The 144179-nt window shown below is 37.8% G+C and overlaps 4 protein-coding genes and 1 non-coding gene across 6 annotated transcripts; 2 read left to right on the forward strand and 3 right to left on the reverse strand.

The window, feature by feature from the left end:
* Positions 1-6694: 6694 nt before the first annotated feature.
* On the reverse strand, positions 6695-70665 carry LOC145609461 (putative N-acetyl-gamma-glutamyl-phosphate reductase, chloroplastic). 2 transcript variants are annotated; one of them, XM_081664940.1, is made up of 14 exons: positions 70513-70665; positions 15477-15686; positions 14507-14614; positions 14300-14386; positions 12653-12703; positions 12479-12550; positions 11873-11992; positions 11051-11111; positions 10856-10936; positions 10422-10501; positions 10255-10344; positions 10026-10154; positions 7357-7465; positions 6695-7018 (listed from the first exon to the last, which is right to left on the reverse strand). In XM_081664940.1, the coding sequence occupies exons 2-13, from the start codon at positions 15663-15665 to the stop codon at positions 7358-7360; spliced, it is 1176 nt and encodes a 391-aa protein (XP_081521066.1). In that variant the 5' UTR covers positions 15666-15686; positions 70513-70665; the 3' UTR covers positions 6695-7018; position 7357. The 2 variants fall into 2 exon arrangements, with proteins under 2 accessions (XP_081521066.1, XP_081521067.1); XM_081664941.1 differs by lacking the exon at positions 70513-70665 and adding an exon at positions 16646-16799.
* Positions 30284-32548, forward strand: LOC145607689 (large ribosomal subunit protein uL4-like). Its single transcript, XM_081663279.1, has 2 exons — positions 30284-31499; positions 32216-32548. The coding sequence occupies exons 1-2, from the start codon at positions 30387-30389 to the stop codon at positions 32327-32329; spliced, it is 1227 nt and encodes a 408-aa protein (XP_081519405.1). The 5' UTR covers positions 30284-30386; the 3' UTR covers positions 32330-32548.
* LOC145609237 (uncharacterized) lies at positions 45607-54186 on the reverse strand. The gene is made up of 4 exons (XM_081664773.1): positions 53919-54186; positions 53369-53439; positions 52789-52921; positions 45607-46171 (listed from the first exon to the last, which is right to left on the reverse strand). The coding sequence occupies exons 1-4, from the start codon at positions 54073-54075 to the stop codon at positions 46092-46094; spliced, it is 441 nt and encodes a 146-aa protein (XP_081520899.1). The 5' UTR covers positions 54076-54186; the 3' UTR covers positions 45607-46091.
* Positions 54253-54411, forward strand: LOC145609835 (U12 minor spliceosomal RNA). The gene has a single exon (XR_014106117.1). It is a non-coding gene; the product is annotated as a U12 minor spliceosomal RNA (small nuclear RNA).
* Positions 65498-68924, reverse strand: LOC145607016 (uncharacterized). The gene is made up of 7 exons (XM_081662806.1): positions 68641-68924; positions 68478-68547; positions 68213-68386; positions 66915-66970; positions 66712-66787; positions 66567-66661; positions 65498-65735 (listed from the first exon to the last, which is right to left on the reverse strand). The coding sequence occupies exons 1-7, from the start codon at positions 68922-68924 to the stop codon at positions 65498-65500; spliced, it is 993 nt and encodes a 330-aa protein (XP_081518932.1).
* Positions 70666-144179: the final 73514 nt, after the last annotated feature.

Genomic DNA, 144179 nt, shown 5'->3' on the forward strand with positions numbered 1-144179 from the left:
CACGTTTCTTTAGTCACGTTTCCCAATGCACTTATTCAATCATTAATATCTTTAATTATCGATGAGCAAAAATTATGAAAAGTTGATACTTTGAAGTTATATAACGTGACGAATCTAACAAGATCCCACATGACTATATTTTTCATTACGTATAGAGCACAAAATACGGTCAAAGGGAGGTGGATGAATAGTGCTAAAGTCAAAACGTGTCAACTAAAAAGAAACGGAGGTAGTATTAGTTTATTAGATATGTGAATGGGCTTGATTCATTCTGATCCAAAAGGGGCAAATATAATTGAGATAATAGAGGTCATTATTTACGGGCTTGGGTGGGAAATGGGTCGGGCTTATAGTTCATACTTTGTCCAATGGGCTTAATCTAACAAACTCAAGCCCTTTTATGTGGGCTTGACAATTTGTCCATACCCGTCCTATTAAACGGGCCGGGCTTCTTCGTAGGTTAACACACTTAAAATCTTAGTTCTTATTTTATTACTTTTAGGACTTTGTTTTAATTATTATAAACACTTAATAATCTTTTTATTACTTATATGTGTTATGATTGTTTTGATTAAGTTGTCTTAAAAAAAATTTTGATCACAAATGATTAAAAATTGAAATTGTGACATATGTTAGTAAACTGGGGGTAGCATAGAATAATAAGGGGAAAAAATGAAAATTGAAAAAAGCTCTATATTATATGCTAGTATTATCATTAGCCTTTGAAATTTAAAAATTCATTTTTGTAGACGAATTTTCTAAAAACGAATATAGAATAAATTATATTCTATTTATGAAGATGATCAAATTAAAAAGTATTTCATACTCCATAGGTTTAATGGTATATTTTTGTATGTATTCCTCCGAATTTACTATTCAGAAGTAAATATAAATTATAAAATTATTTTATTTAATATAAATTACTGATTTACTCAAATGAAACTAAATAGTAAATATATTAATTACTTACCAAATAAATATGTGCATTGAAAAGTGCAACAAAAATGGGAAGAAGTTTAATCAAAGGAGGGGTTTTAAGAATAATATGTAAATAATATTTGGTATTATGTACGGTGATTAAAATAAGTAAAGTATAAGTATATATAATTTATAATTTTAAATTTTAAGATTCTACTAATTTGTAAGTTTTTATAACTTAAATGAGAGTTTTTACAAATATTATATTATGTACAAATATAACTATAGTTAATTTGTTTCAAAAAAGGAAAAAAAAAAATTCAATCTAAGAGACCTCTTTTATATAAAGAGGTCTATTTTCTTTTAACAAGGAAATCATAAAGAGAAAGGTTAGAACCTAAGAGACCTGTTTTATATAAATAGGTCTCTTTTCTTTTAACTTGGAAAGAGGAGGATTATTGGCATTTGTTATAGCAAACTCTAAGAGACCCGTTATTTAAGATAACAGGTCTCTTTGAACTTTTTTTTTTTTTTTAACAGTATATATGTATATATATATGTATGTATGTATGTGTATATATATATGTATATATGTATGTATGTATATAGTGGTGGGCATGGGCCGTGCCGGGCCTGCCGTGGGCCGTGCCTAGGCGGGCCATGAACAGTGTCGTGCCGGGCCGTGCCGGCCCACGGTGGAGGCGGGCCGTGCCGTGCCGTGCCGGCCTTCAAGGTTTCCCTGTCCACGGCACGGCACGGCCCACCGTGCCGGTCGTGCCGTGCCGGGCCGCCCGTCGTGCCGGCCACCGTGCCGGCCCACGGTGGAGGCGGGCCGTGCCGGCCACCGTGCCGGCCCACGGGCCACGGCTTACCCTTTTTTCTTTTTTTTTTTAAAAAAAAAAAATTAAAAAAAACTTTAAAAAAACTTGAATTTTTTTTATGAAAGAAAAAATTGAATTGAATAATTATACAATTTAATATTTGAATTTAATAATTATTAAATTTTTTATGGAGTTAAGTTATATTAAATATTGTTTAAATTATATTAATATTTATTGTTCATTCATAATTTACTATATATCATATTATTCATATAACTATATAAGTATTAGACAAAAATTAAATAACAATATAACATATTCCATAAAATTAAAAGTTGAAAAAATTCATTCATAAAAATTTATTAAGTAAAAGATAATATGAAGTACAAGGGTACAACTAACAATAATTGATGAATAACTTATTTTGTTATTTTATTATACGGCTAATGTTAATAGAGTACATAGCCAACATAGGAAATACTAACATATTCACTAATTAATAGAGTACATAGGAAATACTAGAATTTTCGCTAATTAATATTAATTCTCGAGTTGTTGGTAATCTTCAATCAAGGTCTTCATTATCTTCTTCGTCTTCATCTTCGGCTTCATGTTCACTAGCTAATGCGGAGGAGCTAGTTGAACCAGAACGATCGGAACCATCGATGTTGTCGTTGGCCGTAAAAGTACGATCTTGGATGCGTTCTTGGGCATCCATCCAATCCTTCAAGCAAACACACATTTCTAGTGTTTCGGGCTTCAAACTTGTTCTTCTATCGTCTAGAACCCTTCCCGAAACACTAAAAGCTCGTTCCGAGGCAACGGAGGAGGCTTGGATGCTGAAAATATCACGTGCCATTGCCGCCAAAATTGGATGCTTTGTGCTTTGGGATTTCCACCAATCTAGGATGTCCATCCCCAACCTCGAATCTTCGTCCAAGCCTTTCATGAAGTCGTAGTTTAAGTACATTTGCAACTCCGAAACATCGCTTTGTGTTCGCCTTGATGATGATCCACTACCTGAAAACTTAGATAACATGTTAGCAGCTTGGGCCGCCAAACTTTTGCCCGTTTTACTTACGCTTTTGGATGTTTGAGAAGGGGCAAAATGAGTGACGGTTCCATATTTAGATTCATAAACTCTATATAACTCAAAAAATTTATCTTTCACATGATTTTTATATTGTTCGACACCATCACCGAGTTGCATGCATTCATAGTAAATATCAATTAGCATAAATGTGCCATCATACTTTGATCTAGGATCTAAAATAGAAGCAAACATATAAACCATAGGAAGCTTAGTGTAATATTTACGCCATTTAGCCTCCATTTGTGGAACATAATCATTGTAATCTTGTTGTGATCGATGTTCATAAAGAAGTTGAGCAAATAAACATGCATTTTGAAGGAAAGAATGAATGCAAGGAACATAAACAGAAGAAAAACAGTGAGTCATACTATATAATAATTGTAAAAATTGCATATATTTTTCACAATTATCCCAATCGGAGTCTGCTATCATGAATTGTGGATACTTATTATTGTAAAACAATGAAAATGGAACTCTATACGAAAGTGCCTAACTCAACATGTCATAGGTGGAGTTCCACCTAGTTGGACAATCCGTTTTAATTCTAATAGGCTTTATCTTATTTTGCTTAAGATATCGCCTCCATTCCTGATACCTACTGCTAGAAGACATAATAGACAAAACAGCATTTCGAATTTTGGAATAGTATGGACCAATTGCTTCTTGTCCATCCTTAACACACAAGTTTAAAACATGACAAATGCATCTAATATGTAATGCATCTCCATCCATTATGACATTATGCAAGTTTGGTTTAATTAGATTAGCACTAGCTGTCATGGATGTTGCATTATCAAACGTCATGGACATGATTTTGTCCCTAAGACAATATTCATCAAGAGCACTCATAATACAATTAGAAATATTAAAGGCCGTATGGGGGTATTCAAGCAATTTGAAATAAATAATACGTTTTTGCAATAACCATTCACTATCAACCCAATGACAAGTAACACACAAATAATGTAAACCATAACCACCATCCCATGCATCAGAAGTTATAGAAACTCTTGAAGTAAGAGTTTTAAGTTCTTCAATTAATTTCATTTTGTATTCTAAGTAAGTTTTCATGGCAGCTGTTTTAACGGTTTTTCGGGAGATTTTTTTGTGTTGGGGTTGTAGTGCTCGTTTAATGTAATTGTTAAACGGATCACTTTCAGCAAAAAGAAAAGGTTGTTCGGCTTGGACTATCATTCTCCCAAGTTCATCCCTATCCCTCTCATAATTGTAAGTGAAGCCATAAGGATGGAATTGAGAAATTTTTGGTTGAGTTGGGTCAGTACTAGGGGCACCACATTTTTCACTGTGTCGGTTTAGGTGCCCCGTACCGCCTTTGGCTGGAGCCGAATAAATATTACCACAAGTTTTACACTTGGCTTTTTCACCATCTCTACTTAACAAGAAATATTGCCAACATTTACTCTTTCGGTTTTTCAAAAGGGTCATTTCTTCTTCGGTGTACCATTCAATGAATGGGTTATCAGATGGGGGAATAGTATTTTGGACGGATGGGTCACTAGAGCCGGCAGGTTGTGTGTTGCTTGCTTGAGTTGTCTGATAGTTAAATTCAAAAGGCATATCATGTGCGGAGGCATAATAAGGTGGAGATTGGGTGCTTTGCCATGGTTGGAATGTCCCTTGTTGATCTAATCCGGTGGGAAAACCGGTAGAAAACCCGGGGTGGGTGGGATTGGCCATTGTAGGGATTTGCATAGTAGGGATTTGCATTGTAGGGGGGGGCATAGAAGAGCCTTCCAATGGTCGTTTAGATTTGGCTTTTTTAGAGGAGGATTGGTTCGGGTTTGATGCCATGATTAATTAAGATTATTAACTAATAAATAATAATTAACAACAATATTAACAATTATAACAAATTAACAATTATAAGTTTATAACACTAACAAAGTAACAAATTATAACAAATTATAACAATTAACAAGTATAAGTAAGTTTTTTTTATAAATTATTACTTAATTAGTAAGTTAATAAATTTTCAAAAATAATTATAATAATAGTAGATTATCTAAATCAATGAGATCCCAGGTAGGTTATGGTTAGGATCGACGTTGTCCAGAGCCCAAATCCCGCCTTAGACAGATTTCAACAATCCAAATAACCCACAATTAAAATAGAAAGTAGTTTTTATGTAATTAAGTAGTTCCAAGTATACAACAACAATAATAATAATAATAATAATAATAATAATAATAATAATAATAATAATAATAATAATAATAATAATAACAATAATAATAACAATAACAATAACAATAACAATAACAAATTAAAATAAAGTTGAGTTAGATCTTACAATGACGCTTCAATGCTTTCCCAAATTTATAATTTCTCGAATTTATAATTTCCCGAAATTATAATCTCCCGAATGTAAATATAACAATTTTTTTTTTTTTTTTTTGGTAGTAGACTAATAATATTAAAAATGTAAAATTTATAATAGAATAAGAGATTAAGAAATATTAAGAGATTATAATTTATAAATTATAATATATGAGAATAAGAGAGTAAGAGAGTAAGAGAATGAGATGAGAAGATGAGTATTGAGTTGTGGAAAGAATTGGAAGTTGAGGGTGGTATTTATAGGTGAAAATAGAGCCGTTTATAGCCGTTTATAGCCGTTTATGGCCGTTGGAGGGAAAAAACAAGAGCAGCGCCAGTTAGCCGTTAGCCCGCGGGCCGTGCCTGCGGGCCGTGCCTGCGGGCCGTGCCTGCGGGCCGTGCCTGCGGGCCGTGCCTGCGGGCCGTGCCTGCGGGCCGTGCCTGCGGGCCGTGCCTGCGGGCTATTGGCCGGGCTCGTGCCGTGCCGGGCCACTTTTTGGGTTTTTTTCACCGCAGCCCGCACGAGGCACGAGGGGCGTGCCATCGTGCCGGGCCGGGCCTGCCGTCGGGCCGGGCCGTGCCGGGCCATCCTCGTGCCGTGCCCGGGCCGCCCGCGTGCTGACCCGGCCCATGCCCAGCTCTATATGTATATATATGTATATATGTATGTATGTATCTATATAAAAATAGATATAAACTTAGAGTCCAATACACTTTCTTTGTTTTTTTTTATTCCTGTAAATATGTATATAATTTAACTAACTAAATGTATTAAATTATTTTTATTATACGATCCGGACGGGCTAGTCCGCGGTGCAAATTATCTTGTCCATGCTCGCCCATTTATATTAGTGAATCGGGCCTAGCCCATCCAAATATTCAAATTTTCCTAAAATTGTTGTCCAAACCGCCCATTTTACGGGCCAAGTAAGGCGGGCTTGGCGGGTTGTCCCATCCAAGAACAGCTCTACGAGATATATAGTTAAAAAATCGGCTTTTTTTTCTTTATATCTTTATTTCAATAACTATTATTGATAGAGTAATATTAAAAAACATTTGTTGGGTTTTGAACACTAGACCTTGAGGATACAAGATCTAACTCTTTACCATTTTAGCTAATAATAATTCATGTCATCTGTACAAATAAATATAACTATAAATGACACTCAATAATTAAAAAGAAAACGAGATAAATAGTTTGAAAAAAATTAAAAAGAATAAAATCAACATTTCTCAAACAATAGAGTATTAAATATTGCTTTTTGTACTCTTTGTTAATTAATAACGTTATGTTTAACATTTATGCATAACATACATAATGGATGATAATATATTTCATAAATAAAAAATTTAGTCAAACTGGTAACCCGGTGCAACGCCCGGACCGCACACTACTTATAGTTTAAATATTGTGAAATTTAATAGTTGAACTCTATAAACCATGCAATGGCGCGGTTACTATACTAGTGAATAACTAAAGGGAAAAATCTTCAAAATTTGCACCCAAAAAATCTAATATGATTAATTTATCTAGACTTTCCAATCTGCCGAGTAATATAGCCCTTTTGGTAAACAATGCAGTACAAGTGTACAACAACCAAAGATAAAATAGCAACTATAACTTGAGCTTCCCTCAACAGGATCCAATGTCCCTCAAAACTACATGATACAGAAAGAACATTTCTGGGGGGAGAGAAGGATTTTGTAGCATGGTACACGAAATTATTAGCATCATTGGATTGTCCCACCGGTTAGAAGTTACAACAACAATCGAAGCCTTAATCCCTCCCACTGGCCACAGCAAAAAAAAACAGCATCATTGAAAATCCACAACCAATTGACATTATACCTGCAAGGATGCGACATTTAATGATCAATAAGTTTACATGTTTTCAGCAACAATTTAGATCTTAAAAGTCATAATGCTCGTCTCTCAATGACATTTAGTCTAAAAGACCTAAAATATATAAAAATAAAAAGTATTTGAAAGCTTTGATGCATATGACATTAGGCTTACTTAAAAAAGAAAGCAACTAGTATAGAGCAAAATATGCTCAAACATAATTCTATCAGAACATTTTTTTTTTTTTTTTTTTTTTTGCGTCCTCAACCAGTTGGTTTATTGCATGTGTGCTTTGTAGCATACTGAATACATAAAGTAAGACATCATATGTAACAGAAATTTACCCTAAGGAAAGAGAGGCTGATAGAGTAGCCCTGTATTCTCTGGGTATCCCATCATTAAGTTCAGATTTTGTATGGCTTGACCTGATGCTCCCTTCACAAGATTATCAATCTGCAGGACAAGCTTACAAAACTCAAATGCTACTGGAGGAGATGCAAGAAAGAATACAGAACACATACGAAATAACAATGTATCAAATCTCACTTGTGACAATATATATATATATAGATAGACAAAGTTGCATAAACTGTAAGGTTATCCCAGGGGAGAGTGTGGTCACCCAACACCGGCTATTGGTAATGACTATTCGTCTGAAAGAGAAGGCGAAGAAAAAAGTTAGACAAGAAGAACCAAGGATAAGATGGTGGACCCTAAGGGATGCAAAAGCTAAGGTTTTTACAGAAAAGGTAATTGAAGAAGCGGATTGGGATGGAGAGGTGGATCCGGACATGACCTGGTTACGAATGAAGAACTGTTTCCTAAGAGTGGCCAAAGAGGTCTTAGGGGAAGTAAGGGGAAGAACTTCGGTACAGAGAGATACTTCGTGGTGGAATGAAGAGGTGAAAGCAGTAATTAAGCAAAAAAGGGAATGCTATCAAGCCTTAGGAAAATGTAGGAGTGATGAAACCTTTGCAGCGTATAAGGAGGCTAAGAGTAAGGCAAAGGCAGCTGTTCGCCAAGCAAAAGAAAAGGCATATCAGGAGGTTTATGAAAAGCTTGATTCCAAGGAGGGAGAAAGGATCATTTATAAGATGGCAAAGAGAAGACAAGAGGCAAGGAAGGATATTGGCATGGTGAAGTGTGTCAAAGATAAGAACCAAATGGTCCTAGTGCAAGAGGAGGGCATCAAGGACAGGTGGAAGGGGTACTTCGATGAATTATTTAATGGAAGTAATGGAGTTGTGATAGGAGATACCTCTATGAGTGATGAAGAAATCAACATGGAGTATGTGCGAAGGATTAGGAGAGTAGAGGTGGAGATTGCACTGAGGAAGATGAAACCTAAGAAGGCGGTTGACCCTGATGGGGTACCGATAGAGGTGTGGAGGTGTTTGGGTAAGATTGGTATTGATTGGTTAACAAACCTTTTCAACAAGATATGGACGGCTACAAGGATCCCACAAGATTGGAGGAAGAGCACCTTGGTCCCGGTTTATAAAAACAAAGGAGACGCTCAAGATTGTTCTAACTATCGAGGAATTAAGCTTATGAGCCATACTATGAAGTTGTGGGAAAGGGTGATTGAACAAAGGTTGAGGGCATGCACAAGCATTTCAGATAACCAATTTGGTTTTATGCCTGGGAGATCTACTATGGAGGCAATCCATTTGATAAGACAAATGATGGAGTTTTATAGGGTAAAGAAGAAAGATCTTCATATGGTCTTTATTGATTTAGAGAAGGCATATGACAAGGTGCCAAGAGAGATACTTTGGTGGGCAATGTTGAAGAAAGGTATCCCACGAAGGTATGTAGACCTAGTTAAGGATATGTATCGGGATGTGTCAACAAATGTGAGGACATGCGGAGGGTTGACAAAAGATTTCCCTATTACAATCGGATTGCATCAAGGGTCTGCATTAAGCCCTTTTCTTTTTGCAACGGTTCTAGACGAATTAACTAGACCAATTCAAGATGAGGTTCCATGGTGTATGCTGTTCGCAGATGATATCGTTTTGGTGGATGAGACTAAGGATGGGGTTAATGTCAAGTTGGAGCAATGGAGGCAAAGGTTGGAATCTAGAGGGTTTAAGCTAAGTCGGAGTAAGACTGAATATTTGGTATGTCGTTTTGGCACTCAGAGGGGGACAAGCAATGAAGTGGTGAGTTTGGATGGAAAGGATTTGACCATGAGTGAATGTTTTAAGTACCTAGGGTCGATCATCCAGAAGAATGGTGACATTGATCAAGACGTGACCCACAGGATTAAGTCAGGGTGGCTTAAATGGAGAGCGGCCACGGGAGTGCTATGCGACCGCAGCATTCCCTTAAAGTTGAAGGGAAAATTCTACAGGACTGCCATAAGACCAGTGTTGCTCTATGGTACAGAATGTTGGGCTTCTAAGAAAGAGCATATTAAAAAGATGGAGGTTACGGAAATGCGCATGTTAAGGTGGATGTGTGGAAACACTTTAAGAGATAGAATCAGAAATGAGGTTATTCGCAAGAAAGTAGGTGTGGCGGGCATTGTAGATAAATTAAGGGAAAATCGTCTGCGTTGGTTTGGACATGTAAGACGGAGACCCGAGGGTGCACCGGTGCGAAGAGTGGAAGAGTGGGACCATGGAGGGATTAAACGAGGAAGAGGGAGACCAAAGATGACTTGGTTGGAAGGAGTGAGGAAGGATATGAAGTGCATGGATTTACGTGAGGATGAAGTTTTGGATCGTAAGGGATGGAGGAGAAAGATTTATGTTGATGACTACACGGAATAATCAAATTTGGTTCATGTTAGCCGACCCCACTTTTGGGATTAAGGCTTTGATTGATTGATTGATTGATTGATATATATATATATATATTTATTTATTTATTTATTTTTTTTTTTTATCTGGATGCTACTCAAAGGAGCAAGCTGAAGATTCTTAAATATTATCTTCAAGTAAAGGAATATGCATCTATTTGTGCAGTGAAGGAAACAATTAAACAATTTGAGTGTTTTGAAACATACAACAGATATTATGATTGCTCTCCCAGGGATCCTATCAGGAAAGACATTCATATAACAGTAATTCGATCCGCGGACATTTCGAGTGTGTGGAACAACACCTTTCTCCAACAAGAAAACAAATTCTTCATTCTGCAAGAAATGAAATAAAGAACTGAAAATACTGAAGATAATAGTCAGTGAGTTGACACTTGACAGGCATTTTGATTATATCAAATAATGTCTGGAGTACCTCAGAAAAGTTTTTTAGCTGTTTGTAGAGATCCTCAACAGTCACTCCTGAACCCATCTGCACGTATATAGTGGATTGCATACCCCGACTCTGCAGGCAAGCAAAGCTTACATTTCCAAGCAAAGCAAGTTCTATGAAAGAAGAATTCACACTGAAACAAAAACTACCATTGGCATCAAGTGTGGAGTGAAGCTGACAGTTATTTTTGACCCCGCAACATCTGACAGCCCTTGTTCTATTTCGGGAACTGAACCATGTATAATATAAAAAAATAAACAAATAAATAAAAAAGAGCAAAGTGTTTAGCAGCTTACAAAACAAATCTATCCAAGAATGATTCCCAATCCTAAACAAACTTTCAGGTAATGATATAAACACACTATAAAAGACTAAATACAAAAATGATTTAACATAGAAAGCAATGAGTTGAATAACAATGAAACTGGTGATTTGTCTTCCAAAGACCTAGATAATAATTACTGACCTAAAAAGCTGTTTAAAAGAAAAATGTACAAAAAAAATAAGCCTCCAACAAAAACTTCAGGATAGCTCACTTTAAAACAATAGACCTAGAAAACTTTGATGGCCATCAAATACTGACCATGACGATGTCTTGTAACACCATATGCATGGATTCCTTCAGCTACTTCGGTATATAGATTAGCCTCCTTTGCACCACGTCCTACAATATGAACCACTCATTAAGCAATTGCAACAAAATTAATAAAATTAGGGAAATGGTACAAGCGGATATTTGTTGAAAGAACAAAAACTAAATTTTAAGCATCATACTAACCTGCCCCACTCACACCAGACTTTGCATCAATAATTATGTTATCGTACTCTATTAGATTAGCCTGCAAGGCAAAATACCAAACAAGAAAATACACAAACTGAAGCTTCAGAAAGAAATCTATACCTCCCCACTTTATTCAAGGTTCAACAAAGAATTCTAAGCTCAAGAATAGAGACATATTAGTAGGCTAATTGTCCTTGTTTGCAAGACTGTGGAGTAGCTAATAGACAGTTTCAACACTCCTTAAATCATCATCGATCAAAAAATCATCCATACCTCACTTAATTTGGGGGTACGATTGACAGGTGAAGACTTTATTTGTTGCGTATCTCCTAAGTGTTCTAAAAATTGTTCAAGTGTCTGCACAATCTTCGCTTTTTCTTCACTTAGCTCATTCAAGTGTCTGCACAATCTTCACTTTTTCTTCACTTAACTCTGCCTTCCCCCCACCCCAACTCCTCAACACAAACTTCTAAATTAGACTTGAAGTGATGTTAGAAAAAGCCCAGAATTTAACATGAATCTGTCATGTACTTATTTGAAGCATTTAACTGTTAATGTTATGGCTGTGATTTACATATCTTTATTATGAATCCTATGCCCCACTGATGTGTCACTATTGTAATGCAAATCAATCTTTGAAAGTTTGAAATCTTTGTTGATTAGATTAATAGCCTAAACAACAGAAGGTGAAATAATAAAGTCATACAATTTCATGTTCCTTTTTTTTTTACATCTTATCTACATTCTACAAACCATTCATGAGCCAAAACCTTAAAATGGGTAAAAGCAGATTTTTTAAGCAGAATAGAAATTGCTAACCTTTAACAAGGGAACAAGAGGGAGCTGAATCGACGTTGGGTAACAACCAGGGTTAGCAACTAGCCGAGCATTTTGAATTTCTTGCCTTAATATTTCTGTTAAACCATATACAGCTTCTTTCTAGGGACAAAAAAACAAACTAAATTCAAAGAAGAGGAAAAGAAGGCAACAGATGCGTGGATAATGATTGCAATAAAAAGTCAAACAAGGAAATTTCACGACAATTCAAACAATGAACAATGTTGAAAACAGTCTTGGTTATTAGGGAGCAGTATTGACTGGTTATCTCGGGTTAATCATAAATTTCTAATACAGATCAGCAATGGCTTCAATCTGAAGACACCACGGCGTATAATTGATATATTGTCATTTCTGACCTAAGAAGGATTTTTCATGCCATTGTTTCTAGAAAGGGCTTGTAAGTGTTAGCTATGACACATCATATGATGTTTTACAAGTCAAGCCATCAAAATTGCCTTTGCTTTATTGTATGTCTGAAGGACTTCATAGATTATACAAGAAAGCTGTATAAATTGGCCAGCATTTGGTAATGACTAAAAGTATGGTACAAATAAATCATCCAAAAGCACTATATAATTGACATACCTGTAATTCTGGTGCTCTGTGAGGTTGACCATACCATTCCTCATATTCAGCAGTATCTCTCAGTCGGAAATCCTTCACAATCATTCACATTCAAGAAGTTTAATCCTACATGTACATACATACACTCTAACAAAAATAGAAAGTAAGAAAGAAACATCTGAATTGGACACATACAGCAGAAAGATCAACAACTTTTAGCGAGCCAGGAAGTGCTTTAATAATATCCTGAACAAGAAGTAAACAAAAAAAAATGATGTTACATGTTGATGTCAAACTACATTGAAATTGGTCACAAGGACATTTGAAGTTGATAAGTGGCATTTATGCCACGATTAAGGTTCATTTTGATGGTCATTTTCCCACATTTGCGACTTGTTTGCATCCTTTTTTTTGCACTTAGTTCCCTTTCCCTTCATGCATCTTCTATCCTAGATTTTGCCCCTTTTCTTACTCTTTACTTTGATTTCCATGCTTATGCTTTGTAGGAACCACCGGGGTCTTCAAGAGGAGGAAGCTAAGCTCAAGGAAAAGCTGAAGGAAGCAAGATTCAGGAGAGGTTCGGCCGAACCCCTTAAAGGTGTGGCCGAACCTGCTCAGTGGTCCGGCCGAACAGCTTTGGCAGTTTCAAACAGCATTTTGGCAAATTTGCAGGAGTGGCCAAACCTCAAAAGTTCGACCAGACCAGGATCAGGGAGGTTCGACCGAACCTCCCAGGGTTCGGCCGAACCTACCCTGTAGTCCGGCCCGGACCACTCCCCTACTCCAGCTGGTTGTGTACGGGCTATATAAGTCCCATTTTAGAACGTTTTGATGTAATTAGATTAACTTAGCTTTAATTTTCTGCACTTTTTAGCTTAATTTAGAGAGAGAAACACCATTAGTCTTCATTTGGTACAGAGAGAAAGTGTGGATTTCTTCATTGATGAACTTGTATTTTGAAGAAGAAGCTTGTTCAATCTTTTGTAGATCTTCAACTTCAATTAATGAGCAATCTCTTACTCTTTCTCTTTACCTTTGCATTTAATTTTGTTTGTTTACTTTGATTTTCCTTCCTTGCTTATTAATCATGTTGATGCTTATTGATTTGATGATTGATATTGTTTTTAACATAATTTGTGAGTAGTCACCTAGCCAAGGGTGTGAGGATGGTGTAGTTGCTAATTGTTCATGCTTATAAAGTTGGGGTTATATTAATGGTAATTAAAGTCTTTGCATGCTTTATATTCTTTGCTCTTCTTGCAAGTGCACATTGTTGGTTGATTAAAGGTGAATCTTTGCTAACAAGGAACGGAAGTTGACTTAAGGTTCATTACTATCGATAGTTCTTTGATTGCACCTCCTAATATATGGTTCTAGTGTGGAAGCAAAGAGGCTATGTTAGGAGAAGCCGATTAACCCCGGAAGGCGGTTAGATTGGACCTTGTTTCGATATTCATGCATGTTTAGTTTACCATTGATTTGCTTCTGTGTTATTGCATGTTCAAGCGGCATCTACATCTACCCATTTCCCTTGGTGCTTAGTTATATTGATTTTAACTTGTTTTACCCTTAGCTCAATCTCTTAGTCATTCATGTTCTTTGTCCCGAGATAGGTTAAAGTCTAGTGATGAATGCGGTGTTTATGTGCTTCTCCCTGTGGTTCGATCCCTCTTCTTGCCGTATACTTGTATTAGGTTAAGTCGAGTGTTATAAATTCATTTGATTTAGGTGAAGTCATCTAACGACGCGATTATTCCTTTTTCAGAAGTTTTTGTATAAATCCCATTGACTCATTCCACCAGATAAGATCTTATCGTGCAAAGCTTTTTATGTTAGGAAAACCTGTGTTGTGCCATGGGGCAAACAACAGAACACAGCATCAACTTTCGAAAAGTCTGCATCAGTGACAGCAACCAAATTCGGCAAATCCTGCAAAGAAGAAGATCAACATCTTTATCGGCAGGTTCATCATCTTCGTCGACAGGTTCATCAAAAACTAAAGCAGAAGAATAAACTTGCGAAGCGAAACAAAGTACAATGATTTCGTACCTGAGTGATCAAATGTGGAAATACTGAAGTAATTGATTGACCAGCCTTTCTATCAGCAGTCATCAAAGAAATACCAAAGTATGGATGATTGGCGAGCAAACGAACAATCTAAAAGAAGGAATAAAAATGGAAAGTTGTTTAAGAAGAAATGCATCTTAAAATCAATCAAAATAAAGCTACACTACAAACCTAAAGCATAAGAGGTTCTTTCAATCTTTGGGTGTGTTTGGTAAAGAGCTTTTAGCTTATTTTGTACAATTAGATGTTTGACCAATTAAAAAAGCTAATATGGGTGTTTGGTAAATAGTTTATTAAAAGAGCTTTTTGGGCTGAAAAAGCTCTTTTAAAAAAACCCATTATAAGAGCTTTTTACAATTAGCTTATTGTACAATTAGTTTTTTGTCTCATCAATACACTAAAACACCTAACAATTAACAATTATTTACCAAACATTTTTACACAATCAGCTAATCATAACCAGCTAGTCAAACCAACTAATATAACCATGTAGTCAAATCAGTTAATACAATCAGCTATATCAATCAACTACCAGCTAATTACCAAACACGACCTTTATGCAAAAGGAGCAACACCATCTAATGCATTTAAAAGTTAAGTATGTACTATAATAATTTGAATGAACAAGTACACTATATTACTCTGTACTTCAACTCAAAATTTCACGTCAGATACTTATGCTAGATAGATGAATAAAAAACACACTTTACTATAGACCAAAAATTTATGCAAAAATGTATAACCTGGTCAGCAAGGATTACCCATTAATGTTCTTTATTCTTTTTAGATATACACAAACAAAATATACTTCGTACATCATTATTCACGATAAAATGCTTGCAGCAGCTATACACTAGTAAAATCGCTATTGCTATTTTTGAATCAAACATTTACGTGCAACAAATGGAGGATTTATTTTGCTACTAAACACAAATTTTTAAATATCATATACCTCTGAACCAGTGTAACCACTAGCACCAAGAACACCAATTTGAATACTTTTCTGCACATTATTTTTCTCGGAAGATAGCAAATTCTTTGGAGCTGAAACTACGCAGGCCCGAATCTGAGCCTGGGCAGGAGGGGCGGCCGCCCTAGACCCATGGAGAAAAAGTCCATTGTCATACTTCCATCCCAACATTGAAGAGTTATATATAAAAGGCTGCAACAAATTAGGAACCAAATTTGACTACATTATACAAATTAGACTATTACATAAAATTCTTCTTGCTTAAGAAAATCTAAATATGGTGCACACAACAAAATTCTAGCAAAAAAATTGCTCGTTAAACTTTCACAACTTTAGTAATTATAACAAATAGTTCAATAATGGCGAATCTGGGATTTGGGGAATGGGGGCACAAACTCAATAAAAAAAATATATATGAATATAATTCAATTTAAAAAAAAAAAAAAAAAACATAATTTGTAAAATGATTGAGAGAAAGATAACATGAGTTTCAAATTAAATTTTACAATTGCATACGATGAGTTTTCACAATTTGGAAGCGACTAATTACATCATCATCATTAACTTGTAAGAACAAGTCCTCCTCTATAAAATGCAACTAAACAAACAATCAAAAACCGGTCACTTGTGTAGTCATGCTATTCTGCAATTCTTTTTCACAATAGTCACCAAGGAAAAAAAAACAATGAATTATGTTTCTCGGTTTTAACTAACATCATGGATAGTCCCAAGATCTTTGTTACTTCCCTCCACCTTCCTTCCAAAAGTATTCTAAACTTTTGTTTACCATCTTCCTATTCTATTATATAAAATCAGAACCCATAATTAGTCTTAATCTAATAGCCAATTCATCTTCCAATTGTACTGTCATTTCATCGAACAGGTGGTGGGCATAATTCCAAATAGGAAAAAGCAAGTAGATTTTTTATTAGCATTTAGCACAGCAGTACCCAGAACTCAATGGAGGCAGGCCCGTCCCTGAGGCAGGGAAGGAGGGAAAAGAGCTCTGATATTTGATTCAATTAAAGTGTTGTGCAATACATTAGCAACCAAATTTGATTCATAATTATAGGGATATTTGATTCAATTATCGATATTACTCATAATTTCAGAGATATTTAATATGATGATAACAAATACAAACAACTTACCTCAGAAGTTGCTTCAATGGCGGATACAAGAACTAGATTCACGCCAACTGCGCTTCAATGGATATCTGAGAGAGAGCAATTTTATGGATCGTAGTGTTTGGCCAAGCTCTTGAAAGTGTTTCAAAGCCCAAATGACCCCAAAATAGCTTCTACCCGATGAAGAAACAGAAAGCTATTTTGAGATGATTATATAATAATAAATAAATGGAATATGCGGCAAATGAGCCCCATAACTTAAGACTTAAGTGCAAAATAGCCCCTTAAGACTTATATGATCGACTGATCGTCCAATTATGCGATAGGGCACATTTTTTAAGGGTTTAGTGTAAACCTGTTTTAAAAAGTATGGAATATGGAGTATGAGTTTAAATTTACACTTCCTTTTTCAAAATACTGGGATTGCTAATGCGTGCGATGCGTTTGCCATAGCTAGTCATATCCAAAATCTCTTTCAGTTTAACCTTACTTCACAAATTTAATGATTGGCAACATAATGAAATAAAATATATAAATAAATATATTTAGGGGTATCAATGTCCACTCATTAATCTTAAGAGTTAAAATGAAGAGGTAATAATCACAATGAGAGTAAATAAGTAAATAAACATTTTAAATGGCATAATTGTTCAAACACTATTCATTAAAAAAAAAAAAAAAAGTACATATTAATGAGGGTATATATGTAAATACACATTTGGGTATAACAGGCATAACTCTATTCATAAGAATAATCTTGTACTTTTTATAAGGTAGGGATTATCATCACACACCAAAGCTTGTATAATTTGTCTTGTAAAAAAAAAAAACCTTGTATCAATTGTTTGTAAGTTTTTTTGTTTTTTTTTTTTAAATTTGAAAACGACTAAATTTAGATTAATTAAACAGAGATTACAACAAATGAAAGGAAAGTATGGTAACATAAGTCAATCACAATTTATCATGTGTGTAGGATGAGTTTTCCTCAAAGAAATGTGGTTAGATGACTGTTTTGTCATGGCCATTATGGCAAACTAATAGTGTCGTGTGAAGTGTGAACTATACAATTGTATAGATAGTGTTACCTTTGCGATTTTAACATTAGTTGACGGTAAACATGGGCACGGGCCGTGCCTGGCCGTGCCGGGGTGGCGGCCGTGCCGTGCCGTGCCGTGCCTGAAATTGGCACACCCCAGCCCACGGCACGGCCCACGTGCCTAGCGGGCCGTGCCGTGCCGGGCCGCGGGCCAAACCGTGCCTACCTTAATTTTTTTTTTTTTTTTAAAAAAAAAAAAATAAATGTTAAAAAAAAACGAATTAAAAACAAAAATGCATATAATAAAAAAAATACTAGTGCGATAATCCGAAAACACAAAAAATTGAAGAATAACTTATTTTATTATATGACGGTAGCCGGTACGAATGTACGATAATTCAATAATACAAAATTACAAAATAAGTAATGATAATTAAAAATCGTACAATAGTGTATGAATATTGAATAACTTCATTTATTATACGGAATACGAAGTTCGATAATACAAAAAGAATACAATAGTGTATAATGTAAATATGTAATCATGTAATTATTATTGGTCGTCTTCGTCTTCGTCTTCGCCTTCGTCTTCATCTTCGTCTTCGTCTCCTAGAGGTTCAAGGTCATCCGCCAATTGAGTGGATTGAGAAGTATGAGAACTAAAAGAAGTCGACGTTCCTTCATCGTCGTCGTTTTGTGCATAAGTACGATCTTGAGAACGAGTTTCGGCATCCAACCAATCCTTGAAGCAAACACACATTTCAAGTGTTTCGGGTTTTAGTCTTGTTCTTCTATCGTCTAGAACTCTTCCCGACGCACTAAAAGCTCTTTCGGAAGCAACGGAGGAGACTTGGATAGCAAAAATATCACGAGCCATTGCCGACAAAATTGGATGTTTCACGGCTTGTGATTTCCACCAATCGAGGATGTCGAGGCCAAACTTCTCTTCATCGTCCATGCCTTTCATGAAGTCGTAACTTAAGTACATTTGCAACTCCGAAACATCGCTTTGTGTTCTCCTAGATGATGATGATTCTGTACCTGAATACTTAGACATCAAGTTAGCAGCTTGTGCAAATAAACCTTTGGCCCGTTTACTTATATTTTTGGATGTTTGAGAAGGGGCAAATCGAGACACGGTTCCATATTTACTTTCATAAACATTATATAAATTAAAAAACTCATCCGTCACCTTATTCTTAAAAGTTTCAACATCATCTTCAAAATTCATGTTACTATAATAAATATCAATTAATAAAAAGGTGCCATCATATTTTTGTCTAGGATCTAAAATAGAAGCAAAAATATAAATCATAGGAATATCGGTGTAATATTTACGCCATTTATCCTCCATGGATGGAAGATATCCACGATAAACATGTTCTGATCGGTGTTCCGCAAAAAGTTGTGCAAGTAAACATGCATTGCTAAGAAAAGAATGAGCACAAGGATTATATACAGAAGAAAAACAATGTGTCATACCATATAGTAATTGTAAAAACTGCATATATTTTTCACAATTAGCCCAATCATCTTCAAGTAAAGCATTTTGTGGAAATTTCATATTATAAAAAAGTGTTAAATGAACCTTGTACTCGATTGCCCGACTCAACATTTCATAGGTGGAGTTCCACCTAGTTGGACAATCCGGTGCTATTTTTATGGTTTTTATCCGTTGTTGCCTGCAAAAACCTTTCCATTCTTGATATCTCATGTTAGAGCTATTAATAGTGCAAATAGCATTCCTTATTTTGTGATAAAATGGACCAATTTCTTGTGTTCCATCCTTCACACACAAGTTAAGAACATGACAAATGCATCTAACACGAAGTGCATCTCCATCTAATATAACATCGTTCAATTGGGATTTGACCAAATTCGCACTATATGTCATAGAAGTTGCATTATCGAAAGTCATAGACATGATTTTATCCCTAAGACTATATGCATCAATAGCTTCCATTAAATGATGTGAAATGTTAAGACCGGTATGAGGGTATTCAAGCATTTTGAAATGAATGATGCGTTTTTGTAACATCCACTCATTATCTAACCAATGACAAGTAACACATAAATAGTGAAGTCCGTACCCACCATCCCATGCATCGGCGGTTAAAGAAACTCTACTAGGAAGATTAGCTAATTCATTTACTAATTTCAATTTGTACTCTAGATAAGTCTTCATGGCAGCAGATCGAACGGTTTTTCGGCGGTTAATATAGTTGTTGAAGGCATCATTTTCGGCGAAAAGAAAAGGTTGTTCTGCATGTACAATCATTCTCCCAAGTTCATCCCTATCTCTCTCGTAATTGTAAATGAAACCTTGTGGATGGAATTGAGAAATTTTAGGTTGGGTTGGATCACTAGATGGTCCACCACATTTTTTTGTATGTCTAGTAAGGTGTCCCGTCCCTCCCTTGGTATCGGCCGAGAAAATTTTACCACAAGTCCGACACTTGCATTTTTTTCCATCTTTACTTAATTGATAATGTGCCCAACATTCACTCTTTCTTTTGGTTTGAGCAAAATCCTCTTCGGTACACCACTCTAATATGTTAGGATTTTGGGTGGATGGTTCACTCGACCCGGAGGCTTGTGTTTGGCTACCTTGGGAAGGAGGAGGAGGAGGAGGAAAAGGAAATTCATATTGTTGAAATTGGGTTTGTTGAAATTGGGTCCAAGGAGCCATATCATCCATTTGTTCTTGCCCTCCCGTGTTTTGGGGATGAAAGAAAGGGGTGGAAGTGTTTGGAAAGGGCATGTTAAAAGAGGGAAAGGGCATGTTAGGGGGGGGGGGCATAGACATTGAAGTGTTTGGGTTTGGTGATTCCCTACGTTTTGACTTGGCTTTTCTAGAGGAGGAGGAAACGTTCTGGTTTGATGCCATGATTAATTAATAATAATAACACAACTAACAATAACAAAGTAACAATTAACAACAATGAGATCAATGAGAATTAATTAGTAAGTAGTTTTTATATAAATTAAATTTTCAAAAATAATTATAATAATAGTAGATTACTTGGATCAATGAGATCCCAGGTAGGAGAGGTTAGGAGCGACGTTGTCCAGAGCCCAAATCCCGCCTTAGACAGATTTCAACAATCCAAATAACCCACAATTAAAATAGAAAGTAGTTTTTATATAATTAAGTAGTTCCACGTATACAATAATAATAATAATAATAATAATAATAATAATAATAATAATAATAATAACAATAATAATAACAATAACAATAACAAATTAAAATAAAGTTGAGTTAGATCTTACAATGACGCTTCAATGCTTTCCCAAATTTATAATTTCTCGAACTTATAATTTCCCGAAATTTTAATTTCCCGAATGTAAATATAACAATTTTTTTTTTTTTTTTTGGTAGTAGACTAATAATAGTAAAATTTATAAGAGAGTAGGAATTTTTTTTTTCTTTTCACAAAAGAGAGGAAGATTGTATGATTTGTAGGAATTTGAGAATTGAGAATTTGGGAGTAAGAAAATTAGAGAATAAGAGAGAAGAGATGAGTTGATGAATTGTGAAAATTTTGGAGGAAAATATGAGGTATTTATAGGGGATTTGGGTGGGAAATTGGAGGATAATATGGCCGTTTATAGCTGTTGGAAAACGGCCATAAACGGCTATTTTCCAACGGCTAGTTCAAGGCACGTGCCGTGCCGTGCCGGGCCGTGCCTGGCCGTGCCACAGGCCGTGCCGGCGGATCGTGCCAGCGTGCCGGCCGTCGTGCCGGCCACCGTGCCGCCCGCCGTGCCACGGGCCGTGCCCGTGCCCGTCCCAGAAATTTTGTTCACGGCACGGCCCACGGCCCACAGGTGGGCCGCCGTGCCGTGCCGGTGTCGTGCCGGGCCCGTGCCGCCCGCGTGCCGGCACGGCCCGTGCCCACCTTTAGTTGACGGTCACCTACATTTTATTATAAATATAGTTGCAGACTAGCAAGTGTAGAATTCACTTAGTTAATTGTATGAGTTAATTAGTATTCTGTGTAAAATGAAAATTGTTAATGAATAACTTTGGAAGTTACAACTTTAATACCTTTTAATAATATAAAAAAAATAATTAAAAAAAAAACCATCTAGATCAACTAAATTTCCAAAATGCGAGGAGAGATTACATCACTCCACACCCATTGGCCAAACTCCCATGGTTGAAAGTGAGTCAATTTGTGTACTACATTATTACCCCCTCGCTTTACAACTAACCGTGAAACACTAGTAAAATTAGAAGAAAAAAAAATCTAGAATATCCTTTATAATCAGATGATAGGAACTAGGGTCATACATATGCTTCCTCATTGCCTCAATCACCACCAGATTATCACTCTCGATCTCAATGCAACTCATACCCTTGTGTCTCGCAATCTTCATGCCCTAAAATACCGCTTTCACCTCTGCAAACTTAGTCTCTCATTTTTCACTCCACTACATCGTAGCTCCCCAAAGCACCACCTTCTCACTATTCCTGCAAATTGCACCCAGTCCCATCTCCCCCAAAACACCAGCATCAACAATAATTTTAACCACATCAGATGCCGGAGGAGACCCGCCCACAAAGACACTATTTCCACCATCAATTCCCCTTGTTATTCAACTTTCCCACCTCACGCCCCTTCGTATCTTCAAAGCATAGGCAGCAATTTGTTCAACATTCAGATTTTCAACCTCAATCATTTATTTGTTCCTTGCGCCCCACATAGCCCAACACATGGTAATTAAACTCACCATTTCCTACCCAAAATTACCAAAACAATGCTCCCACCATTCAGTCATACTACAAAGAGAGTGAAACAAAACCACAGAATAATTGCACTTACTCCAAATTGCTTGGGCTAAACTGAAATCTTGACGCATGCATGACAAATTCTTCTTCTCTCTAGCAAACACCACAAGCTAGTAGCCAGGGCACAAACTAGCTACAAAAGAAGTTAGCTTTAAAATCTTATATGTGTAGCCTAAAAAAGCTAATTAGCTTACTATTGGAGTTGCTCTAATACTACATCGATTCCTTTAATTGGATACATTTTAACTTTAGACCTTAGTGTCCCAACCAGTCCAGCGAACACCCACCCAAACCTTAACTCTAACTCTCGAACTCCACTTATGTGGCGAACTCCCAACCAAAGCCCAACCCTTACTCTCAAACTACACTTATGCGGCTGTAGGGATTCTTGGGGCATGCGAGGTCTGTGGGGATTCAGATTTCAAGTATCATAACCCCAAACTTGAACCCCACTGTGATCATACACTAAAGTATGGTGGCGTTCAAAGGGATAGAAAAGAGAGCAAAAGAGTCGCCAACAACTTTTAGGAACTTGTAAACCAATCACCAGGGCCGTATCTAGGGCGGGGCAAGTGGGGTAACCGCCCTAGGCCCATATTTTTAAAGCCCAAAATTTGTTTAAAAGGGGCCTCAAAATTACAGGGAAAAATAAAACTAAAAAAAAAAACTAAAACTGCGTCATACTTTGACAATTCGTCAGTCGTGTCAGTGCAAGTAGTAAGTTTCCAAAGCAGTTCCCTTGATTTTCGCTTCAGTTCTCCCCTTTTGATATTTTTTTAAAGTTTACTTCATACTTCGTATCTCTTTTAATTTTTCAAAGTGTATCCAAATTCTATTACTCCATATTTATAGAGAAATCTCTAATAAAATCAATTACAGATGAAAAATATTTTAAACATTAATATAATTGGCATAATATATCAATTACCGGTAAAATGGATTGTAGTCTACTAGTCCATAATTCATCTACTCGGTATAATATTTAATTCTTCTTATTTATTTAACAAAATCTACTTAATTTATTGAATTTGAGTGGTTCTGTTCTACCATCTGAATTTTGGATTAAATTTTCTCAATCTTTCACCAATCGATGTGACATTGTCTAATAGCTGTAAAACAATCTGAATTTAGTAAAATTTATGCTCTACAATTTAAACTTTAATTAAGATTTATAAAAATGTAACAACAAAAACATTTAATAAAGATAATGTTTCCTTCAAAAAATAAAAATTAAGATAATTATGATGATACACTTATGTAGAAATTAAAAATTGTACATAAATTAAGGGTATATTTTACTCGAAGTTTTGACTATTGAGTAGTAGTAATTTTTTCTTCGAAAGATATTGAGTAGTACGGTGTACTAAATTAGTAGCTTTAATTTAGATTTTTTAAAGTTTTTTTTTATTATTATTGTAATTAAACTAGCGATTTGATTTTTTTATTTCTTATATGGTTTACAACTAAATATTTTTCCGTAATTGAAAGATAAAAAATCTAGGATAATTTTATTTAATTAAGAACAACATATAACCAATGCGTTTTCAACTTTATATTGAGGAGCTAATCTATCATTTTACATACCCTTAAAACTAATAGAAATGCTTGATCATTAGGGCCCCACGCTATATGTTCGCCCTAGGCCACCAAAATCTCAGAAACGGGCCTGCCAATCACGAGGTGAAGGTTACACCCCTTAACGATCCATGAGATCGTCAACTCCATAAGGTCTTGAACCAAATAGGGTTCGGGGATGAGGGTACGAATCCAATCTACAAAAGAAAGGATCCGCCCTATAAAATAGGCCTCTACTTTATTCTACTCGTATTCATGTGCGCTTTTTGACTAACATGCAATCATTAAATTAACCCTAAACCTGTTTATCTATGTTGGTTGAATATTAATGCACATATAAATCTATTATTGGTGATCACTTGAATTAAAATCACATTAGCCTAAACCAAATTATAAATTATCTTATTAAGCATGATTTCAAGTACAAATTCCCTTTAAACATGCATAAAAGGCGTGATCAAGCAATAACAATAAAATATATCAAGCAACATAATAATAATAATAATGATAATCATTATAACATAATCATAATCATAATAAGGCATAATAAAGCTTGATAACAATAGCAATCATGTTAATAAAGCTTAAATATATTAGCAAGATCCTAGGCATGATACTAATAAGATTAATAACAAATCCTAACATGTCACTAAACAATAAAAATCAAAGCTTTAAACCTAACAGGATATCATAATATTAGAAATAATAAGAGGCACCCTAAACATGATACTAGAAAGCAATAAAAACATCCTAACATGATACTAGGTCTAGGACCCTATTTATAAGAAAACAGTCCGGAAAAGCATAGAATTTGATAAGGAATAAAACTCCACGCTATCGCCAACAAACCGACCTTGTCGCCAGAAATTCATCTTGTCGTTTGGCGACAAAGACAGTTTTGCGAATTTTGTTTTATCATATCTTTTGATCCAAAAGTCCAAATAAGTCATATAATATGTCGTTGGAAAGCTCTTGAAGTCTACTTTCCAATGCAATTAGAATCACATTAAAATCTTTTTTAGATAAAAAGATATGGCCGAAATAGTGGAAGGATTTTAGTTTTAGATAGAGTTTCGTATTTCTTTCATATCTTTTTCGTTATAGCTCGAATTTAATATTATAATATATCATTGGAAAGATAATTTCAAGATCTATCCAACCATATAAAATTTGGATATAAAATATGAGGCAAAAAAATAATATCTGACTATCTTTGAACATGTTTAAATCCGAATAGAATTAGGACTTAAAAAAGGAAAGTTTTTATAAAAGGAAAGTTTATATTTAAATCAAATTCTTAATCTTATCTTTTCAAAAAAGGATAATTAAGATCTTTTAAAAACTTATAGAAGATTCTAATCAATCCTAATTAGTTAGGAATAGGATTAAACCTTTGGACCCTCCTCATGATCATTGGGTCGTAGGTAAAATCCGGTTTGGGCCTAGTTTAGTATTTTGGCCATAACTTCCTCATTATTCATCGGAATTGGGCTTATAATATATCGTCGGAAAGGTCTTTGCGAGCCCCATCCAATTACACTATTATTGGACCCTTATTACGGACCAAACTAAACCGGATTGGAAATTTCAATAAAATAAGGTTGTTTTCGAAAACAAAGGGAAGAGAATTTGATAAAACTAAACCGCAACACTTAACTTTCCACACTTTCACCTCATTCGATTATGGTTCGACGTGAAAGGTAATTAATCACTGGGTTTGGTTTGGGGGAGACACAAATGGGTGTCTACAAAAGCCCCCACTTAAACAACATTTGTTGAATTAAATTAATTTAGGTATTTTGAATTAAAACATTACTTTTATGCCTAATTTGATTTTGAAATCAAATTCACAATCCAATTTCAAATCTAGGGTTCTTCATAAAATTAATTTAACTTTTAAATCAAATCATTAATTATAAAAAAATCATATTTTATGTATAAAATCAATTCAATTAAATTTATGAAGCATAAAATTAAGCACAAAATCAAAATTTTAGGGCTTTATTTTAATTAAAATTTTCGAAAAAACTAGGGCTTAATTTGGATTTTGCTAGAACAATTGAGCAATTAAATCATATTTAATCATATTCCAAAAATTAAATCTCCATTTAATATAAAGATTGAACCATAATTAATTATTCTCCCTCCTAATTGAATTAAAATTGCGGACTATCAAAGAATTATTGGCAATATGCGTAAATGCAATAGGCTAACTGATACCACTGTAGGAGTTTATAGGTACTACGTAGCGGAAATAACATGAATCATATTCATACAGTACCTAATCCCAAGATCTAATGCATAACACATAAAGAACACATAATTGTACCTTTGAAGCATGATTCCACGTGCGATCGAGCAAGAACAATGGGAGATAAAGAACCTCAAGTGTGATTCCTCTACTTGGTCCACGGGCATGGATTAAGACCTCCACTAATGCTAGTTAGTTGCAAGTGAAACCTTCAATTGACCTTCTACGGAAAAGAGCGAGCAACGAACCACCATGAACCACCACGAACACCACACGCGCCACCTAGGGTGGCCGGCCGTACAGACGAGGGGAGGAGAAGGAAAGCCGTGAGTTAGAGAGAGGAATAAGGTTTTGGGATTGGTTGCCTTGTTGTCAAAATACAATGTATGTGGATTATGACTTCTTACATCCAACCCTAGGCATGGATCTTATTTATAGATCTCATCTCTAAATAAGAGCCCATGTCAAAAACCCAAAACCTAATTCCAATCTAACCGTGCTAGCTCAATCCAATTCATGATTAGTTAACTTGCTTAACCCAATACCCTTGTGTGTGACCTCATAGGATCCATTCTAGAGGGCTTTGGACTATTTGAGTAGTCCAAAGATCATCTCTCATAGTCTAGCAACAGAGGATGACGCCCCAAAAGAACGAACTTATTATCTCCATAATAGTGATCCTTGATATATCTAGTAATTGCACTTATCGAAGACATAACTCCTTCATTTAGAGGGGTGAGGTTAAAGACCGGTGAAGGGAGATAGATTTCAACCCTATGGAGAGAGTATGCATAGTTGAGATGTCGGGATGATCTTATGATTCTACATAAAAAATTTCTTTTTCCGGTTCCCTTGAGGAATCATGAGGAGCTAACTAAGGGATGATTTGAAGCTAGTGGAGAGAACGTGGACCGTCTTGGTTGGGGCTAGGGTGGAGAAAGAAATCACTAGTTCTCTATGCTTAGCTTAGGTTTGTCTCTTTCAACCATGAGCATCTTAAAACGTGTATTCCTCATTGAATTGAGAAAGATAAGCATTCTTTGGTGCATGTCTCTACGTTTGAGTCCAAATGGAGCATTTTCTATCTAAAAGCTTTTTTGGTTTTCTTAAGCCTTGTCATGTCATGTTAGTCGTAGTTGTGCATGCTTTTTGTGTTTGCTCTTCTTTTTCTTTTTGTTTTGCTTAGGTTTTATTTAGAGTTGTGGGTTAAACTCCCCTCACGAGAGCACACTCGTCCTCTAGGGCGATCTAGGGGTTTAAAGGGCTTGTCTTTAGTTGCTAAAATTGACCGTGATTCCTACAAAAGTGAGTTAGTGTATATTCTCATTTTCTTTAGTCTGTTAGTCTTGCTTGTATAAATGTTTTTCCCTTTCTCTTTGTCTTTATCTTGCTCGAGGACGAGCAAGAGCTAAGCTTGGGGGCCTTTGATACGTGTCATTTATGACACGTTTTCGGGCGTCTTTTTGCCTTCGTTTTAGGTTTATTTTGGTCTTTTGCGTTTATTTCTTGTCCTTTAGTCTCGTTTTAGTCAATAATTCTTTAGTCTTTGTTTTAGGCCTTAGCTTGCAATAATATGCATTTTGCCCGGTTTCCAGCTTGGCTTGTGTGCTTTTGTATGTGATCTTTCACTCGCTCTCTCTTTGTCTTTTTATCTAGGTACTTTGCACGTTCCGCATTGTTAATGACCCGAGAAAAGGCCGAGAATTTGATGAAAGATGCCTTGAAGCATAAAGAGCTATGAAGTAAGCACCTTGCATCGTCGAAGCAAGCCCGAGCATCTCCTAAAACTGCAGCAAGTGCTCGCAAACTATAGCAGCCTCGAGCTCTAAGAAGCAGCCATGGCATATGCTCCGCAGCAGCGCAGCCGCGGGCGCAGCCCAGCAACCCGTGGGCGCGGCTTTGTGAGCCTCATTCCTCCCCTATCATCCGGTAGATGCCCAGTAGAAGGCTAACCGAGGGCGCGGGCTATAACCTCGCGTGCGCGGCCCTTGTTCCGCGGGCGCGGATTTCTGGGTTTAGTCGCGTTTTAAGTTCGTTTTTGTTCGGTTTTTGGGGAGGCATATATATGTACGACCTCTTTAATGAGGGGATTATCGAATTTTCTCAGTTTTTCTTACACTTTCTCTATCATTTAATTAGGATTAGGGCTTAGATTAGGTTAATCTAGAGAGAGAAAGTAGTGAAGATTTTGTTTTTCCTCCATTGTTGCTCATGGATCTTCTTCGAGCTTTAATTTGTTAATTCAAGTCTTCATTTAGTAATCTTTTCTTCCATATCTCTTTACTCTAGTTTTTTGCTTTCATTTGGTTTGCTTTTTGTTTTGTTGATTTATTACTTGTTTATTTGTTCTTGTTAGTTTGATTTTCGTGTTCAATCTTGTTAATTTTGTTTCCTTACTTTGTTTAGTTTTCATGATTAATCTCCCTTCACTAGGCTAATTTCTTAGCTAGGGGAAGGCGGTGGAAAATATGTGTTGATATTGGATGAATAGTGATGATGGTTAGATTGAACCCATACATTTATTGATGAAATGCATGATTTTTGGATAGCTTGAGATTATTGTGGCACTTTATTTGATGTTCTCTAGCTTAAATGCATGAAAGTGATTTGGATTAGATTAACATCATCTCTATTTTGATGATTGAATGAGAATGAATTGTTTAGGTAGAATCTTGTGTTCTTTGGCACGTTCTTCATGAAACCTATCATTGTTCCCTTCTTTTTAATCATGTTTGACACCCCCGTATCCCTAGCGTTGTTCTATCTTGATTCGATTCATCTTTATCTTTGCTTATTTGTAGTTTTAGTGCTTTTAATCCAAGAAAACCAACAAAAATATTTCCCTTCTTACTCTTGCATTAGTGATATTGATGTTGAATGAGTGTGTTTCCTTAGTGGTTCGACCCTTTACGTACCCCTATGCTTGTATTAGGGTAGTTTAGGATTACAAATGATTAATTTGATTAGGGTAGTAGATCTCATCCCTATCAAGGACTTCCTATATGACATCATTGGTGGGATTCGAAGATGTGAATAAATTATCGAAATGCTTTTTAATAATCATCTCGGTACTAAGCTGCTCTCATCCTTATGCCATACACCATCTACATCAAATACACCACCAATTAAATTCTTCTTCTTTCGTTGCGACGCTTTATGGTGGAAATATTGAGTATTTTTGTCCCCATCATCGAACTTCTGCCACTCTACTTCTAATGTACCAATAAGCTTCCAATTTTTCGTTCAAATCATCGAACTTTTTTTTCCAGCCTCGTACATTCCTCCACACTACTAGCTGAAATTCGTCTCCTCTGAGCTGCATGTAAACTTGCTCTGTATAAAAACGAACATTTTATACAACTGAACAAACACAAAATTTTGTATGAATTAAAAAGAAAAATAAATATTTATTTTATAAGCATGACCATCATATTGCATGAAAATAAATATTTACTTCCTCTGTTTTCTTTTACTTGCAACACTTCCCTAAAAAGGAAATGTCACAATATTTGCAACACACTATAAAAGGAAAGTTATTTTAAGGAAAAACTATACTATATCCCTTATTTAAAGCACATGGCCCACTAAATTACACTCTTAACAACCACTCATCCTATTTTAAAGTTTATTATATCATGTAAACCCCACCTTTCTTAATTACCGTGCTAAAGGGTGTGTTGCATCTAAAAGAAAACGGAGGAAGTATTTGATAAGAATGAATATCATAATGCATGAAAATAGTTAAAAAAAAAAAACGTTCATCTTTTGTCGTAGTAAATGTTCATTTCTCAACAAGAGATCAACTAACTCTGGTTGGGCTTAAGTCCTGCTATTAATGATTGGGATCAAAACATACAATAAAAAAAACTTTGGATTACAAATCCATATATAGTAGCATATAAGAAGGCTGAAAAACCAAGCCAGGCCCAAAAACATCTAGCATAAAAAACCCCAACCCGAAACTCTAACATTCTTCTTAACCTACTCCACCATATAAATTCCCCTCACAAACTCGCTTCACTCCCCCTTCTCTCATACCCAAAGAAAAACCCTAATTCTCATTTCCGCCTCTTCTGGCAATTCATTCTCCCCCCTCTTCTCTCTCAAAATGTCTTCCACCGCCGCCGCCGCCCGCCCACTGGTCACCATCCAAACCGTCGAGTCCGACATGTCAACCGACTCGACCCCCTCCGCACCACTCCCCGACGTCATGAAAGCCCCCCTTCGCCCCGACCTCGTCACCTACGTTCACTCCAACATCTCCAAAAACTCCCGTCAACCCTACGCCGTTTCACGCAAAGCAGGGCATCAGACCTCCGCTGAGTCCTGGGGCACGGGCCGTGCTGTCTCCCGTATCCCCCGTGTGCCTGGTGGTGGTACCCACCGTGCCGGTCAGGGAGCTTTCGGAAACATGTGTCGTGGTGGGCGTATGTTTGCTCCTACCAGGATCTGGAGAAAATGGCATGTTAAGATTAATGTTAATCAGAAGAGGTATGCTGTTGTTTCTGCTATTGCTGCGACTGCTATTCCGTCGCTTGTTCTTGCTCGCGGGCATAAGATCGAGACTGTTCCCGAGCTTCCCCTTGTTGTGTCGGACTCAATTGAGGGTGTTGAGAAGACTAAGTCTGCTTTGAAGGTGTTGAAATCAATCGGTGCGATTGAGGATGTGGAGAAGGCAAAGAAGTCGATTGCGATTCGTGCTGGGAAAGGAAAGATGAGGAACAGAAGGTACATTTCTCGAAAGGGGCCGCTCATCGTGTACTCGACCGAGGGATCAAAGTTGGTCAAGGCGTTTAGGAACATTCCTGGGGTTGAAATTTGTCATGTTGATAGGTTGAATTTGTTGAAGCTTGCTCCTGGTGGTCATTTGGGGAGGTTTGTGATATGGACTAAGGGTGCTTTCGAGAAGCTCGATTCGATTTACGGGTCGTTCGATAAGGCTTCTGAGAAGAAGAACAAGTATGTGTTGCCAAGGGCGAAGATGTTGAATGGTGATCTTGCTAGGCTTATCAATTCTGATGAGATTCAATCGGTTGTTCGACCGATTAAGAAGGATTATGTTAGGGCACCAATGAAGAAGAACCCATTGAAGAATCTGAATGTTATGCTGAAATTGAACCCGTATGCTAAGACTGCTAAGAGGATGGCTTTGTTGGCTGAGAAGCAAAGGGCTGCTTCTAAGGAATCCAAGCTCCAGAAGAAGAGAAAGGTCCTTTCCAAGGTATTTTTCTTTCTTTTGTTTTTGTTAATTTCATACTTACATTTTAATTATTGTTTCATCAGTTTATTTTGTTGCAGGTATTTGCTCATTATAATGTGTATGTCAATAAATTTTACTGAAATGTTGATGCAAATGAATTTTACAATTGTTTAGTTGTTGTATGATTTATGAGTTATGATCCATGTTCATTAATTTGTGTATGATTTACTACTGATATTAGACAATGTATGTTTATATTCTATTAAAATTGATGATGTTAATTTCAGAAATTCACTAGACTTTCGAATTTGATCTGTTTTGTGGGATGGTTAATTGTGTTATATGCTATTTTGTTATATGAGATAACTCCCTTTGATATTGCAATCAATCATGTTTTTTGGTCTTGCTATTGATCTTGTTTGTTTGATGCTGGTGATGATGTCATTTGCTATCTCGAGTTTGAATGCACCCTGTTTCAATTTAAGTCCTTTAGTTTTGATGGATTAATCAATTCATTAAATTGATGTACATGTTCTGTGATTGCTATAGTCATTTAGAATTGTGATTGTTTCTTAAGAGTTGAGATTGTAACTGTGATTTCGATGCTGTGTGTTTCTTTTTAAGTATTTTTACCAGGCTTGAAATGGGGCAAAATTCTTAGTTGCGGTCATTGTGATTAAAGTCTTGAATTATTTACAACTGCTAATTTTGATGTATTTTTGCTCAATGTTGAACAGGAGGAGCTTACTGCCATCAAGGCCTCCGGAAGATCGTTCTACAAGACTATGATTTCTGATTCCGATTACACCGAATTTGAGAACTTCACAAAATGGCTCGGTGTTTCGCAGTAATTTTGTTTTAGATCGTAATTTTTGTTAGAGATATTTGGTTTAAGATTATCTAATCTATTGAGTTTTGGATGTTGAAGATATTAAGACTTGAAAGTTACCCCCTGGTCTTGTTATTTTAAATTTGTGCCTATAGCTGTTGTAGTTTGAGGGCTCTTTACTGGAAATTTACCGTCTTTGGTATTTGTTGCTCTACTTCTTATATGGATTTTCATACCTTCATAGTTTTGTGTGAGTGCTCCTCTGACCTCAGCTGTATGATTCTGAATTTCCGATACTTGGGAAGTCTCATTTTTTGTTTAATGAAGGGACATGGTCACATTAGTCATTCTTTGCAATCTTTGTGTTTGGTTTGCTTATTTTTTCCGTGACTTACTTGAGGGTTGAGTCAGTTGAGGGAGTCTTATGGAAATCGAAGAAAGCTGCTCAATGATCAATTAAAGCAGCAGCATCATACAGTCTTGATTGTTATGCTGCTGCTCAATCATTTGTTGCGGAACCCCTTCTTCTGTCTGCGCAGGCAGACAGAGCTATCTTTTTGTTACAGCTTTCTGTCCGAATATAGAGCTATTGCTTTATATAACTCTGTTCTGCATGCTTGATGGCTACTATGAAAAAAATGCAGCATATCTGAAGGACTAGTAGCAGTGTCTGTAGTCCAGAGACCGTAGCAAGAGCTACTTGCATTTCATTTGAATTTGATATGATTTCTTTCAACGTTTCAAACTTTCAATAGAGCTTCTTTTCATCATCTTCAAATGCTACGATCTGTTTTCTTAGTTAAGCCCAATTTTATTCTGCATTGAAGTATAATAATTTCCAATACCATTTCAATATGAATGTATCCTTGCTGACCTCTGGTGCTTTAAAAAACCAGTCCAATAAGCTGGTTACCCCTGTTGTCGATTTAAAATAATTTCAATACCATTGGATGATTTTTGTGCTTCTAAACTTATCATTCAACATTGAATATTTGTACCCTACTAAGAGTTTGTAATGAGAAGTCCAATTTTAAGGGTTGCGTAGTATGAAAAGCCATGATGGTACATTTTGTTGCTTGGATTGTGGGATAGTGTAGTTTTTGATGTTTTCGCATCCTACTAATTTAGGGGGCGTTCGGTTCGCAGAGTGGTATAGGTTTGGAATCAGGAATAGGGTTAAGGTGGAATGAGTCAACCCCCCCCCCCCCCCCAAAGGTTTCTAAACCTCATACCTCATGGGTTTGAGGTATGGGTTTAAAAATCATATTTTTGACAACCAAACATATGGTATGGGTTTTGGTCATTTTAAACCCATATCTCATACCTATAATCCGCGAACCAAACGCCCCCTTAGGGAGTGTGATATAGATGGAATTGTCGGTATTGCCCTTTTTGGTTTCAGTTTTTTATTTTTTATTTTTTTATTTTCTTTTTTGATGACAGTAAATTGTATCATTGTTACCTCAACTATGATTTCAAGCATAGCTGACTAAGATTTAAACTTAGAATTTCATTTGAAAGTGACTTGTTTTCTTTGAGCTTGGAGTTTAGAGTTTCTGCTTGAAAGTTCTGGTGAGTTGTTTTTGTTAAGGATGAATCAATGATGTTTCTGCCTGCGTTGATTTAATTTTCTTTGGGAGATGACTGCCATTTCCTACTTTCACAATGTGAGGAAATTATTGCTGCTGAAGGTTTTTAGGAGCCACTTTAACCTGGTTCAGATAATCTGCTATCTTCATTCGTGTGCTGCTGCTAAATTGCTCATCGAGAGGGTGAAAGGGTCTTTGGCTCATACCAAAAGCTAGTATGTAAATGCTTTTCCATTATCAGGAAAGAAAAATAGTTCTCAGGTTGGTCTGGGATTGGTTATTAGGAAGGAGAGTGACTGCGAATAGAGCAAATTATGAGCAGGAACCTCAGAACTCTTTGCTCATAAATCATAACGCAGACACTCAATGCCATCTTCTTTGTAACTTGACAGTCTTGGTGATTGACAGCTATGTTGGTTTACTTGATGGCATTATAAAGTTTCGGGGGTTTTGTATTGTATGATTGATATCTGTTCTTGGATTACCAACTAATCTTGGTAAAGTATTCCTCAAAGTTTTATCATGCCAAGGTTGATGAAAGTGAATCGCATTGTTTGTCCTATATGGTCGCTGTATATACTAGTGTGATTGTGTGGGTACTCCTTTAATTGTACGATTCTGATACGTGAAAAAATAAGTCCTGTTTTGTTTGATGAAAGACATGGTCCAATTATTGGTCATTCTTTGCAGGCTGTGTTCAGTTTAGTTTTTTGCCCGATTAGAGGCTGGAGTGGAGTCACACTAAAAACCTCATACAGTTGTTGGTATGCTATCATTTGTTACGTAACATCTTTTATCTGGACATAGAGCTATGGTTTTGTACCCCGTTCTGCATGCTTGATGGCTACTATGAAAAAAGGCAGTAGCAGTGGTATCTGAACACCAGTAGCATCAGCAGCGCCTTCAGTTTAGGGTTGAAAGGAAGAGCTACTTGCATATAGATTCTTCAAAGTAGAATAAAATTGGCTGAATCTTGAACAGGAGGAGCTTACTGCCATCAAGGTTGCTGTAAGATCTTTCTACAAAACCATGATATCAGATTCTGACTACACTGATTTGAAAATCTCACAAAATGGCTAAGGTTTCTCAGTAATTTTCCTTTCTAGATCCAAGTTTCTGTTAGAAATATATGGTTTAAGATTTAATCTACCAAGTTTTGGATTTTGAAACATTAAGACTTGAAAGTTATCACCCCCTCTTGTTCTGTAAAACTTGTGCCTATAGCTGCTGTACGGAGTAGTTGCCTAGTTGGCTCTTTAGTGAGAATATACCGTCTTTGGTATATGTTTCTCTAGTTCTTATATGGATTTTCATACCTTCATGTCTTTATAATCTACGGTGATTTCTGCTTCATTTTTTTTTTTTTAATTTTTTTAATTTTTTTTATTTTTATCTAAGCTAAATTTTGGTTTGAGATTTTACTATGTAAACTTGTAAAACTGATTAAACTTACGAATGTAGGAGTCACTATATCTTTATAATCTGACATCATGGTATTGATTTAGGTAATAATTATTTGGTTAAACCACTTAAATGTAAACATTTTCTTTGGTCAAGGGCACATTCTCCTTGATTCCCTTGGTTAAGGAGCACAATAACATTATAAAGGATGAGTTAATGTTAAAAAATAATAATAATAATAAAAAAAAATAAAATAAAAAAAAAAATGTTGGTTGTCATGACTACACCAATGCTTAGAGTGCGAAGAGGTAGTATACTTGTCAACAACATGGTGGGCATTAAACATGTATATGATCGACATTATAATCCGATATTTTATGGTGTTGCATCAAACCAAAATCTATATGGCGTAGCCTCTTTAGTAATTTCAGAGATAAAGTAATCGAGCTAATGAGTTACCTTTGCGTCACAAGACGGTTTATCCTTTTTTTTTTTTTTTTTTAGGACAATAGGTTTATACTATATTTGATGGGCGTGTTTAACTGAAATTTATATGGTGTGACCTCTTAGTCATTTCAGAGACGATGAAATTGAACTAATTAGTTAGCTAATGTGGTGCCTCATTTTTAGGAGAGATGAGTTGATTGTATGATTTGAATAATAGAAAAGAATAAGGGGAAAAAATATTTTGCATTTAGATGAGATGTTAATGGGATCTTTCTATAGTGATCAAAATATATTTTGCATTTAGAAAATTGGGTCCACTGAGGTGGCACTCTCATGGCCACAAAAAATGATAGACCTTCTCTACTATTTTTTTTTTTTTAATAATCGAAATCATTTAAACGATTTTTCATATTGTTAAAAATGTCTTAAGAATTAATATTGAATATTTATGAAAATCTAAAAATAATAAAAGCTATTTTAGAAAATATATTTTTTTATATAAAAGAAAACCAGCCACCCCATCCCTGTCGACCAACATTCTCCCTTTCCCCGACACCTCATTCCCTCCTTCCGGTGTTCCCCAGCCTAAACCCTAACCCTAACTCGAAACCCCCACCCCTCCTTCCCCCACAACGAAGCAGCTTCCCTCCCTTTCCCCATCCCCAAAATGAGTCCTTTTTCGGGGTAGGGGAAAGGAAGGAGGGCTATTTCGTGGTGGTGGGGAAAGAGAGGGGTGGGTTGTAGCCTACGGTTTAGGGTCGCGACATGGGTAAGGGGGAATAAGAGGGGATGGGTCGGCTGTTGAGAGACATGGGTCACCTTTGGGTGTGGAGTCATTGGCGGTGGGAAGGGAGGGTGGCTATCCGGTGGTGGGGGTGGAAGTGGTAATTGTTTTTCTTTATTTAAATATTTTCTAAATTAATTTAATTATTAAAAAAAAATCATGAGTAAAAAAATTTAATAAAAATAATTATTCTCTTTGATAATAACCAATATTATAGTATGTAGGGTCTTAAATTACAATATATACAGTATGAAATATTATTATTAGGGGTGTCAATTCAGATGATCATATCAAGTTCGGTGAGGTCAGGTCGGATCGAGTCGATTTTTAAAGTTGATCCATACTAAATTATTATGTCTATTCGAGTCAAAATCTTAATTGAATATTTTCGGGTTGATTTCGGATCGGGTGTGGTTTTGACACGAGGCGATTTTTTCATTTTTTTTTTAAGGAAAATATGAAAAACTTAGGCCCTTGTTTAGGCTTGAGTTATTGAAATATTGGCTCTACTTTTATGAATATTGGGCCCAAAATTCATAAATTAGAGCCAATATTTAAATAACCCAAGCCTCAACAAGGGCCTAAGTTATAAATAAGAAGCTTAAGTTTCTCTTTTTTATAATACTCCCCAATTTTTTTCCAATGTGAGACTTGCCTAAAAGAATGACTTAAGTTTTTCTTTTTTATAACTTCTTTTAATGAAACTCCTAATTTTTTCCAAAGATTTGCTCAACAAAACTACTTTATGCTAGCTCTTTCTCACACATTTTTTACAAGATAGGATTTGCTATAATGTGGGGGTTTAGATTGTATCTTGGCTTTCCACTCTTTTTTGTAAGTAGAATGACTTTGTTTTTAATAATAAGGAATAAGACCCTGTTCACTTCACCTTAAAATAAATAATATTCAGTTAAATAATTTTAGTTCAACAAAAATAATTCCAGTTCATTAAAAATAATTTAAGTTTAGCAAAAATAATTTTAGTTCAGTAAAAATAATTTAATTTGATAAAATAAGGTGAGGTGAACATGGCCTAATAGTAATAGAGATAGTGATAATCATAATAACATGATAAAAAATAATAATTATAACAACAACAATAATATTAAGAGCAATTCGCAATATATATTATAATTTAAGGACTACTTGATATTGTCCAACTATAATATTGGATATTATCAAAGATAATAAGTATTTTTATTAAATTTTGTAATCATGGTTAGTTTTTTTTTTAATAATTAAATTATTTTATAAAATGTTTAATTTATTAAATTAACATACATGAATCGAAATTTGAATATAATGGGGGCTTTTCTATTCAAGAGTTGCTAGGTCATCGGTCACAAGCGAGGCGCCATCCGATGCATGAGGGTAGTGTCAAGTATTCAAGGGTTCCTGCATCACAGACAAATGCAAATAAAGAAGCTTGTCCATGGAAATTATATAACTAATTTTTACTAAAGTATAGGAAAAGGGTGGCTGTTTTTTTTTTTTTTACTAAAATTATTTCTAAAATCATTTTTATTATTTTCAGGTTTTCCTAAGTATTCATTATTAATGTTAAAATAATTTTAACAATTTAGAAAATTATTTAAAATATTTTTGCTAAAAATATATATATATATATTTTATTTTCTGCTTTTCATAAGTATTCAATATTAATTTTAATAACATATTTAACTAGTTTCAAAAAATAATAATAATAACATATTTAACAATTTAGAAATTGTTATGAAATATATAGAAATTAGAGGATTAAGAGAAGAAGGTAATAAGAGAAGTATTACTACTTTTATGTATTACTCTTGGTAATATTTTTGTGCATCATACAAGTGAAATTACATGGCTATTTATAGTAGTAAGAACCACTATTACATTGTGGGCTATAACCTTAGAGGGTGGCAATTAGGGTTGGCTACTACATTAAATGCAATGAAGAATTGGAGTGTGGACATTCACACCTTGACTAAATTAATTAACTCTTAACACTCCCCCTTGATTGTCCATACAGAATAGGGTATATGTTGCCTCGTTAAAACCTTGCTAGGTAAAACCCTTTAGGATAAAAGCCATAGCTAAGGGAAAAGAGTACAACAATATATTACTATATGCTTTAGTGTACTGCCTCATTAAAAACCTTGTCAGGAAAAACCCATTGGGATAAAAACCTGATCGAAGGGAAAAAGAGTGCAGTGCATATAATGCTCCCCCTGATTTTAACATAGTTTATGAAGACGACGCATCCCAATCTTGTGGACCAACCGCTCAACACTCTTCGAAGGTAGGGACTTTGTAAACAAGTCTGCAAGATTATCAGATGATTGGATCTGTTGGACATTTATCTTCCCTTCCTTCTGCAAATCGTGTGTAAAGAACAGTTTTGGGGATATATGTTTAGTCCTATCACCTTTAATATATCCTTCGGTTACTTGTGCGATACATGCAGTATTATCTTCGTAAATGATGGTTGGACTTTCAGTTACTTCTTTCATCCCACATTCTTCTTGGATATTGCCGATCATTGACCTTAGCCATACACACTCACGTCCTGCTTCATAAAGGGCAATCAACTCAGCATGATTTGATGATGTCGCAGTTAAGGTTTGTTTTGTTGATTTCCAAGAAATTGCAGTTCCACCATAAGTGAACAGATATCCAGTTTGTGACTTGGCGTTTTGTGGGTCTGATAGATATCCAGCATCTGCATATCCGATGAGGGTGGCATCTTGCCTTGATTGATAAAACAAACCAAGATCTTTTGTTCCTCGTAGATATCGTAGTAAGTGTCTTACTCCTTTCCAGTGTCTCTTCGTTGGTGCGTTGCTAAACCTGGCTAACAAATTCACAGAAAAAGCTATGTCTGGTCTAGTATTGTTAGCTAGATACATTAGAGCCCCAATTGCACTTAGATATGGTACTTCAGGACCAAGGACATCCTCGTTTTCCTCTCGAGGTCTAAATGGATCATATTTCATAGTCAAAGACCGAACAATCATCGGGGTGTTTGTTGGGGTCGCTTTGTCCATGAAAAAACGTTTTAACACTCTTTCGGTGTAGTTAGACTGATGGACGAAAATACCATTATTTAAGTGCTCAATTTGCAATCCAAGGCAAAATTTAGTTTGTCCAAGGTCTTTCATCTCAAATTCTTTCATCAAGTATTTTGCAGTTCTTTCAAGTTCATTTGGGGTTCCAATGATATTCAAGTCATCAACATAAACTGCAACAATTGCAAACCCTGATTGTGATCTCTTAATGAAAACACAAGGGCTGATTTGATTATTCTTGAACCCTTCTTTCATAAGGTATTCACTAAGACGATTATACCACATCCTCCCAGACTGTTTCAATCCATAAAGTGACCTTTTCAATTTTATGGAAAGTAAATGTCTAGGCTTGTGGTTTTCTGGTAATTTTAGTCCATCTGGGACTTCCATATAAATATCTGTATCGAGTGACCCATATAAATATGCGGTTACTACATCCATTAATCGCATCTTTAGTCCTTCTGAGACTGTCAAGCTTACCAGAAATCTTAACGTAGTTGCATCAACTACGGGAGAATATGTCTCCTCATAATCAATCCCTGAAATTTGAGAAAAACCTTGGGCTACAAGTCTTGCCTTGTATCTAACAATTTCATTTTTCTCATTTCGTTTTCTCACAAATACCCACTTGTATCCAACTGGCTTTACACCTTCTGGTGTAAGGGTTATTTTTCCAAACACTTCTCGTTTTTCGAGTGACTTTAACTCTGTCTGCATTGCCTCTTTCCATTTTGGCCAATCATGCCTGCAACGACATTCTTCCACTGTTCCTGGTTCACTATCATTTTCGTCAGATGCCATTTCAATTGCAATGGAATATGCAAATATTTCATTTACGATAACATCATTTCTATTCCAATAATTCCTGGTAGAAACAAAATTTATTGAAGTTTCATTGTTATCGATGTCATGGTCATCTTGTTCATCCCCTTTCGGATTATCATCTTTTTCTCTATTCTCATCTGTACTTTGTCTTTCTTGACCTTCTGTAAGGGGAATATTGTTGATCTCATCAGGTCTTTTTAATTTTCTTGGTTTAGAGTCTTTTGAACCAAGTGGTCTTCCACGCTTTCGGCGTGCTAGAGATTCATTTTCAGTGATATTATCACCAGATGGAATTTCAATTCGTGCAGGGGCATTTTCAGCTGGTATATGTGATTTTGTCACTTTCTTTGCATCTATAAATGCATCAGGCAGCTGATTTGCAATGCTTTGTAAATGAACAATTTTCTGAACTTCTTGTTCACACATATTTGTTCGTGGATCAAACATTGACAATTGTGTTGCATTCCAAATGATTTCTATTTCTTTCTTTCGTGGGTCCACTTTCTCTCCCCCTAAGGCTGGGAATACTGTCTCATTGAAATGACAGTCGGCAAATCTGGCCGTAAATAAATCACCGGTCATTGGTTCAAGATATTTAATTATGGAGGGTGATTCAAACCCAACATAAATTCCCAGCCTTCTTTGTGGACCCATCTTTGTTCGTTGGGGTGGAGCAATAGGAACATACACCGCACAACCAAAAATTTTTAGATGTGAGACATTAGGTTCTCGACCAAAAACTAATTGTAGTGGTGAGAACTTATGATAAGCAATTGGTCTCAACCTAATTAGAGTTGCCGCATGTATTATGGCATGACCCCAAGCAGATGAAGGCAATTTTGATCTCATCAATAATGTCCTTGCAATCAATTGTAGTCTCTTAATTAATGACTCAGCAAGTCCATTTTGTGTATGAACATGAGCTACTGGATGTTCTACAACAATTCCAATCGACATACAATAATCATTAAATGTTTGGGAAGTAAATTCCCCTGCATTGTCAAGCCTTATTCTTTTTATTGTATGGTCTGGAAATTGTGCTCTTAGTTTAATAATTTGAGCAAGGAGTTTTGCAAAAGCAACATTTCTACTGGATAAGAGACTTACATGTGACCATCGAGTTGAGGCATCAATTAATACCATAAAATATCGGAATGGTCCACATGCAGGATTAATTGGTCCACAAATGTCTCCTTGAATCCTCTCTAAAAATGTTGGAGATTCAGTAGCAATTTTGTTCATAGATGGCCTTATTATTAATTTGCCAAGTGAACATGCAGAGCATGTTAATTCATCTGATCGAGGGATTTTAACATTCCTAATTGAATGTCCTACTGAATTTGCTATAATCTTGTGCATCATTCCTGTACCAGGATGACCCAAACGATCATGCCATAAATTTAGCAGATTCTTATTATCTAACTTCTGGTTAGATATCAAATTTATTTCAACTGGTCGTATATCTATATGATATAACCCTGAAGAATATGCTGGCAATTTCTCATACACATGTTTCTTGCCATGTTTTTTTGCCGTGAGGCATAAATATTCCTTTTGATCCACTATCATTGTTTCTAAATGAAAACCATTTTGACGCACATCTTTAAAACTTATAAGATTTCTTCGAGATTTACTCGAATATAAAGCGTCATTAATGATTAATTTTGTTCCATTTGGGAGTATTATGCAAGCTTTTCCAGAACCTTCTATTAGCTTGGCTGACCCAGAAATGGTATTAACATTTGCTTGAAATAATTTTAACTTAAAAAAATATTTTCTATCCTTCAGAATAGTGTGTGTTGTTCCACTGTCCAATAGGCATTGAAATTTGGAACTAACTTCGGGCAGATCCATATCTTCATCAAATAATAAGTATAAGATTAGTTTAAGATAATTAAACTGGACTTACTTTATTAATGATGAAAAATTAAGAGTACATAACTTGAACATGAAAAAAAAACATACAAGAAAAATACATAATGAAAACATAATACATATCATAGTAATTGATGAATTATCTAAACATGATTATTCTCTCCAAAGATAAATTCACCACCAGCTTCACCATTGTCTATGTGGAAATCAGACACATCAAGGCTAATTCCAGGGACATTTTCTTCATTAACATAATTTGTTTCGGCATGTTTTTCTTTCCCTTTAATGGATAGTTCTACCAGATGTTTGGCCGTACGACAAGTACGTCCCCAATGTCCAGTCATGCCACATCTATAACATGTGTCTTTTCCTTTTGTGGTGGCTTGATTTTTGTTTCCTTGTTGATGCCCCCTTTGAGTGTTGTTTCTAGGGGGAAATTGGCCTCTACCACGGCCATAACCACGTCCACGGCCACGTCCGCGGAAATTTCCACGACCTCTGCCACGGTTATTATATTTTCCACGTCCACCTCTATGAGCAACATTTGTCTCGGGTGGATTTGAGCTTTCTACAGCATTTGTTTCATTGAATGCTTGAGACCCAGTTGGTCTTAGGTTGCGATTCTTCAACAGAAGATCGTTATTCTTTTCAGCAACCAATAATGTAGAAATAAGCTCAGAATATTTTGCAAAGCCTCTTTCACGGTATTGCTGTTGCAATACAATGTTGTTAGCATGGAATGTAGAGAGTGTTTTCTCTATCATTTGCACTTCAGTGACTGGTTGATCACAATATCTCAATATTGATACGATTTTATATAGTGATGAATTATAATCACTGATAGATTTAAAGTCCTGAAATCTCAAGTTTGTCCACTCAAATTGTGCTGAAGGAAGGAGTACCCTTTTATGGTGGTCATATCTTCCTTTCAAGCTATCCCATAGTTCTCTAGGATTTTCCACCATTAAATACTCAGTTTTCAAACTGTTATGTAAATGATGCCTTAAGAGAACTATAGCTTTTGCTTTCTCTTGATCAGTTGGAACTTTAACTTGAGCAGGGGCATCTTTTTCGTTTCCTGGGATGGTAATTTCTTTGATTGTATGTTCCAATCCCTGAGCCTTCAAATTCATTTGGGCATCAACTGTCCATTCAAGATAATTATGTCCGGACAAGTCTAATACGTCAAATTGTCTTTTCATCAAGTCTCCCATTTTAACTACAATCAAATAGGTAATTATTATTAAGCCAATTAAGCAAGTGATAATTAAAGTAATCAATTTGTAATCATAATAATAATCCATTTAAAACATATTTGCTTCTCCCCCTTGGGTTATTATTATGATTTACATAAAGTTAAGCTAAAATTAAACATGATAATTACGTTAATTAAACAACGACAACAACAATAATAACAATAACAATGATAATAATAACAATAACAATAAATACTACTACTATCACTACATCACCGACAACAACAACAACAACAATAATAATAATAATATTAATGACATACATTAATGATAAGACAAAAGGAACATTTATTATAACAAAATGCACTTATAATCTACCTAGAAGACAAAAAAACTTGAAGTACTACGGAGATTACATGCATGAATTCCCTTTGTCGAAAAACCGAGCGTTACTTATGTAAAATGATGAAAATCATCATTGCCATTAATAAAACTACTAGGGCCATAATTAAAACTAAATATAGTTTTAATTTCCTTAAATCTTCTTCAAAGGTAAAGGGGTGTGGTGGTTGTCGGTTGTCGACGGGGAACATGGTGTATGACCGGTGTAAATGGAGGAAGAAGAAGAGGAGATAATTTGGGTAAAGTTTAAGGAGGGGATAAGGTTTGTATGGTGAAATAAGGGGGGTGTAATCCGCCTTTTATAGGGGGGTAAATTATCCGTTTCAGCTTTACACTACTGTAAAAAAATATCATACAATGTTCTAGTAGACTGGTAAAATAATCGTAATCAAACTATTAATATTTACAAACGTAAATAAGTATCACACTGGGATGCAAGCCGTAGTGGTCCGAGAACCCTAATCTATTCATGAGGTCAAGGGTTCGAAAACTGAAAGAAACATAAAAGTGTGTAATCTAAAAATTAAATAAATATAAAGGCTGCATCATTTTTTTTTTTCATTTTAGTAATTATGCACAAGTAAGTAAGTATAAACATGATTTGTGTGACCATGAAATTTACTCTATTAACATGCATACAACAAATATTTCCACATGCAAAAGTAATTATATATTACTTTCTATAACCATGCATGAGAGTTACCAAACTAAGTATCATAAATAAGGTATGTATTGATATCCTCATTTTTAATCAACATGGCTAATTATGTAGAGTAATTTTGTGGAGAAATATATTGTGAGTTTCTGGTATAGAGGATCCCATATGGGCAACTATAGAGCATACTCCTCAAAATATATTTTGTGAAGGAAATTGAATCTTTGTAAAAATTGGATAATCGGTATAAGTATACCTGATTGAAGATCGTGCTGATAACGTGTTATGAAATATATAGAAATTAGAGGATTAAGAGAAGAAGGTAATAAGAGAAGTATTACTACTTTTATGTATTACTCTTGGTAATATTTTTGTGCATCATACAAGTGAAATTACATGGCTATTTATAGTAGTAAGAACCACTATTACATTGTGGGCTATAACCTTAGAGGGTGGCAATTAGGGTTGGCTACTACATTAAATGCAATGAAGAATTGGAGTGTGGACATTCACACCTTGACTAAATTAATTAACTCTTAACAGAAATCATTTAAATAATTTTTAAAAAATGAAATAGAGAGGGACCACATTTCTTTTGGTGATCATTAGCTTGACGCATAGAATATTCTATGGTGATAAAAAAAGTAATTGACTACCTTAGATTTTTTAGAAGTCATTTGCCAGTGAATATTAAAAAAACCACCTTGTCCGTAAAAAAAAATGAATAACATACCTCATTGTATCATACATAGTACTCCCTCCATCCATTTTTTGCCCCGTTGTTAGTTAAAGTTGGGTCAAGCTTTTGAAACTTTGACCATAAATTCTCGTTATCTACAATGTATAATATAGTCTTGTGAATTTTTTTTAATCCGTCTTATCGTATGGAGTATATTTTATTATATCAACATTTTATTAATTTTTTGTGTATGGAAATGGATATATAAACCTTCTATCATGTGTCTTGGAGTTCGTAAAAAGTCAGATGGAGCCCAAAAAAAAAAAAAAAAGAGATAGAGAGACTAATAAATAGCAAGCATGTTCTTTTAGAGCATACAGAAACAAGATTATTGTGGTACATTTAACAAACATTTTATATCCCATTGCCTTCATTGGAGATATTCAAGATACAACAGGGCTGCTCTGTTTATCTTGCGTTCTGATTCTCCTGAACAGAAGCTTGATGATACAGAATCCTACAATCTACAAAAGTTGAACTACTCCAATTACAAACAGCAAAGTGGCAGGTTGCTCCAGAAACTTATTATGAGCTAGGAGTAGATTGGACATCGAACCACTGTATTAATTACACAGTTATATTCAGTACAACTTACACGATAACTGTCCTCAAAAGTCACTCGAAAACATGGTGTACACTCGTCATAGATTGGAATTTCCTCTTTACAATTCTGTTCTTGGTCGCGTTACCAGAGCACTCTAATCATTACAATACCCAGGTTTGCATGAATAGCCTATGAAGAAGGGAAACTTTTAACAGCTTGCAATCCAACTTTTTGTCAGCTGTTAAGAAGAATACAAAACTAACTTTTAGTATATTCATGCTTAAGAGGCAGCTGTTGCATTTCTTCCCATTTCCCGTTGTCTGGCACGCTCCATCTTTCGCTTCCGCCATTCTTCCAAAGCTATTGAATACAAAGTACATCAGTGTTACCAAAATAGAACACAAAACAGGTGACAGTGCTCACACAAATACATGTACAATGGCTTTGTTATATGCAAGCATAAAATGCCAATGACAAAACTTCAGTAGCCAAAAGCCTAAATATATACAGATGTAAATCATTCCAGCTAAGTTGGAAATATTTTACTATTTTGGCAGATTTATCAAACAGAATTTTCATATCTTTACAAAGGTTGACGCTAGAGCTGTCAAATCGGGTATTCAAGTCGGGTTCGGGTCGAGTCAATTCAGGTCTCGGGTTAAATTAGGATCAGATTATGTCGGGTCAATCTAGCCTCAGATCAGGTCAGGTCAATCTCAGTTCAGATTATTCTAGGTCGTTTACCTTTTCGGGTATAGGTCGGGTTCGATTCAAGTCATATTCAGATCGGGTTCAATTTCAGGCTTGGGTTAGTGTTGAGTCGAGTTTTAATTGGTTCATGTTTAATTCTAATAAATATCAATTATGGTCAAGTTGAACCTATATAATTACGCCTTCCATAAATATCAAGTATTAAGATTTTATCAAACCTACTACGTATATACGAGTAATAGAGAACGAAAGGTGTATAAAAATTTATTAAACCTTCCATGACTCGGGTACTAATCGGGTCGGGTACTAGTTCAAGTTCGGATTGTTGTCGGGCCGGATTAAATCGGTTTACGGTTACTATCAGGTGGAGTGCAGGTTTGGTTTCAGGTCATAAAATATTGGATCTAATCGATTGTCGGTTAACATCACATCAGGTTCAGGTCAGTGTTTACAGGTCACTAGCTTCACCCCATTGTTCGGGTACAGGTTGGGTCCAGATCATTGCCGGTTCGGGTCGGGTCAGTTTTTGACAGGTCTAGTTGACACTACAAAAGTGAATAGAAAGCAGTAAGTCCTCATACGCTACCTAAGGTAGAAGTTTATACGAGGTACTAGGGTTAATGGGTATAGCATGGGATAGCTAGTAGCAGAAAGGTATATAGTTTATTTAAAACCAGCTGTTCCAGCTATTGTACATATGCCATGGTAGCAACTGCTGCACTTATTGCAGTAGCTTCATTTTCAATTTGGTTCATGTATTTTAACAATGGAGTACCATGTACAGCATGTGTATAGAAAAAAAAAGCTTTGAAGATGCAGATCAGACACAAATGGTTTGAGACTTAAAACGGAAATAGCAAAAATGTAATTAGTAGCATATAAGTTCTCGGCCTTATGGAGACTCAAAATGTCAGTAGAAATATACACAAGAAGGTTCCAACAGGAGCATAAATTTGCTACAAAATTTTTATACACTGAATCTTAGCTTCTGCTTCAAAATTTATCAATCTTTTATGAACAACTCAATTCCATACTGAACCAAAATATTACCCCCTTTGAATAATTATTAATCTCTTCACTTGATTAGAATTTGTACCAATTTTATTTGGTAAATTATCATCTTTCACTTGATTTTCATTACTTGGGACTATTATTCCCTCCCCTCCAAAATATAGGAATAGCAAGGATGAATGTATGATTATCGTGGATGAATTTGGACTTTGCTATTGTAGCCCAACCATCCCTCTAATCCTCCCTGCCCACACCCCATAAAAATATAATGAGACAAACTAAACTTAATGTAGCTATCCAAATGACTCTTGGAAGTTAGAACCCAATATATAGACAATCTTGGACCCTATTTGAGTTATAAGCTTATAAAATTGATAGAAGTCAATGGCAGAATTTAAGATTACTCATGGTCTAATCGATATTGTACAATTGAAAGTTTCCTCCTGGAAATACTTGACTTTGTACCCATTTGGAAGATTGCTTCTAGCAAATAAATTCTAACACCTTTGAAAAATGAGCTCTCTCTGTTTCCAGGTTTCAGGGCCTTCAGGCTATCAAGATAAGTATTAGTTCTATTATTTCGACTAGTTCTGGTTATGCATATTCTTTCCATTGGAGAATGAAGTTTTAAAACTCCTAAAGACTTGGAGGACTGGGGTTACTCAATATCAATTTATTTAATAAAACTCTCTTCCTTCACCAAAAAAAAAAAAAAAAAAAAAAAAAAAAAACTCTCTTCGCAAAAACAAGCATTTTGGATTCATTAAAAAAAATTTCTACTTATGACTAGAGCATCATATACTCCTTCTATCTCATACTCCCGCATTAGTGTGAGCACTTCTATTTATCATATGTCACACAATAATTTGAGAACTTCTTTTTCTGGCAAAGGTCCATCATTTTTTTGTATTATTTCACACTTTTTCTATGGACAATATCAGATTTTGTTCGGAAAAAAAAAGACCCAATATCATTTTTCACATCTATGTTTCAGTTAACATAGCAAATTAGTAATAGATTATCCAACCACAGCTTATCTCCTAAAACTATGTGCACTCATCAGTCTAATGTGGGACAAAGGAAGTATATACTCTCCAGTTGATCACAATTCTTATCCTCCTAGAGCCTCATGGAGATTCAAGGTGAATGTAAGAGCATAAGAAAGCGCAATAATCGGGTTAACAAGCGAATCGAATGAGTGTTGATGTAAAAAAGAGATAAATGAAAGCAAAAGATAAAGCTTAACAAATAATAAACCGATATTGCTTCTTCATAATTCTACGTGATAAAACACTGAAGTACAAAAGAAATTCTATCATTAGACTAGGCCAACATTAAGCACAACTACTTCCTAATATTAAGGCCCACTAATGACAAACTACCACTCAAATTTGAGAAGCATACTCCACGTACTACCACTAACAATTCTTATCAACTAAATTACAAATTCAATTGACTCCTAAGATTAAGCCACTAACTACCTAGGGAATAGGAAACAATAACCACTAATTATTTTGAAGCAATACAACAACGCACCCCCTTGCTTCAAGCCACATGCAACTGCTCAACTTCAACAACCATATTGCGACCACGGACTTCGACTTGAACTCAACACGCTTCAACGATCTCAACACTCAAGGTACCAACCCCGAATTTCACGACACTAGATTTAAGAAGAGCCTAGTCTCTTCCTCTTCGACCTTTTGAGCATAGTTAGATTGTTCACCTTACTCATCTCTTTGTTTATTCCAACAACGATTTTCTTTGTAACCATACCTTTTGCAATAGTAACATTGAACATTACTCATATTTCTTGTGGATTCACCATGTCCTCCACTTTCTTCTCGACCAACATCACCATGACCACCATCATATGCTCCTCATTCTTGTGAAGGTTGCCCCTCACTTGGAATGCCTTTTCTTCTCCTTCATCATCACCCTTATCAATTCTTTCTTCATGAGCTAACAAAGAACTCATCAACTCATCGAATGTATAAGTTAACAAGTCCTTAGGTTCTAATATTGCAGTGATAGCATGCTTACTTTATTAAGAGCTCTCAACACCTTACTCACAATTGTTTCATTGGTGATAGTATCACCGTAAACTCTCATATGACTCAGAATTCCTGATACTCTAGATAAAAAAATTTAAACTGATTCTTTATCTTGCATTGCCAAACTTCCAAAGCTACTGCAAAGTGTTTGTAATTTAATAGCTATTACCTATTTATCTCCAAAATATTCTTGCTTCAAAATTTCTCATGCTTGCTTGGATGTTGGCGATGCAGAAATTCGTGGAAAAATCTCATCCTCCAATGCCAAGTGAATAAATAATAGAGCCTTCATATCTTTCTTGCGATTTTCCCGTAAATGTTGATTTGGGAATAGTTGGTTTCGGGTTCGACTCACCATTTGTCGTGCTTAATTACTCACGATGGTTATGATGAGCCGAACCGGCACCCGCTATTCCCGATTAACATTTACGTGAAAATTGCAAGAAAGATGCAAATGCTCTATTGTTTATTCAATCCGCATTAGAGGAGGATGCAATTTTCCACGAATTTCCACTACGTCAACATCCAAGCAAGCATGGGAAATTTTAAGCAAGAATATTTTGGAGATAAGAAGGTAAAAACTGTCAAATTACAAATACTTCGTAGTAGCTTTAAAAGTTTGAAAATGAAAGAAATCAGTTTAAAATTTTATATCTAGTGTATCATGAATTGTGGGACAGATGAGAATTAATGGTAATACTATCACCAATGAAACAATTGTGAGTAATCGAGAGCTCTTAATAAAGTAAAGAATTATACGCATGTTGTCACTGCAATATTGGAATCTAAGGACTTGTCAACTTATACATTCGATGAGTTGATGAGTTCTTTGTTGGCTCATGAAGAAAGAATTTGATAAGAGTGATGATGAAGGAGAAGAAAAGGCATTCCAAGTGCAGAGGTAGCCTTCACAAGACTGGGGAATATATGATGAGGGTTAAGGTAAGGGTGGCTTTGGTGGTTGCAATCGTGGTCGTGGTGGTGTTGGTCGAGGCCGTGGTCGAGAAGAAAGTGGAGAACATGGTCAATCCACAAAAAATATGAGCAATATTCAATGTTACTATTGCAAAAGGTGTGGTTACAAAGAAGACCATTGTTGGGATAAACAAAGAGATGAGCAAGGTGTACAATCTAATTGTTCTCAAAGGTTGAAGAGGAAGAGACTAAGCTCTTCTAAAATCTAGTATCGTGAAAGTCAGGGTTGGGTACCTTGTGTGTCAAGATCGTTTAAGCGTGTCGAGTTCAAGTCGAAGTCCGTCGTCGCAAGTTGTTGAAGTTAAGCAATTGCATGCGGCTTTGAATCAAGGGGGTGTGTTGGTGTATTGCTTCAAATTAATTAGTGGTTATTGTTTCCTATTCCTTAGGTAGTTAGTGGCATAATCTTAAGAGTCAATCGAATTTGTTATTTAGTCGATAAGAATTGTTAGTGGTGGTACGTGGAGTATGCTTCTCCAATTTGAGTGGCAGTTTGTCACTAGTAGGCCTTAATATTAGGAAGTAGTTGAGTTTAGTGTTAGCCTATTTAAATGATAGAATATATTTTGTACTTCAGTTTTTTATCACGTAGAATTATGAAGAAGCAACATCAGTTTATTATTTGTTAAGCTTTATCTTTTGCTTTCATTAATTTCTTTTTTACATCAACAATGAGGTGCATCAATTGATATCCAGAGGACAGATGGGTTGTAGGTTTTGGCTTAAAATGTAAGAGCCAAGATGACAGTTGATGGATGCACTAGCAAGAGGTCAGTTATGATTTCTGATTTCTGGACAGAGGAAATGAAACTCTGCTCTAATATGAAATATTTTCCATAGAGAATTAGAGACTCAACCAGGCCATTCTTTTGCTTTTTGAATTCAAATTCCTACTAATGGAGTGATTGTGAGATCTCACTGTTAAGTCAGCTTATGTTCATTCAATGGAGAGTCATAGTCCAGAGTTCAAGAAGAATTACAACAGGGTCTTCATCATGCTAGGGAACACTTCTGGTACTTATTCAAGTGAAAATTATACGTATGGAGACTCGGGTATAGAACACTAGGCCACCATCAGTTTTTGTAGACTGAGGACGAACATCACTTATTCAAGGACAACTCAATTATCAATTATATTTCAAAAGATTCTACTAGGAATCAATATCACAAAGAACGATACTACTCTAATTTGAAATTAGATTAGTAATTTTATCACATTCTTCGTATTTCAGGAAGGATGATGAGCCTAATATCTTGTGTGCTACAGGATTCCAAATCACCAGGAGATATAGATTCATCATAACAATATTGTCTTCAAATTTGGAACTGTTAACAGTCTTAACAACGAGAATGTAATGGCACTTATTGATCTTTTTCGAGAAGAAAGCTGGAGGGTACTGGAGCTAAAAAAAGCAGATGCAACGGTCATTCTCTATAGTAATCAATCAGGTTTCTGCTAGCTGGGACACCAGTAGCCAATGCAGTACTCTTTGTTGTGGATGGTCCATGGACAAAAATTATAGGGAATATTTGGCAGGCATTGAATGGTACTGGTAGTAAATCGGTAGCAATTTGCGAAAGGAGAGAGTGTTCTAGCTGTTAATGCCATAAAGGCGGAGGGAATTTTCATGCCGAAACGTCAGCAGGTAGTGAAGAGAAGAGAACTGGAGAAGGTGGACATTCGATCTGACTGCAAGGCATTATGAAATTCTTGGAAGAATAAAGTTGCTGATCCGATGGAAGTTTCAAGCCTAAGAATATCATTTCATGCACTACCTTTTTGTTTACTGTTGTATCAGTCATATTAGTAGGAGCTCGTTATCTAGCTTTTCTATCAGGAAATTAAGGTTTGTTTGGTCTCATTGTTGTTTCTTGCTGTCAAAGATGAAAATACAAATCCATTGTTTAATTTACAAATTTGACACAACGGCATAATTTTCCTGGTCCATCTAAGAACCTTCAACATATCTTGATCTGTTTAACATATGTCAGCATACGGGATAGTTAGGTCTTAAACAAGTATAGTAGAGGAATATATAGATTCTTAAAGGTTGTAGTTCATGTCCATCCTAAGATATTCAACTGCCATTTAACAAGTATTGAGATGACCCTCCCATCAGAAAGATGAAAGCCACACTAAAAATGAACACATCATCTACGGAAAAAAAAAAAAAAAAAAAAAAGGTTTGAGATGACCCTCCTACAACTTTTTAACTGACCATTTACCTTTTATGCTTGCTGCATCAGTAAAAGTGCGAGCGTTTAACCTCTTCGACAGATCAACTGCAGCAGTCTGCTTCGTCTCTGTATGTTGAACCGTCTCTGGTTCTGCATATGATTCTCGCTCAATTTCCCTGACCTAAATGCAAGATTAGATCATACTTCGTAAGTGAGTATATTTAAGAATGGGAGATGACAAATCGACACTCATATAAGAAATTCAGGGAAGCTACTCAGGTAACATCACACTGCTTTATCAAACAGATAAAATCTCATTTCTACAGTTGTTTCCCTAAAGCATAAGTCCATAGATCTATATCAAAATGGCAATAGCACAATGAGGAATCAGTAATAGGACATTTGTGCATCGAATCATATACTTTCTTAGATTCCCGAGGATTGTCTACTTCAATATATATATGATTAACCTTGCTAGCTACCCCAAATTCCTATCTGATGACAACAAAGAAGCATTTGATCCCGGCGTTGACCAACACAAGTAGATAAATTTAAAACCTCAAAAAATGAACAAAATGGGTCATTAGATATTGTAAAATTCTCCAAAAGACAAGCTCATAGAACATACTCTTCGGATCAGCTCCAACGGTTGCATAGCTCTCCGAAGTTCATCAGATTCCTTAACATACCTAAGCTGAACTGTAATACAAAGAATAACAAATCCTGAGTTGTAAGACTGCTATGTCACAGATAATAATGAGCAGTATGACTCAAAACCCAGATAAAATCAAAGCAGAAAATTATCATTTCCTAACAACTCTTTTCAACAAAACTTAAGTCATAAACCAATCAAAAAAACGAACAATTCAGATGATTTGCAATCTCTTAAATATAAATTTGCCGAAAATATAAAATCCTGCTCACATTAACATTCGTAGCAAGCTACATCAGCAAAAACCCACTATAATTCACCTTTCTAAATTTGAAGAAATCAACCATTACAATCATTCTAATCTGAGGGTATGTCATCGGCTAATTCAAAACCCACTAGACTCCGACTAATCTGGATTCAAACCGGGTCGTGACCCAATGTTATTATGAAGAATGGAATTTTTGGTATGTTGCAAAATAAACCATAAATTTAGTACAAAATCCAATTATAAAAAGAAAATAAAAACCTGAATTGGAGTGATCTGAAGGGAATCTGCGAGAAGAGTAGGGAGAGAAGAAGCCCTGAAGCAAGAAAAGGGCAGTAACCAAATTAAACAAACAAACAACAATTGTTGCATTTTTGAAGGAAAATCTCAATTTCCATGACTGTTGTTGGCTCTCCATTTCTTTGCTTTCAGCTTAATTAATTTTTTGGAGGTATAATACTATAATAGAAGGTTGGTAAAATACAAAAATGAAAGAAATAGAGAAAAGAAAGGTGTGTTTGTCCCACATCGGAATCAGGAGAAGAGTAGTTTTGTTTGGAGTTGTATAAGTAGAAGTTTTGAAAACTTAAACAAACTGCCTTAAACTAATGAGTAAGGAAAACAAAGCGGGCGGTGAGAACCGACCGCAGCGTCTATCAATAAAAATTGGTGCGCAATAATTTTTGGAGGGGTTAAAGGCTAGCCAAGTTGAGACGCTGCTTACTTTTGCAGAACTCACTTGTGCAGGCCTCCCAATCCCACCTAATTCTAGTTTCTTAAATTTTGCTTAATTTCCGACAGATTTATCCTTAATTAGAATAGTTACTTAAAATTTTGTCAATTAATTGATTCTTTACTCCTTAAATTAGCCTAAATTCTACTAAAAATAAATTCGATCTAAAATTCTTATAAATTTTATGAATAGTATAAAACTGATTACAATTTGACTCTCATACGCATTTATCCAAGTTTTGGGTTTAACCGTTTAATAATAAATGTTTTTTTTTATTTGTTACCTTTGGTTCAAATTACTTGTAACTTTGAAATATTTTATATCACACGGATCAACCCACGGGCGTAGGAGAACCTGCGGCTTGGGAGATTACTCACCCAGTTACTGCTTCACTCGCAGGTTATCCCGCGGGCACGGGCTCTACATTGCAGCAACAAGGATGCATTCCAACATCTTCCGAGCAGCTCAGCAATACTTCAGGGGGCTGTGACCAGCATCACAGCGTCACAGACAACACTATTACAGTAGCTCCTAATCAGCCACCCACCGAGCAACATCCGAGTGTTGAACCCTTAGGAAAGGGATTTCGTGAAAAAATTTCGTTGGTCAAGCTCCGTGATTATGTAACTCATTTGGTTTTTTCTAATAGTCCAGCTTCGTCCCCTGCGTCTCCTATCACTCCATCAGTATGCCTTAACCTTTAGCACACTATGTAAATTGTGACATGTTTTCAATGAATTAACGCAAGTTTCTTGCAGCCGTTGTTCTGTGAAACGATCCAAAATCTTTTAAAGAAGCCATGAAATCAGATGGTTGGCTACGTTCCATGAAAGAGGAAATACGGGCATTGGAAGACAACGGGACCTGGACCTTAGAGTACCTTCGTCCCGGCAAGAAGGCTCTTGGCAGTCAATGGGTGTACAAGACAAAAGTTTTATCCAATGGTCCTGTTGAACGTCTCAAGTCTCGTTTGGTTATTTTTGGTAATCATCAGCAAGAAGGTATAGATTATAGTGAGACTTTCGCTTCGGTTGCAAAAATGACTACAATTCGGGCTTTTCTTGCTATAACCACTTCTAAAAATTGGGAGCTTCATCAAATGGCTGTTCATAGTGCCTTTTTACATGATAATCTGGATGAGGAAGAGTACATGAAATTACCTCCAGGTTTTGAGAGCTCAGATCTGAGTTTGGTGTGTCGTTTAAGGAAGTCTTTATATGGGCTGAAACAAGCTCCGAGGTGTTGGTCTCCAAAACTGACTACAACTTTGAAAGGGTACAGTTTTATTCAATCTTACTCTGATTATTCTCTTTTCACAAATACTAATGGCAATGTTCAGCTTAATGTCTTAGTTTATGTTAATGATCTTATTATTTCTTGGAATGATTCTGCTGCAATGACTCTATTTAAAGCTTGTCTTCGTGATTGTTTCAAGATGAAGGATCTTGGTCCTTTGAAGTATTTTTTGGGCATTAAGGTAGCTCGTAGTAATTCCTATTTGTTTTTGTGTCAACGCAAATATACTTTAGATATTATTTCAAAAGCAGGGTTGTTAGGGTTAAAGCCAAGCGGCTTTCCGATTGAGAAAAATCTCAAGCTTAGACTTGCTAGTGGTGAGTTACTTGCAAATCCTGAGTCTTATCGCAGACTGATAGGACGGTTATTTATCTCTTGGTTACTAGACCAGATTTGGCGTATGTTGTGTATATTCTCTCTCAATGTATGCAAGAGCCTCGCATTGAGAAATGGGAGGCGGCCCTGAGGGTATAGTAGTTTGTTATTTGAAGGGTACCCCAGGACAAGGTATTTTGTTAAATGCAGATAGTGACCTGACTTTGTAGGGTAGGTGTTATTCAGATTGGGTGGCGTGTCCTCTTACTCGTCGTTTGTTGACAGGTTGGCTTGTGTTTATTGGTCATTCTCCTATTTCTTGGAAAACCAAGAAACAACCTACAATATCTACATCTTCTGCTGAGGCCGAGTATCGATCCATGACATCGATCACAAATGAGTTGAAATGGTTAAAGGCTTTACTATAGAGTTTGGGGGTTCAACACCCTAAGGCGATCAAGTTCTTTTGTGATAGTCAATATGCCCTACATATAGTCAGATTTTCAGTTTTTTATGAACAAACAAAGCACATTGAGATTGATTGTCATATTGTTCGTGATGCTATTACAAAGGGATTGATTGCTCCATCCTATATTTCCAGGAAGCAATTAACGGATGTTTTTACTAAAGCGCTTGGGAAGACTCAGTTTGATCACCTTATCTTCAAGTTGGGCATTTTTCGATCCCCATGCTCCAACTTGAGGGGGATATTGAGGATATATTTTAGAAAATATTTTGTTAGTATCTTTTGGGGCTAGTTAATATCTTTTGATATCTTTTCGTTATATTCCTAGTTTTGTAATCCTACCATATTAGGGTTAACTTGTATTTTATATATTGGGGTTGAAGCCATCAAATGAGAATTAAGCCATTCTATTTTATTTCCTTTCTAATTTAGCAGATGGCTATAAATGGCCATGAGGTAATGCCTATAGTTCATTGGTCTATTTGGGTTTATTCCATATTTGTGAAATGAAAATTTATCTACCAAAATGATTGTTGTAAGATTTAAAGACTAATTATTAAAGGATAATACTAGTATACTTATTAAAATTTCTTTTTTTTCCTTTATTATTCCATGCTACCTCTAATTAGAATTCCTGGATCCGCCACTGATTGGTGATATCATGATATGATTTTCTTAATTAGCATCGGTTAAGATGTGGATAATTAAGGGAGTTAAAAGATTAGAGAAAAGACAAGAAATTGAAGTGGTATCCGCCACTGATTGGTGATATCATGATATGATTTTCTTAATTAGCATCGGTTAAGATGTGGATAATTAAGGGAGTTAAAAGATTAGAGAAAAGACAAGAAATTGAAGTGGTGTTTTGCTGATCGGACACAATACTTTTTGCTTCAGTTGATTGTGACGGTTGGTAACAATTGGATTTGCTCTATATTTATATACATGAATGTATATGATGAAAGAACGAAAGAAAGTGAAAGGAGTTGGACGTGACTTTCTTCTTTTCATTCTCTTGGTTTTGCTATTATTTTTCAAGGTTCATCATCACAATTTACACAAACTTGTTTACATTGAATCAAAATTATACTACACATAATTATGATTGTTTCTTCGCTGTATCTCCTAAGTGAATTTCATGAAACCCGGTGTGTAGTTTAAGGGTCAAAATATTATTTTTGGGAAAGTGATTCCGTTCACGCCTTGAGGGTTTATTGCTGTTCAATTCCAATTTCATCTTTGTGACCCTTGTTCAAGTAAAATCCCCAACACTATTTATTCTTCACCTATCATTATGTTGAGAGTTGATATAATAATATATGTACTTGGGTGGAAATCAAACCAGATAATACAAATTTTCTATTATTATAAACTATTTTGGCTATGAAGATTTTGGATTTGCCGGGATGGTCAAATAATTTTATCTTATGGTGATTATTCTTGTATATATATATATTTTTTTTGAAGGAATTCTTCTACTTCGTATAATGTTTAATCTAGAATTATTTGTAGGTTTTTTTTTTCAAGCTTTTGATCTTGCCGTGAATACAGAAAAGACGACAATCTACTTTGGAAATGTGCCCAAGTGTTTGCAGCAAGATGTTTTATAGCTGCCTAGTTTTGTCAAGGGTAACTTCCCCATCTACCCTACAATTCCTATAACCTCTAAGAGAATGTTTGTTAAAGATGGCGGTGTACTGTTCTCATTGATAAAGTTTGTAGAAGATCCTTAGTTGGTCAAGTAGAAACATGTTTTGGTGGATTCATTCCTATTGTCCTTGAATTACATACGTAGTGGGAGTGTCCTTTAATCCAAAATTTTATGTATAAGATCTTCCAACTATGTATGCATAGCTTATTTATGGGAAGGGAGACATATAATGAATGTTTCTGCCTCTTGGTCGGTTGGTCCAATGTGTGTAGAGAAAGGCTTTTAGTGTTTATGGCATAAAAGATGGAATTCAATGGGACAAGACAACAAAGGTAAGATGGTTTGACAAGTAGCTATAAAGGCTGACTTAATGTGGATGAAATGGGTGAGACTGTGAGAGTGAGGGGTAGCTCAAGTGGTTAGAGCTTCCCTCCCGGTACTAGGAAATCCTGGGATCGATTCTCACCCCCTACCCTTGTAGCTCTCTAAACACCAAAAAAAATGTGGATGAAATGGGTTCATGATGTTTATATTAAGGATAAGAATTGATGGCAGTATGCTCCACCAAAATCAGCAAGTTGAGGTTGGAAGAATGTGTGTAGAATAAAAGAAGAAATGAAGTGAGGATTTCTGCAATGTTATAAATGGATGCAAGGTAGTATGCCTAAAGTTCCTTGGACCACTTAGGTATGAAATAGATGTAACAAACACTCTAATGCAGTTCTTCATTAGTTCATTTCTTGGTTGGTGGCTTTGGTTAACCGAAGACAAAGGAAACCAAGCTACTAGTAGATGGTATTTGCTGGTTGTGTAGGTTGTACACAAAATCTACCAACCATTTTGTTCTTCACTTGTCATTATGTTGAGAGCTGTTATAATACTCCCTCCATCCCCTTTTGATAGTCTCTTAAGGGCAAATTTTAGTTCCAAAATGTTCATCCCATTTGCTTTTTTCAACAACCATTAATATTAAATTTTTACCAAAATTTCCTCCGATATGCAACAGTATTTGTGCAAATTTAACTTTCCCATGTAAATTTTATTTTCCCAAGTACTTTTATTACTTTCTCTCTCTACTGTTTTGCATGTCCAATGTCAATTTACTTTTTCAATGTACTTTTACTATTCTTATTTGTGTTTATTAATTCCGGTGAAAAATGCCCATAAGGGACTATCAAAAGGGGACGGAGGGAGTAATAGTTTATGTACTTGGGTGGGAATTGAATTAGACTAGGGAATACAAATATTGTCTATACTTGCTAAAAGAAATGGAAGTGGAAGAAGTTTAAGAGAATTAATTAATGACCTTTTGTATCATGAATACTTTTATTACTCCCTCCGTCCTCGAAAGAACGACCCATTTGGGTTGATTACGCCGGTATTAAGAAAGTTAAATAAAAGGAAGTAAAAGTATGTTGGAAAGATAAATTTACATGAGGTTTGTAAAAAAAAAGAGAGAGAAAGTAATAAAATTACATGGAAAATCAAAATTTTATATGAGAAAGCTAATTTTGCATAAATATTGTTGCAAATTAGTGGGTGTTTTAATTGAAATGGGTCATTCTTTTTGGGACTAAAATTAGGCCAAATGGGTCGTTCTTTCAGGGACGGAGGCAGTAGAACTTTAGAAGGTATGCAAGGATGGATCTAGCACATCAATCAATCAATCAAAAAGTGGGGGCGGCTACATGTACCAAATTTGATTATTCCGTGTAATCATTATCTCATGGGATGTGACAAAGTGAAGTAGTTTGGCTAGCCCATGATCCAAAATATTATAATGTACTTGTATATGTTATATAAGCTGCAAAAGTGTAAAGTGAAGTTGTTTGGCGGAAAATTTGTCAATTACCACCGCGTATTAAAGCGTATTTGAAAATTACTACCGCGAAATAAAAAACTTATGACTTACTACCATAAAACTTCAAAAAATTTGCTTTTACTACCAACCTCCATTTTTAAGTTCTTTATGATGTCACTAACACACGTTTAACCCATGATTAACCTATTTAACCACCTAAAAATAAAAGAAAAATAAAAAATGAACTAAACCATGGTTAACCCCCCCCCCCCCACAACTACCCAGAAATTTTTTTTGGCCTTGCTTTGGTCCATGACTTCATAATTGAAGCGTTCAACCCACATTTGCATTTCCAACCCACTGACTTTGCCCTCCTAAACAACTCCCTGTCGAGTCAACAACAAAAACAGAAACTTCTATGACTTATTATGTTAAAATCATAGTTTAATTCAAACAAGTATACAATACCCCTAAATTTGTCAATCAAAAGCGCAATCGAAAAGTCCAAAATTTTGAATTCTTGAAAATTCGTTAAACTCTAGAATTCTAACACAGTTAAACAATATATTTGGGAGCGAAATTAAATGAATTGAGAATTTACCTGAATCGATAAGGATAACTTCAAAGTATTAGTCTTCAATTTTGAGAAGTAGCTACAATTTGGAGAGAGTTCTAAACATGCTTAATTTTTTGAATTGGGGGAAATGAGTGAAAGAGGGAGATGTAGTTATGTTAGTTGGGGGGGGGGGGGGTTTAATTAATTATGGGTTAATTCTTTTTTTATTTTTCTTTTATTTTTAGGTGGTTAAATAGGTTAACCATGGGGTTAACGTGGGTTAGTGACGTCATAAAAGACTTAAAATGGAGGTCGGTAGTAAAAGCAAATTTTTTAAAAGTTTTTATGATAGTAAGTCACAAGTTTTTTTATTTCGCGGTAGTAATTTTGAAATACGCTTTAATACAAAAAAAAAAAAAAAGGATAATATAATCCTTTCCTTTTCATTTTTTGTAGTAGGAATCTAAAGTTGTGTTAATTTGCAAAAAGGCTTTAAAGATCTCACCGGATTTATATTAAACTCTTAGATGCGTCATTGAAGGCAAGGAACAATGTAGAATGTTGTTGTTTGGATCACTCGTCTGTTGGCATGTTTGCGACATAAGAATGTGGAAAAGGAGAAATGGAGGCAAGAGGATTATGCATGGGTTGATCATTTTCAAGACAATACTATGTAATATTTTGTTTTTGTTTTTGTTTTGATTTATTTTTTTTTTAATTATTATTATTATTATTATTTATTTATTATTATTTTTTAAAAAAAAAGTTAGGATGGATTGTAAGTAGCTTTTTTATAGCTTGAAATATTTAGGATGTATAGTGTGACTTTTTTTTTTTATTATTATTTGGAGCAATAATTATATTAATTTATAAAAATGATGAAGAGGATAAAGATGAAAACTGAAAAACATTGCATTTGTTGTTAAACACGGGTCTGGGCCGCACCCGCAAACCAAGAGAGAGAGTCCACTTTACAAGTCCAAGGAGGTTCCATCCCAAAACCATATGGCAATAAGAGGAGTAGCCCCTTAGCCTTATAAAGTGTTTAACTCTTTTTTCTTCAACCAATGTGGGACTCTTACATGTGTTACTTGGTGGGATATACTTCAACACTCCCCCTCACATGTAAGGTCCCTTTAAACTCTAATTGGTATACACTAGACCCTAGTGTAGGTACCACAACCTACACCCCCATCTAACGGCGCCGTTTTGCAAGTTTCCCCTACCCCCACAAACTACAGTAAATTAGGAATAACTTCCCCTACCCCACATATATATATATTAAAAAAAAAAAAAATCCATTTCAAATCATTTTCTCTCTAAAAACCATCTTCTTCATTTCTCTAGAGTTTCTCTCTCATCACACCATCGAATCGGACGAAATTCGCTTCAAATTATTGCAAAATTGCTTCAAAACACTACAAAATTGCTTCAAATGTTTGATATTCGAGATGAAATTAAACAATTGCAGCAACATTTTGATAAAGAGTAAGTAATTTTGTTCATTTACTTGCGATTTTAGTACAATTTTTTGTATGAAGCCTAATTTTGGTTCATTTTCTTGTGATTGTAGAGTGATTTTAGAAAAAAACACTTTAGAGAAGAACATGCAAGATGAATCTGGAAAAACGGAGCAAAATGTGTCCAAAGAGTAAGTAATTTTGTTCATTTTCTTGCGATGAAAATTATAGAGCGAATTTATATGTGAAACCTAATTTTTGTTCAATTTTTTGCAATTTTAGTACGACTTTGGAGAAGAACAATTCAGAGACGAGTAAATCAGTGACAAATTCTGAAGAAATGTATGTACCCTAATTTTTGTTCATTTTTTATCAATTTTGTTCAATTTTATGTATGAACCCTAATTTTTGTTCATATTATTGCGATTGTAGTAAGATTTTACTGAAAATTAACAAATCAATTAAAACATTAACAATTTATTAAATAAAACAAAGACGATGAAGATGATGATGTACCTCTTCAGTCAAGGGTAGAAAAATTGAAATAAATGTTCATTTTCATTTTGATAAATGTTCATTTATATATTAGTATACAATCGTTCACATGTTAATAAATGATTAATACAAATATTTATTTATATATTACTACATAGTCATTGTAAAAATCTCCTATTGTAGATCAAGAACTTTTAAAAGATATTAAAACTTATGGTATAGATGTTAACATTTTTACAATTCCGAGGTAATATATGAACATATACTGAATTATAAATGTTCATTTGTATATTTGAATCTATTTGAGTTTATATTTGACTTTATATGCCAAAATAAAAAATGTTCATTTTTATGATACGTTATGCACATTTATGAAAAGCATAAATATTCATTCATGTGAGTTGAGAAACTGACTTATGCATACTATGAAATCTTTTGATCATATATGAAATTCATAATGTTCATTTACATATATAGTAATGTAAATCAATGTAAGTATTATACTATAATCTTAGCAATTTTTATTGAAGAACTACTAAATTAAATCTGTACATTCTTCAGTTTTGTTTGCAGAGCGAAGGAAACCGTTTCAGAGAAGAACAACTAATATTATAGTTCGTAGTTATTTTTTTTTTATTATTGTTTCTTTAATTTTTTTATTTTTATGAATGTTCATTTTCATTTTGTAAAATATTCATTTATATGTTAGTATAACGTCATTCACACTTTAATAGATGATAAATGTTAATTTATGTATTGATAAATGTTCATTTTCGTTCTTATTCATGATCAACAAGTAAATGCATTAATTTTAAAATGAATATGTGCATATACTTAAAAGTTCATTTTTATACTACTAATTAAAGCACCCAATTATATCATGAACTAGTTATTTTAACAAATTTAATAAGGAATTTCAATAAGAGTGTGTGTTATGTTGTAGTTTTCATGGAAATGATTCTTACAATTACAATAAGGAGTGTCTGCTACCTTCAAAAACTTTCAATAACAAGTACAAAATTATAAATTTTATACATTTTTCATCTATAATAATGCTCTTTAATTAAATGTTCAATTATAAATAATTGTATGTTCATTTACAACTATTAATAAAATATGTTCAGTTTTGAAATATTATATGTGCAAAATGACGTCACTTGGGGAGGGGGGTGTAGGTAGCAGAAGCTACACCGGGGTGTAGTGTAAAATTTTCATTTAAACTCAAGGATCACTTGATCCAATTCAATTTGGCCCAGAATACTAAATGCCATTAAAGGTCCCAAACTTGGGCCTGACAATATCCACAAGCCATTAGAGGTCCCAAACCGTGGGCCTGGCTCTGATACCATGTTAAACGCGGGCTTGGGCCGCACCCGCAAACTAAGAGAGAGAGTCCACTTTACAAGTCCAAGGAGGTTCCATCCCAAAACCATATGGCAATAAGAGGAGTAGCCCCTTAGCCTTATAAAGTGTTTAACTCTTTCTTCTTCAACCAATGTGGGACTCTTACATGTATTACTTGGTGGGATATACTTCAACATTTGTTAATTTTTATGTTTTGGCTGGATGTTATGATGGATTGTAACTAGTTTTTTTTAAATAGCTTTAATGCTTTAGGTTGTAAAGGATAACTTTTTTAGTTGTAGCAATAAAAACATTACTTATCAAAAAAACGAAAAAAAAAAAGCAATATATTGTGTTGTATACAATCATATAATGTACCATTCATAACTTTATTTGTATAATTAAAAAAAAAAAATATCATGATACAATTACACCAATTAATGGTACTACACAGTATTTACTTATCGGTATCTTATACTAGTAGAAAGTTTTTAATTAAATGCATTATGTTGTTTTAAAAAAAAAAAAATCTTATAGAAAGTCACATTATGTCACTTTATGTGTAAAACCGACAATCAAGGGGAAATGATTTTGGCACACCCTTAACTGATTTTAGCACATGAGAGCACAGTTTTCTATACTTTTCTCACATAAGGGTGTGCCAAAATCAATAAAGGGTGTCAAAATTACTTTCCACTATCAGGGTATGTACAAAAACTTATCCATTATCTACGTATGAATCAAACAAAAATTCAGTAGCCGTCGTATTTTTGCAGAACATAGCAAATCCAATTCCAGATCATGCTTATGTTTTTGTTTAATACTGTAGAATCAAGATAGAGTAATACGAAGTAATAACATTTTAAAATTCCTGTCTCACAAGACAGCATGTAAATTCAATGCTGTAAATAGAATCCACACACTAATATAGTATATATAAAAGTGATAAACGAATGGCTATAAAAAAGAATTTCCCTTTACAAATTGTAAATTTATACTTTGTATAACATTAAGGAAAATTTGTACCCAAATAAAAGACCTGTTTTGAAATTACCACCCTTCAATTTTTTATTTTTATTTTATCACCCCTTAAATTAAAAAATTACTCAGATTCAAAATTCAAGTGGATTTTCCGTTTGTGAGCCCACCTCCATTTCCATTTTTTACTGCATCACCGCAAAACCTCTCTTTTTCATTTTCCTGCTTCACTTTCTCCTACTTCTTACCTGAAACCACCATGGGAGGCAGAGGAAGGAGCCACACTCAACGGAAACATTTCAAGCCAAGGAAAGAGGAAGGAATCCTTATTTCATAACAACTCCAAATTTAATTGAAGTAGGAACCCTGATTTCAAAGAATCCCCAATTCAATTAAAATCGGAACCCAAATTTAAGAAAATCTCCAATTCAATTAACGCATGAACCCTAATTTCATAAAAACCCCAATTCTACCCATTTAACCCAATTATAGTGAAATTTGGTAAACGAAATGTGAATTGAAGTTGGGAGATTGGTTTTAAAGAGAAAAATTAGGGGGGCCCATGGACGGAAAATCCACTAGAACTTTGAAAAAAGGTGGGAATCTGAGTAATTTTTAGATTTAAGGGATGATAAAATAAAATAAAAAAAAATTAACAAATGGTAATTTCAAAACAAGTCTAGTATTTGGGTGGTAATTTACAAATTTTCCTAATATTTAAAAGAAGAACAAAATAACAACGTATTCAAAGTTCATCACGCAAGACATTTTGAGCGGGGTTTGCTCCAATTGTTGGAGGTACATTATCATGCTGTACAACATTGAGTCCATCTGCCGCTGGTTGTCCAGCACCAGCTCCTCGATACATACCTGCTTTTAAGGATGCAATAACTACTCTCTGCAGTTTCAATATTCCGATACGCTTTGAAACAACATAGAGAACAACTAGAGAGAAGATGAGGAGCCCTGCAAAAATTAGGACACTGCAAAGAGAAAAAGATGTTCTTTTCAAATTCCAGATAGTTCAATATAAATGGCAAAGAAAGTAAAGGGCAGAAAGAACTTGTATACCGGTCTATAAGGTCTTGGCGCTGCATCGTGGAAAGTAGGTTACGTGTTCGCATTAACAATGATCGATGTCCTTTGTATTCACTTTCAGCTTTCTTCAATGTTCCAGTCGATTCCTCTACAGGTTAAGACATCTAATTAGCCTCATATTAGCAGCTTACCCATATCCTAGCCTATAAAAAGGACATCTAATTAACCTCAAATAAGCAACATATCATTATCCTAGTCCAGCAATTTCACAGTCATGTTTGATCTCTTAGAGCAATATCATATTGCAATCTGCTAGCAAAACTCATAGGCTTTCCCGTTGAAAACTCAGCAGGAAATCGAAATACTGCAAACCCATTTAGTAGTAGATCAGCAATATATCATTGTATGGGAAACAATTTCCAATAAACCAAAGTGGAACTTAATTTTAGAACTGCTTGCTCTTTTCCTTAACAAGGGCACAAGTGTTTTAATAATAACCTTTGGGTTTTGTTCATGAAAATCAGATCATTTAAAACAGCTAACCAAACAGAAGAGTATTATAAGGAAATAAGACAATGACATCTATAAAAGCCAAATCAATTAAATAAAACATCTCAAGACTTTTCACACCTCCTTTACAGGACACAGGTGACCCATATATGCTGGGCATCTAATAATTGGCAAAGTTAGAAGGAAGTACAAGAGACGTTACAAAAGAAGAAAACTGTAGTCCAGGGGGAAGAAAAGGGGAGGAAAATAGGGATGAATCAACATACCAAAAGTCATTAATGTACTTGTACTTCTGTCCAACTCCTATGCTTAGAGAAAGACAAGAGTAAAGGAACAATGTGAGTTCTTCAATTAATATTACCTTGACATATAATGTATAATAACCAAACATTATCCAAATACTAGACAGACCTGAGCCATAATTTGGAGACTACGACGAAGGCTCTCAGTAATGCTTTCAGCTGTAGACGTCATCCCGGCCTTTGTCCTTATATACAATAGAATGCAATCATTACTTAGCTAAATTTCCATACTATGGTATGATAAAAAGAGAATGTACAGATATATCTCACTGTCATATTCACAGTAACGAACTAACGAAGCATAGCACATACTGTAAATTGCGTCTACGCGCAGTAGACTCGCTACCACCGCCTAGAAGAAGTTCCCTCTGAAATCAACAGATTGGCCACAGTGAGACAAAATCTTATACATAAGAATTTATAAAAGCAGTAATTGAAGATTCTTTAAAACTAACAATGAATATTTGGGGTATTTAAAGTTTGAACAGCAGAGAGCATGAAAAAACCTAGGATCCTAACAAAGCCCAAAATTGTTGATTCTTGATTGTAAATTTGTAATAGAATTAATATTCTTATTTATCCTCTATATATACCCCTAAACATATCACTTATAATTAGAAATAATGACAATAAATGATATTCTACTTTCCTCAAAGAAGAATCTCATTCCAGTAATCATGAAGTTCCTAAATTCTAGTAATACCAGTACAAAATTCCTCCCTTTTATTATTCAACTCAAGTATGAATTTCAAAGATAATAATAATCAGTTCATTAGCACAGTAGCTATGAAGTTATAAAAACAAAGAAAAATTATTGCCAACTTGTAGGGTGTAAAAATAGAAGAATATAATGGAGACCTGGGGCTGGGGGAAACAAAGTCCATGGATGAAACTTGAAGATCGATGGAAAGTGAACCTACACAAGCTTTCCATTCAATATAGATAAGAGGTAGTTTAATCATTTCCTCTTTTTCATCAACTTGTTCTTAAATCATGTTCAAAATTATATAGTACCTCTGTAGAATCTTACCCACTTCACAGTACCAGCCATGAAAACCATAGGAACAGAATATTGGGTTTTGTTGTTGGTTCAACAAATTCAACTCCCATTTCAACACAGTTATGCTTGTCATCAGCCTCACTTCATCAGGTTTAAGGTCCTATCAGTTTCCTACATTCTTTTCCCAATATGCAATTCCTTCTCTAAATATTAAGATCAATACTCATGCTAAATATTACGAAACACTGAATATTTCTAACCCTTGCTCATGTGTTTAAGCCTTCAACTCAACAAGTGAATGCTAGAAATATTGAAATATGATAGAACTCCATAATAGGCATTTATCCATTCATCTTAAAAACAAGTTAAGCAACAAAGCGAGATTCAATAATCTCTTGGAATAGCTCATATCATATGTTCATATGGGCCAATGATGTCCTTTATAGTCAATAAACCCAAAATCTCATTTAAAAGCAAAAGGAATTGCAAATATTTAATTATCATTGAATAAATCCTAAGGGTATGGCCCTATACATAAGTTAACGAAAAGAGCAAACAAACAAGTTATGATCAATGGATCTCTCTAGCAAGAACACTGTTTATGACATACAGAACAAATTCCAGTAGCTGTCTTGGATGGAGATGACAGCAAAAGGTATACATAGAGCGGTTTTTGAGTAACAGCAAGCAAAAGATTATCATTCAGAACAAAGCCAACAACTCTATAATAGGCTACAAAGGTAATCAAAGATCTCTGAAGGATGACCTTTTCTCGTACACTCTTCTTAAAGTATTCACTAAGCAGCAAAGTGTACCATTATGAAGGTCACAAATAAAGAAACCATAAACAAATTAACTAAGATTGACTTAATTACCTCTTTCTGAGCAGTTTTCCTGCTGTTCACCTTCGCTTGCAAATTAGCATTCCTCAAAGCAATTCGCAAGCTACATAATAGAAACAATGCTCAAATTGTAAACCCCAACATTGAAAAACAAATAAAATAAAATTATATTATATTCCTTTTCCTTTTCCTTTACCTTTGAGATTGTTGCTTCCAGTTCTCAAGAAGAGCTTGGGCAGACTGAACCTCGTCATAGGTTGGAAGCTGAGGAGCCAATGTATCAAGCTTGAGTTGCAACGAGTTAAGCATAGCAAGCCCATCCTGCGCCAAACCGTTCAATCGAGGAAGCGAATTCTTCTCTCCACTCATTTCTCTAGAACTGTCATAATCTTCTATCGCCTTTATATGTCCTTGAGTCTGAAAACTTGTTTCAGACCACTGTTTCTTAACTTCCTCCACAGCCTTAGCAATCTCATCCATTATGTATTGTCAGAAGTAATAACCTTCAAAGCAACAAACAAACAAACAAATTTCATAATTCGATCCTAACATTTACAGCTTGTTTGGATAGAAGAGAAAAGAAGGGAAGGGATAGCAGTGTAACTCCATTCACCAATTTGCTGCATCATTTCAGAATACAAATAAATAATAAAAAAAAAAAACCAAAAAATTAATGAAAATCAATTACATTAGAATGAGAAACACGAAAAATCTGTGTTAATACATAACTACAACATATTTTTGTAAGTTGCAATTGATGAATTGATTCACACAAACAGCTTGAGCAAGAGATTGAAATTGACGAGAACCTCGACAATTAGGTTTTCGCAATTGAAAAAATGCAGAATCGAGGTTGAATTTCAGAATTTGCAGCAAACATTCAACATAATTACTAATTGAAGAACAAATTCGAGATTATTAAAGATTGAAAGAAATTGAAATTGATGAAATAGGGATGCCAAACCTAGAATTTGGGGGAAAAATAATTCTGGAGAGCAGTAAAGAGAGATAAATACTGTAGTTGAATACATCATATTGATGAAGTCAGTTTGTATAATATGTTTTCCTTCCAAATCCTTTCAAATGTGGAAAGATTTTATTCATTAACAATTAATGAAAAAATTTTCCTTCATATCCATCCCCTCAAATTGTTATCCAAACAATGGATTTAGCCCCCCTCCCCCTCCCTTTCCCTTCTCTTCCTTTCCCTCCATTTCTTCCTATCCAAACAAACCCTTAAAGGTTCAGCAACACATTAGCAACTAATTTTGATTCAATAATCAAATTAGCTCAAAAAATTGCATAATTTTAGGTTGAAAAGGCACATTTGATTCAATTCTAACATTTAAAGGTTCTGCAACACATTAGCAACTATATTTGAGTCAATGACCAACAGGCCCGTCCCTGAGGCAGGGCAGGAGGGAAAAGAGGTCTGATTTCATAGTTAAATCCTAACATTAAAGTGTTGTGCAATACATTAGCAACCAAATTTGATTCATAATTATAGGGATATTTGATTTAATTATCGATATTACTCATAATTAAAGAGATTTGATATGATATGATATGATGATAACAAATACAAACAACTTACCTCAGAAGTTGCTTCAATGAATTATGTTTCTCGGTTTTAACTAACATCATGGATAGTCCCAAGATCTTTGTTACTTCCCTCCACCTTCCTTCCAAAAGTATTCTAAACTTTTGTTTACCATCTTCCTATTCTATTATATAAAATCAGAACCCATAATTAGTCTTAATCTAATAGCCAATTCATCTTCCAATTGTACTGTCATTTCATCGAACAGGTGGTGGGCATAATTCCAAATAGGAAAAAGCAAGTAGATTTTTTATTAGCATTTAGCACAGCAGTACCCAGAACTCAATGGAGGCAGGCCCGTCCCTGAGGCAGGGAAGGAGGGAAAAGAGCTCTGATATTTGATTCAATTAAAGTGTTGTGCAATACATTAGCAACCAAATTTGATTCAGGGATATTTGATTCAATTATCGATATTACTCATAATTTCAGAGATATTTGATATGATGATAACAAATACAAACAACTTACCTCAGAAGTTGCTTCAATGGCGGATACAAGAACTAGATTCACGCCAACTGCGCTTCAATGGAGAACGTTGAGTGCGCTTCAATGGATATCTACTAATCTGAGAGAGAGCAATTCTATGGATCCCTAATGACCCGATGAAGAAACAATAAGCTATTTTGGGATGATTATATAATAATAAATAAATGAAATGTGGCAAATGAGCCCCATAACCTAAGACTTAAAGGGTTTAGAGTACAATTATGCAATAGCGCACATTTTTAAAGGGTTTAGACTAAAACTAAGTATGAAATGTAGAGTATGAGTTTAAATTTACACTTCCTTTTCCCAAATATTAGGGTAGCTGATTCGCGCAATGCGCTTGTCATAACTAGTCATATCCAAAATCTCTTTCGGTTTAACCTTACTTCACAATTTTAATGATTGACAACATAATGAAATAAAATATATAAATAAATATATTTAGGGGTATTAATGTCCACTCATTAATCTTAAGAGTTAAAAAAGAAGAGGTAATAATCATAATGAGAGTAAATAAGTAAATAAATATTTTAAATGGTATAATTATTCAAACACTATTCATTTAAAAAAAAAACTAGACATATCAATGAGGGTATATATGTAAATACACATTTTGAAGTGTATAACAGGCATAACACTATTCATAAGAATAATCTTGTACTTTTTATAAGGTAGGGATTATCATCACACACCAAAGCTTGTATAATTTGTCTAGTTAAAAAAAAAAAAAAAAAAAAAAGCCTTGTATGAATTGTTTGTAAGTTTTTTTGTTTATTTTTTAAAATTTGAAAACGACTAAATTTAGATTAATTAAACTGAGTTTACAACAAATGAAAGGAAAGTATGGTAACATAAGTCAATCACAATTTATCATGTGTTTAGGATGAGTTTTCCTCAAAGAAATGTGGTTAGATGACTGTTTTGTCATGGCCATTATGGCAAACTAATAGTGTCGTGTGAAGTGTGAACTATGCAATTGTATAGATAGTGTTACATTTGCGATTTTAACATCAGTTGACGGTCACCTACATTTTATTATAAATACTGTTGCAGACTAGCAAGTGTAGAATTCACTTATTTAATTGTATGAGTTAATTAGTGTTATGTGTAAAACGAAAATTGTTAATGAATAACTTTGGAAGTTACAACTTTAATACCTTTTAAAAAAAAAAAACCATCTAAATCAACTAAATTTCCAAAATGCGAGGAGAGATTACATTACTCCACACCCATTGGCCAAACTCCCATAGTTGAAAGTGAGTCAATTTGTGTACTACATTATTACCCCCTCGCTTTACAACAGACCATGAAACACTACATTATAACTCCCATGGTCGCGCCACGCTGGCCTTTGCCATGACTCGTCACAATTTGCCGCGACACGGTATTTTTGACGGTGTGCAGTAAATTCCAATTTTTACGCGTTTTTAAAACTTCGATAATTTTTGATCCGTAACTCGGAATAAAGCACATAATATATGATTGGAATTCTTCAATTCAACTTTCCAACCCAATTAAAATCAGGTCAAAATAGGCTAAGATATGGCAGTTTTAGTAAAAGGGCGTCGGTTTTGGGCCGAGTTTAGTGTTTTGTTCATATCTTCTTCATTTTAAATCAGAATTGGGCTTATGATATATCGTTGGAAAGATTATTTAAAGAACTATCCAACCAACTAATATTTGGATCAAAATTATAGGGTCACAAGAGCACTTTAGCTTGGTTTTGTGATGGGACACGAAAAGAGGAAAATAAGTTATGGTTTTGGGTAATGGGCAAAGAATTGGGTTGGTTTATGAAATGTATTTGATTGAATATGGATTTAAGCACTCTAAAGAGTAAATACTTTACTCGACCAATAATGGCGGTGAAAGGTTGTTCATCATTGGGTTTGGTTTTGGGTAAACATTTTTAGGTGTCTACAAAGGGTTACATCGATTGAGTACTAGATAATGAAGGAAAGTCGCTTAAGGTGGTTTAGTCGTGTAAGAAGGAGACCAAGTGAGACTCTAGTAAGAAGTCTTGAGAAGTTGCTAAGTGTTGGGATCGATCATGGGGGGGTAACACAGGGGAAGACGTAAGAAAACCCAGAAGAGGGTGATTAAGAGTTGTTAGTTTAGATGAACTACTACGAGAGGGGGGGGGGGGGGAGGGTGAATAGTAGTAGGTTCCAATCGCGGAACTTAAGCGGAAATAAACAATTAAACCGTAAAGGAATTTAAAGCACACAACAAGTTTTACGAGGAAACCATCCAGTGCCTAACTGGAAGTAAGACCTCGGCCCTATTGGGACTTATAAACAAATTCCACTATAATAGGCAACTCTAGTACAACCTATTACACAGACCTAGCTTTGCTTTGCAAGTTCCACCACAGACACTTGACTCTATGATAGGACACCTCCTACTAGACCTAAGACACCTCCTAGGACCCTTTTCTCCCTTTACCTAGGATACTTCCTAGGTGACCCAAGATACCTCTCAGGTTCCTTTCACTCACTGTGCACTCGTAGCTACCACTCGAATTTTAGAGAATTCAAACTCATACAAAAGCGTGAATTTAAGAGAATTCACAATCTCACCCCAAAACCAATTACAACACAAAGACACACTCTAACACATAAATGGAAAGCTACACATGAAACCCGAAATCAAAATGATAAAGCTTAAACCTTTGGCAAACTTACTCTTAAGCACTAAGTGGTTTTCACGCTTTAAAGTCTCATTTTGCTTCACTGAATTACTTCTATATTTAAAGAAGTTTCTCAGCTCACAAACTAGGGTTTTCGCAAACAAGATAAACCAAACAGAATTCTGATCTTATCTTCTTTAAAACTGAAATCAATAATCTCTCAAATTCGTTTTGGTTAAAAGATAGAATTTTATGAAAAAGATAAAACAGAGTTAAACCAGATTTTAAAGGATAAAATCAAATAAATACTTTTTCATAAAACTTATAATTATCTTTTACGAATTGATTAGTTTGCCAAGCTCAATCTGATTTCTAATAAGTTCCATGCATAACAACCATTAACATGTTTACATCAACCTACAAAACAAACTTATCTTTTATACAACTATAAGTTATGAATTCCATCTTTTTCGATTGATATCTTGATCTTTGTACTGATCCTTGGTTGTTGAGGCTTGTCCCAACATTACACCGGAACCAGGTCGTTACAACCCTTTTTGAAGTTCCTGTTGAGAAACTTCGGGAAGTTCCATCTCTAGAACTCTTCTTCTGTCTTTTACTTGTCTTCATGGATCTTCTAAAGTTCCTTTGTCTTAGCTCCTACTTAAGCCCTCAACGCTTACTGAACTTGCAAATATCACAACACTAGAAAATCCTTATTAAGGGGAAGTTTGCTCAATTCTTAACATCATCATCAAAACCTCATAAGGGTTAACAATTTCCCCCTTTTTGATGATGACAAACTGAGCAAACTCTTGAGGATAACAAGTAAAGGAATAAAAGGTTAATTTTTCATTAATCTACATTTTTTTTTCATATAGGCTAATTAAAGAAACAGAATAAAATGAAATAACAGAATGAAAAACAAACAGAGAGAAAATTTAGAGAAGAGAACAACCTTTGTTACTTACTTAATTGGAACTAGAACAACATCAGCCTACCAAGTTTGCTCCTGCTTTTCCCCCTTTTGGCATTATAAAAAACCTGACTTTTCAAAGTTTTATTCATCTACTCACAGCCCCACAGGCAATTCATTGAATGTGGGAAGCTGGAAGCAGCGCTGGCTAGCTCTCTTAAGCTAGTACTTTAACACAAATTTTCCTGTTTATTCGCAACAATGCATGCATATATAGACAAAGTTCCATAGCATTTAACAAAACCAACCATCCAGAGTACTTAAAAATATTACAAACCAAGTTCCAAAATATTCAAAAGCAAATAAATTTCAAAAACATCCAACGAAAACAGACCATTGTTCCAAAAGCCAACAGAAAATAGATTAAGCTAAGGATGGCTGGGATAGGTTGCAAGGGTGATCAGACATCAAGCGCTTTCAAGATTTGCTCAAGATCTGCCTTGTTGTCTTCTTGAGATTTCTTCAAATTTTCTTCCAGGCTTGAGATGGCTTTCTGGAACTCCTTAACTTGAGAGGCATTGCTCCTCTCCATTGCCTTCATCTTCCCTACCATGTCTATGAGCTGTCCTTCAACCTGCATAAGTCTATTAGACAAATTAGTTACCAACTCATCAGCTCCTCCTTCACCTTCTCTTAACTCCAGGGGATCAGTAGCACTTGTCATAGCCTGAGTTCCAACTGAGAGCCTTCTACTCTTCCTAACAGGACCTCTCAGCTGTGAATCCTGGCCTCTTCCTTCCCCTTATCCTTCTTTTGAGCAGCTTCATATTTCACACACTTCCCCCTCACTACAACAAGACTTAATCCTCTCAGAGAGGTTTCATTGATCACATTTTCTCCTTTCTCCCTCATGTGCCCATAAAAATCCTTCAATTGCACACCCAAATCTTCAAACACCAAAGCAAGAATCGCAGCAAATCCTACTTTTATTTCCTTCTCTATGCAATGCTCTAGGTGTTGGATCATAATTGCTGGGAAATTGATTTTAATTCTTTTTGACATGCAAAAGATTAAGGCCATATCTAAGTAGCACAATTCATTTTTCTTTTATGTCCTTGGAACCAAGGACTTCTTTACCAAAATTAAACAGCAATTTGTGCAACGGAGAAAGATCATTGTGATTCATGAAACTCGCATCCTTTTTACCACCCAAGTAATTGATAATTTCAGTTTTAGTGTGCCCTGCCACTTTTATAGTCACAACCCCTTTCTTATAAGTATCAAACCCCTCACATGGAACTTGCAGCAGAGACCCTAATCTAGTAGCATCAAACTCAACATCAACACTATAAACTTTGCTATAACACACACCATCTTCAAATTCACATTCCTTACAGAATTCATCCAAAGCCAGAGGATACAAGTAATTTTTTGCTTTAACAGTAAACATAAAATCCCAACCCTAAAACTTAAGCAGATCTTAAAATTCGAAATTCACCTTACTACACCATGCATCATCAATTTTATAGCCTACAACATACTTGTCAGCTTGTTTTCCCAGAGCTTTCTCATCTTCTTCCCCCTCAGAATTATCTTTCCCTTCTTTAGGTTCGTCCTCTTTCGACATCATATCGATTTCAAGAATTTGCTCTTCCAGCGATTTTCCCGATTTTTCGGCTTTCCTCTTCTTCCATAAGCCAATTCGATTAAGGACGTTGGGTAAACTTCCAGTAGAGGAAGTTGCAGTTTCCTCAAGGGCTTTTGGCTTGGTATTTTTCGGTTCTGAGGTGGACTTGAGTAGCTCTACAGGAATTTCTTGGTTAATAGGTTATGGGCTAGGAGATCTGGTGGGTGATTGCTCTTCTTGAGTCTTAGGATTTTCATCGGCCATGGTTGATTGTGGTTTAGCTGTAGAAAATTTGTGGTTGAGAGAGTTCAAGGGATTTAATTTGATGTGACTGAAAGTTAGTGGAGTTGGTTGGGTAAGTATTTATAAGGGGGGTAAATATTTGAGGCGGTGTATTGAAGTTGAAGAGATAGATTTAGGAACAATGAATTTTATCTAATTTTTGAAAATTAATCTGGATGGAATTTTCAATTCAAGACTTTATATTTTCACACTTCATTTAATAAAAGATAATTCCAGAAGATAAATCTTCTCGAAAAGAAAATAAATTTTTTTGAAAACTTAAGTTCATGGAACAAGTCACATACATGTCTACATTGCCTTGAATAATATGTACAGTTTAAATAAGTGTTAATTGCACTCACCTCCTGTAGACACCCATTTGTGTCTCCCCAAAACCAAACCCAGTGATGAATGCCTTTCACGTCGAACCATAATCGAATAAGGTGAAAGTGTGGAAAGTTAAAGTGTTGCGGTTTAGTTTTATTAAAAATTCTCTTCTCTCTGTTTATGAAAACAACATTATTTTATTAAAAAATAGACAATCCAGTTTAGATTGGTCCATGATAAGGGTCCAATAATAGTGTAATTGGATAGGGCTCAAAAAGACATTTCCAACGATATATTATAAGCCTAATTCCGATGAATATTGAGGAAGTTATGGCCAAAATATTAAACTGGGCCCGGTTCATTATTTACATACGACCCAATGATCTAGAGGAGGGCCCAATGTTAATTATTATTCCTAAAATTATTGGGATTAATTATAATTTTCTAGAAGTCTCTAGAAGGTTCTTTTAAATTCTAATAGAGTTAGGATTAATAATTATTTTAAGATGGATTTTTATTTGGAATAAAATATTATTATTTTTTAATTATACGTTTTTAGCTTCTGTACGGATTCCGTAGATCAAATTTGGTTAAAGATCGGATTCCGCGTAGAAAGCGCGTGAAAGCCAGGCTGTCGCCTCGCGACAGAGTGTATTTCTGGCGACAACGTGTAGTTTTATTCCTTATCAAATTCTGTCAATTTCCGGACTATTTTCCTTATAAATAGGGTCCTCGACCTCTGTTTTTATTCATCAACTCTCATCAAGGCTTACTTGATTTCTCTCTCTCTCTCTTTCTAAACCAACCCTTTTGCAAACACAATTTCGCATACACAAGATTTAGCATCATCTAGCCAAGTTTAAAGTTGCCTTCGCCCTAGACGTGCAAGGTTTATAATTTTCTGAGGGTTTGGTCCAAATCTAGTTTAAACTTTATTTAATTTGATTCATTTGATTTAATTATTCAATTCTTTATTATTTTCATTGAAGTTTACTAACTTGTGTATTTTGTTATTAGAAAGAGGTACGAGGCTTCAAAGTAAGTAGATTAGCTTACTCTCTATTTTATCGCAATGTAGAAAGCATGTTTATGATTGTTTAATTCCTAGCATCATGTTAGGATGTTATTTATTGCTTTCTAGTATCATGTTTAGGATGCCTTTTATTATTTCTAGTAGCATGTTAGTACCATGTTAGGTTTAAAGCTTTGATCTTTATTGTTTATTGACATGCTAGGATTTGTTATTAATCTTGTTAGTATCATGCCTAGGATCTTGCTAATATTATTAAGCTTTATTATTGACATGATTTTTATTGTTATTATTATTATGATTATGTTGCTTGATATTTATATTATTGTTATTGGTTGATCACGTCTTTTATGCTTGTTTAAAGGAAATTTGTACTTGAAATCACGCTTAATAAGATAATTAATAATTTGGTTTAGGCTAATATGATTTTAATTCAAGTGATCGCCAATAATAGATTTATTTGTGCATCAAATTTCAACCAACATAGATAAATAGGTTTAGGGTTAATATAATGTTTGCATGTTAGTCAAAAAGCGCGCATGAATACGAGTAGAATAAAGTAGAGGCCTATTTTATAGGGCGAGCCCTTTCTTTTGTAGATTAGATTCGTACCCTCATCCTCAAACCCTGTTTGGTTCAAGACCTTATGGAATTAACGATATCCTGGATCGTTTAACGGGTGTAACCTTCACCTCGTGATTGGTTTACAAGTTCCTAAAACTTGTTGGCGACTCTTTTGCTCTAGCTTTCTTCCCTTTGGAACGCCACCATACTTAAGTGTATGATCACAGTGGGGTTCAAGCTTGGGGTTATAATGCTTGAAATATTCCCTACACCTCCAAGAATTTACCAACGGTGACATTCCCGTTATGTTTATCACACCAAAGTTGTGATAGATGTTTTATTCTTCTAATTGATCTTGTAATTGACAATGCCATATCTAGGAACTTCAGTTGCAATCAATTCAGCTTGATCATCCCAAGTTCAGTCTCATGTTCTCAAAGCTTTCTCTGCTCAAAGGCTTAGTTAGAATATCAGCAATTTGATTATCAGTAGGACAAAATTCCAACTTAATATAGCCTTTTTCCACATTATCTTTTAGAAAGTGGTGTCTAATGTGCTTAACCTTAGAGTGTTGCACTGGATCTTTTGAAATACATATAGCACTAGTATTGTCACAATAAATTGGAACACATTCAAATTTTAAACCAAAATCACATATTTATTGTTTCATCCACAACATTTGTGAGCAGCAAGCTGCAGCAGCTATATATTCAGCTTCTGATGTGGACAAAGCAACTGTATTCTGTTTCTTGGAACCCCAAGAAACTAAGCATGGTCCAAGAAATTAAGTCATACCTGATGTGCTCTTTCTATTCACTAGATAACCTGCATAGTCAGCATCTGTGTATCCAACTAAATCGATTGATTCATTTCTTGGATAGTCAAGACATAAATCATCAGTTCCTTTGAGGTACCTAAGTATCCTCTTGACTGCCTTGAGATGAGATTCCTTTGGATTGGCTTGGAACCTCACACATAAGCCTACATTAAACTATATGTCAAGTCTACTAGCAGTTAGATATAATAAGGAACATATCATACCTCTATACATCTTTTGATCTATACAAGTTCCAGTTGTGTCTTCATCTAGTCTGATGTTGGTTCCCATAGGTGTTCTTATAGTTTTGGAACTTTCCATCATATATTTCTTTATGAGTTCCTTCACATACTTTTGCTGGTGAATCATTATTCCTTTCTCAGTTTGCTTAATTTGGAATCCAAGAAAAAAGTTTAGCTCACCCATCATGCTCATCTCGAACTCACCACTCATAAGGTCAACAAAATACTTCACCAAAGTTTCAGTAGTTGCACCAAAAATAATATCATCTACATATATTTACACAACTAAAATGTCAGTTCCTTTAGATTTCAAAAACAAATTCTTGTCTATTTTGCCTCTTTTTAAGTCATTATCTAATAGGTACTTGGACAACCTCTCATACCATGCCCTTGGTGCTTGTTTCAGCCCATAGAGAGTTTTATCAAGTTTATAGACATGATTTGAGAATTCTGGATCTTCTTCAAATCCAGGAGATTGTTCCACATAGACGTCCTCTTTTAATAAACCATTTTAAAAGGCACATTTACGTCCATCTGAAACAACTTAATTTCCATAAAAGCTGCAAAAGCAATAAGAATGCGTATAGCTTCTAACTAGGCAACTAGAGCAAATGTCTCATCAAAGTCTATGCCTTCTTGTTGATTGTACCCCTTGACAACCAGCCTAGCCTTATTTCTCACAATGATTCCATGTTCATCAAGCTTGTTCCTATACACCCACTTTAGTCCAATGACTTTCTAGTGTTCCGGTCTAGGAACTAGGTACCAGACTTTGTTTCTTTCAAATTCACTCAGTTCAGCTTGTATGGCCATTATCCAACCTGCATCTTGTATAGCTTCATCATAGTTCTTTGGTTCCAAGTAGATAGGAACGAGAAAAATGGACAAAAGTTTCTCAGTTGGGAACGAGTCTGAGTTCCTTTGGTTATGTCACTCATAATCATATCCACTGGGTTAGACTTTTGATGTTTCCAACGTTTAGGGGTAAAGGCCATGTTTGGTAGCTGGCTTTTTGATGGCTTTTTGGTTAGCTTTTGACTTTTGGCTTTTTAAGGCGGTCAAACATCCAAAAAATGTGTTTGGTAATTGGCTTTTTAGTCAGCGAAAAAGCTGGCTTTTAAGCTAAAATGAAAAAGCTGCTTTGAGTAGCTTTTTTGTTGGCTTTTGGCTTGTTGGCCCACAAATTATCTAATAAACAGCCAACAACCAACAATTAATTTACCAAACACTTTTATAAACAGTCAGCTTAAACAGCCAATTTCAAAAGCCATTATAAACAGCCAAACATTCCAGCTAGTCAAACAAGCCAAGTGAACCAGCCAACAGCCAACCGCCAACAGCCATTTGCCAAACAAGGCCAAAGTCTTTGATTGGATACAATTTTTCAGGTTCAGCACCATTGTCTTTTGTCTCTTGATTAAGTGGTTCCTGATTCTCGGGTTCTGGATTCTCAGGCTCTGGGTGTTCCTCTTGAGGAACTTTTGTTTCAGTTGTAGTTTGGTTTTCAGCTACGGGATTCTTATCTTACTGCTTCATGGATATTGTTGATTCCTCATTAGGGTCATGTCTTCTCACCAACCCTATTTCGAAATCATCATCATCATCCTATACATCAATTGCATAATCAGTTTCATCAAAAATTAAATGTACAGACTCTTCAACACACATTGTTCTTTTATTATAAACTCTGTAAACTTTACTATTTGAGGCATATCCTAAGAATACAGCCTCATCACTTCTTTCATCAAATTTTCCTAAGTTTCTCTTTCCATTATTGTGTACAAAGCACCTGCAACCAAAAGATTCTTAAATAAGAAATATTTGCTTTTCTTCCTTTCATTAGCTTATAAGGTGTCTTGTTGGTTATTGCTCGAATAGAAACTCTATTCAATATGTAACATGCTGTGTTTACTGCTTCTGCCCAGAAGTTCCTAGGAAGTCCACTGGAAATCAGCATCGTTCTTGCCATGTCTTCCAAGCTTATGCTTTTCCGTTAAACGACTCCATTTTGTTGTGGAGTTCTGGGAGCAGAGAAGTTGTGGTCCATTCCATGTTCATCACAAAAATCATCAAATTTTGAGTTTTTGAATTCAGTTCAGGTGGACTAATTGATGACCTTTTCTTCTCTGTTCTTTCTTCACAAAGGCAACAAAGTGATCAAACGTATCATCCTTACTTACAAGAAAGAAAACCTAGGTATATCTGGAAAAATCATCTACAATAACCATCACATACCTTTTTCCACTCCTGCTTTGTATCGTCATAGGACCCCACAAATCCACATGGATAAGTTCCAATGGTTTGTGGTGCTTACCATATTGTTAGATTTGAAAGATATTCGCGTCTGCTTACCTTTAACACATGCACTGTAGACTTTATCTTTTAGGAACTTGATAGATGGAAGTCCTTCCACAAGTTCTTTTGACCTAAGTTTGTCGAGCAAAGAAAAATTAGCATGGCCAAATCGTTTGTGCCATAATAAGGGATCATTATCAATGACACTAAGAGAAGTCAAACTACTACTTGGAACTTCATTGAGATCCACAATATATGTGTTCCCTTTTCTGGTTCCTTCAAGAATATTATTGTTAGTGTCATTGTTAATGATTCTACAAAGATTAGAAGTAAAGCTAACTGAGTTACTTGTTAGTTGAGACGAACTCTACAAGAGGGGGGGTGAATTGTAGATGAGTTCCTAGTGACTACTTTTCAAAATATAAAACAGAATAAAACAGGAACTTGCAAAGCACACAGTATTTTACGAGGAAACCTTCTAGTGCCCAACTAGAAGTAAAACCTCAACCCTACCTTAGGGATTTCAAACACAAACACTTTCACTATAATAGGGCAAACACCAAGTTACAACCTATTATAATTCAGTCTATACTCACAAGTTCCTAAATGAACTCTCTACAGAACAGCACCCTGTTCTACCCAGTCTAAGTCCCACATTTAGACTCTCTCGTACTCCCCAAGTACAAATCTTCCCCTTCTCACCAGAAGCTTTCTCTATAAGCAATGATAACAAAATACTCTCACCCAATTAACCCGAACCAAATACAAGAATTAACACCTTGTATATGATAGGCAAGCTATGCATGAAACTCGAAACTAATATGACAAGATGATAAGCTTGGAAAACTTACACAATTAAAGCTCTGTAATTCTTCACGCATAAAACTCACAAAAACCTTAACTCATTTCGTTCTCTACTATTTATACAAGCATGACTCGTATAGAAAGTAGGTTTTCATAAAGATAAATAACTTATCTTAAAACACGGTTTTTAAACAAATCTTTTTGAAGAAAATCTTTTCAGAAAATAAGATAGAAATATTTAGTTAAAAAGCATAATATTTTTTCAACAAACTGATTTTAAGAAATAAACATTTAAAAGAAAATCTTCTCCAAATTCTATCTTTTATCTTTTCCGATTTTAATTAACTTGCCAAGCTATCTTGTCACGCCTCTAATAAATTACATGCATATCCTACTTATCATATTTAACAACGAATCTAGAAGATAAAATCTTAACTAAAACATTGCTGCGCTGCGCTCTTGATCTGGTAGGTTTACTTGGGCTCCACGCTTTACTAAGTTCCTCCAAAGATCTTAGTCAGCCATCTTCAGGTTCCTGTTAAGGAACGTTCCTGTTAGGGAACTCAGTTTCTGTGAGGGAACTCTTCTTCTATTGTGAATAACAAATTGGATAAAGAACTTCTTCAAGTCTTCATAACATCAGCTACTTCTTCCATCTCCAAGATCAATTTCACCTTAGCTATACAAACACTTGAAAACCTTTATGAGATGAGTTTGCTGTAGTTTAAGTTCCTCATCATCAAAACCTTTAAACATCAACAATTTCCCCCTTTATGATGATGACAAACTTAAGCAAACTCTTTGAGAAAGTTAAAACAAATAGAAGGTCGTATTTTTGAATTTTTGAATAAAAAACAGAAAATAAACACACAACTTAATAAAAACATAAACTAACAACAGAAATAACTAAGACAGAAAGTAAACTAAACTATAAGCATCATATCAGAAGAAAGTTTCTGATACTTTCTCAACTGGAACCCAGAACAATTTCAACCTCAATGTTTGATTCTTCTTTTCCCCCTTTTGGCATTATAAAAAAGTCCTGCTTTTTCAATTTTATTAAGCATCTACCCACAGCCCCACAAGCAATTCATCGAGTGTGGGAAACTGAAGGCAGCGCTGCTAACTTCCCTTAGGAAAGTTCCACTATCCTGTTTAAGCATTCATAACAGACAAATTTATATATGTATAGGCAGTTCTAAAAGCATTCATTAAAAACCAAAAGAAATTAACATCCCGCTGAAGTTATTACAAACCCAAAATATTTAAACATTAAAACAAATGAAAATTGTTCATGACTGCTAAGAAAGGTAGGATTAGGCTATTTTAGAAAAGCTAGAAAGGAAATGGCTAGGTCTGCAATAGGTCCAGAATCTGCTTGCTGTCTGCCTTCTGCTATGCAATGAGAGCTTCCAACCTTTGCTCAAGACTCTACAGTTTCTGTTGGAACTGCTCCTCTTGTTCCTTCAGAACCTTGTTCTATGCCTGCACTGATTTCTTCAATTCTTTTAGTGCCTTCCCCTGCTCCTGCACTTGTTTTTCCAACTTTTGAAACTGAGACTTGCCAGTAGACTCTTTAGCTTAAATTTCAACCTTCTCCATTTTGTCAACTAACTCAGCCACTTGACCTTCAAGCACCTTATCCTCAGTATCCAACTCTAAGGGCTTCTCCATGCTGGTTTGAGGCAGAGCACTTGCAGATAGCCTCCTTCTCTTCCTAACAGGTTTGTCACTCACTTCCTTTTGTTTTCTCTTCCTAGTTGATTTTTCATCCTTCTCTTCTTCCTTCTCTAGTTTTTGAATTTTTCCTTAAACAACCTCCAGAGTTAGACCTGCCAGAGTATCCCCATCAATTACATTCTCTGGCTTCTCATCCAAGCCAACATACTTTACTTTCAGCTTCACTTCTAGACTCTCAAAAATCGTGGACAGAATAGCACCATAACCTACTTTTGTTCCACTTATAACACAGTGAGCTAAATGCTGATACATAACTGAGGGAAAATTAATTTTAATCCTCCTTGACAGACAAAAGATTACAGCCATGTCCATCAAACAAGCTTCACCCTTCTTTGCAGTTCTTGGTAAGATGGTTTTCTTAACAAGATTGAATAGCAGTTTGTTTAAGGGACTCAGATCATTATGACTCATGATGTTCTTTCCCCTTTTTCCTCCTAGGGCTTCAACTATGTATCCACTTAAGTAGTTTCTAACTTTGACACTTGACTTACCCTTAATGTAAGTCTCATACCCTTCCATGGGTGTCCTCAAAATTTTACTCAAAGTTTCCACATCTAATTCAATATTAATTTTACCAACCTTACTAGTTATTATCCCCAATTTTGCTTCGAAATTTTCACAGAATTCAGTCATAGCACTCGGATACATCAAGTTATTAGAAACTTTAACCAACAAATACTCCCAGCCTTGGAACTTAATTAAATCAATAAATTCAAGAAACCTAGCACTCCTACACCAATCTAAATCAATACGATGACCAACAACATACCTGTCAGCTTGCACTTCAAGGTCAGCTTGATCAATTTCTTCCTCGTCCTCTGATTTCTCCTTTTCGGAACCCTCCTCTTCCAAATTGCGAGCAAACTCCTCAACTTCCTCAATGTGATCCTCCAAAGACTTTTCTTGACCCTTCTTAGCCTTCCATTCTCTCAATTTGTCAAGAACTGACTTGGTGATGTTTTCCAATTGTTCGGGGTTAGGGTTTTGCATGGTGGACGATGGTGGGTTAATGATTTGTGTTTTGGAATTTGAGACAATCGAAAGTGATGAAACTTCTTCTTGTTCAGAGGTTTGGTTGTGGTGTGAATTTTCAGACGAGCTTAGTGAGGTGATTATGGCCATGGTTTCTTCTTCAAGAGTGTTTTGGAATAGTGTAGAAGGTTTTCACAGTGGAGTAAATGATTTTGACAGCGTGATGGTGTAAGGTGGTTGTGGGTGCCTTTTATATTTAATGAAGCGGTGTAAGGAATTTAAGAGGTTTACTAAGCAGTCATTAATTGAACAAATTCAATTAATTTTCTAAAAATAAAACATGCAGGATGTATTTACCAAAATCAATTTCTTACTAAATTCATTTAACTTTCAAAACAAAATCATTGTTCACAAATATGCAATTGGAACACGCTTTCTACACATATACAATGTACATTACTACTAGCGAAATTAATTGAGCGTTTTAATGAACTTACCTTCAGTAATTAACAACGGTGACACTTCAGCTATGTTTAGCACACCAAAGTTGTGTTAAATGCTCTTTTAGCTTTATTTACATTATTTTTTACTCTGCCATATCTTGGAACTTCAGAGGCTAGTACTTCAGCTTGATCATCCCAAGTTCCAGTCTCAATTTCTCAAACCTTTCTCTGTTCAAGGGCTTGGTTAGAATATCTGCGATTTGATTTTCAGTTTGACAAAATTCTAACTTAATATTCCCTTGCTCCACATTATCTTTTAGAAAGTGATGCCTAATGTGGATATGTTTTACCTTTGAGTGTTGAACTGGATCCTTAGAAATACATATAGCACTTGTGTTATGACAGTAAATAGGTACACATTTAAAAATAATACCAAAATCTCTGACCTGTTGTTTTATCCATAGAACTTGTGAACAACATGCTGCTGCTGCCACATATTCTGCTTCAGCTGTAGATAAAGCAACTGTGTTTTGCTTCTTGGAACCCCAAGAAACAAAGCAAGGTCCTAAAAATTGTACCATACCTGAAGTGCTTTTCCTATTTACCAAATCACCTGCATAGTCAGCGTCAGTAAAACTATTTAAATCAAAAGAATCACTTCTAGGATAGAAGAGACTCAAATCGTCAGTTCCTTTCAAGTATCTAAGGATTCTTTTTACTGCTGTCAGGTGAGGCTCCTTTGGATTTGCTTGGAACCTGGCATACAGACCTACACTAAAAGATATGTCAGGTCTACTAGCTGTTAAGTAAAGTAGTGAGCCTATCATACCTCGATACATAGATTGGTGTATGCAAGTTCCAGATGGATCTTCATCCAATCTAGTAGCAATTCCCATAGGAGTATTATTGGTTTTGGCATTTTCCAACTTGTATTTCTTGATCAGTTCCTTAATATATTTTTGCTGATGAATCATAATTCCATCTTCAGTTTGCTTAATTTGCAAACCAAGAAAGAAATTTAATTCTCCAGTCATGCTCATTTCAAATTCTCCACTCATAAGGTCAGCAAAGTACTTGCACAAAGATTCATTAGTTGCACCAAATAAAATATCATCAACATAAATTTGTACAACTAGGATATCAGTTCCATTTGACTTTAAAAACAATGTTTTATTAATTTTACCACGTTTAAATGAAAAACAAAGAAAATCTCGATCTCCGAAAGCCCTTTCCTTCCTTCGTCATTAGCCAAAAGGAACTTAGATAATCTTTCATACCATGCTCTAGGAGCTTACTTTAACCCATAAAGAGCCTTGTCAAGCTTATAGACATGGTTTGGGAACTCTGGATTTTCAAATCCAGGAGGCTGTTCCACATAGACTTCCTCATTTAAGTACCCATTTAAGAATGCACATTTGACATCCATCTGGTACAGCCTAAATCCCATATAAGCAGCAAAAGCAATAAGTAAACGAATAGCTTCTAACCTGGCTACAGGTGCAAATGTTTCTTCATAGTCTATTCCTTATTGCTGATTGAAACCCTGTACAACTAGTCTTGCTTTGTTCCTGACAATAATACCATGTTCATCTAGTTTGTTCCTGAACACCCATCTTAGTCCAATGGATTTCTTGTCTTTTGGTCTAGGTTCCAGATGCCAAACTTTATTTCTTTCAAGTTCATTTAGTTCAGCTTGCATAGCATTAATCCAGTCAGCGTCAGTCAAGGCCTTAACATAATTTTTAGGTTCCATGGAAGAAAGGAAAGCATTGAATGCACAGAAGTTCCTAAGTTGAGATCTGGTTTGAGTTCCTTTTGTTATGTCACTCATGATTGCATCTACTGGATAAGATTTCTGATGTTTCTAGGGCCTTGGAGTGAAATCTTTGATTGGATACAATCTTTCTTCATTATTGTTGACTGGTTCTTCTATAGGAACTTGATTCTGGGTTGAACTTCTTCAGGAGTTTCCACTTGTTGTCCTTCATTATGATTTTCGGTCTGTTCTTGAAGTGGAGTTCTTGGTGCATTTTCCAACTCTGGTTCAACATTTGCTTCAGGATTCGTTACATCTGCAATTTCAACTTGCTGCTTCTGCAGTGATGCTGGTTCCTCATCTGGATTCTGCTTGCGCATAAGTCCAATCTCGAAATCATCATCACAATCCTGTGCATCAACCAATTGTTCAGTCTCATCAAATATAATATGTACAGACTCCTCAACACACATTGTTCTTTTATTATAAACTCTGTAGGCTTTACTGTTTGAAGCATATCCTAGGAATACTGCCTCATCACTATGTTCATCAACTTTCCCAAATTCCTTTTACCATTATTATGAACAAAACATTTGCAACCAAAAGATCTAAAGTAAGAAATATTAGGTTTTTTCCCTTTCATAAGCTCATAAGGAGTTTTGTTTGTGATGGCCCTAACAGATACTCTATTGAGTATATAACATGCTGTGTTAACTGCTTCTGCCCAGAAGTTCCTAGGCAGTTTGCTTGATATCAACATTGTCCTCGCCATATCTTCAAGAATCCTATTCTTGCGTTCCACCACTCCATTTTGTTGTGGAGCTCTTGGGGCAGAGAAGTTGTGATCCATACCATATTCATTACAGAATTCATCAAATTTGGAGTTTTCAAATTCTGTTCCATGATCTAATCTTAGATGAATCAAGTGATTACCTGTCCTTCTCTGTTCTTTCTTTACAAAAGCAACAAACTCATCAAACGTTTCATCCTTGCTTACAAGAAAGAAAACCCAAGTGAACCTTGAAAAATCATCAACAATAACCATTACATATTTCTTACCACTTCTGCTTTGAATCCTCATTGGACCATAGAGATCCATATGAATGAGTTCCAAAGGCCTTTTGGTACTTACCATCTTTTTGGACTTGAAGGAAATTCGAGTCTGTTTACCTTTAGCACAAGCTTCACACACTTTGTCATACAAAAACTTAATGCAAGGAAGTCCGTCCACTAAGTTCTTAGATCTTAGTTTATCAAGTAAAGAAAAGCTTGCATGGCCAAATCTCTTGTGCCATAAAAGAGGATCATCCTCAATAACACTAAGACATGTTAAGCTGCTGTTAGGAACCTCGTTAAGATCCACAACATATGTGTTCCCTTTCCGAGTTCCTTCTAAAATAATGTTCCTAGTGTCATTGTGGATGATTCTACACTTATTTGAAGTAAGGAAATTTTGACTTTTACCACCAAAAAATTTGGACAAATTGTTTTTTACCACCTACTCTTTTAAAAGTTGTATTTTACCATTAAATAAAACTCAAAAAATTGTTTTTTTACCACCTACCGTTTAGAAACCGTTAAATCTAACGGAATTTTTTTAAATTCTTCGATTTTCGTGCCTAAAATATGTTCTTCATAGGTTTAAGGGGGAATTTTGGCCTAATGGGTCCAATTTATAAAAAATGACCGGAAATACCTCGTTTTGCGTGTTTAAAAATACATCGAATTGCGTGAACACGCAAAACGAGGTATTTTCGATCATTTTTTATCAATTTTGACCTCAAATTGGCTCCATAGGGCCAAAATGCCCCCCCTAAACCTACAAAGAACATAGTTCGAGCACGAAAATCGAAGAATTTTTTTTAACACCGTTAGATTTAACGGTTTTCTTAACGGTAGGTGGTGAAAAACAATTTTTAGAACTTTATTTGGTGGTAAAATACAACTATTAAAAGAGTAGGTGGTAAAAAACAATTTGTTTAAATTTTTTGGTGGTAAAAGTCAAAGGTTCCTTGAAGTAAAGCTAACAGAATTACCTTTGTCACAAAACTGTGAAATACTTAACAAATTGTGTTTGAGACCCTCGACTAAAAATACATTATCAATAGCATGGGAACGTGACCTTCCTGTTTTTCCAATAGCAATTATATCTCCTTTCATATTGTCGCCAAAGGTCACAGTTCCACCATAGTAGGCATCCAGTGAGAGAAATCTAGTTTTATCTCCAGTCATGTGCTTAGAACAACCACTATCAAGGATCAAGTGTTGTTCCCCCTCACTGGAACTTGCAAGAAGAATTAAACGTTAGAGTTAGGAACCCAGGTTTCCTTGGGTTCCTGTGTAACATGAGTTGATTCATTTTTCTTAACCCAGATTTGTTCTACATGTTTGACATTCTTTTGAGTGCACTTCTCTTTATTAGGACATTTAACCTGCTTATGTCCAGTATTGCCACAGAAATAACAAACAATACTACTAGGCAAATTAACATACTTCTTTTCTTTCTGGAACTTCTTCTTAAAACCTAAACCTTCAGTTCTCTTGGTCTGAGCTTTAGTGATCCAATCAGAAACTCTATACTCTATTGGTTGTTTACCTTTCCTAGCTCTCTCAAGTTCCCCCTCAAGACGTGCTTTATCCATTTTTAGATCTTCCAAATCATATTTTAATTTTTCAAAATTCGGATATTCAGTAAGTGGAGGAACTTTAGAGTTAGGAGTATCTACACTGAGCTTTAGTAAAGATAATTCCACATTTAGAAGTATATTATCATGTTTCAGATTTTCAATAGTCTCTTTTAAAATTTTATTATCATCAAACAGACTAAAGAACCTATATTGAATGTCAAACTTCATGTTATCAACCCATTCACTGTTCTCTTTGTAAGTTGCTAAAGCTTTATCACTTTGCTGTTTGGATCTATGTAATTCCTTTAAATCTTCTTGAATTTCCAGAATAGCATTTATTAGATTCTCTTTAGACAGATGTTTTAAACCATTGTAAGAGTACCATACCTCAGATTCTAGCTCCTTTAGTTTGGCAGCTTTATCAGTTTTTGTCATCGAACACAGATGAGCAGTCTCTTCTAAAGGTTGGTCCTCTTCTTCTTCTGAATCTGTATATCCCCAGGCAGCTAGCATGGCTTTCTTGACATTGTCCTTGGTGAAGTAAGGCTTGTACACTCTTGACTCTTTCGATTGCTCCTTGCCTTTATTCTTTCCTTTCTCTCCATCTTGAACATGACAATCTTTGATAAAGTGATCCTTTGACCCACACTTAAAACACGTTGTGTTTCTGGAACTTGTGAACTTCTTGTTCCTATCAAACTTCCTATTGTTCATCATTTTCTTAAACTTCCTTACTAGCATAGCCATTTCTTCCTCATCAACTTCTGATTCTTCAGAGTCTTGAGCCTTGAGAGCCAAACCCTTATTTCTTGAATTTTTAGTGTTGGAACTCAGATGAAGTTCATGTGTCATCAATGACCCAGCTAGTTGTTCTATGTTGAAACTGTTTTCGGATCGGTTATCCTAAATTTTCGGATCGGATAATCGCATTTTCGGATAATCAGATAGTTTTGCTCAGCCCTACTTAGAACAACCACTGTCGAGGTACCAAGTGTTGTTCCCCCTCACTGGAACCTGCATGAAAACTAAGCGGATCGGATATCCGATCCGAAACTGTTTTCGGATCAGTTATTCTAAATTTTCGAATCGGATGCGGATCGGATAATCGAATTTTCGGATAATTAGATAGTTTTGCTCAGCGCTACTTAGAACTACCATTGTCGAGGTACCAAGTGTTGTTCCCCCTCACTAGAACCTGCATTAAAACTAAGCGTTAGTTTCTGGAACCCAGGTTTCCTTGGGTTCCATTATTTTGGAAGAAGAGTCACATTTCTTCATCCAGACTTGTTCAGCATGCTCAATATTCTTAAGAGTATCTTAAATTCTTTTAGGGCATGCAGCTCAAAGATGTCCTATACAACCATAATAATAACATAATTTTTGACTGGGTAGATCCACATACTTCTTATTTATCCCAGACTTCTTCTTATATCCTAGTCCTTCTTTATTCTTGTTTTGAGCGTTAGCTATCCAAGATGGAATTCCATTATTAATAACTTCTTTTCCTTTCCTGGCTCTAGCAAGTTCCTTCTCTAAGGTTTGATTTTTTATTTTAACTTCTTCAAATCTGATTTTAATTTCTCAAACTTTGGAAGTTGGCTTGCAATAGGAACTTCAGAGTCAGGAGACTTAATTCCAAGTTTCAGTGGAGCTAGCTCTATATTTAACAGAATATTACCATGTTTCAGTTTTTCAACTTGTTCTTTTAGAAAGACATTTTTATCATATAAGTCAAAGAATCTAGTTTGTATATCAGTTTTCATATTATCTACCCATTCACTATGTTCTTTGTGGATTTTTAAAGCTTAATCAATTTGGAACTTTGACCTATTTAGCTCTATACAGTCATCCTGAAGTTCCAGAATAATGTCCATAAGATTTTCTTTGTTTAAATGTTTGAGTTGTCGATAGTCATACCACACCTCAAGTTCAAGTTCCTTCAGACGAGCTTCATCATCAGTTTTAGCCATCAAACACAAGTTGGTTGTTTCTTCTATGGATTCTCTTTCTGCTTCATCTTCTGAATCAAAATTTCCCCATGCAGCCATCATGGCTTTCCTGACGTCCTCCTTAGAGAATGATGATTTGTAATACTTGTTTGGCTCCTTCCCTTTATACTTTGGTTTCTCATCCTCTTTAAGTTGAGGGCAGTCTCCGATGATATGGTCCTTGGAACCACATCCGAAGCACTTGATCTCCTTGGAACTTATATGTCCTCTTTTGTTCTTTTCTCCTCTCTTTCCCAGCATCCTCCTGAATCTTCGTACCAGCATGGCTGTCTCCATGTCATCATCTTCAGATTCACTTGATTCAAAAGCCTTTAGAGCAAGGCTCTTGTTCTTGGAACTTTCAGTGTTTGCTCCTGTTTTCTCCTAGACACTTGGACCAATGAGGGGCTGCCACGTGTCAGAGGCTGGCAGGTCACCTCTGACCAATCTCTAGCTGACACGTGGCCTCCCCCAGATATGTCTTAAGAATTGCGGCCTTCAGAGGCCCAATTCCCTATAATCCGCTCTTTTGCGGCGCAGCCCATCTGTCCTCTGACCTAGGGGAGGGAACTTTTCCCAATGACCCTATAAATAGGGAGATATTCCCCCCATTTGGGGACATTTCGAAATTCACAATCATTTATTACATCCATTTTCTCTCTCATCAGAGAACTGCTGAGCTTGGAATCCAAGCAGATCCCCACCTTAAATTCCGCACTTTTTATCCTCCTTCAGGTTACTAACTTGAGAGTTGGAGGCGGAGCACCACCCAACCGGTGTCTCCGTTGATTTTGCAGGTACAGAGCCAACAGGTTGAGTCTTCGAGTTGTAACTCTCCCAAGGGACTAAAACACCCAAAACATTTTGCGCCGTCTGTGGGGAGAGTATCTCATCAAGATGGTTTAAGATTCTGTACCAATTTCTAACTCTATTTCTTTACAACCGGTTACTAAGGCGGGTAACCTAGAAAATATACAACCGGTTATTCAAAGGTAGACTTTGAAATTCCTCAGCCTCAGCCAGAGGTATTTACTAAGGAGGAAGATGAAGAGGACAATGATGTGGAGACCTACATAACCAAAAACAGCTCCCTCATCTCTAAGTCCATACGTTCCAGGGATCAATTGGAGCGTAATCAAGACTAGGCGGGTCCAAGCAGGCGGGGAAACCCAGAAGACCAGAGGAGAAGCTCTAGTCACCCGAAATGAGCTCATGAAATTCATAAACTCCTTCAAGGGTGAAATCAAGGAGATGATCAACAACAACAAGGCTGGCTTTAGCAAGAGTCCCGCCGGCTAAAAAGACTCCCAATGATGGGAAGAAGAAGAAGCCGGTCAAGGACAGGCAGCCAACCCCTCATCCTAAGGAGAAGGCAGCAGCAAAACTTGACTGGACTTAAATTCTGATGCCCTAGAGGCAGCCCCGGCAATCCCAGCCGGAGGCCAACAAGACGTCTACCTTCGATGCTCGACATGTCATCAATCGAAGGAGGCAGCAACAGTCTGAGTCAGCTTCTACTTCGAGCTTTCCAGACAGCTTCAAAGAAGCTTCTGTAAGGAACTCCATGTCCTTGCGCTAGAGTCGGACCGGCGGTAAAACCATCAACACCGAACCTCAACTCATGATAGGGTCTATGCCATACGCATCCCAGGCGCAGTATGGACAATATGGCCTCTAGTTTATGCAGCCACCCCCATTCGGAGGTCAGGCGGCATATAACAATTTCCAGCCACTAGACTGGCAGCTATGGCTGATGAGGCTTGGTGAACAGCCGTCTGCCTTTGCCACAAATATAACCGAGGCGGCCGAGCCGGCCAAGGTTAAGAATGTGTTGGTGGGTGCTTATGATGGTACCACCAACCCGGAAGACCACTTGATGGCATATACCAACCTAATGTGCTTACAAGGTTGGGACGATGCCACCTGGTGCTGTTGTTTCCCGGCTACATTGAAGGGCATAGCCCAGCAATGGTTTGGCAACTTGCCAGCTGGATCTATTGATTGCTTCAAGAAGCTAGCCTTCTTGTTTGACACCAACTTCTCAATGAACATCCCTGCTAAGAAAACAAGTTTAGACTTGAGCACCATTAAGCAGGGAGAGAGAGAAGAGCTACGCTCATATGTTAGGCGGTTCAACCTGATCAGGATTCAGATCCAGGGGCTGTCTGACGAGGTAGCATTTACAGACTTCTTTAAGGGTCTAAGAGACGGGTCAACCTTTAAGTTCGACCTTGTTAGAAAAGGGGCATTTACGCTACAGGCGGCCCTGAAGGAGGCGGAAAGCTATATCCAAGCAACCGACCTCTGCACGCCTGGTAGCCAGTCGGACTCCAAAAAGTCTGACAAGCAAAAAGAGAGCCGGTCTACTCAGCCGGAAAAGAAAAAAGAAGAGAGCAAGAAAAGAAAAGAAGTCTGGGCGATCAGTGATTCTGAGCAGCCGTCCCAGAAGAAGTAAAAAGAGTTTAAACCGTACGTTCCCCGGTACGAGTTTTACAATGACTGCAACTCCATCCTCATGAAGGTATAAAGGACCGGCTGTCTATTGAGAAGCTGAATCTAATGAAAAGTTCCGTCCAGTTACGGAACAAGAACAAGTACTGCCAGTTCCATGAGGAAGTTGGCCATGACACCAACGACTGCTTCAGCTTTCAGCGGGTGTTGGACCGTCTAGCTAACAAAGGGATGTAGAAGTCCTACATTTCTAAGTCCCCAGCCAGGGCAAAGAAGAAAAATAAGGGTCAGTCCTCCAAGACTACCCACCAGCCTACTAGTAGCTCGGATACCGACAAGGATCCGGTCTACACCATAGCAAGCGGATTCTCTTGTGGTGGCCCTACCATCCGGGGCACCAAAAGCCATCTTCGAAAGATGGATAAGGATGATGATGAGCAGGCGTCTGCCGGCTCCACCTTCCCAGATGTCCTCATTACTAAGAAGGACAGGGGTAGCGTCCGCCGTCCGCATGATAACCCGGTTGTCATTGAATGTAAGTTCGCCAACCAATTGGTTGGACGCATCCTTGTTGACACCGGCAGCTCGTCGGACATCATCAGCATCCGGTGCCTGCAAAAGCTGAAATATAACACCAGCACATGCATCCGGTCACCCACCCTTGTTTGGTTTTGGGGGTGGGATGGTCTACCCAGCCGGAAGAATTGACTTACCCATCCGGCTGGGAGAGAAAGGCCAGGGCGACATATTGTCGTCAGATACTTGGTCGTTGAGGAGTTGACCGCTTATAACATTATTCTTGGGAGGCCAACCCTCAATGAAGCCAAGGCGGTGATCATCCCATCTCTTATGCTCATCAAGTATGAGCGGGATGATGGCTCTGTTGGTTCCCTGAATGGGGATCAGAAGACGGCCCGGGAGTGCTATCTCTCAGCCGTCAAAGATACTATGGCCTCAGACGGCTAAGGGAAGGAACCAATAGACCTTGACAATGGCCATGTTTGGTAACTGGCTTTTTAATGGCTTTTTGATTAGCTTTTGTCTTTTGGCTTTTTTAGGTGGTCAAACAGCCAGAAAATGTGTTTGGTAATTGGCTTTTTAGTTAGCAAAAAAGCTGGCTTTTAAGCCAAAATGAAAAAGCTGCTTTGAGTAGCTTTTTTGTTGGCTTTTGGCTTGTTGGCCCACAAATTATCTAATAAACAGCCAACAACCAACAATTAATTTACCAAACACTTTTATAAACAACCAATTTCAAAAGCCATTATAAACAGCCAAACATTCCAGCTGGTCAAACAAGCCAAGTGAACCAGCCAACAGCCAACCGCCAACAGCCATTTGCCAAACAAGGCCAATGTCAGGGCTGCCAGTCTACTCCCACCAGCAGTTAGAAAGAAAAGGAAAGCTGCAGAGCTGGTGGAGGTGAAAAAAGAAAAGAAATAGCAATCACTGACCGGTGAACGGTTAGAGGAGCTTCGTCCCGAACCGGCTGGTGAAAGTATTGATCTTGCTCTGGATGACAGCCGTCCAGAGCGAACTGTTAAGGTTGGGACGATTTCTAGTGCTATTCTGGGTGCAGACTTACACCTTCTGCTGAAGGAATTCAAAGACGTTTTTGCCTTTGAAATGGAAGAGATGCCAGGCATCAGCCCGGATCTCGCTGTCCACGAACTTTCCGTGGATCCAAAAATGATGCCCATCCGGCAAAAGAAAAGAAATCACGGCAAGGAAAGAAGTCAGCCGGCAGCTGCCGAAGTAAAAAAGCTGCTAGATGCCAGGTTCATTTGGCCATGTAATTTCCCCGACTGGGTGGAGAATGTTGTGCTTGTAAAGAAGCCGAATGGTACCTGGCGGATGTGTGTAGATAACACAGACCTCAACAGGGCATGCCCAAAAGATCGTTATACACTTCCAAAAATTGACAGTTTGGTTGATTTAACAGCCGGTCATGCCTTGTTGAGTTTCATGGATGCTTATTCCGGCTTCCATCAGATACCCCTGTGGGAAAAAGATCAAGAAAAGACAGACTTCGTCACTGATCGGGGGTTATTCTGTTATACAGTGATGCCGTTTGGCTTGAAGAATACGCTGGCTATGTTCCATCGGATGATTAATACAGTCTTCATTAATCAAATTGGAAGGAACGTAGAGGCATATATTGATGACATGATAGTCAAATCCAAGCAGCAGGCGGATCACCTTGCTGATCTCCGAGAAACCATCGCCACACTCAGGCGACATAAGGTTATGTTAAATCCTAAGAAATGCGTCTTTGGTGTTGAGTCTGGGAAGTTTCTCGGATTCCTGATTGATCAAAGGGGGATAGAGGCTAACTCTGAGAAGATACAGGTGGTAATTGACATGAAGTCACCCCGAACTGTTAAGGAAGTACAGAGACTCACCGGTTGCCTGGCCGCCTTGGTGAGATTCCTCAACCGGTCAGGTGACTAATGCTTTACTTCTTCCAGGCAATCAGGAAGAATACTAGATTTGAATGGGGGGATGATGCTGAGGCGACCTTCTAGAAATTGAAAGAACACTTGCACTCTCTGCTAAGGCTTGTCAGTCCTTTGCCTAGAAAAAAGTTGTATATGTACCTAGCCGTCTCAGACCATGCCCTCAGTGCTATTCTCCTTGCTGAGCGAGACGGTACTTAGCTCCCAGTATATTTCATTAGCCATGTGTTAAAAAATGCTGAACTCCGGTACCCCATGGTGGAAAAATTTGGTCTTGCTTTATATATGGCCTTCAAAAAGCTGAAGCCATACTTTCTGGCACATCCGGTTGTAATCTACACCGACCAGCCCCACAAGCGGCCAATGTCTACTCTGGAGTCATCCGGAAGAATGTTAAAATGGGCTATTGAAATGCAAAGTCTTGAAATCACCTACGAACCAAGGAAGGCAGTGATAGGTCAAGCGTTTGCCGACTTCATTGTTGAAATGACTCGTCCGGTTCCTCCGGATAATATTGATCAAGTTTGGAAGGTGTATGTAGACGGGAGCTCTACAAAGAACGGCTGTGGTGCAGGCATTATCTGTGAATCTCCAGAAGGAGATAAATATGAGTATGCACTACGGTTCAAGTTTTAGGCCTCAAATAATAAGGCAGAGTATGAAGCCCTGTTAGCCGGAATCCGCATGTGTAAGGTAGCAGGGGCAACCAAGATTGACGCCTATTCTGATTCTTAGTTGGTTGTTAGCCAGTATGAGGGCACTTATGAAGCAACACATCCGGCTATGATCAAATATCTTCAGGCTATCAAAGATGAGGCTGGGACACTTGAGGAATTCCGATTGAATAAAGTGCCCCGGTCAGATAACCACCCGGCGGAACCATTGTCAAAATTGGCATCTTCCGCCTGCCATGATACGCCTCAGTCAGTCTTTTGGGAAGTTCTTGAAAAAAGAAGTATTTATGAAGAGCCCATTGGAATTCTGGATCGAACTTGTACTTGGATGGATGGCATCCGGGCGTATCTTGCAGACGGTACGCTCCCTGATTCACCTCAGGAGGCAGCCGTCATGAAAAAGAGAGCAGCTAACTTCGAGTTGAGAAATGGAGAACTCTTCAAGGCTGGATTTCTCAAGCCCTTGTTGAAGTGTGTTACCCCAGAGAAGGGGAAAGAAGTACTCGAAGAGCTGCATGCAGGATATTCCGCCTCCCATATAGGCGGCAAGTCCCTAGCCGTCAAAGCCAAGCGGCACTATTTTTGGCCTACCCTTGAGGCAAACGCTAAAGAATTTGTGAAGAGATGTGATAAATGCCAAAGTTTTGGCAAGCTAATACATTGCCCGGCTACTGATCTGATGGCAATCCACAACCCAGTCCCGTTTTCTAAATGGGGCATGGACATTTTGGGTCCATATACGCCTGCACTAGGAGGAAAGCGCTATATCTTAGTGGCTATGGACTACTTCTCCAAGTGGGTGGAGGCAGAGGCAGTTAAGAATATCAAGACAAAGGTTGTCATCTCTTCATCTGGAAGAACATCATCACACGGTTTGGGGTACCTATGTCTATGGTATTTGACAACGACCCTCAGTTTGAAACGCCCCAGCTCAAGACTTGGTTGGGAGATCAAGGTATCTCAAGTTACTTTGCCTCAGTCGGCCGTCCTCAAGCAAACGGTCAGGTTGAGGCATTCAACAAACTCATCTCAGACGGCATCAAAAAGAAAATTGAAAGAGCCGGTGGTTTATGGGCTGAAGAGTTAATTCATGTCCTATGGAACATCCGGACAACTGCCAAGGGGTTAACCGGAGAAACCCCATTTCTCATGGTATATGGTGCTGAAGTCGTTTTGCCCATTGAACACTATGAGCCTACGCTCAGAGTGATGCTATATGATGAAGAGGCAAATTAGGAGGCCATGCGGCTAGCATTGGACTCCCTCCCGGAACGCAGGGGCAATGCTGCCTTGCGACATGAGATATACCGTCTGAGAATAACAAGAGCCTACAACAAAAGAGTACACAAACGTCCTTTGAAAGTTGACGATTTTGTGTTACGAAAAATGAAGGCAACTGATAGGGCCAATGAGCTTGGAAAGCTAACTCCTAATTGGGAAGGCCCCTACCGGATCTATGAAGAAGTTAGGGATGGCGCATACCGCCTGGAAACCCCAGACGGTAGACGCCTGCCTAGAACTTGGAATGTAGATTGCTTGAAAAAGTACTACTTCTAAGTATTGTAAAGTTTTTGTAACAAGGAGTATTAATGAAAAATGCTTTTGCTTCAATTATTGTCTTTTTATTTCCGTCTGGGTTTACCCATTCAAGTATTGTAAAGTTTAGTAGCAAATTTAATATGTGAATAACTTGAGGCCAATGGCCGGGTAACTAACTAAGTCTGATACTTAGTGTTTAAAATCAAATGTCCATAGTGACATGAGGCCAATGGCCAGATCCTTAAGCTAGGCACAAAACCGCCTAGTGGCTATGCAGCCGGTCTCCAACTAGACCAGAGGTCAATGACCAAATGGTTGTCCTCTTTGCAAATTCATCTATCCCAACAAGGATACAGGCGTCCGGCGACACCCCTCCGGGAGCAATCGTCGTAGAGAACAGCCTACCTGCTTATTCTATGTACCTATGCAGGCGACAAAGATTGAACGGCTAGATTAGCCAACTCATAGCCATCTGACCCGAACTTTTCCTAAGAATATTCTGAGACTGTGGAACTCCGGATGTCCTCAGACATCAGCCAGAGTACTATCACAAGTTTTACTTAGGATTGTTTCATTTTTAAGTTGCGCACTCCACCTATTGGGGCAAAACTTTTTCGCATAATGACTATAATGGAATACCCAAACGATCCGATACCGTCTGGGGCAGAGGTTATATGCTTGTTATTTGACCGGCTGTGTACTTGGTTTGGGGCAATCACCATTGTGATTGATTGCCTTACAAACATCTCATACTCTTTTAAGTATGAGAAGTTTCCAAGGAAATCAATCCTTTTCAGATAAAACCAACCACAAAGCCGGCCAGGGGCAAGGACAACCGGATTTGTACCTGTCGCATGCTTTTCATAAGATAGGAAAAATCACAAGTATATATCAAGTATATATTCAATAACTGAAAAATTGTGCAGGTATAAGAAAAACCGACTGAGTCGGTATACTTCATAAATAAAATTGGCTCAAAGGCCAAAATAATTGTTAACCGGAATTACATCCGGTGAGGAAATCATTGTTACTCGACTCTATAGTCGGTAAAAGTTACATCAATTACTCGGCACACAAGTCGGAAAGGCAAAGAAACTTGGCATACTTCCACAGAAAAAAGAAAAAACAAAAAAGAGGATTGGTTGGTTGGCATACTGCCGCTGAATCCAAGAGCTTATTTACTCTTGGGGAGTTTGCTGCTCCGGCTGGTCATGCACCGGGAGAAGGTTCTCTTCAGCATTCACAGCCTCATTAGGTTGGTTCCCTTTACCCTCTTCCTGCTCCCGCGCACTCTGCTTCATCATCATAAACTTCATATCCCTGCTCTTCAGCCCAGACCTTGAAGCGAGGCGGCGCTTCCTCTCCCAAAACTTGGGCATCATATGCCACTGTGGCGTAATCATACCTCAACTTGTAATAGTCGACGTCCACTTCTAGGTAGAGGAGGCTCCAAGCCATCCTCGGGCGGGCCTCAGTGTCCTTTTCATTCTCAGCGACCAGCTGGTTCTGTTCCTTGGCGATTTCATCCCGATGCTGGTTCTTCAGGTTGACAATCTCCAGCCCCAACCGGGTGACATCCGCCCGGAGTTGGGTATTTTCTTTGTCAGCATCCTCCAGCGCCTTGAGATCAGATTTAGCATCTTGCAGCTTAAGTTCAAGGTCGTTGGCCCAGTTGTTCGCGGCTTCGTTGGCAGCCGTCAGAGTCTGAACCAGCTCCTCCTGTTTCAACTCCACTACTTTAATTGCAAGATCAGACATATAATATGCATGTTCAGCAGAGTTGAGATTTTGAATTGCCCTTATTTTGGCATCAATTACCTCTTCCTGTTTCCGCCTGAAAGGAACCCGGAGCCCGTCCACTCTCAACATAACCTAGATGAGTCAGCCGGGAAAGTTAGTACTCAAAGAAATGAAATAAAAAACACAAGTGTTGAAGTTAAAACAGCTTACCTCCGCCAGTTATCCCATTATTCGGTCAAAATCCACTACCTACAGATCATGCACTGAATTTTTCTCCGTCTGGGTGAAGGTCCTCACCATCCTCTTGGAAAAAGTCGGGAAGTCAGGTGCCCCGGAGGTAGCATCTGCACCAAAAGAAGTACTTTGTTAGAGGGAAGCAGCATATGCAGCATTCATCTGTCCCCAGCTACTCACTAAGCCTCCGGATTGGTCTACCTTAGTCTTGACTCGCATGAAGTTAAGTGGGTAAAGGATTTCAATGGTAGCCTTACCTTAAGTTCGGGGCTGTGGAGTTGAACCCTCCCCAGCCGCTGCAGTGCCGGCTGCAGCATTGAGTGGCACGCCACTCTTCGATGCCTCTGAGGCATCCGACATTTGGTCCCCCATCTGCTTTGAACTTTCACTCAAAGCCTTCACCTTGGAAGGGGACTTGCCACCAGTCGTAGGATGATCTGGTTTGGCAGATGAGGTTGTCTGGGAAAGGGTCCTTCTTGGGGCTTTGGAAGCCGGAGTTTTATGAAGCTCCTCTCCAGTTCTTTTGATATGTTTGGAGAAGGAGCGAGGAATGATTTTGCTGGTGCCCTGCAAAAAAGAGAAGTAAAACGTTAGTAGCCGGCAAAAGTACTTAAAGAAATTTTATTGAAAAACTTTGGGACAAGCGGCCTTGCCTCGCCTTTCTTTGTATCTTTTGCTTCCAAGGTTGCTTTCTTGGCAAGCAATTGTTCTTTTTGCAGCTGCGCAGCAGGCTTAGCCGGTGTTTTTTCCGGATCTACCATCTTTTTTGCTTCGGCTGCAAAAGTCAGACGGAACATCAGTCAAAGTAACATAATAGGAATTATGAAAAACAAAGCAAAATTCGTCAAGTAAATTGGATCTACCCTGAGGAAACATCCAGTTCTTTGGCACAATGATCTGAGTCCCATCCCCCATGGGCTCAGTTGTGGTTTTGAAGAAACCAGGATCCATTATTTGCCGATGGGCTCTTGCAGAGAGCTCCGGGAGGGCGCACTTCCTGCCCAGGAGAGCCGGCTCTTTATTGTACCGGCGCAGTGTCCGGTTGTGGGTAAGGTTGGGGGAGGAAATCAAATAAAACTTTTCCCTCCACCCGGACCATTTGGACACTTTGTCCAACGTTATTTGATATTGGGGCTAGGTAGTGAGAGTATACCAAGCCCCATGACCGCCTGAGGCCCTGCTCAAATAATGCATGTGAGCAAAGGCCGAAAAACTAGGCTCTATATTTTGAAATTCACAGGCGGCAATATAACTGAGTATATTCCCCCATGAATTTGGAGTTAACTGCCATACCCCCAGATCATACCCTTTTAGGATCTTCCTGATCCCAGTGTGGAGGGGGAACCGGATGCCGGCTTCGATGACCGCCTCAAAGCAGACAAAGTAATTGTCTGCGTTCTTTATATTATCTTCCCAGGCCATGACGACATCCGTAGGCCACAGGCGGAACCGTGATATACCACCCGTCTCCAAACGGGTATTTCTGTTTGAAGGCCATGAAGCTGCTTTTCAGCAAGGCCCTATCAGCCGGCAGTATCCTTATTTTCCTGGGGTCAGGATTAGTAGAAGTCTTTTCCAGCACCTGATAGTCAGCCGCAAAGTTCTCTTGTTCAGAGCCAGAAGCTTCTGACCCTGATCTCTCAGCAGCCTCATTGCCGCCTGACCCCTCTTCCATTTTAGAGGAAGAGGCAGCTTCTTCACCGCCTGACTCCCTCACTTCATCTTGGGAGGGGGCGCCACTCTCAGAGCTTTCTTGCTCATCCGGAATCTCATAGTCCTCATCCCTTGTAACATATTCAGCACGCACTTTCTTAGCGCGCCGGTGTCTAGGCTTAATAGCCGTCTGCTTAACCCTGGCCATTGTGTCCTACACAAACACAGAGAGGGAGGGATTCGGGGATGAGCAAAGAAGATCTGATTGTCTGAAAAAGGCACCCCCGGTTCTAGACTCAGCCTTACCAAGAGACCGGCTGAGCGTCCTAGGCAGTGCCGTGTGTGTGGATGGAGAGTCCATTTTATTTTGGAAAACGAATGTATACAGGCGGAAAAAAGAATGTATACAAGTTAAAGGAAAATTGAAAGAAGGAAACAGATAGATACCTTTCTTTAAAAGAGTTTTGAAAATCTAAAAACAGCTACAGCCGGTGACCGGGTGTTCTTGAACAAGCACACAGGAATCTTGAAAACGCAAGTACGCAACCGGGTTCAGAGCACCTCTCTCTAAAAACTTCTCTTTCTCTCTCTAGAAAATAAAAATGATGGAAGAAGTAAGAGGAGAGAAGGGGGGAGGTGGGTAAACTTCTATATATAGGCAGGTTAAACGGAAAAACTACCGTTAAACCTTGTCGTTTTACTATTCACCTCTCATGGGTAGACGCGTGTCACAGGCGCCACGTGGCATGCCACGTGCCACCTGTGAGGGGAAAATGTTTAGGGGATTTTTACCCTCGACACTTGGACCAATGAAGGGCTGCCACGTGTCAGAGGCTAGGGGATTATGGGTCATTAGGGGATTTTTAGGGGATTTTTACCCTCATTGGACCAATTCCCCATAATCCACTCTTTTGCGACGCAGCCCATCTGTCCTAGGTCAGAACTAGGGGAGGGCACTTTTCCCAATGACCCTATAAATAGGGAGGTATTCCCCCCATTTGGGGACGTTCAGAAATTCACAATCATTTATTACATCCATTTTCTCTCTCATTAGAGAACTCCTGATCTTGGAATCCAAGCAGATCCCCACCTTAAATTTCGCACTTTTTATCCTTCTTCAAGTTACTAACTTAAGCGTTGGAGGCGGAGCACCACCCAACCGGTGTCTCCGTTGATTTTGCAGGTACAGAGCCAGCAGGATGAGTCTTCGAGTTGTAACTCTCCCAAGGGACAAAAACACCCAAAACAGCTCCAAGATGAAGTTCATGAGTAAGCAGGGATCCATTGAGTAGTTCAAGGTTGAACTTGGTGAAATCCTTGGATTCCTGTAGGGCAGTAACCTTGGATCTCCACCTCTCATCTTGAGGAAGGCTTCTAAGAACTTTTCTGACCTGTTCATCAATGGGTATGGACCTGCGTAAAGGTTCTAACTCATTGACAATGTTAGTAAATCTAGTGAACATATCCTAAATGGATTCTTTGAGTAGCATTTCAAATCTTTCATATTTTGACATCAGTAGGTCAATTTTGGAACGTTTAACTTCATTTGTTCCTTCATGTGTTACTTTTAATAAATCTCAAATCCGCTTTGCAGACTTACAACCCATGAACCTATTGTGCTCATGAGGTCCTAGTCCACAATGAAAGATTTTCACTGCTTGTGCATTTAACTCGTATTTTTCATAATCTTCTTTATCAAATTCAGCTAGTGGTTTAGGGATTACCTATTTGTTTGCATTGGTTTTTGTTACCTCAAAGTCACCGCTTTCAATGACTCTCCATACTTGGTAATTTTCAGCTTTGATGAATATCTCCATTCTATTCTTCCAGTATGAATAAAACTTGCCATTGAACATTGGTGGTCTTTGGGTAGAATACCCTTCTTCAAGTTTCTCGTGTGCATTCATCTCTTCAGGAACTTTACTCTACAAGGTTGCTTGTAACTTCGTGAGAACCTGCTCTGATACCAATTGTTAGTTTAGATGAACTACTACGAGAGGGGGTGAATAGTAGTAGGTTCCAATCGCGGAACTTAAGTGGAAATAAACAATTAAACCGTAAAGAAACTTAAAGCACACAACAAGTTTTACGAGGAAACCATCCAGTGCCTAACTGGAAGTAAAACTCGGCCCTATTGGGACTTATGAACAAATTCTACTATAATAGGCAACTGTCCTAGTACAACCTATTATACAGACCTTTGCTTTGCAAGTTCCACCACGGACTGACTCTATGATAGGACACCTCCTACCAGACTTAAGACACCTTCTAGGACCCTTTTCTCCCTATACCTAGGACACTTCCTAGGTGACCCGAGACACCTCTCAGGTTCCTTTCACTCACTGTGCACTCATAGCTACCACTCGAATTTTAGAGAAAAAACTCATACACAAGCGTGAATTTAAGAGAATTCACAATCTCACCCCAAAACCAATTACAACACAAAGACACACTCAAACACACAAATGGAAAGCTACACATGAAACCCGAAATCAAAATGATAAAGCTTAAACCTTTGGCAAACTTACTCTTAAGCACTAAGTGGTTTTCACGCTTAAAACTCTCATTTTGCTTCACTGAATTACTTCTATATTTATAGAAGTTTCTCAGCTCACAAACTAGGGTTTTTGCAAACAAGATAAACCAAACAGAAATATGATCTTATCTTCTTTAAAATCGAAATCAAAACAGATTTAATTTTGCTTTATTTGAAAACCAATTTTATCAAATTTGTTTTGGTTAAAAGATAGAATTTTATGCAAAAGATAAAACCGTGTTAAACCAGATTTCAGAGGATAAAGTCAAATAAATACTTTTTCATAAAACTTATAATTATCTTTTACGAATTGATTATTTTGCCAAGCTCTATCTGATTTCTAATAAGCTCCATGCATAACAACCATTAACATGTTTACACCAACCTACAAAACAAATTTATCTTTTATACAACTACAAGTTATGAAGTCCATCTTTTTCGGTTGATATCTTGATCTTTGTACTGATCCTTGGTTGTTGAGGCTTGCCCCAGCATTACACCGGAACCAGGTCGTTACAACCCGTTTTGAAGTTCCTATTGAGATACTTCGGGAAGTTCCATCTCTAGAACTCTTCTTCTGTCTTTACTTGTCCTCATGGATCTTCTAAAGTTCCTTTGCCTCAGTTCCTACTTCAGCCCTCAACGTTTACGAACCTGCAAACATCACAACACTAGAAAATCCTTATTAAGGGGAAGTTTGCTCAGTTCTTAACATCATCATCAAAACTTCATAAGGGTCAACAAGAGTGATATGCATGAGTGCTTTGGGGTTTGAGGAAAATATAGTGGAGGATAGTTGTAGACACCCAAATGTGTCTCCCCAAAACCAAACCCAGTGATGAATATCTTTTACGTCATTTAATTATCGAACGAAGTGAAAGTGTGAAAAGTCTAGTGGTACGGTTATTTTTGATAAAAATACTTCTTTGATTTTGAAAATGTACTCTATTATAAAAATAGCCAGTCTAATTTAGTTTGGTCCATGATAAGGGTCCAATAGTAGTGTAGTTGGATTGTGCTCGAAAAGAGATTTCCAACGATATATTATAAGCCCAATTCCAACGAATAATGAGGAAGTAATGGCAAAAATACTAAATTGGGCTCGAAATGGTTTTTACATGCGGCCCAATGATCTAGTGGATGGCGTATTAATTATTATTCCTAAATTTATTAGGATTGACTTTAATTTACTAGAATAATTTAGAATGTTCTTTTAAATTCTAATGGAGTTAGGATTGATAATTATATTTTAAAGAGTTTTATTTGGAATAAAATAAGTGTTTTATGATAAACCCGATATTAATTAGATAAACGTGGAATTTATTGCTTAATCATATTCAGAAAAGGATTCCGCTTACAAAGCGTGTTTCTCTTCTGACTCAGCGCGAGACGACAAGCCTGTCGCCAAGCGACATAGTCTGTCGCCAAGCGACATAGTCTGTCGCCTGGCGCTGCCTGTCGTCTGGCGCTCGATCATGTCGTTCGCGATAGGAGATTTTTTTTATTCCGAATGGAACTTGATTTCTTTTCTATCGATTTGAGGTCAGAATTGACAAAAAATAATCGGAAGATATGCAAATTGAGGTATTCTTTAGTAGCAAAAATGAGGCATTTCCGATCATTTTTTGTCAATTCTAACCTCAAATCTAAACCGATGGACCAAAATGCCTCCAAAACGCCGAAGATATGTCTTTTGCAAGAAAATCAAAGAATTTAAAAAATTCCACTAGGTTTACTTTTTTTTTTTTTTTTTTTTTTTTTTTTTTTTTTTTTTTTGCGGCAGGATGGTAACAAACAATTTTTCATTTTTTTTGTTTGTAAAATAAAAGCCTTAGAATTTTTGGTGGAAAAAAAAATTTCGCAATTTTTTTTTTGTTTTTGAGGTAAAGGTTTTAAAAAAAAACCTAAAAGAAATAATAAAATAAAATAAAAGTAGTAGTGGATTACTAGACGGGGCCATGTGATAAAGTTAGAAATCATCATTGTCCTCCTATCAAATTAATCCTAACTACCAAAATAAATGAATTTGTGGTAAGTAAGGGTCATATCTTCATGGGGAAGCCAAGCAAATGAATTATAAAATTCATGAACACAAGAGCTAAGGGTCAGGGTATATTTTTGGTACTTTATGAGCTTTAAACTCAATAACTAGTAAACACAATTAACAAGAGATTCACGCAATAAAAACTAGTGATAAGGGGTATGGGGGTTCCAAACATGGTTAACATATCAAAATAATGATGAAAATTAAGATTAACAAGCCAAGGAAAATGAAATACCACCTAAAGAATTCATTCTCATGCAATTGGGGTTACAATGTGGAAAGTGATATATGTTGGGGCACAACGTAGAAAAGTGAAAATAACAGGGTTACTATATAGAAAAACAAATTATAATTAATATTATGTTGCTTGATGTATATTATTGTTATTGCTTGATCACGCCTTTTACGCAGGTTTAAAGGGAATTTGTACTTGAAATAACGCCTAATAAGATATTTAATAATTTGGTTTAGGCTAATATGATTTTAATTCAAGTGATCGCCAATAATAGTTTATTTGTGCATTAATGATCAACCAACATAGATTAAACATTAGGGTTCACCTAATGATTGTATGTTAGTCAGAAAGCGCACATGAATATGAGAAAAATAAAGTAGAGGCCTATTTTAGGGCGAGTTCAATCTCTTTTAGATTGGATTCGTACGTTCATCCTCGAATATCAGTCATGGTTCCAGGCCACTATGGATTTAGCGATCTCATGGATCGTGAAGGGGTGTAACCTTCACCCTGTGAACGGTTTACAAGTTCCTAAAACTTGTTGGTGACTCTTTTACTCTAGCTTTTTTCCCTTTGGACGCCACCATGCTTAAGTGTATGATCACAGTGGGGTTCAAGTTTGGGATGCTTGAAATTATTCCCTTCAGTTTTTGGCGACTCTGCTGGGGAGGATTTCTATTTTAATTCCTAAAATTTGTTTTGGCAATGATTTAGAATGAGTGGATGAGGCTCGAAAAGTTCTAAGTATTTCATGTGCGTAATTTTGATTAACATTGTGGCATATGCTTAGAAAAAGGTCCGCAGTGGAAAGACCATCCGTAATACGTAAAAAAACATAGGAGTTTTACACGTAGGAAATTTGGGAAATATCTTTCACAACTAGAATCAAAATAACCCTTTAATATTGCAGTTTCTACACTAGGCCCCCTCTTTTTGGAAGTTACACATTACAACCCTCAAGTCTAATTAGTAACCATACAGTGACCTTAGCTTGTCATTATCCTACCGTTAACAAATTTTGTTATGTTAATGCAATCACCGTTAGTGGGGCCAACCCTCCACTTATTAATATTTTTATCGATTTACGTGTAAGAAAATGATCCATTAGAGGTTTTGGGGGTCAATTAAGGGCTTATGGAACCATATTAAGCTCATTTTTGGTAGAAAAAATAATGTAAATGTCTCGTTTTGGTTATTTAAAAAATATTCCCTCTGTCCCAATTTACTTGCTACATTTTGATTGGACACGTTTACTGAAGCACATGTTTGACCGTTGATATCTTTTATTATATATTTATATAAGTTACAAAAAGTATCTCTATTTGCGTGTCATATTTTTTTAGCATTTGGGTAAAAGTTTCAAGTTTATTTTATAGCTCCAAATTAAGTTCGGAATTAGAAAAAAAAAAAGAAGTAATGTTTCATTTGGTGTGTTAAGAAATAACGCAATTGACACGTACGTAAAACGAGACAGTTACATTTATTTAATTGCCGATTTGATCTCAATGTGATTCTTTAAGAACTAAAATGACCTTAAACTTACTTGAACAATTTTTGCGTCTAAAAAAAATAACGACATGCAAATCGAGACATTTCTTGATATGTAAAGCGAGACATGACGTTATTATTTTTTGCCAAATTCAAGCTTAGTTTGGATGCAAAAGGGTCCAAATGAACCCTAAAACCTTTAACGGAACAATTTCCAACACGTAAATAAATAAAAAAAATTAATAGTGGAGAGTGGGCCACTTATGGTTATTAAATCAACATAATAAATTTTTTTAATTGCAACTGATGTGGTTCCAAGGCATCAATATTGTTATTATGATTATTTTTATTATTACTTTTAATTTATTATTAAGTGTGTAGGGGTTTGGTGAGTCCGACTCACCGCGGAAACAACCCCTCCAAAGGAACCACTCGCAATAATTAAAATCACAAAGCATAAATAAATATTCACAAAGAAAAGATAACAAATCTTACCCTCAAAGCGAGCTTCGCCCAAAACCCGGGGCTCTTACTTGAGAGCTACTAGCACGTCAAGCGTCATGCCTCCGACGGTATCCACCCACAAATGGGCGAACACAACTTTAAGGTCCGCTACCTTGGAGTTAGCAAGGTCCGACCAAAACCCGAGTGTTATGTGAGTTTAAGAGTTTTCCCAAAAATTATGGAATGCTCTTTTAACTCCCACTCAAGCACTTTACTCCAAATCCCAAGGTTGGTATTTATAGAGGAAAGTATGAGTGGGAATTTCTATCCCATCAATGTGGGATCATGAAATTCCACAAATTAATTTAAAGCTAAATTAAATTAAAATTGCAAACTAATAATAAATCTACAAGTGGCATTACCATGTGAGATGGGTTGGTGAGGACCAAATGGAGAGTAGGGGACTATACTTGCTCCCCACTCAATACTCTCCTTGTGCCACATGTCCTCTCCCACTTACTCCCATATTCCAAGCTTCCCCTTGTTTATGGCCCTATGGCCTGAGCCAAGCCACGAGCCCGGCCCGCACCAGCCCGCACCTGGCCTACAGCCTGCCCGCACTTGGCCCGAGACCAGCCCACACCTGACCCGAGCCCAGCCCGCACCAGCTGCTGCTGTGCGTGGCTGCTGCTGCGGTTTGGTACGGCTGCGGCTGCTGCCGTGGTGCGGCTGCTACCGTGGCACGGCGCGGCTGCTGCTGTGCCTAGCCGCGGCTGGCCGGGGCTGCTAGAACACCGTTCTAGCTCGTCTTGCCCCTAGCATTCGGATACCCTAATCACTTGTCGTTCACTTATTGCAAAGGTTTAGTTAAAATTACTTTGCAAACCTTAGCATCTTCCTTATCCACCATTTCCATAATAAGATGATAAAATTTTGAGAGTGTTAATGGATTACATGTGATTTAGGATTTATTGTCCAAGCAATGGCTCCCACTCATTTTCATGATTTGGGACCTTCTACTTGACAACCTACAATCATTAATGTTCAACAATGAACCTTTCCATACATCTATCTTATTACTGCCTTTAAGGCAACAATATTCTCAACATATGTTTTAGTAGACTCCTCGATGATGCCTTGCTTGGGTTTTACTCCAAGCGATTCACAATGATTTGGGATACCCTAATCACTTGTGATCATGGAAATTTTCCTTAGATTCCCGCACATCATATATGGATGCACATCCATGTTACCATTCTCAAGCCACAACGCTTCTTGCCTCGTGCTTATAAATGGTTTCCTTGCTAAGGATCTAATCCTTGTTAAGGTTTGTGCTTGCAACATCAAAACTCAAATTATATTTGTTTCCATGCGTCAAGAACTTCATCCTACTACTTATCTAAGTTTTATGGATGTTCTTGACTATGATCTTATACTTAGATTAACGTCGATTGGTATTATATACGTACTTCACATGCTCTAAGCAAGTAAGTCGTCTGACGATTCCATATCATAGCCTTACATGATGGATTTAATTCTAGAATGATTCTCAATTTTATTCCATCCATGTGACCTTTAGCTCATATAGTTACACTGAGTCTTGCCAAATTGTTCGCTATATGATATGATTGAAAGTCTCTTACTAGAGTCTTTCTTGTTTGATTTAGTACTAAGCCTAGCTTATACTTAGTTCAAACATTTACTTAGCTTCATACATATGGGTCGAAAGCCTTTCAAAGTCCTTCATGTTTAACATGGTAATTTGTTTTACTCATTTAAACATTTTAATTAAGTCAATACCATAGAACTTAATTCCCAACATGTACTAAGTATCGTCTTTAGCTCGGTCCATTGTCGAAAATACTTTCAAAACTAAGCATTTGGCATTTGATAGTTGTTTCACAATAGAGTTCGTAAACTTCTTGTAGGACCATTACTTTTGCTCCCACTAAACTTCTTGTTCATCATAATTTCTATGTTTCTCCATAAGTCAATCCTCTTTATTAACTTTATGAGAAAACACGTTCCAATTCCTTCATGCTATGCTTCCTTTAATCCCATGACGGATTCCATGTGCTTGCTTTCAAATCTAGCATTATTTAGATTTTCAAAACCCTTAGACTATTCCATAGTCACTTCCAAAATTCTATTTTGGGAAGGCGGTTTTGGTATCTATTTTGCTATATTTCATATGCGCAATTTTGTTAGATCAATCACGAAAGGACTTGAGCATTCCGATTGGTGAATGGGATTTTATTAAAATCAACTCCTTGAAATTAATTATATCCTTTACAACCAATCTAGCTATGTATGCATATACATTTCCCCATTTGTTAGTTATCTCCTTGAAAACTTATTTGCAATCGATGGGTTTTTCACCTTTCATGCAAATTAATCAAGTTTCAAACATGATTTTCAAACATGGAGTCTATTTGGGATTTTAATGGCTTTTAACCATTATTCGGAATTTGGATTTGTCGTAGCTATCTTACAAGACATTATTCCTTTACTATCTAATAGTAAATAGTATGCTTGTAAGTCTTAGGTTTGTTTCTAACTTAATAGAAAATTTATAGGATTCAATCCAAGCGTTTGGTGAATTCTATACCTATACGGGGAAATTTGCATCAAACACTGAGTTTTAAGGCGCTTTCAAAGCCCTTTTATTATGTTGATCTTACTCCAATATCTTTAATGTTTTGTGAGTAATGAATTATCTTTTAAGGCACTTGTAAAGTCCTTTTGAGTATTCTTGATCAAACATTCTCATGAAGTTCTTTAAGGTCTTCCGAGATTCTCAGTTCTAGTTTGTTGCTAAGCTCGATGGTCATCGAGCTCATTTTCCTCCCACTTGTCGTTTTGGAAACGTGTTACTTTCCAGAAAGACACTACTTAGAGCAACAAACAATTTTTGTTCTCAATTACGGATGTGGAGGTAATGCCCGTAGTCTCACTTGAATGCTTACAAAGAGACATGTATATTGTCTTTGGGTAAAAGTTCGTTGTGAAACAAATCGTTAGCTCCTACTTGAGCTATCTTAGTCTTTATTGAGCCATTCAGCTCCCACTGAGCCACTTTGCTCCCATTGAACTAGTGAACTCTCACTGAGACTAAGAGCCTTAGACATGTACTTGAAAAGACTTTTAGAAGTTATTTCTATCCATAACTAAATATGGCGTCCTTTCTTAGCTTCGACATTTTGTTTAGTGTAACATTAGTCATTTGTGAAAATCTTTAAGAACTTTATAGGAAGGGTTTTGAACCATCATCGTTCGAGTCATTTTCAAATGACACCGAGGTCTCCGTGAAGACACACCATGTTCTTTGTGGAGTTATTTATGAAAATTTCCATTCATAACTTTGAGATAGTCGCGCTTGGCTCAAGTAAACATCGCTCGATCTAATCTAGACGTTTTGATATCTTGCCAAGTCGATTATGTACTTCACTAAACTCTTGAGCTACTCAAGTCAAGTTTGTTCACATTTGATGAATATAGCCATATCCTTTCAAATTCTTTGTGAAACGTTGAAGTAATTGAATCCTCTTTAGCCTTCGGAGTCAATTGTCTATACTAAGAACAATAGGTCTCTGTTTTATCGGTTTCAACAAGTAAGACTTTCTTGTCTTAGAACGATTCCAATTCGTGCAACTATCAAGAGCCTATCTAATAGAGCCTTGAGTACGTTCTTGTCGATGTGACATTGCTAAAGATGTTTGGAACGTAAATCAAGCCCATGACTTAAACTTAGTGAGTTTATCATGTTGGGGTTTGGTGAGTCCGACTCACCGCGGAAACAAACCCAAAACCAAGACCGCACTCGCAATAAATAAAACCACAAACATAATTAAATTAATCACAAGATTAAGATAAGCTAATTACCTTTGATGCGTGCTTCGCTCCAAATGAGCTCTTACTTGAAAGCTTCAAGTCCCGCTCGCACGGAGACCTCCAACGAAGTCCACTCGCACCAACAAAACCGACTAGGTCCAATGTCTTGGAGTTAGCAAGACCCGACCAACAAAACCCGAGTAATAATATTGAGTTCAAAGGTTTTCACTAATTGTGATGCCTTTTCCAACTCTTACTCAAGCATCTTTCCCAATGCCCATACTTGGGTATTTATAGGAAATGATGGGAGTATCATTTACTCTCCCATCAATGTGGGATAGTATGATTTTTCCATTTTATTTTAAAGCTAAAATAAAATCAATAATCAAGCTAGTAATAAATCAACAAGTGGCAAGCTCATGTGAGTGGTTAGGTGAGGACCATTTGGAGAAGGGGGGGACCAAACTTGCTCCCCACTCCCTCTCCCATAACCGGCCACCTCACTCCCCACACACTCAAGGACCACAAGCCACATGGCACCCACCCTTGGGCACCAAGGCAGCCAAGGTGGGCTGCCATGTGCTGCTGTCCGTGGCAGCCACGCCCAGCAAGCCCAGCACTTGCATGCGGGCTGCCAGCCGCTGCTGGCCAGCACGCCCAGCATGCTTGTGCGGGCTGCTGCTGCTGGCCTTGTGCCTTGGCCAGCGCTGCTAGGCAGCAAGCAATGGCCTAGCCATGCTGCTGCTAGCTGTTGCGAGCTGGCGCGCCTAGCGTGCTAGCTCCAGCAGCTTGTTGCGGCATGGCTTGCTAGCCATTGCGCGCACAAGGCTGCGCCTAGCATGCTAGCACGCACTAGGCAGCGCCTAGCCTTGCGATGCTAGCATGAGTGCGCTAGCACGCACCAGCCAGCCTAGGCTCGGCTTGGTGCGCATGCTAGCCACCATGCTAGGCCATATGCCCTTAGCACTCGGTTTGCTAGGGCATTCCGATGCTAGGGGTATTTTGGTCTTTTGTTGATTTATTACTATTTCTCGTCTCGTCTTTCACTATTTTTTGACTCGACTTCCGATGCTCGGTTTCGACGCTCTAAGCTCGAATTTCCGACGTCTAAATAAATATTACTCGGTCGACTCATTAATTCCTTCCGAATTAATTCGTCGTTTCGGTTTGTTGAATGCTTGGGTGTGACCCGAAGGGATCAGTCAAGATTAAGCTGTAACATTAATTATACATTAATATTACTGATCGAAAGCGGCCTCCACCCAGGCATTCCGATCACTTGACCTTACTGAATATATTAGCTTTCTAATAATTCTGAACCCGCTAACGGAATAGTACACTTGTTCGAAGGACACCATTCCTTTCAATCTCCCACTTGTCCTTCCGGACAAGTGCTCATTTTGTGTACAGCCCTTTCCTATGTCGCTTAATGTCTCTTCATGAACTATAAGGTAAGATTTATTTTGTCATCCTTATTACGTCCAGAAGTGTTTCCCGATTCCGAGTCCGACTGTCAATAAACAGATGATTTCTAAAATCCATCCGAGCACGACCATGCATTTTACAGTCTCGCTCTACGAGAGGCCTTGTATACAACAAGGACATCTTCCCTATTTTACTAGGGGGACATTCCCAGTCTTGCAATGTAGCTCCTCTTACTGAGAGGACCTAGCCGCCCGAGTGTTGCCGTTATAATCCCCTATTACGGCAGACGTTTGACAACATCAAAGCGAACTAGTACTCAAACAAGAGAACTCACACTACTCATGGTCGAGGAAATAGGTTCCGATAGCCATAATGAGAAGTATACTTATGACAAATTTTTAATTTCTTAAAGTATTCTCATAGGTCGATCCAGTATGGTTCTAAACCAATACCTGTGCAAATGATTTACGACAATCATGTCCTCGTAGCACATGAAACGGTGCTATAAATCAAACTACACACTAATCTCAATTGGTCATTAATCGTCCATCGTTTAAATGACCTTGATTAGGGATAATTTTCGATTATAATATTTAATGTTCACTTAATAGGTGTTTCCTTACCAAGACTGGTCTTGATACCCTATTTTGAATATTCTCAAAATCGAATGGACTCATTATTTAATCCTAAACCACAATTAAATAGCATGACGGAGTAATAAAATGTTGCATGAAATTTTATATTACTCCAAAACATGAATGGTTTTCCTTAGTGTCTTACATTAACTTTTCTCAAAATTAACTAAAACACTAAACAAGGAAATCAAAGCCAGTCTCCTACATGCTTGATTCCCATTGCCTCAACGTGCTTGTTGTGCTTCACTTGAGGCAAAGGTTTAGTAAGTGGATCGGCTACATTGTCATCCGTTCCAACTTTGCAAATTCTGATTTCACCCTCTGATTTCCATTCTCGAATCATGTGAAATCGCCGCTTGACATGTTTGACCTTCTGATGTTCTCTAGGCTCTCTGGCCTGAGCAATAGCTCCATTGTTGTCACAATAGAGGGCTATTGGACCCTTTATAGAGGGTACAACATCAAGTTCGCCAACAAACTTACGATTCCAAACAGCCTCCTTAGCTGCTTCAGCAGCTGCCAAGTATTCGGCTTCAGTTGTAGAATCTGCAGTTGTACTCTACTTTGCGCTCTTCCAACTAAACGCCCCTCCATTCAGACAGAACACATATCCAGATTGCGATTTGAAATCGTCTCTGTCTGTCTGGAAGCTTGCGTCAGTATAACCTTCCACAACTAAATCCTTTGTGCCACCATACACCAGGAATTTATCCTTGTTCCTTTTCAGGTACTTTAGGATATTTTTGGCCGCAGTCCAATGCGCCTCTCCTGGGTCTGATTGGTAACGGCTCGTAGCACTCAAGGCATACGACACATCTGGCCTAGTACATATCATGGCATACATGATAGATCCAATAAGCGAAGCATATGGAATCTGATTCATTCTTACCCGCTCATCAGGTGTCTGTGGACACTGCTTCTTGCTTAGGGTTATGCCATGTGACATTGGCAGGTGACCTCTTTTGGCCTCCTCCATGCCAAATCGAGCAAGTACCTTATCAATATAAGTACTTTGACTCAATCCAATCATCCTTTTCGATCTATCCCTATAGATCTTGATGCCTAGTATGTACTGAGCCTCTCCCAAGTCTTTCATTGAGAAGCACTTTCCAAGCCAGGCCTTTACAGACTCTAACAACGGAATGCTGTTTCCAATGAGCAATATGTCATCGACATATAAGACTAGGAAGGCGATGTCACTCCCACTGACCTTCTTGTAAACACAAGATTCATCTGGATTCTTGATAAAACCAAACTTACTGATGGCTTCATCGAAACGCAGATTCCAACTTCTGCTTGCTTGCTTTAATCCATAAATGGACTTCTTAAGCTTACAAACTTTCCCAGCATTGTTTTGGTCGACAAAACCTTCAGGCTGTGTCATATACACAGTTTCTTCCAAATAACCATTAAGGAAGGCGGTTTTGACGTCCATCTGCCATATTTCATAATCGTAATATGCAGCAATCGCTAGGAGGATCCGAACGGATTTAAGCATTGCAATTGGTGAAAAGGTTTCATCGTAATCAATACCATGAACTTGTCTGTAACCTTTTGCCACCAATCTAGCTTTGTAAATGAATACATTTCCATCTTTGTCGGTTTTCAACTTGAAAATCCACTTACATCCGATCGGTGTATAACCTTCGGGTAAGTCAACCAAGTCCCAGACTTGATTTTCAAACATGGAATCCATTTCTGATCTCATGGCCTCCTGCCATTTAGCAGAGTCGGTGCTTGCCATCGCTTGCTTGTAGGTTGCTGGTTCATCTCCATCCATAATCAGGATGTCCTGATTCTCGGTTAATACTAAACCAAGATATCTATCAGGTTGAGATCTCGGCCTTAGAGACCTACGTAGGGTAATGGATTGAGCATTTGCATTGTCGGTTCGACTTTGCACATTTTGATCATTTTGACCTGCGTCAACAGATGCTGTTTGAGCATTTTGACTGTCATTATGATTTTGTTGCTCATCCTCACGAACTTCGTCGAGTTCGATTTTCCTCCCACTTGTCATTTTGGAAAGGTGCTCCTTCTCCAAAATGACACCATCGCGAGCAACAAACACTTTGTTCTCCGATTTTTTGTAGAAGTAATACCCTTTGGTTTCTTTTGGGTAGCCCACAAAGTAAACCTTGTCAGATTTGGGATGAAGTTTGTCAGAGATCAATTTCTTGACATATGCTTCGCATCCCCATATCTTTAGAAAAGATAACCTAGGAGGTTTCTTCGTCCATAATTCATATGGAGTCTTTTCTACAGCTTTTGATGGAGCACGGTTCAGTGTTAGTGCCGCAGTTAGAAGTGCGTGTCCCCAGAAAGAGATAGAAAGATCACTAAGACCCATTGTTGATCGTACCATGTCTAACAAGGTCCGATTTCTCCTTTCGGATACTCCGTTCCATTGTGGAGTTCCTGGAGGTGTCAATTCTGAAAGTATACCCTTTTCTTTCAGATGGTCATCGAATTCTTGGCTCAAGTATTCACCACCTCGATCCGATCGAAGGGCTTTGATTTTCTTGCCAAGCTAATTTTCAACTTCACTCTGAAATTCTTTGAACTTTTCAAATGATTCAGATTTGTGCGACATGAGGTAGACATAGCCATATCTACTATAGTCGTCTGTGAATGTGATGAAATATCGATGTCCATTTCTTGTGGTTGAGCTCATTGGTCCACATACATCGGTATGTATGAGACCCAATAAGTCACTTGCCCTTTTCTCCCAACTTGGAGAATGGCTGTTTAATCATCTTTCCTAATAGACATCCTTCGCAATTCTCAAACGATTCTAAATCGAAAGAGTCAAGAACACCTTCTTGTTTGATGCGTTTGATGTTAATGTGGCCAAGACGACAATGCCACAAGTAAGTCTGATTTGACTCCATGGTCTTAGCTCTTTTGGTATCATTATTCACATTATAAACTTGTTTGTCTAATGAAAGCACATAAAGACCATTTTCAGAATGTGCAATACCATATAAAACATTATCGAGATAAAATGAACATTCTTTGTTCTTTACTCGAAATTCAAAACCTTTGGCGTCCAACGCCGAAATTGAAATAATGTTTTTGGTAATGTTTGGAACATAATAAACATTATCGAGTTCCAAAACTAGCCCGGTGGGCAAAGACAAACTAAGAGTTCCTACGGATACGGCACCAATTCTGGCTCCATTGCCGACCCGGAGTTCAATCTCTCCCTTCTCTAGCCTTCTAGCGTTCCTTAGTCCCTGAGAATTGGAACAAAGGTGTGAGCCACATCCGGTATCTAATACCCATGATGTTAAGCTAGTGAAGTTAAAGTCTATAACGAATATACCTGATTCAGAAGCAACGGTTCCGTTCTTCTTATCTTCCTTGAACTTGAGGCAATCTCTCTTCCAATGTCCCTTCTTCTTACAGTAGAAACATTCGGAATCAGATTTAGAAGACGCTACCCTCTTATCCTTGGTAGCTTTAGACTTAGGCGGAAAAGTTTTCTTCTTACCTTTCCCCTTAAAGCCTTTCTTCTTCTTGCCCGAAAATTTGAACGGCTTGCCCTTTTTAATCATGAGCATATCATGCTTTCCCTCATCCTTGAGCGTTTGCTCAGCTTGCTTCAACATACCATGAAGCTCGGTGAGGGTTTTCTCCATGCTGTGCATATTATAGTTCATCTTGAACTGATCATAGCCTTTGTGCAGCGAGTTGAGAATGATGTCAATTGCCATCTCGGTTGAATACCCCGCATCAAGCCTTCCCATGTTTTCAAACAATCCAATCATTTTGAGTACATGTGGGCTGACTGGCTCTCCTTTCTTGAGCTTGCTCTCAAGGATCTGCCTGTGGGTTTCAAACCTTTCAGTTTGGGCCTGCTCTTGGAACATATTCTGCAATTCAGAAATGATCTCAAAAGCCGTCTCCTTTTCAAAGAAAGTCTTTTGAAGCTCAGGAGACATTGTGGCCAACATGATACATTTGACATCTCGATTGGCACTTTGCCATCGATTTAGGGCAGCTTGAGTTACCTCCTCATTGGGAGTCTCGGGCATTTCCTCATCAAGGACATATTCCTTTTGCTCTTGCATGAGAACAATTCGCAAATTCCTTTGCCAATCAAGAAAATTTGGCCCACTCAGTTTCTCCTTGTCGAGAATTGAGCGTAACGAGAATTGGTTGTTCGAGTTATTTGAAGACATGATTCTACAATTGAAAGAATTTAAAATGAAAAACCATTCATTATACTTAAATAAGATTGAAATCATGCATTTTAATCAAACTTATTTAAAACGTCTTATTCACACATTAAAGATTGTCCCCAATTTTGGTGAGAATAAGTCGATTCCAAGATCCAAAGAAACAAGGAGTGGTTAAGCATGCTTTGGCTTGTCTTAACACTCAATCTCCTAAGGTAAGCAACGCTTTGCTAATGGCTCCAAGCCATTCTTGGTTGAATAAATCGTCGCATCCAATGCTCTCTAAACAATTTATTCACTTTGCCACGACATGTTAGGACTCCATCACTCATATCGTTGAGTATAACCAAAACCACTTGCATACCTAGTATGCCTTACGTTCCTTGGAGAAGTATTGATGCCTCGCTTTGGCGTAGCCCATCACTACCCTCGTTCGGTTGGTAAGTGTGTTTTTGAATGGCAAGTTTTACTCAATTTTAAGGGACCTAGGGTTTCTATGTTGGTTGATTTAAGTGAACTTAATTAATCATCTCAACATTCGAAATCCTAACCATGCATCTAACATATAATTCAAATATATAAACATAAATATATATTGAAAACATAAATAGAGATGCATTTGGCAACTAGCATGACCCCTTGAGATCTTCAAGTCTTCAAAAGGTCTTCTTTTGCAACTTCATGGCTTCGTCTTCTAAGAACCCCGTCTTCAAGACTTGACCAAATAATATAATTGCTAGTATCTACGATTAGGACTAATCTAAATATTAAGGTACAAAAATACTCAACGGTTCGCAGACCGTATTTAGATTTACAAAAATACATCACGGATCACAGTCCGTATTTTCTATCGTAATCGGGCCCCACTAGTTGCCATTTCATAAAACCTGTGAGAGAATTTTACATTCCATTCATCCATTCACTATCTGTGAATGGCCCATGCATTTTACAACGATCAAACAAGTAACAATGCATAAAACCGCGCGAGAACTAGTAATTAATCTAGGTGGTTAATTCAATTAACACGCCTAATTAAACTAGTCAAAGTTGTTTTAACCGGTTATGGTAATAACTAAGAGACGCTCCCACTAAATTCCGCATCCAATCTTAACTAATCCAATTAATTAAGTCGGTGAACCCAAATATTTGTCAAAATTAATTTTGCAAATGTCACTCAAAAACCCGAGGCCTAGCCTCCAAAATTTTAATTAAATAAACAAAATAATTAAAATAATTAAAACGACAAGTTAAGCAAAATTACGTATTCCATAATGTCTAAGTGCCTAGCACTAAGACTTGGAACCCAAAATTACCCTTATTTACATATTAAGCAACGCTAAAATTAACTTTAAAATAGCATCGCCTTAATAACCCGGGGTTATTGTGCCAATTATGGGATCGTACGTACCGTACAACAAGCTCGTAACATACCCATTCGCACCCCCGCAACACCAAGCATGCCCATGGGCTGCTTGTGCTCGCCCACGCCACGCCCAGCCAAGCCAAGCGTAGCAGCACGCACAGCACTATGCTGCTGCTGCTGCTTATTGCTGGTTGGTGCGCTATGTGGCTGGCAGCGAGCAGCAGCCCACGCCCTTCCTCGCACACACAGACGCACAGCACCACGCACCTAAGAACGAAGCACCCAGCAACCTCGGCAGCCACATATGGGTTGCGTGAGCAGCCCAGCTGGCCGAGAGCTAGCTCGGGGCTCTTAGGCCTCGTGTTGCGTGCTAATGCTTTGAAAAATTATCGAATTTTGTGTGTGACATTATAAATCAATTCTAAATTAATTTTAGAATCAATTTTGAGGAAAAATGAAAAATAACAAGTCCAACTTAAATAATTCATCCAAAGCAATTAACCAAATTTATTACCAAGAATCATTCTTTAATAAAATTGGTTTAACTTGGTGTAACAAAATAAATTAGGGCATTTCTCACTATTAATTTAATCACTTTAAATTAATCTTGAGATTTTGACAAAATAAAAGGGAGTTGGAAAAATGAACATAAGTTCAATAAAGACTCCAACTTTAATACTTGTGACTTCATGAAAAAATTATATCTTCCAATATGAAGATAAACGAATTTCTATCACAAGTTTTAAACTTTATGATTCCAATCAACTAAAAAATGATTAAATCAACAAAGTTTAACCAAAATTCATGGAATTTAGTAACTCAAAGTTTCAATCACTTATCATAAGTAAATATTGAATCTTTAATACTTGGAAGCATCAAAGAACAACTATTTCACACTCAATGCAATATGTGAAAAATAAAACCAAACTTTCAAGCACCAATTACTACCAAGTAATCATGCTTAAAGTGGTCTAAAAATTGCATATAAAATAAGGAAAGAACCATTTACATAACCACCATAAATATGCAATCAATTTTCAAGGTTAGAAAGACTTAAAATTTTTCGTCAAAACGAAAAATCCCTCGAAAAATGCATTTCTAGTCGTTTTCTGGCTAAAAACCGAGCCCTAGAAGGGTAAAACCATTTCCAGAACACCTTTTCCACCCAAAGTTCACTATTTTTGGGTCGAAATTTGGGTTCGGGAGCTGAAGATAGCTCTAATACGAGGTAAAATTTGAAAAACGAGTTACTAATATAATTAGCAACTTAAAACCAGAAAAAATAAGCCATAAAGACACCTTGAAAATATTATGATTTTAAAATAAACGAGCGAGGCTCCGATACCGCTGTTGGGGTTTGGTGAGTCCGACTCACCGCGGAAACAAACCCAAAACCAAGACCGCACTCGCAATAAATAAAACCACAAACATAATTAAATTAATCACAAGATTAAGATAAGCTAATTACCTTTGATGCGTGCTTCGCTCCAAATGAGCTCTTACTTGAAAGCTTCAAGTCCCGCTCGCACGGAGACCTCCAACGAAGTCCACCCGCACCAACAAAACCGACTAGGTCCAATGTCTTGGAGTTAGCAAGACCCGACCAACAAAACCCGAGTAATAATATTGAGTTCAAAGGTTTTCACTAATTGTGATGCCTTTTCCAACTCTTACTCAAGCATCTTTCCCAATGCCCATACTTGGGTATTTATAGGAAATGATGGGAGTATCATTTACTCTCCCATCAATGTGGGATAGTATGATTTTTCCATTTTATTTTAAAGCTAAAATAAAATCAATAATCAAGCTAGTAATAAATCAACAAGTGGCAAGCTCATGTGAGTGGTTAGGTGAGGACCATTTGGAGAAGGGGGGGACCAAACTTGCTCCCCACTCCCTCTCCCATAGCCGGCCACCTCACTCCCCACACACTCAAGGACCACAAGCCACATGGCACCCACCCTTGGGCACCAAGGCAGCCAAGGTGGGCTGCCATGTGCTGCTGTCCGTGGCAGCCACGCCCAGCAAGCCCAGCAAGCCCAGCACTTGCATGCGGGCTGCCAGCCGCTGCTGGCCAGCACGCCCAGCATGCTTGTGCGGGCTGCTGCTGCTGGCCTTGTGCCTTGGCCAGCGCTGCTAGGCAGCAAGCAATGGCCTAGCCATGCTGCTGCTAGCTGTTGCGAGCTGGCGCGCCTAGCGTGCTAGCTCCAGCAGCTTGTTGCGGCATGGCTTGCTAGCCATTGCGCGCACAAGGCTGCGCCTAGCATGCTAGCACGCACTAGGCAGCGCCTAGCCTTGCGATGCTAGCATGAGTGCGCTAGCACGCACCAGCCAGCCTAGGCTCGGCTTGGTGCGCATGCTAGCCACCATGCTAGGCCATATGCCCTTAGCACTCGGTTTGCTAGGGCATTCCGATGCTAGGGGTATTTTGGTCTTTTGTTGATTTATTACTATTTCTCGTCTCGTCTTTCACTATTTTTTGACTCGACTTCCGACGCTCGGTTTCGACGTTCTAAGCTCGAATTTCCGACGTCTAAATAAATATTACTCGGTCGACTCATTAATTCCTTCCGAATTAATTCGTCGTTTCGGTTTGTTGAATGCTTGGGTGTGACCCGAAGGGTTCAGTCAAGATTAAGCTGTAACATTAATTATACATTAATATTACTGATCGAAAGCGGCCTCCACCCAGGCATTCCGATCACTTGACCTTACTGAATATATTAGCTTTCTAATAATTCTGAACCCGCTAACGGAATAGTACACTTGTTCGAAGGACACCATTCCTTTCATATCACGTTAGGGAAATGTTTGTTTATAATCAAGCATTTTTAACTCAACGCTTGGATAACCATCCCATTTAAATAAATCTCGCAACTATTGCTCATTACTTTTATTGTGAGTATTTCCGTGTGTAAACGGATCAATTGCTGATTATGATGGAACATACTAACCATTACTTGTTCCAGCCTTTGGCTTAAAAGGTCTTTAAACAAAACATACAACCTTACAACTGATGTAGCTCTTCTTGCTTCATTCTAAGCTTGTAAGTTGATAACTTAGCTTAACTTCAATAGTTTGAGGTCACTATCATAGTGGAACACTCAAGCAGTATCCAATACTTGTGAAGACAACGAACTGCTAATTAACTTATAATAACATGAACTCATGAGTTGAAATGAAATCTAATTCCTTTTCTTCGTTCCTTCTTTCCTATATTTCTTATCATACAATATCTCATAATCTTAGTTTAAGAATCATTTCTGTAAGTACCTTGACTTTTATACTTTGTTAGGCATAATCAAGCACCTAGTGCGCCGTAAAACAAAGTTCCATCTTTTCCATTAATTCTTACTCGAATTACTACATCAATGAGTCCTACTCAATTATGTATGATGCGAAAAGATACGTTGGTTGTCAAACATTGACAATCTTGAGTTTGCAACTCAATACCTCATGTTTTATCAAAACTACCTAGTATTTTGAATACATGATGTCTAACCGTCATTTCGGACTTAGTTATAAAAGTCATTATAAGAATTGTATTTTAGAAATGCTTTTCCTGTCTTTGAGAACTATTCTCAAGAATTTCCTTTACCAATCATGGAAACAATATTATTTGATTTAGAGTACTATAAATATAAGTGCAAAGTATGACCATTTATCAAGAACATAATAAGTTCGAAATTTAATAGCATTCATGCAAACTTCAATCTTATTAAACGTCTTATTTACGCATAAAAATTGTCCCTATTTGGCAAAAATAAGGCGATTCCAAGATCCAAAGAAACAAAAAGTGGTTAAGCATGCTTTGGCTTGTCTTAAACACTCAATCTTCTCGGTAAGCATTGCCTTGCTAATGGCTCTAAGCCACTCTTGGTTAGACAATCGTCACATCTAATGCATCTTTGACGATGTATCTCTTTTGCCACAGTATGTGAGGACTCCTCACTCATACCGATGAGTTAAACCACAAACAACGTGCACACCCGGTGTGCCTTATGCCCCTTAGAGGAGTGATGGCACCTCGCTTTGGCGTAGCCTACCATCACCATCGTCCGGTTAGTAAGTGTTGTTTTGCAAAGGCATGTTTTACTCAATATTATTAGGGACCTAGGATTTCTATGTTGGTTGATTTAAGTGAACTTAACTAATCATCGCAATATCAAGAAAACCTAAACATGCATCTAACGAATATTTCACACACACACATATATATATAACCATAAAATATAAAGCGAAATAATAGATGCATATTGGAAACTAGCATGACCCCTTGAAATCTTCATATCTTCAAAAGGTCTTCATTTGCATTTCAAGGCTTTGTCTTCCAAGATACGCCGTCTTCAAGACTTAACCAAACTATGAAAAAAACTAGTGTCTACAACTAGGAATAATCTAAATATTAAAGTACCAAAATACTTAACGGTGCGTAGACCGTATTTAGATTTACAAAAATACATAATGACACGTAGTCCGTATTTTCTATCCTAGTCGGGTCCCACTAGTTGCCATTTCATAAAACCTGTGAGAGAGAGAGAATATATATATATATTCCATTCATCCATTCACTATTTGTGAATGGCCCATGCAATTTACAAAATTAACAACAAGTAAAATGCATTCAAACAACGCGCGCACTAGTAACTAATCTAGGTGGTTAATCCGATTAACACACCTAATTAAAACTAGTCAAAGTTGTTAACCGATTATATAATTTACGTCATTAATAATTGAAGCTCCCACTAAATTCCCCATTTCCTTAATTAATCCAATTAATTAAGTCGGTAGCACCCAAACTTGTCAAAATGAAATTTTGCCAATGCCGCTCAAAAACCCAAGGCCTAGCCTCCTAAAATTTTAATTAAAATGAACAAAATTAATTAAAATAAATAAACGGAAAAACAATTAACAATCAAGCCTACTACGGCTAGTCACCTCACCGCACCAAGCATACGCACATGCCAAGACCACGAACACACGACCCACGGCACACGGCCGCGAGCCGCTGCCACAGCACAGCCGCGCGTGGCTGCTGCTGTCGCGCGTGAGCTGCTACTGTGCGTGGCTGCTGCCGCGCGTGTGGCCCACCATCGAGGCGGCGCAACCACCGTGGCAGCCACATGCGGGCTGCTGTGCAGCCTGGCTCGCCATGGTGGTGCATTGCCTCGTTTTGTGTGCCACTACCTTGGGATTTGATCCCTTTTTCCACGAGACAAAATTAATTAATTCTAAATTAATTTTAGAACTAATTTGGTGAGCAAAATAAATTTTAAACAAGTCTAACTTAATAAAATTTTCAAAGTGCAATAACCAAAATAATTCCAAGAACCATCTTTAATTAAATTGGTTTAGCTTGGTGCAAAATAAAATTGAGGCAATTTCTCACTTTCAATTTAATCAATTTAAATTAAATTTGAGAATTTGACAAAGTAAAGGGAAGTTGGAAAAATATGAACTTTAATGTTCAAATGAAAATTCCAACATCTAAAATTTGTGAATTCTTGAAAATTATATCTTCCAACATGAAGATAACCAAATTTCTATCACAAAAATCGAAACTTTATGTTTCTAATCAACTCAAAATGATTAAAACAACAAGGTTCAATTCAAAATAACATGGAATTTAGTGGTTTTCAAAGTTCACTTATCACAAATAAAGATTGAATCTTTAACACTTAGGAAGCCTCAAAAATAAAATTTTCACACTAAAAAGCAATTAGTTTGCAATTATGTGAAAATAAATCAACCTTTAAGCATCAAATACTACCAAGTAAGTGTGCTTTAAGGGGACATAAAAGTGCAGAAAATTATGCAAATAATCAACCATATAATCAACAATTTATGCCATTAATTTCAAGGTTAGAAAAGACTTAAAAGTTTTCGTCAAAATCACAGTCCTAAAGGGGTAAAAACCTTTCCAGAACACGTTTTCCACCCAAAATTCACCAGTCTTAGGCGAAAATCTGGGTTCTGGGCCAATTCGACATTAAAAAACGGGATTAAATAAATAAAACCGAGCTACTAATCTAATTAGCAACATAAACCAGAAAATTAAGCCAAAAATAAACCTTGAAAAACATGATTATAAAAATAAACGAGCGGGGCTCCGATACCGCTGTTGGGGTTTGGTGAGTCCGGCTCACCGCGGAAACAACCCCTCCCAAGGAACCACTCGCAATAATTAAAATCACAAAGCATAAATAAATATTCACAAAGAACAGATAACGAATCTTACCCTCGAAGCGAGCTTCGCCCAAAACCCGGGGCTCTTACTTGAAAGCTACTAGCACGTCAAGCTCGCGCCTCCGACGGTATCCACCCACAAATGGGCGAACACAACTTTAAGGTCCTCTACCTTGGAGTTAGCAAGGTCCGACCAAAACCCGAGTGTTATGTGAGTTGAAGAGTTTTCCCAAAAATTATGGAATGCTCTTTTTAACTCTTACTCTAGCACTTTACTCCAAATCCCAAGGTTGGTATTTATAGAGGAAAGTATGAGTGGGAATTCCTATCCCATCAATGAAGGATCATGAAATTCCACAAATTAATTTAAAGCTAAATTAAATTAAAATTACAAACTAAAAACTCAATAACTAGTAAACACAATTAACAAGAGATTCACGCAATAAAAACTAGCGGTAAGGGGTTTGGGGGTTCCAAACATGGTTAACATATCAAAATAATGATGAAAATTAAGATCAACAAGCCAAGGAAAATGAAATACCACCTAAAGAATTCATTCTCATGCAATTGTTCAAGCAAATTAATAATCGAGATCTAATACCTAAATTAAATCACTCCCCATGCATCCAAAATAGGCAACAAATCAAATTAAATGAATTAAAGGTGCACTCAATAATCCCAAGCAATTAATAGCACAAATCATCAATTTGAGGCATAATGATCAATCATCCATCATCATCTAGTCGACATCAATTTATGTTATTCACCCCCTTCCCCTAGCTAGAAATCTAGCCTAATGAAGGAAGAGAAGCCATTAATAAAATAAAAATAGATGAAACAACTAACTTCTTAAGTAAAAAATAAAAATAAAATAAATAAATAAATAAACAAAAAAATGAAACAACTAACACCACAAAACAAAGCATCATTTCACAACTAGGATGAACAAAACAAGAAACAAAACTAAACCACAAACAAAGATAACAATTAAAAATGAAAGCAATAAACAAAATAAGAGAGATAAGGAAAAGAGATTACTAATCAAGAGCTTGGATTGAAATAACTTGAAATTCAACACTAGAGGTTTTGAAGAATATCACACTTTCTGTTTGGGGTATTTTTACCCTCGACAAGTTGACCAATGAATAGGTGCCACGTGTCAGAGGCTGGCAGGTCATCCTTGACCAATCTCCAGCTGACACGATGCCTCTCCAGATACTCTCTTAGAATTGCGGCCTTCAAGGGCCCAATTCCCCAAAAATCCGCTATTTGGCGGCGCAACCCATCAGTCCTGCGTTAGAATGACCTAGGGAGGGGCACTTTTCCCAATGACCCTATAAATAGGGAGATATTCCCCCAAAATGGGGGACATTCAGAAATTTACTATCATGTATTACATCCTACTTTCTCTCTCATCAGAGAACACTTGAGCTTGGAATCCAAGCAGATCCCCACCAAAATTTCCGCACTATTTATTCTCCTTCAAGTTACTAACTTGAGCGTTGGAGCCAGAGCATCACCCAACCGGTGTCTCCGTTGTTTTTGCAGGTACGGAGTCAGCAGGACCAGTCTTCGAGTTGTAACTCTCCCAAGGGACAAAAATACCCAAAACATTTGGCGCCGTCTGTGGGGAGAGTACCTCAAGATGGTTCAAAATTCTGTACCAATTCTCAATTCTACCTCTCTTCGTCCGGGTACTCAGACGGGTAACCCAGAGGACGTGCAACCGGTTATTAAGCCGGGAGGGTTTGAAATCCCTCAGCCTCCACCTCAGCCTTTGCCAGAGGTATTCACTAAGGAGGAGGAAGAAGAAGAAGACAATGATGTGGAGACCTACATAACCAAAGATGGCTCTCTCATCTCTAAATCCATTCGTTCTAGAGATCAACTGGAGCGAAATCTAGATCAGGCGGGCCCAAGCAGCCGGCCCACTGGGAGGTCAGACGGGGAAACCCGGAAGACCAGAGGAGAAGCTCCAGTCACCCGGAACGAGCTCATGAAATTCATGAACTCATTCAAGGGTGAAATCAAGGAGATGATCAACAACAAGGCAGGCTCTTCCAAGAGTCAGCCGGCTAAAAAGACTCCCAATGATGGGAAGAAGAAGAAGCCGGTCAAGGATAGGCAGCCAACTCCTAATCCAAAGGAGAAGGCAGCCGCAAAACTTAACTGGTCTAAGATTCTGATGCACCGCCGACCCCAGCCGGAGGCCAAAAAGACGTCTACCTTCGATGTTAGAGAAGTCATCAATCGAATGAGACATCAACAGTCTGAGTCAGCTTCCACCTCAAGCTTTCCAGACAGCTTCAAGGAAGTTTCTGCAAGGAACTCTATGTCCTTGCATGAGAGTCGGACAAGCGGTAAATCCGTCAACACCGAACCTAAGTTAATGATAGGGTATATGCCATACGCACCACAGGCGTAGTATGGGCAATATGGCCTCCAGTTCATACAGCCACCCCCATTCGGAGGTCAGGCGACATATACCACTGTCCAGCCACTGGACTGGAAGCTCCGGCTGATGAGGCTAGGCGAACAGCCGTCTGCCTTTGCAGCCAATATAACCAAGGCGGCTCAGCCGGCCAAGGTTAAGAACATTTTGGTTGGTGCTTATGATGGCACCACCAACCCAAAAGACCACCTGATGGCATACACCAACCTGATGTGTTTACAAGGTTAGGACGATGCCACCTGGTGCCGCTATTTTCTGGATACATTGAAGGGCATTGCCTAACAATGGTTTGGCAACTTGCCAGTCGGATCTGTTGACTGCTTCAAGAAGCTAGCCATCTTGTTTGCCACCAACTTCTCAATGAACATCCCTGCTAAGAAAACAAGTTTAGACTTGAGCACCGTTAAGCAGGGAGAGAGAGAAGGGCTACGCTCATATGTCAGACGGTTCAACCTGGTCAGAATTAAGATCCATGGGCTGTCTGACGAGGTAGCATTTACAGACTTCTTCAAGGGTCTGAGAGACGGGTCGACTTTTAAAGTTCGACCTTGTCAGAAAAGGGGCATTTACGCTACAGGCGGCTCTGAGGGAGGCAGAAAGCTATATACAAGCAACCGACCTCTGTACGCCTGGTAGCCAGTCGGACTCCAAGAAGTCCGACAAGCAAAAAGAGAGCCGGTCTGCTCAGCCGGAAAAGAAAAAAGAAGAGAGCAAGAAAAGAAAAGAACTCTTGGCGGTCAGTGATTCTGAGTAGCCGTCCCAGAAGAAGAAAAAGAAGTTTCAACCGTACGTTCCCCGGTACGAGTTTAACAAAGACTGTAACTCCATCCTCATGGAGGTGAAGGATCGGCTGTCCATTAAGAAGCCGAATCCAATGAAGAGTTCCGTCCAGTCTCGGAACAAAAATAAATATTGCCAGTTCCATGAGGAGGTTGGCCATGACACCAACGACTGCTTCATTTTACAGTGGACGTTGGACCGTCTGGCTGACAAAGGGCTTCTGAAGTCCTATATTTCTAAGTCCCCAGCCGGGGCAAAGAAGAAGAACCAGGGTCAGTCCTCTAAGGCTACCCCCCAGCCTACTAGTAGTTTGGAAACCGACAGGGATCCGGTCTGCACCATAGCAGGCGGATTCTCTTGTGGTGGCCCTACCATTTGGGGCACCAAAAGCCATCTTCGAAAGATGGATAAGGATGATGAGGAGCAGGCGTCTGCCAGCTCCACTTTTTCGGATGTCCTCATTACTGAAAAGGACAGGGGCAGCGTCCGTCGCCCGCATGACGACCCGGTTGTTATTGAATGCAAGATCGCCAACCAGTTAGTTGGGCGCTTCCTTATTGACACCGGCAGCTCGTCAGACATCATCAGCCTCCGGTGCTTGCATGCAGAAGCTGAAATACAACTTCAGCAGCATGCATCCGGTCACCCACCCCTTGGTTGGTTTTGGGGGTGGGATGGTCTATCCAGCCGGAAGAATTGACTTACCCATCCGGCTGGGTGAGAAGGGCCAGGGACGACATATTGTCGTCAGATTCTTGGTCGTTGAGGAGCTGACCGCCTACAACATCATTCTTGGGAGGCCAACCCTCAACGAAGCCAAGGCGGTAATCATCCCTTCTCTCATGCTCATCAAGTTTGAGAGGGATGATGGTTCTGTTGGTTCCTTGAACGGGGATCAGAAGACGGCCAGGGAGTGCTACCTCTTAGCCGTCAAAGATACTATGGCCGCAAACGGCCAAGGGAAGGAACCAATAGACCTTGACAATGTTAAGGATGCTCCTTCACCCCCACCAGCAGCCGGAAAAAAGAGAAAAGCTGTAGAGCTGGTGGTGGTGAAGAAAGAAAAGAAATAGCAATCACTGATCGGTGAACGGTCAGAGGAGCTCTGTCCCCAATCGGCTGGTGAAAGTATTGATCTTGTTCTAGACGACAGCCGTCCAGAGCGAACTGTTAAGGTTGGGACGGTTGCTAATGCTGTTCTGGGTGCAGACTTGCACCTTCTGCTGAAAGAATTCAAAGATGTGTTTGCCTTTGAAGTGGAAGAGATGCCAGGCATCAGCCTGGATCTCGCTGTCCACAAACTCGCCGTGGATCCAAAAATGAAGCCCATCCGGCAAAAGAAGAGGAACCACGGTGAGGAAAGAAGTCAGGCGGCAGCTGCCGAAGTCAAAAAGTTGTTGGACGCCAGGTTCATTCGGCCTTGTAATTTCCCTGACTGGGTGGCAAACGTTGTGCTTGTAAAGAAGCCGGATGGTACCTGGCGGATGTGTGTAGACTACACAGATCTCAACAATGCATGCCCAAAGGATAGTTATCCACTTCCAAAAATTGACAGCTTGGTCGATTCAACAGCCGGACATGCCTTCGTCACTGATCAGGGGTTATTCTGTTATACTGTGATGCCGTTTGGCTTGAAGAATGCGCCGGCTACGTTCCAACGGATGATTAATAAAGTCTTCATTAATAAAATTAGGAGGAACGTAGAGGCGAACATTGATGACATGATAGTCAAATCCAAGCAGTAGGCGGATCACCTTGCTGATCTCCAGGAAACCTTCACCACACTCAGGCGGCATAAGGTTATGTTAAATCCTAAGAAATGCGTCTTTGGTGTTGAGTCTAGGAAGTTTCTCGGATTCCTGATTAATCAAAGGGGGATAGAGGCTAACCCTGAGAAGATACAGGAGGTAATTGACATGAAGTCACCCCGCACTGTCAAGGAAGTTCAGAGACTCACCGGTTGCCTGGCCGCCTTGGGGAGATTCCTCAGCCGGTCAGGTGACAAATGCCTTTACTTCTCCCAAGCAATCAGGAAGAAGACTAGATTTGAATGGGGAGATGATGCTGAGGTGGCATTCCAAAAATTGAAAGAACACTTGCACTCTTTGCCAAGGCTTGTTAGTCCTTTGCCGAGAGAGAAGTTGTACATGTACTTAGCCGTCTCAGACCATGCTCTTAGTGTCGTTCTCCTTGCTGAACGAGACGGTACTCAGCTCCGGGTATACTTCATTAGCCATGTGTTAAAAAATGCTGAACTCCGGTACCCCATGGTGGAAAAATTTGGTCTTGCTCTATATATGGCCTTCAAAAAGTTGAAGCCATACTTTCTGGCACATCCGTTTGTAATCTACACCGATCATCCCCTCAAGCGGCCAATGTCTACTCTGAAGTCATCCGGCAGAATGTTGAAATGGGCTATTGAAATGCAAAGTCTTGAAATCTCCTACGAACCAAGGAAAGCAGTGAAAGGTAAGGCGTTTGCCGACTTTATTGTTGAAATGACTTGTTCGATTCTTCTAGATAATGTTGACCAGGTTTGGAAGGTGTATGTAGATGGGAGCTCTACAAAGAACGGCTGTGGTGCAGGCATTGTTTGTGAATCTCTAGAAGGAGATAGATATGAGTATGCACTACGGTTCAAGTTTCAGGCCTCAAATAACGAGGCGGAGTATGAAGCCCTGCTAGCCGAAATTCGCATGTGTAAGGCAGCAGGGGCAACAAAGATTGACGCCCATTTTGATTCTCAGTTGGTTGTTAGCTAATATGAGGGCACTTATGAAGCGACCCATCCGGCTATGATCAAATATCTTCAGTCTATCAAAGATAAGGCTGGGACACTTGAGGAATTCAGATTGAATCAAGTGCCCCGGATGCCCTGTCAAAATTGGCATCATCCGCCTGCCATGATACGCCTCGGTCAGTCTTTTGGGAAGTTCTTGAAAAAAGAAGTATTTATGAAGAGCACATTGGAATTCTGGATCGAAGTTCTACTTGGATGGATGGCATCTGGGCGTATCTTGCAGACGGCACGCTCCCTGATTCACCTTAGGAGGTAGCCATCATGAAAAAGAGAGCAGCAAACTTCGAGTTAAGAAACGGAGAACTCTTCAAGGCTGGATTTCTCAAGCCCTTGTTGAAATGTGTTACCCTAGAAAAGGGGAAAGAGGTACTCGAAGAGCTGCATGCGGGATTTTGCGCCTCCCACATAGGCGGCAAGTCCCTAGCCGTCAAAGCCAGGCGGCATTATTTTTGGCCTACCCTTGAGGCAGACGCCAAAGAATTTGTGAAGGAATGTGATAAGTGCCAGAGGTTTGGCAAGCTAATACATCGCCCGGCTACTAATCTGACGGCAATTCACAGCCCAGTCCCGTTTGCTAAGTGGGGCATGGACATATTGGGTCCATATACGCCTGCTTCAGGCGGAAAGCGCTATATCTTGGTGGCTTTGGATTACTTCACCAAGTGGGTGGAGGCGGAGGCAGTTAAGAATATCAAGACAAAGGATGTCATCTCTTTCATCTGGAAGAATATTATCACCCGGTTTGGGGTACCTATGTCTATGGTATTTGACAACGGCCCTCAGTTTGAGACGCCTCAGCTCAAGACTTGGTTAAGAGATCAGGGTATCTCAAGTTACTTTGCCTCAGTCGGCCGTCCTCAGGGAAATGGTCAGGTTGAGGCATTCAACAAACTCATATCAGACGGCATTAAAAAGAAAATTGAAAGAGCCGGTGGTCTATGGGCTGAAGAGTTAATTCATGTCCTTTGGGCCATCCGGACAACTGCCAAGGGGTCAACCAGAGAAACCCCATTTCTCATGGTATACGGAGCTGAAGCCGTTTTACCCATTGAACATTATGAGCCTACGCTCAGGGTGATGCTCTTTGATGAAGAGGCAAATTGGGAGGCCATGCGGCTGGCATTGGACTCCCTCCCGGAACGTAGGGGCAATGCTGCCCTGCGACATGAGATATACCGTCTGAGAATGACGAGAGCCTACAACAAAAGAGTGCACAAACGTCCCTTGAAAGTGGACGATTTTGTGTTACGGAAAATGGAGGCAACCGGTAGGGCCAATGAGCTTGGAAAGCTAACTCCTAATTGGGAAGGCCCCTACCGGATCTATGAAGAAGTTAGGGATGGCACATACCGCCTGGAAACCCCAGACGGTAGACGCCTGCCTAGAACTTGGAATGTAGATAACTTAAAAAAGTACTACTTCTGAGTATTGTAAAGTTTTTTGTAACAAGAAGTATTAACGAGAAATGCTTTTGTTTCATTTATTGTCTTTTTAATTTCCGTCTGGGTTTACCCATACAGATGTTGAAAAGTTTTAGTAACAAATTTAATATATGAATAACTTGAGGCCAGGGGCCAGATAAAAAGCTAAGTTTGATACTTGGTGTTTAAAATTGAGGGCCAATGGCCAGATCCTTAAGCTAGGCACAAAACCGCCTAGTGGCTAGCAGCCGGTCTACAACTAGACCTGAGAGGCCAAGGGCCAGATGGTTGTCCTTTTTCACAAATTCGTCGATTCCAATATGGATATGGGCGTCCGGCGACACCCCTCTGGGTGCAATCGTCGTAGAGAACAGCCTAACTGCTCGTTCTATGTACCCTTGTAAGCGGCAAAGATTGAATGGCTAAGTTAGCCGACTCATAGCCATCTGACTTCAACCTTTCCTAAGAATGTTTTGAGACTGTGAAACTCTGGATGCTCTCAGGCATCAGCCGGAGAACGATCACAACCTTTACTTAGGATTTTCTCTCTTTCAAGTTACGCACTCCTCCTATTGGGTAGAAACTCTATTGCGTAATGGCTTAAATTGAATACCCTGGCAGTTTGCATGCCTGTTATTTGGCCGGCTGAGTACTTGGTTTGGGGCAATCACCATTGTGATTGATTGCCTTACAAACATCTCATACTCTTTGAGTAGGAGAAGTTTCCAAGGCAATCAATCCTCATTTTATAGGATTAAACCAACCACTCAACCGTCCAGGGGCAAGGACAGCCGGATTTTGTACCTGCCGCATGCTTCTTATAAGATAGGCAAAATCACAAGTATATATGCAAAAGTATATATGCAAGAAAAAACTGAAAATTGCGCAAGTATAAGAAAACCGACTGAGTCGGTATACTTCGATAAATAAACTGGCTCAAGGCCAGGAATAATTGTTAGCCGGATCCACATCCGGTATACAAAGACATAAAAGATAAAAAAAAAAAAAAAGAGATTACAGAATTACTCAGCACGCAGGCCGGAAAAGCAGATGAATGACATACTGCCGCTGAAAAACAAAAAACATATTTTGGCATACTGCCGCAGAGAAGGAGGGGAGCTACGCTTGTGGCTGTTCCGGCTGGGCTGGAGTTGTTGAAGGAACATCATCCGGAGCCACAGCCTCTTCAGGTTGGCTGTCCTTGTTGTCCAGTTCCTTTATTATCTCATCCAGGTCCGGCTCCTCTGTGTTCGAAACCTCAGCACCATTTTCCAAGGCCCAGTCCTTGAAGCGAGGCGGAGCGGGATCCCTAAGAACCTTGGCATCGTACGCTTCAGTGGCGTAGTTGTACCTCTGTTTGTAGACTTCAAAGTCTACCTCAGGATAGAGAATCCCCCAAGCGTACCAGAGGCGGATCTCATTGTCCCGCTAATTCTCCTTGATGAGCCGGGCCTGCTCAGCCTTGAGCTCCTCAGCATGCTTACCCTTCAGAGTGGCAAGCTCAGCAGTCAGCCGGGACTTGTCTGCCCGTAGGTCAGCATTCTCTTGGTCAGCCCCCTCCAAGTATTTGAGGTTTGAGCCGGCAGTTTTCAGCTGAAGCTCCAGGTCGTTGATCCAGTTGTTAGCTTCATCGTTAGCAGTCGTCAAGGTCCTGACTAGCTCCTCCTATTTCAACTCGAGGGATTTAATCTCAACATCAAAGTTAATATAGGCATATTCAGTAGAGTTGAGATTGGCTTGAGCCCTTCTCTTGGCATCAGTTACGTCTTCCTGCTTCTTAAGGAAAGGCAACCAGAGCCCATCCACCTGGACCATAAACTAAGCAAGGTCATCCGGGAAACTAAACACTTAGAAAAATTGAAAAATGAAATGAAATGGAATGAAAAGATAAGGGGCAAGTTTCACTTACCTCTGCCAGTTGCCCCAGAATCTGGTCAAAGTCGACCTCATGGCGGTTGGGTATGGAGTTCTTCTCCGTTTGGGTGAGGGTTCTCACCATCCGTTTGCCAAACCCCGCCAGGTCCGGGGCAGAAGTAGCATCTGCAGCATAAGAAGGTCTTGGTGAGAGACTAGCAGCATATTTGGCATTCATTCTTTGTCGTCTACTCACAGAACCCCCGGAAGGGTCAGTCATAGTCTTGACGCGCATAAAGTCAAGCGGCCAAGGAATCTCAATCTTACCTTTGGAGTCGAACCTCGCCGGCTCCTCCCCTGGGGCTGCAGCACCACCTGCAGCCTTGGATGGCTCGCCATCCTTCGATGCTTCAGTAGCATCCGGCTTTCTCTTTGACTTCTCTGAGTTTTCACTCAGAGTTGCCATGGCTTCGGGCCTTTTCCCCTGGTTGTTGGGTGACCTTTGGCGTTAACGCCAGAGGCCGTTGAGGTTGCCTTCCTCTCGGTTTTAGCAGCCGGTTTCTGAAGGTTCTCATCCCCAAGTCTTTTTTAAGACCTTTGTCATAGAGCGGGGGAGGATGCCAGTTGAAGCCTGCAAAAAACACAAGGAAACCATAAGTCATCCGGAATCAAAAGAACTTGGAAAATTTCAAGGAAAGTTGGAGTTATCTTACCCCTCCTTTTTTGGCCTCAATGGTGGCTTTCTTGGCCATGATGTTTTCTTTGTGGAGCTGAGCCGCTGATTTAGCCGGAGTCTTAGCCAGATCGACCATTCTCCTTGCTTCCTCTGCAGAAAAACATGAAAAGTGTTAGAACAAGAAAAAGTTCAAAACAATGAAATTTAAATTACAAGCGGAAGACCGCTGGGTGGGTGAGTGTATCTACCCTTTGGAAACATAGGGCTCAACCCGCAGGCGGACATGAATCTCTCATCCGCAAAGAAATCCGGGTGGGGGATCCAGTTTCTTAGAACAACTATATGAGTCCCATCCCCCAAGGGCTCAGTTGTTGTCTTGAAGAATTCCGGCTCTATTATTTGCTCCCGGGATTTGGCAGTGAGACCTGGGCGTATGCACTTTTAGCCCACCAAAGGCGGCTCCTTGTTGTAGCGCCGGAGGATTCTGTTTATTCTCACTTGTGGGGAGGAGACCAAGTACCACTTGTCTTTTCAGCCTCCCCACTTGGACACCTTGTCCAAGGTCATCAGGTATTCCGGGAGCGTGGAAATAGTGTACCACGCTCCATATCCGCCTGGGGCACTTTTGAGATAGTGCATGTGGGTGAAGGCGGTGAAGCTGGGCTCAATGTCCTGGAGCTCGCAGGCGGCGATGTAGCTCAGGATATTGACCCAAGAGTTAGGCGTTAATTGCCACACTCCCAAGTCATACCCCTTCAGGATCTTCCGGATTCCTCTGTGAAGGGGAAAGCGGAGGCCGGCTTCTATTACCGCCTCATAGCAGACAAAGTAGTTGTCTGCGTTCTCAATGTCATCCCCCCAGGCTAGAACATCATCAGCCGGAGAGACGATAATGTCCCAGTCATCCCCAAAGAAATGTTGTTGTTTGAAAGCCTCAAAGCCGCTTTTTAGAAGGGCCTTGTGTCCAGGCTTCATCCAGGTCTTGGTAGGATCCGGGTTTGTTTCTTTCTTTGCTGTTTGGCGATAAGCCTCAGCAAGGTCCTCTTGAAAGCAATGGTGTCCTTCGAACAAGTGTATTATTCTAATAGCGGGTTTAGAATTATTAGAAAGCTAATATATTCAGTAAGGTCAAGTGATCGGAATGTCTGGGTGGAGGCCGCTTCCGATCAGTAATATTTATATAATTAGTATTACAGATTAATCTTGACTGAACCCTTCGGGTCATACCCAAGCAAATATATGCGAACCAACTCGAATTAATTCGTCGCCTGAGTGTAAATTATTTAGACGTCGGTAATTCGAGCTTAGAGCGACAAAATCGATCGTCGGAAGTCGAGTCTAAAATGATAAAAGACGAGACGCGCAAAATAATAATAAATCGACCATATTCCCGAAAATACCCCTAACATCGGAGTGCCCCGAGCATCCGAATGCTAGGGGGCACGACAAGCTAGCACAGCGTGCTAGCAGCCCCGGCCAGCCGCGGCTAGGCACAGCTGCAGCCGCACCAAGGCAGCAGCCGCAGCAGCAGCAGGTGCGGGCTGGCTGCGGGCTAAGTGCGGGCTGGTGCGGGCCGGGCTCAGGCTTGGCTCGAGGCTTGGCTCGGGCCATAGGGCCATAAATAAGGGGAAGCTTGGAATATGGGAGTAAGTGGGAGAGGACATGTGGCACAAGGAGAGTATTGAGTGGGGAGCAAGTATGGTCCCCTACTCTCCATGTGGTCCTCACCAACCCATCTCACATGGTGATGCCACTTGTAGATTTATTATTAGTTTGCAATTTTAATTTAATTTAGCTTTCAATTAATTTGTGGAATTTCATGATCCCACATTGATGGGATAAAAATTCCCACTCATACTTTCCTCTATAAATACCAAGCTTGGGATTTAGAGTAAAGTGCTTGAGTGGGAGTTAAAAAGAGCATTCCATAATTTTTGGGAAAACTCTTAAACTCAATTCCAACCCAATTAGAATTAGATAAAAATCTTTTGTAGATAAAAAGATATGGCCGAAATAGCGAAAGGGTGTCAGTTTTAGATAGAGTTTCGTATTTCTTTCATATCATTTTCGTTATAGCTCGAAATTAATATTATAATATATCATTGGAAAGATAATTTTAAGATCTATCCAACCATATATAATTTGGATAAAAAAATATGAGGCAAGAAAAAAATATCTAACTATCTTTGAACATCTTTAAATTTGAATGGAATTAGGACTTAAAAAAGGAAAATTTATAAAAGGAAAGTTTTTATTCAATTCAAAATTTTATAATCTTATCTTATCAAAAAAGGATAATTAAGATCTTTTAGAAACTTATAGATGTTTCTAAGCAGTTCTAATTAGTTTAGGAATGGGATTAAACCTTTGGACCCTACACATGATCATTGGATCGTAGGTAAAATTCGGTTTGGGCCCAGTTTAGTATTTTGGCCATAGCTTCCTCATTATTCATTGGAATTGGGCTTATAATATATCGTTGGAAAGGTATTTTCAAGCCCATGTGCGCCTAAGTTAAAGCATAGTGGTGAATACGCTTGGCACTCATAGGAAGTGGGAATTGACATTATGATATGGGACACGATTAGGGACAAAGCAAAGTAGGGAGCCGCTAACAAGTTTTTAAGGAACTTGTAAACCGTCCACAGATCATAAAAGGCAACCACAAATAAGGGACAACGATAGACAACAACGATTGACCCGTGAAGGTTACCCCCCATTCTTAATCCATGAGATTACTAACTCCATATGGTTCGGAACTACGAAAGGAGCATCGAGGATGATGGTACGAAGTGAGTCATGGAGTCACATTCGCCCGTATTGGCCTCTACTCGATTCTTATAGTAAAAAGTATTCCTGCAATCTCAAAGGCATACAAACAAAATTCAATTTGCTCCAAACTATTATTAAGCTAAATTGGTTGAATATTAATGCAACATATAATTCTAAAATATTAGTGATCACTTAATTAAATAACAAGATTAAAGGAACCTAAACCGGTTGTCCAAATTATCTTATTAGGCGTTATATTCAATTACATATTCCCTTTAAACATGCAATATGGTGATCATAATAAATATAAGAATAAACATTAATATTGGAAGCAATTCAACAATAATAGCGTTAGTTCAAATCAAATAAAAATAACCCTAATCATGATATTAGCAATATAAAATAATATAAGTAATTAAATTAATTACTCACATTCCGCGCGTTCCTTTAAATTGCTACATCATGAATAAATTGTTAGTAACTTCAATAAAAAAATAAATCAAATTGAAATAATTAAATTAAATAAAAGTAGATTTGATTTGGTCCAAACCCTCAGTTATTTGTACCTTTCACGCCTTGGTTTAAGGACGGAACCTCGGGTTAAGTATGGACTCCTTGGGGTTGTTAAGGGAAGAATAGCGTTTGAGAATATAGGTTTAAGGCTTAGAATATGAGAGAGAAAAAGAGAGAATGATTTTTGGTGTAAAAGAGAGAAAGAGAGAATGATTTGGTGCCCCGAACTGCCAAAAGGGGGGGTCCTATTTATAGGTAAAATGAGCAGAGGGAACACACGGAACCCTAAAAAGATAAAAACCCTAAAAAAAGGCTACCGCGACACAGTAGAAGGCACCGTGTCACGGGGAATCCCACCGTCAGACGGGGAAAAATCCCGTGACACGGTGGATTACAGTGTGACGTGGGAAATAATTAGGGTATGGGGGGATAAAAACGCGTGAAGGGTTTACGCGGAAAAGACACGGAATGGCCCCGTGTCACAACAGGGGCACCGTGTCACGGAGAATCCCACCGTCAGACGGGGCAAACTCCCGTGACACGGTGCTTTTGCACTGTGCGCGGTGATTCCAGGTTTTTACCCGTTTTTAAAATCATCATAAATTTTGATCCGTAACTCGGAATAAGTCATATAATATATCATTGGAAATCTTATCAAGTATAATTTCCAACCCAATTAGAATCAGGTCAAAATGATTTATAGATTTTAAGATATGGTCGTTTTAGTAGAAGGGTGTCGGTTTTAGGCCGAGTTTAGTGTTTTGCTCATATCTTTTTCGTTATAGCTCGGAATTGGGCTTATGATATATGGTTGGAAAGCTTATTTAAAGGCCTATACAACCAAATAATAATTGGATCAAAATTATATAGCCATAAAATCAGTTCATCTCGGTTTTGTAATGTGGATATAGAAAGTGGAAAGTAAGTTATGGTTTAGGGAAATGAACTAGGAAATGGATTGGTTTATGAAATGTATTGGGTAGAAACATGGATTTAAGCACTCCAAAGATAAATACTCAACCCGACCAATAACGGCGGTGAAAGGTGTTCATCATCGAGTTTGGTTTTGGGGAGACATTTTTAGGTGTCTACACACGCGATCCTTTAAATTGCTACATCATGAATAAATTGTTAGTAACTTCAATAAAAATAAATCAAATGGAAATTAAATTAAATAAAAAGTAGAGTTTATTTGGTCCAAACCCTCAGTTAATTCTACCTTTCACACCTTGATTTAAGGACGGAACCTCGGGTGTTGTATGGACTCCTTGGAGTGCTTAGGGGAAGAACGGTGTTTAAGAATATAGGTTTAAGGCTTAGAATATGAGAGAGAGAGTGAGAAGAGAATGATTTTTGGTGTAAAAGAGAGGAAGAGAGAATGATTTGGTGATCAAGCTTGTTGATGATTGAAAAAAGGGTGATATGACCTCTATTTATAGGGAAAAAAGAGGGTCAAAGAATCAAGAAAAGATTGAGTTTGAATCGGAATAAAACTCTTGCAATAGACAAGAATTTTTGCGGTTTTTGTTTTTATCATATCTTTTGATACCCTGAATAAGATAAATAAGATATCGTTGAAAAGCTCTTGAAGTATACTTTCTAACCCAATTAGAATTGGATTAAAATATTCTGTAGAACAAAAGATATGGCCGAAATAGTGGGACGGTGTCAGTTTTGGATAGAGTTTCGTATTTCATTCATATCTTATTCGTTATAGCGCGGAATTAATATTATAATATATCATTGGAAAGATAATTTCAAGGTCTATCCAACCATGTAAGATTTAGATAAAAACTATGAAGCATGAAAATAATATCTGACTATCTTTGAATGTCTTTTAATTCAAATAGAATTAGAACTTTCAAAAAGAAAAGTTTTATTCAATTTCAAATGCTTTAATCTTATCTTTTCAAGAAGGATAATTAAGATATTTTAGAAACTTATAGAAACTTCTAATTAATCCTAATTGGATTAGGAGTGGGATTTAAGCCTTTGGACCCTCCACATGATCATTGGGTCGTAGGTAAGGTGGGCTTAGGTTCGATTTAGACTCAGTTTAGTATTTTGGCCATAACTTATTCGTTATAACTCGGATTTGGGCTTATAATATATCGTCGGAAAGATCTTTTCAAGCCCCATCCAAATATTATATCATTGGACCCATATTATGGACCACAATAAATTGGTCTAAACGTTTTATAAAAAGGACACGAAATGAATTATTTTGGGTTTAAAGGCACGAAAAGAGGAAAATAAGTTATGGTTTGGTGAAATGGGTTAGGAATTGGGTTGGTTTATGAAATGTATTGGGAATGAACATGGATTTAAGCACTCTAAAGATTACATACTCTACCCGACCAATAATGGCGGTGAAAGGTTGTTCATCATCGGGTTTGGATTTGGGGAGACTTTTTTAGGTGTCTACAGTTGCAGTTAAAGCAGCGTCGAAACCAGTCAATCCCATAGTATCCAGTTCCATTTTCAAATACGGCAAGCCGTTGACAGACGCGAACAATGAACCCATTATTTCAGCACCCATAGTCCAAAAACCACAGCCCGTAAACATGCTAGCCATCTTGCAGAACCTCTTTAAGTACAGTAAGGAGCAGCTGGCTGCGATGACTGCAGTCCTCGCCAACTTCGATAAGGGAGCGAGCTCGTCACAAGCAGTAGTAACTACAGAGCTGACAATAAAGAAGCCAACATCCACAACCCTCACCCCCGAGCAGAAGGAGCTCGTCTAGCTGAGGAAGAAAGTACTAGAGTTAGAAGCTCGAAATTTGAACCGAGAATGGAGTGTGGAGGAAGTAGCTCAGGCTAAAGTTAGCCTGGAGAGGAAAGCTCCTCGTAATAGGTCACCAACTTAAGAACGAAGACCCAGCCCGGATAGGGAGAAGCCAGCGCGGATCCAGGTTATTCCGGATGATTCCCCATTTTGTTGGGAGATTCTGGAGGAACCGATGGAGAAGGTAAAAATGCCGAGCTGCAGGTACAACGGAACCACAACGCCCAAGAGCCTTATATCAGCTTTTGAGAATCACATGGTGCTCTATACTATGACAGATTCAGTCTAGTGCAAAGCGTTCCCACCAACCCTGGAGGGGCTGGTTGCGGGGCGGCATGGAGCCATTCCAAAAGGTTCCGTGTACTCATATAATCAGCTGAAATGGATGTTCATGGAACATTTCATAACCTTGGTAGATCGAACCAAGATGACAACTGAACTGATGTCACTAGTTCAGGGGAAGGATGAGCCCTTCAGAGAGTTTATCACCAGATTCAACAAGGAGGCAACAACAATCCCAAACATAAGCCAGGAGGTAGCGCTGCTGGCAATGCAAAGTGGTTTGCTGCCAGGCTCACCGTTCAAAGTATACATGGGACGTAAGATCCTCAAAACGCTAGCTGAAGCGCTAGGTAAAGCGCACGAGTTCATCAAGGTAGACGAAACCGACAGAGCAATGCTGAGCAGAAAGGCGTCAGTCGACTCAGTTAAGCGGGCAGAGGTCACCCGGGCAGAGAACGCAGTCAGGGCTGACCAGCCAAGCAGGGCTGAGCAAAGCCGTAGAGAGGCGGATAGAGCTGTAGGGGTGAGAAGGTCAGATCCAAAAGAGAGGGGGAAGGTCTGGAAGGTTCGACCAATATACCCCACTAACCTACTCAAGGTCTCACATCTTCAACGTGAATAAAGCTGACGATAAGTGGCAGAGACCCCCAAGGATGGTTAATAGGAATCGTGATACTAGCAAGTGATGCAACTTCCATAGGGACCACGACCATACCACTGATGAATGCATGCATCTGAAGGATAACATAGAAAATCTAGTCAGGAGGGGGTACCTGAATCAGTTTAAGCAACACGCTGACCCTCCCAGAAGAAGGGACGAGGATAGAATAGGTCGTGACCGCAGAGGAGGTCATAGGGGTCCCGCTGAAGACAGGGACAGAGATAGTAAGCTAGAGGGCAGAGTATATGTGATCAGTGGAGGACCGGTACATGGAGGAACAATGAACAAAGCGCGGGCCGACCTGCGGGCAATGATACATCAAATAAATTATAATGAGAGCGCAGATGGCCACCCCTTTCCCCACAGCCGCGAGCTACATTTGACGAGTACGACCAGAAGGGCATAATTTACCCTCATGATGATCCTCTGGTAGTGACAATGAGAATTGCAAACTAGGAGGTGGCCAGGATATTGATAGATGG

The sequence above is a fragment of the Chenopodium album genome, chromosome 23 (assembly GCF_948465745.1).
Source record: "Chenopodium album chromosome 23, dcCheAlbu1.1, whole genome shotgun sequence".
NCBI lineage: Eukaryota > Viridiplantae > Streptophyta > Magnoliopsida > Caryophyllales > Amaranthaceae > Chenopodium > Chenopodium album.

Coding starts and splice junctions, on each gene's coding strand:
- LOC145609461 (XM_081664940.1), bottom strand. CDS start 15,665: ATGTTGGGATGGAAGTATGACAATGGACTTTTTCTCCATGGGTCTAGG. Junction 14,615..15,476: donor GTGGTTACACTGGTTCAGAG/GTATATGATATT, acceptor TCCTTCTTTTAG/ATTGTTCGTTTGCTCGCCAA. Junction 10,155..10,254: donor AGCTAAAAAACTTTTCTGAG/GTACTCCAGACA, acceptor CATTTCTTGCAG/AATGAAGAATTTGTTTTCTT.
- LOC145607689 (XM_081663279.1), top strand. CDS start 30,387: ATGTCTTCCACCGCCGCCGCCGCCCGCCCACTGGTCACCATCCAAACC. Junction 31,500..32,215: donor AGAGAAAGGTCCTTTCCAAG/GTATTTTTCTTT, acceptor AATGTTGAACAG/GAGGAGCTTACTGCCATCAA.
- LOC145609237 (XM_081664773.1), bottom strand. CDS start 54,075: ATGGAGAGCCAACAACAGTCATGGAAATTGAGATTTTCCTTCAAAAAT. Junction 53,440..53,918: donor TTCAGATCACTCCAATTCAG/GTTTTTATTTTC, acceptor TTTGTATTACAG/TTCAGCTTAGGTATGTTAAG. Junction 46,172..52,788: donor TGATGCAGCAAGCATAAAAG/GTAAATGGTCAG, acceptor TGTATTCAATAG/CTTTGGAAGAATGGCGGAAG.
- LOC145607016 (XM_081662806.1), bottom strand. CDS start 68,924: ATGGATGAGATTGCTAAGGCTGTGGAGGAAGTTAAGAAACAGTGGTCT. Junction 68,548..68,640: donor TGGAAGCAACAATCTCAAAG/GTAAAGGAAAAG, acceptor TCTATTATGTAG/CTTGCGAATTGCTTTGAGGA. Junction 68,387..68,477: donor GGAAAACTGCTCAGAAAGAG/GTAATTAAGTCA, acceptor GAATACTTTAAG/AAGAGTGTACGAGAAAAGGT.